Below are 144179 nucleotides of genomic sequence, written 5' to 3'. Positions count from 1 at the left end.
ATTCATTTTTATGTCTGTGTTTGTAGTAATAAAGCAAATCGTTTTTACCCCAACTTAGGAGATCTGAAAGCATTACTATCAGGTGCAATAAACAGTGCACACAGTATACATACAAATATATTTATTTCTCTAGAAAGAACAAAGCGATTTTTACGAAACTTTTAGGGTTTATTAAATATAAATCAAGGTATACTTAGGTATAATTTTTATGTTACTATATGTAAGGGGACAGGAGCTAGGGGAATAAAATATCTGAAAAAGGGAAATTTTTGAGGGAATTTCCCGAAAATCCCTCTGTTAGGGAAAACTGTACGTGATGGAGAGAAACCGAGTGCATATTCAAATTCAGCGCAAAACGTTCCTTTAAGATCAGGTGATTTTTCTCATGTAACAAACAAAAAGTTTAAATTTGTTAACTAGTGTAGTCGATCGATTTCGTCTAAACCCGCACTGATAATCTCCAATTATTTCATCTGCGTATGGAGTCAATCATGCTAACAGAACATTTGAAAGGATTTTACATGATGTTGACAGAAGAGAAATGCCTCGATAATTATTGCAGTCAGTTTTGTCGCCTTTCTTGTGAATTGGAACAATGATTGATTCTTTCCACTCTTGTGGCAATTCTTCCTTGTTCCAGATGTAACTTAAAATGTGTGAATTCAGGTATTGTTTATAAATAGATTAATTCCATATATTCAATATGCTCACAAAAAGTTTTCAATAGTTTATCTTTAATATCTAAAAGTTACACAAAATAGATTCAGATGCTTTCTACATTAATCGATAGCAGTGTAGTTAACATTCAGAGAAGACTCTTCCTTAATTCTGGAGAAAAAGCTTTCATATGTGTATGTGACAGTGGTACAGAAATTAGAATTTATAACCATACAATCAATTAATAATTATTTATTTATGAAAAAGGAAACACACATAGGCAACTTTCAGCAGAGTCATCCATAGATTTCATAGATCTCAACAGTTCTTATCTTTGTTTTTAAGAGACTAGTCAAGTAACAATTCAAAAGTCGTTAAATTTCTGTATTATCAATTTACTTATTATTACGTGTTATCAATTTTATTCTTGTTACCAAACAGTGCCCCGAAAGTCCTAAATCCATACTTTTTTTTTTAAATCACTTTATTTAATTTAACCTGTATGATTATGTTGCTGTCGAGAATTGGAGACTTGAAAAAAATCACAATTCAATAAGGAAATCTTAAAATACCTAGGTAATAACAAATATAATAACGGAGCTATCAAAGATCTCTCCCTCTCCTCCGTTCAGTTTACCATACCAAGGTTTTCTCAGTTTCTCCCAATTTCTCTTTCCATCATTATCGTCATCACCGTCTCAGCTCAAATCATAATAATGAGACGTTAAACTCGAGAAGAAAAGTTGATTGACCTGTGATCCTTAACGGAAGAATCGAGATCAATTATGTAGAAAGCTTTTTTAACGTACTTCTGATATTGAAATTAGAAATTGTGTTCGTATTTGTGTTTGACGATGTTTTATTGACAAGAGGAAACGAAGAAAGATAGTAAACTTCTATAAAGGTGACTAAGTAAGTTCTGTTCCTTTTTGTAGAGGTCTGTGTTCAATTGGCCCTCAAGCCATGATTTGAATGCGAATGGAGATAAGGCCAATGTCGGTTGTTCGTGTTGGTATATCCAACATACTATCAGGTTGTAGCAGTTTAGTTACACCGTGAACTTCCGTAAGGATAGAGTGAATATGGGACCTGCACAGAGCGTTATAAGGGCTATATGCTGTACGAGTTCAAACTAGAGTTAAACGCCGCTGCAACGGGGCGGAAGTTATCCCAAGCCTTTGGTGAGAGTGTCGTGACTACGCGCACAGTGCAGCGATCGTTTAACAAGTTTAAAGATGGTAACGAAACACTCGAAGACACACCATGTGCCGGAAGACCAACTCATGTACAAAATGAAAGCTGCAATTGAGGTGAATATAGGCCAGACATGCGAGGAACTGGGACTACAATTCAATGTGAGAAGTAGAAACTATTTGGCAACACCACCATCAACGTGGGAAGCACTATTAGTTGGGTCGATGTGTCTCACACGATTTGACTCCGGGCCGGAAGCAAAGCGGCCAGACACCTGTGTTTCTTTGTTGTCTCGTCTGAGGATAAAGCCATTTCTGGAGAGAGTGTGGACATATGATGAGAAGTGGGTCCTGTACGAAGCTCCACGTCGCCGTAATCATTGGTTAGCCTCCCATGAACTGGTTTCAAAACAGACGAAACCAGCACTGCATCAGAAGAAAGTCCTCCTATGTGCTTGATGGACTGTTCGTGGCATCGTGCATCGGGAACTGCTACCAGCTGATCACAGCATCAATGCAATTGTGTACTGTGTTCAAGAAAAACTTAAAACTATGGAACCAGAACTTCTGATAACAAAGGGGTCGTCCTGTTACAAGACAACGATAATCCCCACGTGCCTAGGATGACCCGGAACACCATTCTACGCCTTGGATGGGAAACACCATTGCAACCGCCAGATTTCCCGGATACTTCACCATCCGATTATTACCTGTTATATTCCTTGGACAATCTCCTTAGAGGACGCCGTTTCAAATTCCTAGTTAGGGATGCGCACGAGTCGAGTCTAGTCGAGCGAGAATTAAGCCTGTCTCGACTCGTCTCAAGAAAATGTTGTCTCGACTCGTGTCTCAGCTCGAAAATATGTTCCTTTCTCAACTCGTGTCTCGACTCAACAGTCTCTGTCTCGACTCGACTCGAGTTTGAGACGAGATGTCTCTAAATAAAAGCCGAACTAACATACACGTTGAAATATACGCACACATCAACCAGAACAGTATGGCTATTTACCTAATTGCCAGTATGTCCACCGTTGGCACGGATAACAACGGAGACGCGTCTTGCTATGGACGCAATGATTCTTGGTAGCTCGCTGAAGAGAGTTGGCACCACATGTCACCTAATTCTCGTAAATTCCGGGGAGAGGGCTATGCGCTGTGACTTCACTTTCAATCACATCCCAGATGTGTTTAATGGGGTTCAGATCCACCGAGTTGGGGGACCAGAACATCACTTGGAGCTCGCCCCTATGTTCCTCTAACCACTCCATCACACTCCTTGCCTTGTGACATGGTGCATTATCTTGTAGAAAAAAATCCACTGCTGTTGGAATACGGGGTTGTCATGAAGGGGTGTACGTAGTCGGCAAGCAGTGTACGATACGCTTCGGCCGTCATGGTACCTTGCTCGAGCTCCACTAGACACGTGGATGTTCACGTGAATGTTCCACAAAGCATAATTAAACCACCACCAGCTTGTCTCCGTCTCGCAGTACAGGTATCAAGGAGCTGTTCCCGTGGAACACGACGGATTCGCACACTCTCATTGTCATGATGAAGAAGGCATCGGGAATCATCACATAATGCAACTCACTGCCACTGTCCCAAAGTCCACTAGCGAAGGTCATGTGTTTATTTCAGTCGTAGTTAACGATGTCGTTGTGTTCACATTCACATATTGATGGGTCGGCTGCGGAGGCCCATAGTTATGAGTGTTCGGTGCGTTGTGTGTGCAGACACACTTGTACTTCGTCCAGAATTAAAGTCTGAAGTTAGCTCCGCCACAGTTCGCTGCTTGTTCTGTTTTACCAGTCTGCCCAGCCTACGACGTCCGATATGTCTAATGACGTTTTGACGTCGTTTCCCCTTGGTTTCGCCACTTGTTGAAGACACTCACCACAGAAATCCTCGAACACCCGACAAGTCCTGCAGTTTCCGAAATTCTCGTGCCGAGTCTTCGGGCCATTACAACCTGCACTTGGTCAAACTCAAATAGATTGCGCGCCTTCCCGATGCTACACACGCCCAGCACTCTCACTGATACTACATGCACCGTATGTGTGTCTGACTAACAGGCATTCCTCGGCAGATGACGCTGCTATCGCCTGGACGGGTTTATATCGATAGTAGATAGGCCTGGAAACGAATAATCCAGAAGTTATGTAGCCCTATTGCGTTCATGTGAACGATAACACAATAATTATAACTATGCTGAGTTAGTATAGACGGCCAATTGCTGATTCCGAGAATTTATGAAGTTCACTTTGTCGCAATAGTTTTATTAAAACGAATATAGGCTACGGATAATAGTTTTATACAAACTAGATAATCAAATTATTATTATTATTATTATTATTATTATTATTATTATTATTATTATTATTATTATGTTTGAAGTACAATCAAATATCATAACATTAATTATTAGTTTTAATTAACTGAATTCAGCTGAAAGTTAAATCTTGATTTCGAAAGATTAACTATTAAGTTTATTTGTTCTGTACCTTTCTAAAGTAACAAATGCTGGAATTGGTTTCAAGGTTGTTTTCTGAGTGAATACTTTCTTCAAAATAATATTAAAAATTATAGAAAGATTTTTGAGACATTGGAGTCGAGTCGAGATTTTTATGAGCAGTCTCATCTCGACTCGTGTCCTCGACAAGTGAACAATGGATCTGTATATTACTGATTAAAGAACAATTAGTGTGTCAGCTTAATGAACTTAGTGACTGTGATTCAGCTGCCTACGTCAATCTTGCACGAGAGTGTCATCTTAACCCTTAACTACTCTGGTGAAGAAAGTTACACTTACACTCTGATGGATTCTGATATACTTCAATTGTCTCTTTCGCGAATATTGATTTTGTTGTATGTTTTTCTTTAATTTTACGGTTAAGTCAGTGTTCTTCTGTATCTTTCTCGCATTTCAAAGTTATTTTTATTTATGAATTCGTTGAACTAGTAAGTGCAAATCTGCTGAGAATTTACTACTGTCAGGTAATGAAACGTGAAGCTAGATAAGATTTTTTTCACCAAGACAATGAATGTATTTTCTCGCTTTTTTCCTATTATAATCTTCATATATGTAATGTTAAACTTTAATGATAATAACTGGCACCCCTTTTCCCACATCACATTGTGATGTATTTCATCAAGAAAAATTCGTCACTAGAAGTTATCTGACCCTTTCTTCCAATATGATCTTCACTCACATCGCTTTCAATTTCTTTGTTTGTTTCCTCTTAAAACTGTCTCCAATTCTCTGAGCGTTTTCCTTTATTTCTAGTACTTATCTAGGCATATTCAAGTAATGTTAATCACATGTACTCACTCCAACATATATTTGACCTTTGACCTCGATGGTCAGTAGTTTTGGGACTTTTAGTAGTTGATGACCTATTACTAAATGTGTAAACAGCACTCAATACGTTGCTTCGTTTACGAGTTATCCGGGTTCAATTATTTGAGCTGTGACCACGAGAGTAAGTAGTTTTGGGACATGTAGTAGTTGATGACCTATTACTAAATGTGGAAACAGCACCTCAATACGTTGCTTCGTTTATGTGTTATTCGGTTTTAAATATTTGACCTTTGACCTCGATGGTCAGTACTTTTGAGCATGTAGTAGTTGATAATCTATTACTAAATGTGGAAACAGCACCTCAATATGTGGCTCCCTTTACGAGTTATTAGACTTCTGACCATGATGGTCAGTACTTTTGGGACATGTAGTACTTGATGAATGCTTGTGTAGTTTCTGCTATGTTACATAGGGACTGATAAAAGGGAACGAGTACACTCCTGGTACTGGTTCATAGTCTCTGCTGTGTTAAAATAGGGGTTTCAATCTGTGCTATGTTAAATAGTGGTTAAAAATATGCCATACTCTTTTTCAGCTCTGGTATGCTTGTAGCCTTTCTTATGTAATCTCTGCTGTTACATAAGGATTGAAGAATAAGCCATACTCTTGTATGTTACATAGGGGTGTTGCGTTCGTAGTCTCTGCTATGTTAAAAAGTAGTTGTAAAAGAGAATGAATACACCTCCATTATTCTCTGCTATGTTAGTAATCTTTGCTATGTCACATAGTTATGTTTTCGTATTCTCTGTGCTTATAGTCTTATGTAATTTTTGCTATATAAAATAAGGGTTGAAAAATAAGCCAAACTCTTTTATTAGCTCCTCTTCGTGTTCGTAGTCTTATGTTATATAAGGGTTGGAAAATGTGCTCATAGTCTTTTATTAGTTCTGCTGTATTCGTAGTCTCTGTATAATTTTTGTTATGTTAAAATAGGGGTTGAAAAAGTGCTCATAAAAGGGAACGAGTACACCTCTAAAAAGTGGTCGTAAAAGGGAACAAGTACACCCTCATAAAGGAGAACGAGTTTTCGGGGTGTTTGATTTTCCATGGTTGGACGGTACGGGAGTCATGTCGTATCGTGCGACACTGGAAAATTGAGTCCTTACTCTCAGGAGGCCCTGAGAAAAAAGGCGATTTTTAGGGTACCGAGTGTCAGGTACCGCCATCCTACCGACAAGTTAGGCCTACATTGTTACAACGTAATATGTCACTTTCCACTGAAAATACTGTTTAGGGATTCTGACATGTTCAAAACACAAATACTTTTAGATCTTCAGAATAAGTTCCCCACTTCTTGAGGTGGATGCCAGCAGTTCTGCACCACTTTTGACAATCCCAGGTAACTTAATTCAGGTTGAGTATCATATGGTGAATAGATAATGGTATTTTGGTTTTGTGCAGTTACCATCTGTGAAAGACAATGAATCTGCAGCAGAATTTCACAATGTGGTTCGACATTGTTCGCCTTTTGCTCTTCATCGTTTGAAACACTGGAGTAAGGTACGGGAAGTTGTAGAATCTTTAGTTCTTCAGAGTGTGGCACAGTGACGAACATTTCATTGAATATTTGAATAAGTAGCAGTCCACTTTTTTCTTAATTGGATAGACCTTTTATTGGAAGAACTATGCAAAAATAGCAGTTTGAAATATGACCTGTCGGTTCTCTCCATATCATTGGAACTGGAAAATGGCACCCATGTCCTTTTTCCGTGTAGGCAGTCCCGCAAATTTGTAGAACAAGTATTACAACATATATGTGGTGCTCACTTCAAGTACAAGGAATAGGCTTTCTTTATGATAGGAGCGAAATCCCACCATCGAGGTCAAAGGTCAAATATTGGAGTGAGTATATGTGATTAAGATTACTTGAATATGCCTAGATAAGTACTAGAAATAAAGGAAAACGCTCAAAGAATTGGAGACAGTTTTAAGAGGAAACAAACAAAGAAATTGAAAGCGATGTGAGTGAAGATCATATTGGAAGAAAGGGTCAGTTAATTTCTAGTGACGAATTTTTCTTGATGAAATACATCACAATGTGATGTGGGAAAAGAGGTGCCAGTTATTATCATTAAAGTTTAACATTACATATATGAAGATTATAATAGGAAAAAAGCTAGAAAATACATTCATTGTCTTGGTGAAAAAATCTTATCTAGCTTCACGTTTCATTACGTGACAGTAGTAACTTCTCAGCAGATTTGCACTTACTAGTTCAACGAATTCATAAATAAAAATAACTTTGAAATGCGAGAAAGATACAGAAGAACACTGACTTAACCGTAAAATTAAAGAAAAACATACAACAAAATCAATATTCGCGAAAGAGACAATTGAAGTATATCAGAATCCATCAGAGTGTAAGTGTAACTTCCTTCATCAGAGTAGTTAAGGGTTAAGATGACACTCACGTGCAAGATTAACGTAGGCAGCTGAATCACAGTCACTAAGTTCATTAAGCTGACACACTAATTGTTCTTTAATCAGAAATATACAGATCCATTATTCACTTGTCGAGGACACGAGTCGAGATGAGACTGCTCGTAAAAATCTCGACTCGACTCCAATGTCACGAAAATCTTTCTATAATTTTTAATATTATTTTGAAGAAAGTATTCACTCAGAAAACAACGTTGAAACCAATTCCAGCATTTGTTACTTTAGAAAGGCACAGAACGCATGAAGTTAGTCTTTCGAGATCAAGATTTAACTTTCAGCTGAATTCAGTTAATTAAAACTAATAATTAATGTCATGATATTTGATTGTACTTCAAACATAATAATAATAATAATAATAATAATAATAATAATAATAATAATAATAATAATAATAATAATAATAATAATAATAATTGATTATCTAGTTTGTATAAAACTATTATCCGTAGCCTATATCTAGTTTTCATAAAACTATTGCGACAAAGTGAACTTCATAAATCCTCGGAATCAGCAATTGGCCGTCTATAGTAATTCAGCATAGTTATAATTATTGTGTTATCGTTCACATGAACGCAATAGGGCTACATAACTTCTGGATTATTCACTTCCAGACCTACTATCGATATAAATCCATCCAGGCGATAGCAGCGTCATCTGCCGAGGAATGCCTGCTAGTCAGACACACATACGGTGCATGTAGTATCAGTGAGAGTGCTGGGCGTGTGTAGCATCGGGAAGGCGCGCAATTTATTTGAGTTTGACCAAGTGCAGGTTGTAATGGCCCGAAGACTCGGCACGAGAATTTCGGAAACTGCAGGACTTGTCGGGTGTTCGAGGATTTCTGTGGTGAGTGTCTTCAACAAGTGGCGAAACCAAGGGGAAACGACGTCAAAACGTCATTAGACATGTCGGACGTCGTAGGTTGATCAGACTGGTAAAACAGGACAAGCAGCTAGCTGTAGCGGATCTAACATCAGACTTTAATTCTGGGCGAAGTACAAGTGTGTCTGCACACACAGAGCACCGAACACTTATAACTATGGGCCTCCGAAGCCGACCCATCAATATGTGAATGTGAACACAAGGACATCGTTAACTACGACTGAAATAAACACATGACCTTCGCTAGTGGACCTTGGCGTAGTGGGAGATAGTTGCATTATCTGATGATTCCCGATACCTTCTTCATCATGACAATGAGAGTGTGCGAATCCGTCGTGTTCCACGGGAACAGCTCCTTGATACCTGTACTGCGAGACGGAGACAAGCTGGCGGCCGTTCAATGATGCTCTGTGAAACATTCTCGTGAAGATCCACGTGTCTAGTGGAGCTCGAGCAAGGTACCATGACGGCCGAAGCGTATCGTACATTGCTTACCGACTACGTACACCCCTTCATGACGACAATGTATTCCAACAGCAGTGAAATTTTTCGACAAGATAATGCACCATGTCACAAGGCAAGGAGTGTGATGGAGTAGTTAGAGGAACATAGGGGCGAGCTTCAAGTGATGTTCTGGTCCCCCAACTCGGTGGATCTGAATTCCATCAAACACATCTGGGACGTGTTTGAAAGTGAAGTCAGAGCGTATCGCCCTCTACCCGGAATTTACGGGAATTAGGTGAAATGTGGTGCCAACTCTCTTCAGCGAGCTACCAAGGATCATTGCGTCCATACCAAGACGCGTCCCCGTTGTTATCCGTGCCAACGGTGGACATACTGACAATTAGGTAAATTGTCATAGTGTTCTGGTTGATGTGTGCGTATATTTCAACGTGTATGTTAGTTCGGCTTTTATTTTGAGACATCTCGTCTCGAATTCGAGTTGAGTCGAGACTGTCGAGTCGAGTCACGAGTTGAGAAAGAAACATATTTTTGAGTCGAGACATTTTCTCGGGACGAGTCGAGATAGGCTTAATTCTCGCTCGACTCGATTCGACTCGTGCGCATCCCTAAGTAGGGATTTCATACTGGCGTCCTCTAAGGAGATTGTCCAAGGAATATAACAGATAATAATCGAATGGTGAAGTATCCGGGAAGTATGGGGGATGCAATAGTGTTTGCCATCCAACATGTATATAGCTGACATGTTGAGCGTTTTGTGCAGTAGTATTGCTCTTTGGTTGGTTTGGTTTTACAGATTTGTTACCACTTAAAAAATGGAAGACCAAAAATTGCATGTTCACCATATTTTATTGTTTTACTTCAGGCAAGGGAAGAACACGCAAATAGTGTTTGTGATTTGTACTCTTCTCAATGTTTCTGTGTTTTTGTCCCTCTTCTTAAGAGTTAGTGGAAAAACCGTAAAAGTGAGTAAAACGCGTAAAAATAGGATACAAGGTACTGAGGAAGGTTCATTAAATTAATTAATTTAAAAGCAATAATCCAGTGCCCTGAAACACCAGATTCCAATCAATATAAGTATCTGTCCAATGCCGTGCCGTGAAAAATCAGGGCCCGAGGCGAGAGGATATGACAGCGCCTCCGTTGACTTCTCTGGACTATTCTTTCTGCATAATACTTTATTATTTTATCATGACTGAAATCAGACAGTTTCAGCATTATTACACTGAAATCATAAAAGTCTGTAATTACTGAATCCACTACAGCTCCATTTTTTCCTTCTCCCAGAACAATGATGTCTTAGAGTAGTGGCTTAAGCGTTAGTTTCGTAATCATGGGGACGCGATTTCGATTCCGAGTGTGGCAATTCAGTAAACTTTTACAATCTATAAAACTGATACTTCTGATGTATAGTAACATGAAAAATATTCAATTTTTCTTGGTCTAAGTGTTGAGACAATTTCCTTTACAGGTGAAACGCCAATAACACAAAATGACGTCATCTCTATCAACCTTCGTAAATGTCTGGCAAGTAACGTGTTTGGACAAGAATTGATGAACACATAAGGGCTAAACACATACTTACTGCAGTAGTATGGGCCAAAAATGGGTTCCAAGGAATTATTCGTAGCTGTGCACAAATTGCTAATAGTGATCGATCTTACAATAGGGATCGCTATTCACGAAAATGATTCTATTTAAGATGTCACCTCACCTTTTTACTTAGAAGAAGGGCGAAACAAAATGCATTACTGTTATCAGCTAACAAATCTTTATATTCCATTTCTTGTCATAAAATGACAATTCTATCTGTAAATCCGTAAACGTAATAATATTATTGTGTTCATGTGTAAACCTAAGAAACATCTGACATACTCTATATCTTTTCTGTTCCTACGAATACGTTCGACTATGTTACTTTTCCTTTCCATTGTGGTAATAATAATGAATAATAATAATCAATAATCAATAATAATAATAATAATAATAATAATAATAATAATAATAATAATAATAATAATAGCAATAAAGGAATAATATAATTACAATACCAATTACATAAAAAATATCTTCCCATTCAGAAAAATTACTAAATACCACGACGGGATTTGAACCCAAGTAGCTGTAATGAGAGTTTCCTGCTTTCACAACTTTTTTCAAGAAATCGCCCCAACCGGAGTATTGTTCGTCATTGGCACCTCATGTGCTTTCGACGTATTCCAAACACTACAGGAACAGGAACACAGAAATACTAAGGACAATTAAAATTCAGACCTTGCTCTTCAGGGGAATTCGAACCCCTAGTGGATTGCGTCTCATGATCAGCAGCCTCATGATCATGTGGCCCTCAATTTGCCACTAACTCCTCATATGAATAGAAGAAAATAAACTAGTAATTATGGAACATAAACATAGAACTGTCTATTTCTACACGTGTTGATAAAACTTAAAGAATGTGAAAAAAATGTCTGTCGTCTTTTCTTCTTTGGAAATTAGAAGTTATGTAAAAGACGAAATGTAATGTAAATCGGGACCATCCCTGCAACTGATGACCAGCGCCGTAACAGATTCTTTTCTGGGGGGCTTTGGCGTGGGAGACCCGGGTTTAATTCCCGGCGGGAGCTCATGTTGGTAGGATTCCACGTTAATCAGTAGGTCCACGTCTCCTATAGCCTCGCTGCTGAACGGGACGTTAAACTCAAAATCAACTCAACTCTTTTCTGGGGGGGGGTTTGTCAAGGATTAATAAGCTTATTTGGGCCCCTAGAAAAAGTTGATTTCTAATTATTGGGCCCCCTCTCTCCAACTTTCTCTTAATCTTTATGGGCCCAACGGAGCCTGTGAGCCTTCCCGCACGGTAAAGTCTGCGGTTCCGTTAGTTACTCTCTGGGCCCATTCCATACATGGCAAAATTATTAAGCGGACAATATTGATAAATCCCCAAAGCCATACGAATAAATATTACTCAAATGGGTCCACAATTCATTTTTGTTCTATTTACCTTTTGTGTGCTGTTTTGTTTATGTAATGTAGCGACCGTATTTGATGCCTCATTTCTAATTTCATGTTCGTATCGTATATGAAGTAAGAAATTTTGTCTGAAAATGGGCCCCCTCGTACGGCGGGAAGCTTCTCTGAGGGCAGTTGTCCCCCCCATAAATTACGGCTCTGCCGATGACGTAGGCTCAACTTGAAGAACATTTCGTGATACTTTCTTCATTGAGGAAGGTGTATATAACTTGTTTTTGAGTTAGATAAGGAAATCTCGAGTAAGTCATAAAGACACTCACACAAGTTGCTTTATTTTCTTATACATGTTTTTATTTATATTTTGTTTATATTTGTTTGTTTTTGTTATATTTGAGTATCTTGTTTATATTTTTCCATGAAACGATTTTAACTAGTTATTAGTTTTGGTGGAAGGTTACGTGGCGTGGTAGATGAGTGGTTAGCACATTGAACTTCTATTCGGTAGACCCGGGTTCGAATCCTGGCGAGACTAAAACTTTTTCAAGTGTTCCTGTTTCAATTTGAATTTCAATGCATACTCAGTGGGATAAGCAAGATCTTCTCTTCCCTAGAAAGAAAAAGATGTTGGAATGAGGAAAATTGGGGAAGGTCTCTCAATGGAGGCAATCATTTACAAAGTTATTTCCAGTAGTTGTTCTAGTTTTGATATTTTCAGCTACTTTCAAGCATTTTCTGATTTATATGTGATCAGTGTTTTTATTTCTTTGAATATACAGTATATAATGAAAAAATACAATACATACATAGCAATATTGAGATTAACATATGATGTTCATTGGACAACACGCTCTGAACCAGAGAGACTGATCTCAGAATGGAGAAATGTTTCGTGCGTCATCTACTCACACTTTTACTTGCATAAAGACTTGACTCAGTGCTTCCAACTGCTGTCAGTGCCGAGAAAAGTTACGTGTAAGTTGGGTTGCATCTGTCTAGGCGTTCTCACAACCGCCTTCACCCCAAATAATAGAATTAGAGAGCTTAGGGGGGAATTACATTTGTGGCTGTCTGTTCGTCAGCAGCGAGCCTATTTGCCCCCGTCACGACGAATACAAAAATTCTTTTTTTTATTTATCTTTGGATCTAAGTGTATGAAATTTAGTCTGAAGTTCTTGAATTGAGGGCCGGGGGAGGACCAAAAATTTTCCTTCGTTCAGGAATTCAAAATATCTAAATTGTGGCAGAAACATGGGAGAAGGAAATGTGCTATTCAGTGAAGAAAATCTAAAACCTTACAAAATCTCATTTTGAAAGACAGAAATTCCCATTTTGTTCTTAAATTTCCCAAGCGCTATACTAATTAGAAAAAAAAATACAAAATTTATAATTAGCCTATGAGAATTGGAATTCTGTATCTCAGTTACTTTCTTCAACATTTCAGATAATTATTCGTAATTTTCGATCTTCTGAACTCCTAATAAATATTTTTCTTAATTGAAAGTGTTGATGAAAATAGGTAAATTTTGTTAACAGAACTTATATTTCCATTACACTTTTGTGCCACTGTAACTACTGAATGTAGAGAAATTACACAAAACTTCATTCTCCAGTAATTTCTGTGCAGGACCTTCTAGAAATTGACTGTTGGTAGTGTGGTAAATTACTTTCCTCTGTTCGTGATGTTTTTAAAACTCCAGACTACAATTTACGTTCCTTGTTGCTTGTTTTTTTTATATTCGGGGGTTCCTGCCTAAATCACTTTTACATTAACAAGCATTTTCCGATAAGAAAATTTGACAGTTTGCACTGATGTCACGTTTATTCAATTGTCACTAGTTTACCTCCCGCTCAAGAGAATTTTGTTGGCGTCAATGAAAAATCCCATATATGCTGCCAATTTTGACGGAAATTCCCTTTATCCTTATTCTAAAATTAATGTCGAAAATCTCACAATATTGAATTTTCCCCACAGGTTTGCCATCATTGGTGCTATTTCTCTGTTAAGGGAAGCGGACCTTAGTGCAACAAAGATACAGGACACTCTCAAAGGAGAATTATAAGAAATCGAACGTGAACAAGTGGGCTTTATGGTGGATAAACAACGTGTTTAAGTGTTTTTTTCGGGGTTCTCCCGTTTCCTCCCACTTTCGTCATTGCATCATAATTATACATCAGTTTCCCTTAATCTCGGTAGCACTATATTTGAAAAATGTATATTAACAGCTTTTCCTCTAATCATGTGACGTTAAACTAAAAAAAAAAAGAAGAACGCTTTCAACTGATTCTGCTTTAAATAAAACAATGTGTTGATATATTTTAAAACATATTGACTTTCAGATCAGGAGCGTCATTTCAGATTTTGCTTGAGGGTGGGAGGCAAAACCCCTTGATATAAGTAAAATTTCGCGTATTCCACTGATTTACTACTATTTTATTGATAAAATCTATATAATTCTCAAACTCAGGGGGACAATTGCCCCTCCCTGCCCCCTAAATGACGCCCCTGTTTCAGATATTTAAACATATCTTTGGTAATAAGATCTCGCAGAGTTTCGTTCGTTCTATATAATTAATTCCCATTCTCTTACTTCTGTTCAACTTGGCAAACTTGCTTGTTTTGATATCTTTACGCGTATTTAACGTATACAATGAACAGTAAATTCGTAGTTTAACATTCGCACCCTATTGTCAAGTAATCGTTGGTTACAAGTTTTAGAACATTTTTCTCTGTAGTGACTACAAAAAAATGACTGATACAGAATAATTGACACTTGAAATTATTGCAGTAAAAGCTATAAAATCTTCGTGAAAAATGTCTTGCTTTCTGTGACAAAATCAATTGGTTTTACGTTTGTTTTACACAGTATTGTGAGATTCTGTAAATGGAACATGACGTAAGTGTAACGAAGTATACTGAATGCACAATTAAAGCTTGAGCATATATGGTTGAGAACGAGAAGACAAATGCATTTACGCATGTGTAACAGCTACCTTTACGATTTTAAGGTACGTTTACGTCTAAATGTCATGCTTTGAATGGCTTGATATACGTGGTCCGGATGTAGGTTCTTGATGGAGGACGTAATGGATCAATGATAACGCCCAGTGGCGTAACTACAATGGAACGAGTGGAGCAGTTGCTCCAGGGCGCACAGTAAAATAGTGCAAGGGCGAAAAAAAAAAAGAATATGGTAAACTGTTCCTTATGCAAAGAACATTCGAAAACATTTGAGAATATATGCTATGACTTTTAGCAATTAATTGGCAACAGCCGATACTGGGGACGGATCCAAGAATTTTTGATGGGCTGCGCAGGTCTGAAAAATAAACTTCAGACATTTTTCGATATTTATTTCCCTAATTTAGTGTGCTTCATAATACGAATTTATCTCTGCCCTTTTGGAAGGGGCATTGAGGAATGCCATGTTGTTCAACACGAGATAGAATCCCGGATTACCCTGAACTGAAAACGCATTCATTATCTGCAATGAGTGGGGAACGCACTCAGAATATTCCTTTTGAGAGAAATTTTAAAACTTTTTTTTCCCCCACAGCCTTTGAACAAGCGCTTCATTACGGAATAATTTATATAGTTTACTCCTCATGGAGGGGCGAACGAGCCCCGCGTTCCCTTTCTGGATTCCACCGGACAATACCCGGACAATCGTCACTGCAATGTTTGTCTAGCAGCTGCCTAGTGAAAGTTTTGCATAATGAGTCATTGCAATCAGCGCGCCGCGCCCCCTGATAAGTAAAAACTTTAGGTTTCTTAATAAAAATATCTTTATATGCTATTAGTGTATATATGTAACACAGCAGCTGAAATACGTGGGGCAAGAGGTGCGTATGAGTAAATCGATGATTGGTCGATCCAGGGCGCAGTGAAACTTGTTACGCCACTGATAACGCCCTGACGTCTCGTATGAAGGGTATCTTGTTCGACTCAGCCAATGTCAGATTGCACTGGAATATATTGTGTCTGTGGGTTTCCTTTCATGCATCATTAACGTAAATATGAGGAATAAGGAGTAAATTGTTTAATTCTAAGTGATTTGCAAATACATGTAAAAACGAAACAGTATATTTCAGAGTTACTATGGGTATACGGTTAGCATACTCGTCTTCGACCCGGGAGACCAGGGTTCAATTTCCGGCGTAAGCTCATGTGGTTCAGATCCCATGTTGAGCTGTAAGTCTATGTCTCATATAGCCTCGCTGTTAAATGGGACGCCAAACTTGAATCCTTCCTCCTCCGTCTACGTAATATATTTAATTACACTTCTTTCGCTTTAAGTTTCGTTTCATATGAAACATTGCTGAACGCCCATTCTTCGCACGGGGGAAATAGGATTGTGGGAAATATTTGAAAGATGTATAGTAACCACTTTTCTCCCTAACCTTTAGAATGCAGTGTATTTCAATGAAAGCACCATAGTTATTGGCGTAATTAAAATGTTTTGCTAGTAGAGGACTATTGCCCCTTATATCTGAGAATAGAAACATCCACTCAACGAGCACAGTTTTAGTCTGTAATTCAAGGATATTCTAAGGAGTGCAGCAGGTTTCTAGGAAAATCTGATCGCTTCTGGGCCCCTTCTAGTTACACCTATGTTAAATGTAAAACTGTATAAGTATTGTCATTGCTTTTATAGTTTTTGCTTCCCTGATTGGTGTCACTCTACTTCTCGCTTTTATGTAATTTATCTATACAAAAATCACATTTGTTGTAAAATGAAGAGATAGAAAACTTTTAATCCCTCTGATGAAATACCGCAAACGCTACTAATTCGTATCGTTATATAATCATGTTGCATGTGTGGAAATAGAAAGGGAATGAAAATGAATCGATGAGTACAGAAAGGACATGAGTCCAGTTTTTTTTTTTTAAAAAATGAAATTCAATTTATGAACCTTTCCGATTCTTTAGGGGTATACGCTACTTTGTGTATAGAAAGGGTAGTTGTCCAAAGTGTTACAAACAGCATAAACACAGTGTTGAATTATACTGTAGATCATGGTTTCTCAATCTGCGGGTCAGGACCCTTCAAGGGTCGCTAGATGATTTCATGGGGGTCGCGAAGATAAGCGGAAGAGATAAATATAGTTAGAATCTAATATTAGAGAATATTTAAAATATTATTTTGAATTTTGTTCTGATAGGCGTATTTTCATTTTTGAAGACTACAACAACAAACAGATCTACCAAGAACAACAAAACATAGGTCTACTAAACATTTTCAACAGATGCAGGGTTGTTTATAAATCAATTTAAATGAAAGAGATACGGTATAAAACTAATGAAAACTGCTTATTAAAATACAATTAAAATTGGAAGCTAATAAGATACCTGAGCATGGTGTGGTTTCAATAATGCGGCAATGTCCGCTGCAATCTTTCTGACGCACATTATCGAGTCATTTAAAATACTCAATATGTTTTTTAATAACTGTCCAAGTTTTTAAAACCAAAATTAGAAATCACTTTATTTTTTTAATCATATATCCCAAAATTAAAAAAGTTACGAACTTTAAAAATTTTCAAACGGCCAGCATTCTGAAACAGTATGGCGAATCGGATTCGATATTTGTAATATGAATGAACTGACCAAATTTGGTTTCAATCCATTCGCTTTTAGGGAAGGTACTGTATCCACTATATACAAGAAATGGATTTTACTATTATAGAAGTAGATGGATATCGTGTGATCTCTATAATAGGTATATTTAAATCCTATATAAACTTATTACAAAGCAGAAATTATGTCGGGGTCGTTCACCAGAGGATGTGATAAAAGGGGCGCGATAGGAATTAGGTTGAGAACCACTGCTGTAGATTGAATGCAGAAAGGTTCGGGATCCTGGATTGAAGTACATTTGGTTTGCACTCAATGGTTTTGTTAGTAGCGCTTTCCTTTTCTGCGCTGTCCCACGCAGAGATCACTAGCGTTACACCCTGTGTATTATTGCATATTTACTCTGTTATAAATTGATAAGGTGTATTTTGGTTGTAACATTGAGAATGGTATCGGATCATAATCTTGACAGTTAAACTCAAAATAAACGTAAAAAAGCATTAACAAATAGTAGTGAAGATAAAGTAGTGAAATATAATAAGACAAAGTGAAAGGGAAGCAACACACAAATTATGCTGGATGACCAGACTGATGTACTGATCAGTTTTTTAAAAACATCTCCACGAAAAATACACAAGATTAATATCTACAGGAACTTGTAAAATATGCTGGCATTGCTGGACAGTGCTCGCAGAACTATGGTGGTCTAATAAAATCTAAAGAACTTCTTTGTTGCTATATGCTTGCCAAAAAGTGACCAGAAAGTCCTGAACCCATACTTTAAAAAAATCATTTTATTTAATTTAATGTGTATGATTATGTTGCACTTAAAAAAATCACAATAATATGTCTCTTTGTTCGGGGAAACCGGGTTCTATTCTCAGTGGGAGTTCATGTTGGGATCTCACTTTAAGCTGTGGGTAAAAGACTTACGAGTATAGAGCCTCGCTGCTGATTGAAGTGTCTTTGAATAATAAACAGTCAATAGCTGTAGCTGGCATTTAGCCTATCTAAATAATGTATCTATCAATTAGGGTATATTATCTAATATTAAAGCTAATCAGTTGCTTCTGTGCCTAAAAGCACTAAAACTGAAAATTTCCAAAATTATATTCCAATGGAACACTATAGAATAACGTGAGGCTACTGTAGTAGGACAATTAATGGACGATATTAAAATAGAAAGATCGTAAGTGAAGAAGAAGAGGTTAGCGGAAGACCGTGGAGCACGGAAGCTTCTCAGCTGAGGCTACTGACTTGCCAATAATGGCAGAATACCTACGATGATGGTGATGATGACTGTAGTAGGACACTTCTTGTAATACGTAAATGAATATTAATAAGTATTAACAGAAACATCATCAATACTGCTTTCTACAATAATCGATTGCAGTGTAGTTAGCATTGAGATACGACCCTTTCTCAATTGTGGAGAAAAGCTTTCATATGTATGTGTGACAGTGGTACAGAAATTATAATTTATAATCATATCACTAATTAATAATTATTTATTTATGAAAAAAGAAAAATACAAGGGCAACTCTCAGCAAAATCATCCATAGATTTTGTAGATCCCAACAGTTCCTATAATCGTTTTTATGAGAATAGTCAAGTAACATTTCAGAAGTAGTTAAATTCCTGTATTATCAATTGATGTCGAGAATTTGAATCTTGAAAAAATCACAATTGAATAAAGAAATCTTGAAATAATAATAAATACAATAACGGAGCTATCAAAGATCTGCCCCCTCTCCTTCGTTCAGTTTATCAAGGTTTTCTCAGTTCCTCCCAATTTCTTTTCCATCGTTATCGTCATCACTGTCTCAGCTGAAACCATAATTAATGAGACGTTAAACTCGAGAAGAAAAGTTGATTGACCTGTGGTTCTCAACTGAAGAATCGAGATCAATTACGTAGAAAGTTTTCTTAACATAGTTCTAATATTCAAATTAGAAATTGTGTTCGTATTGTGTTTAACCATATTTTCTTAAAGACAGGAAACGAAGAGAAATAGTAAACTTCCATAAAGGTAACCAAGGAAGTTATATTCCTCGTTGTGGAGGTCTGTTCAATTGGGCCTCACACCGTGAGTTGAATGTGAATGGAGATAAGGCTAAGGTCGGTTGTTGATATGGGTATATCCAATATATAGTACATGGTTGTGGTAGTTCAGCTACACCGTGAACTTGTGTAAGGACAGAGTGAATATAACGCGCCATAGAGCGTTATAAGGGCGTGTATGCTGTACGAGTTCAAACTGGAGTCAAAAGCCGCTGCAGAGGGGCGGAAGATATGCCAGGCCTTTGGTGAGAGTGTCGTGATTAAGTGGAGAGTATAGCGGTGGCTTAACAAATTTAAGGACGGTAACGAAACACTCAAAGACGCACCACGTGCCGGAAGACCAACATAGGTACAAAATGAAGGCAGCAATTGAGGCGAACAGTGGCCAGTCATGTGAGAAAGTGGGACTAAATTCAGTGTGAGTGGAGAAATCATTCGGCAGCACCTCCATCAACTTGGGAAGCACTACTAATTGTGTCGATGTGTCCCACATGATTTGACTCCGGCCCAGAAGGCAACGCAGGCAGACACCTGTGTTTCTTTGCTGTCTTGTGTGAGGAAGGAGCCATTTCTGGACAGGGTGTTGACATGTGATGAGAAGTGAATCCTGTATGAAGCTCCACGGCGCCGTCATCATTGGTTAGCATCCCATTAACCGATTCCGAAACAGCCGAAACCAGCACTGCACCAGAAGAAGGTCCTCCTTTGTGTTCGGTGGACTGCTCGCGGCATCGTGCATCAGGAACTGCTACCAGCTGGTCAGAGCATCAATGCAACTGTGTAGTGTCAGCAGTTGAGCAGTGTTGAAGAAAAACTCAAAATTTTGGAGTCAGCACTTCTGAATCGCAAAGGGGTACTCAAGTTAAGGGACAACGCTAATCCCTACGAGGCTAGAATGTCCCGGAACACCATTCTACGCCTTGGATGGGAAACACTATTGCATCCGCCATACGCCCCGGACATTGCACCGTCCGATTATCACGTATTCTATTCCTTGGACAATCACCTTAGCGGACGCCAGTTCAAATCCCTAGTAGAGGTTCAAAATGCACTTGATACCTTCTTCGTTTCACAGCCCACCAAGTTCTACCTCGATGAAATCGATGTTCTTCCAGAACGTTGGCAGAAGGACATCGATGCTGATGGGGACTATTTTTGATGTTCCAGGTACGTCTTAGGTGACCTATTGCACGTATCAATTTTCGAAAATGATGAGTGAAGAAGCGACAGAACTTTCTTGGTTACCTTTATAGATACTATCCTTCCACAACTAGTGTTGCCACGAGACGATACATTTCTCGTGTCTCGTCTCGTCTCGTCTCGTAAACGAGACGAGACACGAGACGGGACAGAACCCTCTTAGACGAGGCACGAGACGAGACAGACTACTTGTCCCGTCTCGAAAACGAGACGAGACACGAGACGAGACGGGACGTCTCGTGAAATGTCTCGTCTTGTCTCGTGTCTCGAAAATGAAAACGCTGGCGGGAATGGCCAAGATTGAAATTGCCAGTGGTCATATAGATTGCAAAAGAAAAATCCCCTTTGTGAGAAAACATGTTGAAAAGCCTTCATAGAAAAGTGTCCTCTGTCTATTGAATGAAACAATCGTGATACATGAGCTTCCAGAAATATCATCCTTAATGTCTTGTCCCCAATTCCCCTTGCTGTAAACTGAGGAATTCTCATTTTTTTTTTCTGGCTGGAATAATGACAAACAAATCAAAGACAGGGAAGATTTTTACAAGGTCAAGAAACCGAACTACCACTACCATCTATTCAATTTGAAAACTGGGTAAGGTCTACATTTGTCTTTATTCTCTGGTGGCGGTATTCTTTTGCTATATGAACCGAAAACGGCAATTGAAGTATGTCATCTTGCAACTAAAATTTTGTCTTCTCCCTCTCTCTCTTCCTCTCTCTCTCTCTCTCTCTCTCTCTCACACACACACACACACATACACACACACACATAAAAACACACTTTTACCATTTTATTAATCGCTCGCTTATTATACAGCAGTCATGTTGTAAAATTCACCTCTTCGTTTGGAAGGCGGGCGGACGACAAAGGAAGCAAAGATATTATCGACGAACCCTTCAAATTGTTTGCTTTCAGCAAATTTATGATACTAATAATAACACTTTAGGTAAAGAAGTTTTACAGGGGGACCTTCGTTTTGTTACGCGGAAATGTTTGATCTGACCAGAGTGCGAAATTGCCCTCTGCTTCCATGTTCAGAGGAGGGGAATACTTCCCTTTCCTAGTGAATAATATTCATTAGGACCTGAATTATCTTCAGAAATTGTTTCTTACAGGCGCATAAAACCTCTCGAACTTGATAAGTGTAAAGAACATTTGGTATAATATTAATGGAACTCCGTTGAAAGCAGAAAATATCATGAGAATGATCAAAATTCGAACATTGAAGAACATAATTAACAGAAATGAAATAAGATACCCAAACCATATTTTTAAAGCTGCTATAAAATGTATATCCTATATTTTTACTAATTCCTTACTCCCATGAAAGTATCCTGGGGAGGATATTCTCTCCATTTTTTTCAGTCTGAAATCCTTTTATCCCGTACGATTCCCCCCCCCTGACACAGTACGAAAAAACAAATGTTGTTAAAATCCATACACATGACCCTTCCGGGACTCAACCCGGGGCCTTCAAGCCGATGGTCTATCGCCGCAGACCGCTCGGCTTGGTATGAAGATGTACGTTGTATGATTGAGAATAGATCCCGACAATATAAGGAAATTTAATCCAAAATGGCCACCCAAAAATCAACTTTTTTTTTTTAGACATTAGCTAATCTGAGTGTACTGTCATGAGTTTGTTACACAAACGGGGCAAGCACCACATAGTAGCACACACCTCGCGGTTATGGGAACAGATTTGAACCATAGAGGTGAAGACTGGCCCCAAGCATTCTTTCGTCCGATGTGTCGTTCAGCTCCCATTACTATGGCACTTTAAGTAGAGCTTAGTGTGCAGTAACATATAAAATTTCAATCAAATACTTTCCATTACTCAATAAAATTATTTGGTTCCGAGCTTTTTTTTTTTTTAAATAATAATTGCAACAAATCTAATATGCTAAAATGGAAAGTAGTTTTTGGATTGTTATGGGTTAACACTGTGAAACCTAAAGGCTGGAATATATGAAATCAAAGTGTACACACATATCTATCTCTCTATTTATCTATATATCTTTCCATCTCTCTCTCTGTATATATATATATATATATATATATATATATATATATATATATATATATATAGACACTATAAAGCAAGTGGGCTGATAGTATACGATAGTGTCGGGGATGATGACACCTTTACATCGAACTTTGCTTGTCGTGTAAACATAATTTAACATTAGTGTCTTCATCTTCGACGTACCTATGAGTAATTTACTGTATATTCGTGTATTGAAACTGGTGAAACAAATTTCAATGTTTTAGAATGTAAAAAAAAAGAAGCCAGGGTCGAGAAGCCTCAGACAACTAACAGCAGAGATATATTATCTTGTAAACTATTTGTCCTTGCCTTGTGAGCTTATTTGAATTTATTTTTAAGACCTTTAGGCAACTTTGGCCGAATGGATGATAATGGGAAAATTAATGGAATGAAGAAAGTGGTAGGATACTAGACAACTTCGAGAAAACACACACATTCGAAAAATGAAATGAAATGGAATCTTTGAGTTTTACGTCCCACGGTTATGCCAGTTAGGCTAAAGGAGACAGTGATGATGAGTAATGAATGAAATGGTGGAATGAAGTAAGTGGGAGGAAACGGGAGAACCCCGAGAAAACCCACGCACACGGTGTTTGTCCACCACAAAGTTCACTTGGCGATGCTGGGATCGAACCCGAGACCCGAAGCACCAGAGGTGAACGCTCTACCACTGAGCCACCGCGGTCCCCACACACATTCAATGTTTGTCCACCACAAAGCTCACATGGCACTAACCGAGATCGAACCGACTACCACATACACCAGAGGTGAAGGCTTCACGGTGTAGCTACCGTGACATTTTTTGTCTTGTGTGTTCTGGGTAATACTTGTAACTTACAAGGGAAGAGAGGGAGATTATATATCGAAGTGGAAGATGGTTTATATACCAATCGAAAGCACTAATGACGCCTATTACAAAACTGTAATAAAAATTTTCCGAATGCATATACTATGCGAGTTATATGGATATATAGAGTGTCCAGATAAGCCGTTACCACCCCTTGAAATCGCAAACGATAAGACAGATGCCAAAACTGGAAAACATGTGTTTGATCATTTTAAAAGTACAACGTATCAAAGTAAAAATTCTTGTCACGAGGCCACCCGCAGTGTACTGGGCGGGGTCCAACTCAAAAATTAAAAAAGGTAAGGGGGTCAAGTAGCATATCGTTCGAAATTTCTTGGGAAATGAAAGAAGACGGAACAAGTCTCAATACTCTAAAATTACCTTGTGCAAAATGGCGGCCGGTCAAACTGTCAGCAAAAACGTAATTGTAAAGTCGATGCCACCCCCCCCCCCAAAAAAAAATCCTGAAACGGTGAGGCAGATGTCAAAACAGGAAAACATGTGTGTCATCATTTCAAAAGTACAATGATTGGAAGTAAAAATATTTGTCTTAGGGTCCTCCACAATGTCCCAGGGGGGTCATGTTCAAATTGTTCAAATGGCAAGGGAGGTCAAGTAGCACATTGTTTAAAGCTGTTATTAAATGAAAGCAGATAGAACAAGTATGGACGCTCTACTTGATAATACTGTGCAAACATCTTGCATTTTAGTTGTTCTTTCTGTAACCGGGTTTTAGTTTATTTTCACTTTAATTCTTGTACTCAACGGAAAGAAAGGAAATGCCCCTACTGTGAGATTCTGCTCTTTGAGCCCAATAATATCTAAATAAAGAAAAAAAATAAAATAAAAGCAAATTAAGACATAAAGAAAAGAAACGACAACATTTGACATCTTTGAGTATAGAACTGACTAGTTGACATATAATGTACTTCCACAAACACAAATAAGTAGAGGTTGGAGCCATCAGAAGTAAAGACTTTTACCTCTACTTATTTATGTTTATGACTGCACAACAGTGGTACTTATGCTCGTTATCTGGTTTATCAATTATAAAATGATTCAAACGAAAGAATTCCTTGCACCAGGAAGAGTAAATACGTACAAATGTCTCAGAATGAATACAAGTGCCGATTGCAAAATGAAAAGTGAACGTGCTCAGAAAATCGAAATGAAGATGTACATTTTGACCGGCCGCCATTTTACACAGGGTAATTTTAGAGGATCGAGACTTGTTCCGTGTTCTTTTATTTCTCAACAGCTCTATTTGACCATATTTGCCATTTGAAAATTTTGAGTAGGACCCCGTCTGAAACTTTGTGGAGGACCTTGGGACAAACAGTTTTACTTTCAATCATTGTACTTTTGAAAAGATGACACACATCTATTTCTTTTTTGACATCTGTCTTACCGTTTCAGTTTTTTTTCTTTCTTTGGAGGGTGGCCATAGACTCTACAATGACGTTTTTGCTGACAGTTTGACCGGCCGCCATTTTGCACAGGGTAATTTTAGAGAGTTGGGACTTGTTCGTCTTCTTTAATTTCCTAAGAATTTCGAACGATATACTGCTTGACCCCCTTACCTTTTGTAATTTTTGAGTTGGATCCCGCCTGGGACTCTGCGGGTGGCCCTGGGACAACAATGTTTGCTTTGATACATTGTACTTTTATAATGATCAAAAACGTGTTTTACAGTTTTGGCATCTGTCTCATCGTTTGCGATTTCAAGAGGTGGAAATGGATTTTCTGGACACCCTGTATATTCATATAACTCGCACAGTATATGCATTCGGAAAATTTTTATTACAGTTTTGTAATAGGCGTCATTAGTGCTTTCGATTGGTATATAAACCATCTTCCACTTCGATATATAATATCCCTCTCTTCCCTTGTTAGTTGTATCTTGATTAAAAGGGTGCACCCTGCTACATTTTACTTTCGTTCCCATGGTATGCTGCTATATTTTTACGAGACAAGACGAGACAAACGAGACGAGACGAGACGAGACGGGACAGAACCTCCCGAGACGAGACACGAGACGGGACGAGCACATTTTTTCGAGACGAGACACGAGACGAGACATGCTTTGCACGAGACGAGACGAGACAGCCTGAAGTCTCGTCTCGTCTCATCTCGTGGCAACACTATCCACAACTGACGAATCAATAAAAATTTTCCATTTTTTTGCGTACTTGTATATTTGATTTTAATACAGAAGGCTGTTTCAGCCTTATGGTAGTGAATTACAGACCTGTGTCCTAGGTCGTAAAACCCCATTTCCACCAGCGATCATGTTCGATGTGAGAATCCCGTTGGTGAACGATTGGACGACGTCGTAGTTTTCACTGAAGGAGACCTCTATTGAGCACTGCCTGATCCAATTTTGCCCACTCCTCCTTGCATACTTTCCAAAGGGCACCAAGTGTGGTCGGACGACGCTGAGGCCGAAAGCACAGAAGTCCATAGGGGATGCATCTGGTGACTTGACGGGGATGTCTCGAAATGAGATAGCCTTTACACCTGTCTCCTGTTACATACGTGTCATGTAGGCCACCGTTCGTTTGGCAGTATGGCTGCTGGCCTTGTCGTAGTGAATGAACACTCTGTCAGCGTCATTGCAATACAAAGCCGGGGTATGTTGGCGATAGATGGGTTCCAGTACATGCTTGATATAATACGCTGCATTCACCTTGACATTTGATGACACGCGGTGTATGGGAAGCTTTCCTTTTGCACAGAAACCCGTCACTACCATAAACCCCTTTGGAAAACTCTCCTTGCAGAAGCGAACCCACTTTGCATGATCGGTTCCGTCACTGCGGCGGTAGTAAATTCCACGCATCTGCTGGGATTCTGTCAAATAGACCCATGCTTCACCTAAAGTGATCACATAACGCCATTTGTCACCTGTCAGGTAACCTTCATACAGCCTTTTGCATGCCATCCGCTTTTCTATGATGTGCGTTCGTTTCAGAACATGGACCCGCCGCTTGTGTGCACTTCTGAGTCCCAAATTGTCACGTATGATTCGGTGTACAGTTGCAGATGACCGTCCAACACGCCTCGCTGTTGGTGGATTCTCCTGGGTCACATTGTCACATTGGGTGGGTGGATTCTCCTGGGTCACAAATCGGCGGACCTTGGCAATGACGTCTTGACTGCGTTGTGCAGCCGGTTGCTTCTTCCATATATGTTCTTGTAGCGTAGATAGTACCATGGTTTGAATTCAATTGATCAAGTATCTTACACACACACACACACACACACACACACATATATATATATATATATATATATATATATATATATATATATATATATATATATATATATATATGAGAGGCAAAATTCCACGAAAATTTTTTTAGCGACTTTTCACCCAAAATTGGAGTCATTTCATCTCCTATTTAGAGACTTTTTGTATTAACTTGTTGGCAACACTGCTTGGCGGCCATTTTGAAAACGGTGACTTATATAAAAAATCTTTTGCTACAACACTGTTTAGTGTTTCAAGATTTATCCAACGACGTATCACTTGACCCATATTTCGGTTCAAAAATTTCTAAGTTTGGCCCCCTTAAAAGGCAGCCCTGGGAGCACTGCGAAAACATTACTCGACGCGCCCCATGCCTTTCCTGTTTCACTTTCTAAATGTTCGTTTGTCTCCAACTGTTTCCATATTAATGGTACTTGACGTTTTATCAGATATAGACACCATGCCTTGGCGGCCATCTTGAATACGGTGACGGATATGAAAAATCTTTTGCCACAACACTTTTTACTTTTTAAAGATCAATGGAACGAGGTATTACTCGCCCCATCTTTCCATTTAAAATTTTAAAGTTTGGCCCTGGTACCTCATGAAAGGCGGCCCCGGGAGGCGCCGCGACACCATTCAGTATGCCTCATGGCATTTCCTATTTGAGTTTTTGTTCGGTTCATTTATGTTCAACCGTTTTCGAGATATCTCCGTGGAAAGATTAAAATGGACCATCCTGTATATATATATATATATATATATATATATATATATATATATATATATATATATATATAGAGAGAGAGAGAGAGAGAGAGAGAGGAAGGTTACCAAAGAGCACGCACTTAATATTCATTTTCAAATAGCTCCGAAAGTAATGAAGCAAAAATTATATAAATTGTACAAAATTTTAATTGAAGTTTAGGCTACATTGTAAGAAATAGAAAAGTTTACTACTAGATGTAGAAATGGAGATATACGTTAAAAAGTTAAAAAACTCAAATGCGTACTCTTAAGGACCAGTGTCCCAAAGAGTGCGTTTTGCGGTCCCTAAGAGGGCGCACTCAACACCTATCATACTTGAAGCCTAAACCCCTTCGTAAACTTTAATTTACCCTAAGGTTTGCTTCCAATTGTTCGTATACAGGCAATTCAAAACTATTTTGCTTCCAACAATTTATTCATTACACATTCATGTGGTTTTAAAGAATTTATTATGAACGTACACAAAATTTAAAACATTAGAGAAAATCTTCGTTTAGTTTCACCCACAAATTATGATTATTATGAGTAAAATTAAGTATGATTTTTTAAATTCTTAGTTCGTGGTTTCATTACATTATTCCACCAACTGGAAAAAATCCTGAACAACACCTTTAGTGTATGTCTTTTTTAATTCTTAGTTTGTGGTTTCATTACATTCGTAATCGAAGCCATATTTCACTCAGCATCTTCCTCCAGAACACTTCCAGAATCTTTATTTTAATCATTTCCTCACTACTTAGGACAACATCATCATACCATGAAAGGCAATGGCAAACTACCATGGACTAAAGGCCTACCTTCGGGCAGAACACCACATCATCATTGTAATTTAAGAAATTTTGTGAATTTAAAATACTTCTTATATATGATTTACAGTTGGTGCTTGAATTGAAGACAAACAATTACAAATAATTCTACAATCCATTCAAACATCATATTACACTCCGAGAGTAACTGATAAGAATAACCATAGTCTGTAATATGAATGCCGCTACCCACACACACTATCAAAGAAATTCTCCCAAAGAGTACGTGCGCGTTCTTTGGTAACTCACTAACGCGCACTCTTTGGGAAACAGCAGTTAACTCGAGTAAAATTCATCCATGTGGCTGCATATGCAAGACCCCCGAAACAAAGCCATGGTAAACAATTCTATCTGCATTCATGTTTCCTACCATGCAACAAGAGTACTGTAGTTAGCTGCTATATCAGAATAATTTCTTAACTAAGAGTATTAAAATATTACATCAAGAATTCAAAAAAGTTATTTTTGGCTGTATTTTCTGTTTGCAGCGATCCGTTAACTTCCCTTTTCTTCGTATCAACTCTCACACAAAGACGCATCAAACAGCGTATCAATAACAATTCTGTGTGTTACTTCAGCGTAATTGGCACTGCGCGCTCTTAGCGCGTGCGTACTCTTTGGTAACCCTCCTCTCTCCTCTCTCTCTCTCTCTCTCTCTCTCTCTCTCTCTCTCTCTCTCTATATATATATATATATATATATATATATATATATATATATATATATATATATTAAAAATGCTGAAATTTTGTACCAAGTTGGGAAATTCTTCTTGATACTCTGCAATATCACTAGATAAACAAGCAATGTTGCTAAAGCAAAATAAAGTTGTATTTTCGTAAATTGCGCAATGTAAAGTATTGCATATTTCTAATTTAGTTATTTAACAAAACCACAATAGCTGATACATTATTTAGTGTAGCTTGGAAATCTCTAAAAACGCAAATGGCATGGACGGTACAATGCGCATCAACTGTACCTTAGCGTCAAATACTGTGATCATAGTATAATATATTTCGAATGAATGAAGGAACAAAGTTATAAGGAACGGTAAATTTAAATGTTTCTAAAAACTTTACTTCGAAAACGCGCTGACATATCACGTCTCATCATGCAGATGCTACCAAAAGACTTAAATGCTTATAACGCCATTTACAACAATTGTTATTTCAAATCGTTTCAGAGATACCAAACACATTGGTAGTGATTGTTATACTGCTTAAAATGACGTATTTGTATTAAATTTTTATAACATTACAACAATAGTTTTTGGTGGTTTTAATTACAACAAGTCGCAGTTACATTATTTTAAGCAGTGTTGCCCACTTAAATAAATTGCTAAATATTATTCTAAATATGTGCAAATAACGTACATAAACTGCAAAATATTTTAAAATTACTCGTAATTTGTTTCATGGTGCAAGAATGCTTTCAAGAGACGACGTTTTTCATAGTCTTTGGGCTACTTATAATGTTAATGTTTAACCCTTTGGGGATCCCATGGTACAATCTGTACCGTACGGGGTGTTTCATGGTACATTGCGTTATAACTATCCTATTTGAACTTTTTCGTCCGGTTTTTTTTTTCAAGTCCAGAGGCATTGTAGAAGACATTACGTATGGTTTCACACCTTCCTGCGTCGAGACATAGGAGGTGATGACGTCATAATTCTAAAATATATATTTCCGTGTAATATTTTTTGGGGGTTAAGTATTTTTGGCGGGCTTATTTTTGCACGTAGAAGATTGAAATTTTTGCACAAACATTCAGTCCACCGAGTAGTATTTACCAGATTTTTTTCAGTTTCTGCGTTAAAACAGGGGGGAACCAGAGGGGCTAAAAGTTGAAAAAAGGGATATTTTTACCCAAAAAATCCCGTTTTTCCTTATTTTCCCGCCTTAGATACATGATGAAGACACGTGAGTCATACCGTCTGAAAGGCAGTTCTATTCTGAAGAGAATGATGTGCGACAAATGGCCCTTGGGTAATTAGGGAAGTGTCAGGGAATTTTTATCAAAATATACTTCTGTATAGGGAAATTTTAAACATTTTCGGTATTATTTTTTTGCGGGCTTATTTTTGCACCTAGAAGATTGAAATTATGCACAAACATTCAGTCCACCGAGTAGTATTTACCAGACTTTTTTCAGATTTCTGCGTTAAAACAGGGGGGTACAGAGGGTCTAAACGTTGAAAAAGGGAAATTTTTACCAAAAATCCCTTTCACGGGATTTTCCCGCCTTAGATACATGATGGGGACAAGTGAATGGTATCGCCTGAAAGGCAGTTCTATTCTGAAGAGAATGATGGACGAAACATGACCCTAGGGTAATTAGGGATGTCTCAGGGAATGTTTAAAAATTTCCCTCTGTACATGGGAATATGGGACATTGTCGGTATATATATATATATATATATATATATATATATATATATATATATATATATTTTTTTTTTGGCGGGCTTACTTTTGTACCTGGAAAATTGGAAATGTGCATAAACATTCAGCCCACCGAGTAGTATTTACCAGATTTTTTCAAATCTCCGCGTTAAAACAGGGGGGTCCAGGGGGGCTAAAAGTTGAAAAAAAGGATATATAGACCCAAAAATCCCGTTTTTCCTCATTTTCCCGCCTTAGATACATGATGGAGACACGTGAGTCATACCGTCTGAAAGGCAGTTCTATTCTGAAGAGAATGATGGGCTAAACATGACCCTAGGGTAAGTAGGGATGTTTCAGGAAATTTTTTACCTGAGATCATGGTATTTTACGGTAATTTGGGGCATGGTAGAAATTCCTGATAAAATTTCTCCCGCCCTTGGTATTCAAGATAGAAACTTGAAATTTGGCACACACATTCAGTATACCAAGTGCTATTTATCATATATTTTTTAGATGGCTACGTTTACACAGACCCGCTCCCTAGGGGCCCAAAGTGCGAGAAAAAATTCCCTCCGAAATTTTCCCTTTGACATCATTTTTCCCGATTCTGGTATATGGTATGAGCATGGAAGTGGTACCATTTGAAAGCCAGCTCAATTCTGAAGAGAATGGGGTATGAACCATGATCTTAGGATAAATAGTGACGATGCAGTAGCTGCTTGACTGAAAGTCTAAAAAATAGCCCAAAAACCCCGGACCCGGAAAGTGTTAAGTCTTCGTTCCAGCAATACATGTAAATGCAAATTGTAACTGAAATTAAATGTAACTGATACATTTTCAGTAACAGTAGTTGTTCCCCCTAAGCCTTAGGCCTGGTGTACACTTCAGATTAAGACCGTGCCTAATTAAAAGTTCTAATTACACCCTAATTACATTTTGCTTGCTTTAGTTTGACCACCGACCACCTCAAACTCAATACATACCATATAGCTATATGCAATTATTCAAGGACTTACAGTTAGTAATACACAGTGTTCACTTTTGTTTTGTTTTGTTTTAGTTTAACGTCCCACAGTTAATCTAGGGCGGCTAAAGGAGACGTGGAGCTAATGATTATAGTGGAATCCGAACTACTTCAGTCTTTCAACTTTACCCCTACCAGAAATCGAACTCGGGACTACGCGAACCGAAATCAAGAGTGCTAGCCGCTAGACCAAATGGGGGTCCTCACATTGTGTTGATTTAAATCATTCAGTCAGTGTTGCCAGATCTGAAGATTAAAAAGTAGCGTGTCCGTACTCCGAAGATAGCGAATTCGAACTATTTGTAGCCCAAATATATAGAAATGAATACTGATGGTGCTAATGAAATAATTTAATATAAGCTGGAAAATGTGCCAGACGTATTGCAAGAAGAAATTATGATCTACGGACGAAAACAATTCTAGACTGGATTCCACGAGACAAAAACAGCCTAGGAAACTTACGCATACAAGAAGGTGTGACGAAATCAAGAACCACGGAGGAGTAACCTGGAAAAGAATTGCCCAAGTTAGATAGTTGTGGAGAAGACTTGGAAAGACCTTCATCTAGCAATGGAATGATAATGGTTGATTATGATGATGGTGATGATTTTGTTATATCTGGACCTCGAAGGTAAACTAAACCAAGTTATAATTTCGTAATTTTACAGAAGTGAAAAACCGGTTCCTCAACTAAGACTAAATATATAACTTTTACTAGGTAAGGTAGGGTAAAAATGGATCCAAAATTCATTGTCATAGAGCGAAAAAAATATTTTTGACTATTCAATCCATCATGTTGCAGCAAAACTACAAAAATTAATACAAAAGAAAACTAGAAAGTTAAGAATCACTTGTTTTGGCGAGTGAGAAAAAATAGATACAGATAACTCGAATTACCTATATATACTTATATAATATGTATGTCCATGTTTCGCAAGTAATTTTTAATCAATATAAAATTTCAACGTAATGAACGCAAGATTAGTTTTCTTGAATAAAGATTGCATGCACCGTTGAGAGCTCAGGAATAGAATGCACTTAAAATGAGACGCGAGCTATGCGAAACATCGGACTTTGAATCTAACTTGTTTTGTGATCCAACTCGAGACCTCACGTAGAAAAAGATGAGTGTAGTAGCTCCCACCACAAGGTTCAGGACATTCGTGTTATAAAGTGTCAATTAAGCACTGAGATGTGAAATGGTAATATAGCATTTCATCAATTTCAAACAAAATACTATATTGTAGTAATAATTTACCCTATTTGTTAAGATAATGAACGTTATATTTTGTTTTTAAAATGACAATCAATGCAGAATGTATTGAATAATAAATGAGAAATTGTAAAGTTTCAATTTGGGTACGATTAAATACATTCGTGCTGCTATGTGTTGCGTTATCCGCTAGGAGGTATTGAACAATTTCGATTCAAAGGAAGGAAATAAACTACTGTACAGTACTGGAGTTAATTTAATAGAGTTTAATTGTATACGCAGTTCTGAGACTATATGAGACAAAGTCTATTGCTGAAAGTGAAATATGGGCTCTATTAGGGTTTTAGCGTAATATACCCACTGATCATTGAACCTGGAATACGCGCATGGAAAGCATTAGCACTAGCAAATTAGCTACCAAGAGGTACACGATACCATAATTCTAAGTCAAAATGAAAGGAAAAAATAAGCGGAAACGACAGACTGTACGAGAATAATAGTTTCACTATTTTAATTTCACACTATTTATTTCGAGACTTTCGAGACGAGACCGAGATTTGGTACTCGAGACCGAGACCGAGATCGAGACAAGCATCTGTTGATCGAGACGAGACCGAGACCGAGACGGTGATGTTTTACTCGAGACGAGACCGAGACCGTTATTTATCAACCGAGACGAGACCGAGACTGTACAAAGTCTCGTCTCGTCTCGTCTCGATACCATCCCTAGCATGCGTCGCGTTGCTGACGCGAAACTAGCGCCTCTGGTGGCGATTGCAAATTGCTACCATAAGGATGAAACAGCCTTCTGTACACTTGTAGATTTTATTACTACAATTTGTACTCATGCCATTATGTAAATACTTTGTATTATTCCAAGAACTGAAGGGAGGAACCATAATCTAATTATCTAGCTTTAATGCATTAATGGAAATGAATGAGAAGAAAATGTAATTAATTTTCAGCTACAAGTTTTGCCGACGGACACATATGAACCGCTTACTGCAGAAAGCAAACGTCTACATTTCATAATTTAAAAAAAATGAATAAAACTATCTTTACGATGTTTCACCATAACATGTATTTTTTCTTTAATGATAGACGTATACGTGATTAAAATACACATGCAAAATGTGTGTATCACTTAAGGGAATAGAGTGCGAGGGGGGGGGGGGCACTGTTTTGTGTTTTGGACATGTTTCCTTTCTGCAGTAAATGCATTGTTCAAACGAATTGTGGATTGAATTGATTAAAGAAATCAACCATAAAATTGATAAATATCCTTTATTGGAAGAAAACATGGTTGTTGAACATTTCATAATAATTTGCATGTTCTGTAACTACAAATTAATCAGACATCTTTGTCATCAGAATGTGTTTCCATTGTGATGGGCCAGGATGCTATTGAATTCCAAAATAGCATATTTTCTTGAGGTAGTAGAGCAACGTTTTTTTTTTTTTGTCATCCATTTTTTGTTGTTTATGAGCAGGACATTGTGTTTAGAAGAGTTCCTCAGCCTACAAGTATCCACTATCAAGCCACCAATATTCATGTTACACTGAACACTATATGGAGTACATCTCATAGTATTTTGTAGTGCTGAAAGTTGTTTTTAGGTGTTTAGCGACTTTTTTTTTCTTAAAAATCATCGCTCAGACACGCTATTTTGTAAAATTCAGGCCAGCAGGAACTCTAGTCAATGAAATCTGTCGCTTTTATTTGAACAATGGAAAACTTGTTCGAGATTTTCGAGGAAGTTTTAAATGCTGAACAACGTCATTCATTGTGTAGTTTTAATCCTTTCTCAGCTTCTTCCATATTATCCCGAAATCGCTATCATTGGGCATGGAGTGACCTCTAACGGGGAAACTACCAAGTCTCATTTAGTGCCGATGGGAATCTCGTCCGGGACAAGTTTCATTTCTTCAGTAAACGGAAAATTGAAGGCGTTCTGATGCCCATTGTTATTGTGCGGACAAGTTTCATTTCGGTGCTAAACGATGTAGTGACCAATTACAAACCATTATCGTCACAAAAAAGGAAATGTGTAAATGTTGGTCATATTTGTTTTCTACAGTCAGTGGTTTATATGTGCAGTAAGAGTATTGCCAAAGTTCAAATATAATGTTTCTTTGTAGAAATAAACTAATAATGCTAGAAAAGACTTATTCTATTAGTAGTATAGTCGATATAGCTTTTATATCGGACTAATTAGTAAGAAGCTGAATTTTTCAGGAACGTTAGACAACAGTACAACCGATATTTTCTGAAAAGTTCCCCTCCCCCTCTTGTTTTCCCCTCTACCCCCTCAACCCTTGCAGTTTTTGAGGAAAATGTTGACTTTCAGTTAAGTAGCTACTACTTCAGTACTATTCGTCTGAGTATCATGGATTATACATCATTCTCTTTAGAATAAAATATGTTTTCAAAGGTATTATGTGCATGTTTACATGATGTACGAGGGGAGGGAAATTTGTGGTAAAATAGAGAACTTTCCCTCCAAAACATCCATTTTTTTGAAATTTGGTGCCCTTTGGAGAAACCTTGGCTACAGGTATCTGAATATAATCTAAATTGCAAAATACTATGGTCTACATGTAATGCGTGTTCCAAGTTTTATTGCAATATATAGGCCTAGAATAGTTCGAGGGAAAAATATTTCTTAATCCTGATTGACAATACCGAATTTCATATATAAATAAGGAAAAGTGGGACATTATACATAAAATAAGTTTCCAAACAGTACTATACGTCCAACTATCATGGTTAATACGTCATTCTTTTCAGAATGAAACTAGATTTTAACTGATACCATGCACATGTGTTTATAACATACAAAAGAAAAGGTTTTAGGATAAATATGAACATTTCCCTCCAAAATCCCTGTTTTGAAATTTGGGGATCCCTGAAGCGGTAACGCTTAATATAAGCTACCTTGAAAAATACCATTTTCTATATATAATGTATGTGCCAAGTTTCGTTGCAATATCTAGAATTACGAGGAGAAAATATTTCTTAATCCTGTTTGATAATATAAAACAGACACTTTCGGAGAATTGAACGCTATAACACCACTCTTACCCTTTTAGTATATCAGGAAAATATGACAAACGGAACGAAATATAAGAATCAGCTTTAAAATATACATACATGTACATACATTATTAATATGGACATAAGTTAATATTTAATTTATAATGGTTATTACAAACCCTGGCCCCCTAGACCAGGGGTGCCCATCCCCCCCAAAGCTGATGGCGCACTCCCCCCCAAAACTAATAATCTCTTCCCTCCTCAAAACCCAAGCCTTCTAAAAACTATTGCCCAGTGTAGCAGTAGTTTTTATAGTACTAGTAATTGCTATTTTTGTTGTTGTTTTTATTTCCTGTAGTAGTATTATAGAATGCTTGTAGTAGTAGTAGGGACAGTAGTAATTATAAAAATGGCATTACTTTTATTAGTAGTCTTGGTAGTGTACAATACTAAATATGTTCTATAAGGATATTGAAGGGTATAAAAACTTCTACACACTGTGTATGGCACAGGTATTCTTTTTTTACAATTAGTAGTATTATTTTTTTTCTTTACAAAATATTGATATAATTCCCTTGTACATGAAAAGTAAGACGCAAGTTACAAGTTATTGAGTTTGATACCAAAAGAAAATGTTATCCTCGAAATTAGCCTACAAAAAGAAGTGATATACAACAAAAAAACATTCCTGTAAAAGAGCCAAGTACGAGTGGCCTTAAAAAGAATTGAAATCACAAAAATAGGTGCCAAGTTCTGGTGGACAACAGTTACAAACACTCACTGGCTCACTTCAAATTTAGATTTGAAATTTGGCTGTTGTCTGTATGGTTACCACTAGCTCACAATTATGTCAAACTACTTTATAATTTTCAACAGACAACATAGGCAAATTTCAAATCTAAATTTGAAAGTGATTCCTTGAGTGTTTGTAACTGTTGTTCACCAGAACTTGGCGCTCATTTTTGTGATTTCACTTCTTTTTAAGGCCGCTCATACTTTTTTTTTTTTTTTTACAGGAATGATTTTGTTGGATTAAATTATTACTGGTCGTGGTGGTGACATTAACCTACCCTTGATGTCCATTATAGAGCAATAATTTTTTTCTTTGCTCACTTGACAAAGTAAATTTGTCTATAATATCGCTGTTGGGAATGCATTCTAAAATGTCTTTTTCGGAAGAAAGGACAAGCATGTCGGAGAGCCATACATCTCCCATGCTGGTTCTTAGTCTATTTTTTTTACAATCTTTACTTTACTCATAATCCTCTTTGCTGAGCAACTCGTTGCTGGTAATGACAGAAGTATCTGGTATAATATTGTTAGGTATGGAAAACCAGACATATTCAACAAACACCTGTAAGGCCTAATGAATCCTTTCTTCACCCACTGATCCAGACTGATCCAGATATATCCACAAAGCGATAAACCGACCAGACCCATCCTTTCATATAGCAACTTGCGCGGTACTTAATTCATAGAGTTTCTAAGCAGGGGGTAGGGGGATTCATTCTCGAGATTTAAAAAAAAAAATCGCATCGTGTTCCAATGTTATTCTGACGACAGCAAAATTACTTATTCGACATTAGAGTAAAATTCTTCCCCAATTTTTTTATTCCCCCAATTTTTTTCTCGATGGCACAACTTGCGCCATTCATCACTCCTGTGGGCGGCCCTTCTCTCTTAAAACGAACCAACCTTTCCTTTCATACGGCTACTTGCGCGGTCGTTCATTCATCGAGTATCGAAGCAGGGGGTACGGGGGTACACCCCGGAAAATTTTTGAAAATTAGCTTCTCAAAATCATGTTTTAATGCTATTCCGACAGTAAAATTGCTAGTTCGAAAGTAGAGTAAAATCCCCCCCAAAATTTTTCTCAATGGCGCAGCTTGCGCCATACATCCCCCCTGTGGGCGGCCCTGCCCTAGACCACCCTGGATACGGGCCTAAGCCCGAGTCAGACTCGAGTTATATATTTCAAAACGCCGAAGCCCGAGTCTAGCTCGTTTTTTTATGTAATAACCCCTATGTAACTTATTATGGGTTACGGTCGGTTGTCGGTCGTGTTAAATACTTCATGAGACAGTTTTTTATTTTATTTTATTATTATTATTTTTTTAAATAGCTACTATTCACCTGACATGTAGCGAAAAGTAACCGAATATTCTGTAGGTTCATTGTTGTGATCAATTTTCTGCGTTTGGCTGCAGTACGTTCGATAAAATAGTGGAATATTTTGTTACGAAGACTATTTCATTTTACAGAATTTGTATTGTATGAAGCAAGTAAAATGAATAGAGTGGAAATATCAATGATTTTAGAAGAGTATAGTTTAGATTCCGACTCAGAAGATGAAATTGATGATTAAGATTTGGAGGGTGTGTAGCAAGAGGGTCATGAATGATACCGGTAAATTGGGAAGAAAATAAATCTTTTGGTGGTGCAAGGAATGTGGAATTGCTGTTTGTGTTCCAGAGTGTGTCAAACTCTACCATACTAAAGCTAAATACCTGTAAAAAGAGGTAAAGAACGTTGTGTGAATATAAACATTTTCACTCCTGCTGAAAACTATATGTAGTTGTAAAACAATGTATCCATCTCACACGCTATTACCCTGCAATACATGTATTTGAAAATATATTGCTAAAAGGGTACAAAAATATCCACAATATAAACATTAACAGTACATATTAGTATTATTTTTCTATTGTAATTTTCTTCGATTGTTCAAATAGCACATATTTCAAACAGCAGTGTAGCACACTACCCCTTCTTACACTACCAAATGATATATTCGTAATAAAATCTACAACCCCCCCAAAAAATGTTTGCAATGTTTTTAGCGCGTCTAACATCATTTAGCAATTGTTTATACATTTTTTTAAAAAAGCCCTAAAAACCCCATGATACCAGAATAAACAAGGTCAGATTAGCGTAGGATCGAAAGTGTTAATATGCCAATTTTGGTTCGGGGAATTATTCCTAACTTAGATCAGGGCCGTTCCATTATCTACTATCTATGGACTCATCATGTCCTGGACTTGTACCACCCACCCAAACCACACTGAATGTAGAAAGTTGAATCAAATATTCTACTTGCTTATATTACTACACATTTTATACAATCGATATTTACTTGTTGAGTGATAAGTCAATTCAGCTCTAAGTTCAATCTGGTTAAAACAAAATGCTCCACTGCTCACTCTCGTCATCATTAAAGTTGATAACATCGTCTAGGCAGGAGATTCATCTAGAAAAGTCCATTACAGTGTTCACACATGTAGGAACAATCTAACCCTACATTTCTACATATAGTTGGTGCAAGGTTATCCACAGCTGTGAGAAATGAGACGAAAATCACCAGGTCCAAAAGGCTTTGAGCTTGGTTCTGGTATCAAAGCTTTCCTTTAACATGTTCCACCTTCACGATAACCGTCAGAAAAGACAGTGACATTTCTTTGGTATGTGCTTAAAATGTACACTGAGCGCTCACTGAATTGCGACCATCCCTCAACACAAGAAAATGTGGCAAGCAGCCGAGGCGACTATATGACCACCCCGGCTGGTAGTATTACAGAGAAAGAACACACTTGAAGTTACATGTTGGTAGGCAGCACATTGTTATAATGGGAGGTGGGCAGGATTTATCTACATTTTAATAGAGCATGATTGCGTGTACGCGAGCAATAGATGCGTCAATAACCCAGACAGCAATATTTGTCGGATGCGCCCGTTCCTGTGAAGTGAAGGTATACAAGGAGTGGGAAGAAAATGGAGTAACGGTCTCCAAGAGATGGAACTACGGGGACGTACGGAAGTTCAAAACGTGGGGCGAGCGTCGTCTCAAACAGCTCGTGACAGCCAAACGAACCATCAGTGACCAATACAATAGTGGATGCACAACACCCATATCCCACGCAACTATACGCGTACACTGACACGCATGCAGTTCCACAGCACACTACACACTCGTCACCCACCCCTTACGACTCGTCACCGCAGACTTTATCGCGCTGAGGCATAGGAACATGCTAATTGGACCATGGACAATTGGAAAAGGGTGTGTTGGTCCTATAAATTACGGTTTGTGTTATCTCTTGGATGGGCGTGTCCATGTCCATGGAGCTACGGATCCCTCGTGCATGGTGCGTACTGTACAGGCAGATTGGAGCGGCTGTGTGGTTTGGGAATGCTTCTGTTGGATGGACTGGGGCCGTGGTGTGCACGGATCACAGCGAGACATCCGTTGTGTATCTGCAGAAGTTAGAGAAACACATACCCCTATAATGCAACACTTCTATCTACACGAAGACGGCATATTTCAGGACGGTAATGCATGGTGCCACGAAGCCAGGACTGCACTTGCTTGGCTTAAGGAACATTTCACGGAACTGCAGCCTATGAATTGGCCCACTAAGTCACCGGATTTTAATCCTATAGAACATTTATGGGATGTTGCGGAAAGAACTCTTCCTACCATGACTTCTGCACCAACATCTGTGGATACATTGTAGGATGCCACCAGGAATATATGGTGTGAAATCCTCATGGAAACATATCAGCAACTACCTGAATCCATACCACGCCGTGTTCAGGCCGTCTCCTGAGCAAAAGTAGACCAACAAAGTATTAGGTACGTGGTCGTAGTTCAGTGAACATTTAGTGTAGTTGCTACAGTTTTTAATAATATTTTCCTAAGTGCAAGGAACATAATAAATAAGAAACCCATCAATCACTACAACTGGTTTCATTTTTTGCTTTGATCAATTGCAATACAACCATAATATGTGATTGGACACTTTTTCGGATTTCTCCATTATGGTAGTCATAAATCCAGGCCATCCTGGTTCTGACCGTAATCCAACAAGCCATATAAGGATGACAGGAAACAGATATGTTGAGGTGAAAATTGGTCTGTAAGAGATCTTACTTGATGAAGTTCACTTGAGTCTTTACTGACAATGTCCATTGAAGAAAGACCTGTATTTATCTTTTTCATTGGATATAAGTTCTCTCGTATAGTTGCGGTGTTAATAAAAGACTCAATTGGAATTATTTTAACTGTTATCTCAGTTTCGACATAGATACCTGGCGTGACACAATGAACCCCTTCCATAGTACAAAAAGCATCTTTGCTATCAAGACTTCACACATTTACGTCAACATTATCAAAAACATGTTGGAGAAATCCATCTGAATGAATAGCTGGGGAGCCAGCATTAATGATCGATGTTAGATAGATTGTGACTTCATGGTAAGATGTTCGCACTCCTATTGATGAACTATGGTTATGAACTATTTTGAACTGTATAATCGATCTAGGTTTAGACCAAGGCTTATCTATATTATGTGGGTGATCTAGGTCTTACGGCAAATACGAGAGCGTGATTTATAACAACACACTTACTTTCAAATTTCTGGGATTCACTTGAAGTTTCGTTTTTTTAACTTGTGACATAAAAATGTCAAGACCTTCTGGAATAAAGTCTGTATCCTCCTGAATTAATTGTATTCTTAAAATTTACACTTTCTTAATACTCTTCCTCCGTAACTTTTCGTGCACATAGCCTCTTCTTTGTACACTAGCTTTACAAACAGCAGGTACACCATTTTTACAACTACGTGTCTACGTTAATTTCATTTTCACAAATTACACAAATGAAATCAAAATTATTCTTTGTTTTTAATATTAATGTTGCTCAGGTAGTCTGAAACAATATGAAATTACTACACTCTTGTCAGTGTAATATATTATACTGAGTTAAGTTTTGTTAATAAAAATGATATGGAAATGCAAATTTAAAATTAAGAACATTACATTCTAATTTCTGTTATTAATTATGCTAAGTGATATTGACAAAAAGAAATAGTAATATTGCCTGCTCGAAAATGTATAATCACAAAACGTTATAAAGAGTTATGTACTTTAAATTGAAGTTTAGTTTTTGAAATGAAACACATTTGGGTTTTATCCAGGCATATTACATAACATACTACTTTCTACGGTGCTTTCCATCTTGGAATGAGACTTCACTGCTGAAGAAATATAATCATATCCTCAAAATGGGCCTGGAGTCAATTTTGAACTGCTCCTTGAGCGACGAATCTTGGATGCAAGCATCCTTACCTGTTGGATTAGGAGGCCTTGGTATTCGACGAACCGTTGATAAAGCGATTCCTACCTTTTTAGCGTCCTACCACGGATCCCTTCGTTTAATCGAGGCTCTCCTTCCTCAAGGCTACCACCTGGACCCAGATGGGATAGTTGAAGAAGGCTCTACCAAATGGATAAATATAACAGATATGGACCTTCCAGAAATCAGCAAAAGAGGTTCTCAGGCATCTTGGTACACACCAATAGTAGTACATTTCTATAAACTTCTTTTACAATCCGTTGCTGTTCCAGAGGATAAAGCTAGACTTCTTGCTGCGTCATCCAACCATACTGGTGCATGGTTAAATGCGTTACCTTCTCCCAAATTAGGTCTTCACATGTCTAATGAAACCTTTCGAATAGCAGTAGCCCTAAGACTAGGTTCAGCTGTTTGTGAGCCACTTCACTGTCAAGCTTGCGGGGGTCAAGTTACCCAACGTGGCCTGCATGGCCTCTCATGCATGAAGAGCATAGGCAGAAACACCAGACATTCATCTGTTAATGACATCATTTTGCGAGCCCCCACGACGGCAGGAATTCCTTCGATTCGTGAACCGTCAGGCTGTTGTCGTTCCGATGGTAAACGACCTGATGGCATGACATTAATACCTTGGATGAGAGTATGGGATTTTACATGTTCGGACACATTCGCCCATTCAAGCCTCCCATTGACCGTTGTGAATGCTGGAGAAGTTTGTAGACGTAGAGAGGCAGAAAAGGAAAGGAAATACAATAATCTTCTCGATAAATTTATATTTGCTCCAATAGCTTTCGAGACCAGTGGAGCATGGGGTTCTAGAAGCCTTTCAATCTAGAAGAGTACCACTGTGACTCAGTGGTAGAGCGCTAACTTCTGGTGCCAGATTTCGCTGTTCTATTCTCCACCTACGCGATTTTGGTGGACAACATGTATTCGTAGGTTTTCCCGGTGTACTCCAATTTCCTTCACTTTCATTCCACTAATTATTTCAAAATTCATTTTCCTTAATTCGTCCGTCTCCTTTAGCTTAAAGGACAGTATTGTGCGACGTAAAACGAGAAATTTTCATTTCCTTTACAGAATAGATTCAAAAAATCAATTAAAGAAATAGATTGAGAAGTTTTGGCAACATAAATTGTTTTTCCACTCCTTGGATATCTTGTAATCTTTGAATTGAATAAAGTATTATCAGGAACTTTTTCTGTAAATATACTGCGAAAGATGATGAAAAGAAACTTAGGATATTTCAAAATTTATTTATGATTAACTTAAGATTTCTTTGTCAGTAAAACTGCTTCATAATTCTGTGTTTGAATTTATTTCCGCGTACCGGTGTCAACTATCTTACACAACTTAACGTTCATGCATTGACAAACATGATTATACAAGTACTGTAGATACACATACCTACTATTTCGCTACTAGTACTGTGAGTATCTGACAGTGATTTATCCAGAATTTTGAACTTAGGGGGTGTTCAAAAAATCTGGGGGGTGCAATCTTGCATTAAGATCGTATATTATTATCGTCTTTTTAAATACTTTTTTTTACAAACTTTAAGTTCGTAGATGCCATGAACGATTGCATTTTATTTCCTTCCTCAGCCAGAGCCAATTAGCGTCGACTTTCTCATGCTTGGTGTGACGTCGAGATGAAATCGTTGGCAATCGATTGATCAAACATTGTTTTGACGGCTACAGCCGTGAAAAGGTTGATTTCCATTCAATCTTGCGTTGCGTGCTTTGATTGAAAATTTATCTTGTCGAAAGTAAGTTGTTTTATTCTATTGGCAAATCTTTTAAAAATCAAAACAGTAAGATTTTTTAATAATGTCTTCTCGTTCTGCCTAAAGGCTCTCCAGCACTTTGTAGAAATTCTTTAAATGATCTTATCTTTAGGCCGAACGAGAATTCCCGTTCTGCCTAATCTTTTGGGACTAGGAATTCTGTCCAGGGAGGGATTTCTTCAAAAATAATTTTTCTTTAGTAATTGTAACAGATTCTAAAAGAAGAATGACTATTTCTTTAAGTTTTATCATAAATTTTAGATATTATTCTACTTAATCTTTTTGGAAATATGACTAGATACAGTTCTGTTATTAACAATGTTATTCACATCTATTTCAGTTAAAATGAATGTGATTTTTTAAAGAAAGAAAGCTACCTGCAGAGAAATGGAAAATTGATTGACTCAGTTGCAAGAAAACCGTTTGATATTGTAGCTGAAACGAAGAAGAAACAAACTTACTCCTGCCGAGAATTAAGTCATTTCACAACAAAATTTTATTCAGTTTTCCAGTAGTTTACCTCCAACATGCTAAGGCTACGGTAGGTCTCATAGTTTTGGAGCTATGGACGTTTAAAATTCATATTTTCATGTTTTCGGCAGCCTGTAACTCAGAAACGAAGCATTTGTGCACCCAGGTTGGTCTATACTTTTCGTCTTATCTTGGTGTCAGGAATCACCTCCCAAACGTTGTGTTGTTTTGAAACACTCTATATAATACACTAGAAACATTAACATTTATAGGGGAATAATTTTCGAAAAAGGATTACATCTACCCTTATTGAAAACATCGAAAGAAAATATCGAGAAAGCCTAGCCGTTACATCCGTTAATGAGGTTACATCCCTTAATGAGCTACTAATGCCTATATATAAGGACTGGATAAAAAATAATGATAACGTTGTTATAATTCTATATGGTTTTATGCACAGAAGAACACCTGTTAGATTCCTTCAATGCCACACATGTGGAAGACGTGGTATACCATCAGCGCGCCAATCTTTGTCAATGTCCCGCAGGGACCGCCGTATGGCACGGCTGATGGCTTCTCTTGTGTCGCAGTGCTTCTTGCGAAGTGAAATCGTCATTTTGGGTGTTACTAAATCCCTAAACACATTGGGTCTTATGCAGAGTCATTCGGACGCGTGATTAGTACCATACTAAAGAGTTCGACTAACATGTTTTCTGCAGTTGTCAGGCCTTTAGTATGATGCTAATCATACTTCAAAACGACTCTGCATAAGGCCCATTATGTACTGAGCCCACGTGCTACTTCAATCTTGATGCAAGCACTATATTCCTGTTTCCGAAATAAAATCCAGTTTCCTCCTCTATTTTACTGCTACTTTTGACTGAATGACACACAGTCGTTACTACTAACCAAACTGAATCGCCTTACATTCCTTTATCAGCTACGGAACTCTTGTATCGCTGAGACACAGCCCTGTGACGTGGGGCCAGTGTTAGCACTACATTTTATCTGACCGATGCACAAACACGTCAATCTAAATTTCATATTTTGTATTGATTAATTGAGTAACATACCTATCTTAAAACTCTCATTTTCGTCTTTAAAACTGAAATACCAAGACATTTGTGTCAGAAAAAAACATTGCTGTTTTGGGGAATAGTCTATTTTGTCCGATATGATCTTTCAGAATAATCTGTACTTACGTGAATTGCACCATGGTTCAGGGCTCACATAAATAGTAGGTCCCGTTCTTGATAACACTCTCTTCGTTGACATAATGGCTAGTGCGCGCCTTTAGTGTGCCCAATTCCGGGTTCGATTATATCAATAGAGAGTACTGAATGCATTACGGTTGTTCAGATTCCATTTAAACTGTAGATCTAACTCTTACGCAGTTTCGATTCTAAAAATAGACGCTAAAGTTGAATAAATAAAGCATTCTTTATAAACACTTCGTTACATAATGAAATAAAAGAAAATCAATCAGTCAATGAACTGAGATTTATCTACGTAGCCATTTTGCATTCTGAAGATTTAACAACGTAACACAAGAGAGAGTCGACCAATGTCTTATCATTTCATTGATGGTAGTGAGAAAGAAATCTGGCAAAAGTTTAGTCGTAGATTGCAAGTCAAGAATGCTAAAGATTCTTTAATTCCATTCGATTAAAATTTATATTAGATTTAGGAACTTTGTCTATTAATGAAATCTGGGCTATGGATAATTAAAATTGCAATGATACACTAAGGATCAATTGGTAATAGCGTTGTAAAAAGGAAATAATTTTTCTAATAAAAAAAGTGGTGTATTTTCAGGTTTATAAAGGTTTTTTCAAGTATATTAGTTCTATTTTTCTTTCTAGATTAACTCTTAGCCTAAACACTATCTTAAAATTGTCTAGCAAGTAGGAAAGTACTGTATCTAAACTGAACCATTTACATATTTTTGGATCAAGATATATTTAAATTTCAATCAAAAATTTTCTTGTGGGCCTTATATCTGGAGAACTAGATATAGTGTAGCCAAACCCAAATAATCACTTATCTCAGTATGATGTGATTATTCCATAGAAAATTTGAAAACTCGATTCAGGAGCTGTTCAAAAATCGTGTCGGCCCTGATCCAAGATCCAATATATTTCAATTAAATGTTTTGTTGTACGCCTGATATCTGGAGAACTACATATAATGTAGCCAAACCCTATATGTAGTATCACTTAACTGAATATGATGTGCTTATTCCGTAGAAAATACGAAAACTTGATTTTACAATTTTGTGGCCTGTGATCCAAAAACTAATTATTGACCAAGATTGCAATCTTTTGACCCATTTGTTTTGGGGTCATTCCGAAAATTTCTGTTATATTACATACTATGAAAGTCAACAGTCGAATAGGTGTTCTGGAGATCTTTGGTTAATTTTCGAACGGTGTGATGCGGGTTTGTTGGAACAGCTTCCTCAAGCCAGCATTATCTAGCTGCAGTTTCCGTTCAGAAGACGAAAGATCTCAAGAACTACTCGATGGAGCACCATCTGTTCTGACAGAAGATAGGGGTCGAGTTCGTTCACGGTGTGATATTAAAACCGAAACTGGTAGAAATCAAACACTTCCGGTTTTTACGTTGATCATTATAGAGCAAAAATCGTAATAGATAGCGAGAAACATACTCCTGCAACCGATTAAATGTCCTAAGAACAATTTTTTTCCATCCTTAACTCTTAAGTTCGTTCATGAGAAGTAAGTTCGTTCATGAGATCATGTTTATAAAGGTAACCTGTACTGTAACCGAGAAAGTTCTATCAGTTTTTGTGGAGGTCTTTGTTCAATTGACTCTCACACCGTGAGTTGAATGCGAATCGAGATAAGGCGAAGGTCAGTTGTTGTTTTCGGTATATGCAACATACTACCTGGTTGTGACATTTCACTTACACCGTGAACTTGTGTAAGGTCAGTGTGAACATGGGATCTTCATAAGAGTGCGTTATAAGAGTGTGCATGCTGTACGAATTCAAAGTGAGGTCAAACGCCGCTGCAGCGGGCGGAAGATACGCTAGGGTGTCGTGGCTACGCGGAGAATGCAGCGTTGTTTTAACAAGTTTAAGGACGGAGACGAAACACTCGAAGACACACCACGTGCCGGAAGACTAACGCATGTACAAAATGAATATCTTCAGGCAGTAATTGAGGCGAACAATGGCCAGACATATGAGGAATTGGAACTACAATTCAGCGCGAGTGAAGAAACCATTCGACAGCATCTTCATCAACTTAGGAAGCACTACAAGTTGGGTCGATGGGTCCCACTTGATTTGATTCCGGGCCAGAAGGCAATGCGAGCAGATACTTGTGTTTTTTGTTGTCTCGTCTGAGGAAGGAGTCATTTCTTGACAGGGTGTTGACATGTGATGAGGAATGGGTTCTGTACGAAGCTCCACAGCGCTGTCTTCATTGGTTAGCATCCCACAAACTGGTTCCAAAGCATCCGAAACCAGCATCTCACCAGAAGAAGTTCCTCTTGTGTGTTTGGTGGACTGCTTGCGACATCGTCAATCAGTACTGCTACCAGCTTTGTAGAGCATCAATGCAACTATGTACTGTCAGCAGTTGAGCCTTGTTGAATAAATACTGAAAAGTCTGGATCTCAAAGGGGTCCTCCTGTTGCAGGACAACGCTAATTCCCACGTCGCTTGGACGACCCAGCACATCATTCTACGCCTTAGATTGGAAACACTATTGCATCCGCCATACTCCCCTGACATTTCACTGTCTGATTGTCACCTGTTCTATTCCTTGGACAATCACCTTAAAAGAATCCATTTCAAATCTATAGTAGAGGTGTAAAATGGACTTGATATCTTCTTCGCTTTGTGCCCACCAAGTCCTACCGCGATGGAATACATTGCCTTCCGGAACGTTGGCAGAAGGTTGCTGATGTTGATGGGGATCTTCGAGGTACGTCTTAGGTGACATATCAATGTCTCAGAGTGGTGGGTGAAAAAAGCGAAAGAACTTTCTTTGTTACCTTTGCAAGTTGGAGGTGTTCGGAATGAATAATTTCAGACTCCTACGTTCATTACTATAAAGAAAAGATGGTAAGAGATAGTGAGAAGTGGTTTCCTGCAATTGATTAAGCGTCCCAAATAATATATTTCTTCTCCGGCTTTATTTTTTTCTAAAACCGGAAGGAATAAAAATTCATGCTGCTTGACCCTATTTACATAACCTTAGAGCTGGACATTCTACCTGCAATTTTAATTGATATATAACAGGTTTTAAATCAGATCATTTTCTCATGTGAACTTGAAGTTCCTTCCAGGAATTGATTCTTGTAAAAGCAACTGAAAACCATAGCAAACGTAATGATTTTAGGAATTATGCATTTATATGCAGTGAAGGATAAAAATATGCGCTAATCTTCCAAATATATATTGTATATGCTATAAACCTTCGTTACTTCTGCTGCAAATAATCAAGAACGAATATCTATTAACACAGCATGTGGATATGATGTTAAAAAAACATAGTCCAGTCAATATATACATTAACCCGTAAAAAATCATAACAAGCTGAAATTTTGTACATACCTTTGGGACGGTATATATATAACAACATACTAAAAGTCTGAAAATATCCGGTGACGGGTTTGGCCGCCATATTGGAAGATGGCCGACGACAAACCGTGTTTTTTCTAAAGTAATAACTGCTTCTAACTTTAATAGCTATAAATCACGTTGTATTTCCTCTATTTATGATATTCTTTCGACTAACAAAGGACTACGCTTCCAGAGCATGCATCACACTTACCAATTTACTTCATATGCGGGAAGAACGGAGGGATTTCCTTTTATAAATCCCCAAAATTTCCCTTCTTCCAAATAGCTTTCTTATATATTAGCCCAGAAAAAAATCATAACAAGCTGAAATTTTGCACATACCTTAGAGAACGTGTATATAACAACATACTAGAAGTCCTGAAATATTTGGTGACGGGTTTAGACGTCACATTGGAAAATGGACGCCGAATAGTAGTTTTTAAAAATAATAACTGTTTCTGACTTTGATAATTATAACTCACTTAGTATTTGCATTATTGATGTTATTTTCACTTCATTCGAATAAAAAAGGGCTATTCTGACAGACCAAGTATTACACTTGCCAGTTTACTCGACAAGCAGGAAGTATCGGAAGTGTTTCTTTTTAAAAATCACCAAAATTTCTCTTCTGAATATAGATTACTTATACATTAAGCCAGAAAAAATTCATAACAAGGTGAAATTTTGTACATATCTTTGGGAATGTGTGTATGACAACATATAAAAGTCGTGAAATATCCGGTAACGGGTTTGGCCACCATATTGGAAAATGGCCTCTAAAGAGTGGTTTTTAAAGGTAATAACACGTATTCACTTTAATTGCTACTGTATAACTCACATTGTATTTCCACTATTGATGTTACTTTTAGTTCATTCGAATAACAAAGTACTACGGTTACAGACACTTACCAATCTGTTACACACATGAGCGAAGTTACGGAGGATTTTTAAATCTAATCCCTAAACTTTTCTTCCTTAGATTCCTTTTTCTTAATCAGTTAACTATCTCGTCCTCTGATAGTAGCAATTAATCTTACATTAAATACACACAATATAACATAAGTTTCATTCTAATTGTAGTAATGGAATCGGAATATTAAATAAAGCTTCGTTAAGTACTTCTCCTTGACTACGCATAGAGCGAATAAGGCATTCTGTCAAGCTATATTCCCCAACTGTTATGTTTACTTCTTCAACGTTAGTTGTCACATATCCAGAGATGTTCTTTGTGAATCTGAAGAGCAAACCTAGATTTATTGCCTCACCTCACGGCTGGTAGCACCAGTTTTCTTCAAGCCTCTGGAGATGCGCATACCTAGATTTATGTACAGCAATAAAACTCTCTCTCAAATAGCCACATCTAGTATCAATTCTTGGGGAAGATATTGATCTGCTTGTACTTTGGCCTCATTAGCAAGTGAGGAAATATAAAAGTAACCAAGAAAGTCCTGTCGCTTTTTATGGAGGTCTGTGTTCAACTGCCTCTCACATCGTGAGTTGAATGCGATTGGAGATAAGGCGAAGGTCAGTTGTTGGTGTAGGTATATACAACATACTACCTGGTTGTGGAAGTTCAGTGAACTTGCGTAAGGATAGACTGACCATGAGACCTCCACAGAGCGTCATAAGGGCGTGTATGCTGGTCGAGTTGAAACTGGAGTCAAATGTCGCTGCAACGGGGCGGAAGATATGCTAGACCTTTGGTGAGTGTGTCGTGACTACGCAAACAGTGCAGAGGTGATTTAACAAGTTTTGAGGACGGTGACGAAACACTCGAAGATGCACCACGTGCCGGAATACCAACACCTGTACAAAATGATCTTCAGGCATCAATTGAGGCGAACAGTGGCCAGATATGTGAGGAACTGAGACTACAATTCAGTGTGAGTGGAGAAACCATTCGGCACAACTGCCATTAACTTGGGATGCACTATAAGTTGAGTCTATGGGTCCCACATGATTTGACTCCTGGCCAGAAGGCAACGCGAACATACGCCTGTGTTTCTTTGCTGTCTTGTGTGAGGAAGGAGCCATTTCTGGATATGTGTTGACATGTGATGAGAAGTGTGTCCTATACAAAGCTCCAGGCTGCCGTCATTATTAGCTAGCATCCCATGAACCAGTTCCAAAACAGCCGAAACCAACACTGCACCAGAAGAAGTTCCTCTTGTGTGTTCGGTGGACTGCTCGCGGCATCGTGCATCGGGAACTACTACTAGCTGGTCAGCGCGTCAACGCAACTGTGTGCTGTCAGCAGTTGAGCTGTGTTCAAGAAAAATTCAAAACTCTGGAACCAGCGCTTCTGAATCCCAAAGGGGTCTTTCTGTTACAGGACAACGCTAAGTCCCACGTGGCTAGGATGACGCGAGACACCATTCTACGCCTTAGATGGGAAACACTATTGCATCCGCCATACTCCCTTGGACTTTCCACTGTCCGCTTATCATTTGCTTTATTCCGTGGACAATCATCTTAGAGGACGCCAGTTCAAATCCCGAGTAGAGTTGCAAAATGCAGTTGATACCTTCTTCGCTTCACGACCCACCAAGTTCTATCCAAGCGATGGAATCCATGACCTTCCATAACGGTGGTAGAAGGTCGTCAATGCTGATCGGGACTATTTGTGATCTTCTAGGTACTTCTTAGGTGACATATCGATGTTCGAAGTTGTTGGGTGAAAAAGCGACAGAATTTTCTTGGTTACTTTTATATTTCCTCACTTGTTAATGGGGCTAAAAGTACAAGCAGATCAATATCTTCCCCAATAATTGATACTGGATGTGGCTGCTTGAGAGAGAGTTTTATTGCTGTACGTAAATCTAGGTATGTACATCTCCAGAGGCTTGAAGAACACTGGCGCTAGCAGCCGTGAGATGATCAGAAAGTATTCCAATAAAACTAGATTTGCTCTTCAGATTCACAAAGAACATCTCTGGAGATGTGACAACTAGCATGGAAGAAGTAAAAATAACAGTCGGGGAATATAGCTTGACAAAATGTCTTCGACTTTTGTTATTCGAATGAAGTGAAAATAACATCAATAATGCAAATACTAAGTGAGTTACAGTTATCAAAGTCAGAAACAGTTATTACCTTTAAAAACTACTATTCGGCGTCCATTTTCCAATATGGCAGTCAAACCCGTCACCGGATATTTCAGGACTTTTAGTATGATATTATATACACATTCCAAAGATATGTGCAAAATTTCATCTTGTTATGATTTTTTTCTGGGTTAATGTACGTATATGAAAACTAATGTTGAGAAGGAAACTTTTGGTGATTTTAAAAAGAAATCCCTTCATTACTTTCTGTGTGTCGAGTAAACTGGTAAGTGTAATACTTGGTCTGTAAGGGTATCCCTTTGTTATTCGAATGAAGTAAAAATAAAATCAATAGTGCAAATGCAACGTGAGTTCTATTAAAGTGAGAATCAGTCATTATGTTGAAAAACCATACTTTGGTGGACATTTCCCAATATGGCGGCCAAACCCGTCACCGGATATTTCTGGACTTTTAGTATGTTGTTATATAGACCTTTCCCAAAGTATGTGCAAAATTTCAGCGTGTTGATTTTTTTCTGGGTTAATGTAGAAGGAAACTAATCGGAAGAAAGGAAATTTTGGGGGAATTTTTAAAAGAAAATTTTCCGTTACTTTCCGTATGTGGAGTAAATTGGTAGGTGTAATACGTGGTCTATAAGCGTAGTCCTTTGTTATTCAAATGAAGTTAAATAACATGAATAGTGCTAATACAACGTGAGTCATAGCTATTAAAGTGAGAATCAGTCATTACGTTGAAAAATCACGGTTTGTCGGCCATTTTCCAATATGGCGGCCAAATCCGTCACCGGATATTTCCAGACTTTTAGTATGTTATTACACACACCTTCCCAAAGATATGTACAAAATTTCAGCTTGTTATGATTTTTTTGTGGGGGATTAGCCTTTCTTTTTGTTTAATTTGACTGGACTAACATGTAAATTCGAAAAAACCCGAATTTTATGTTCTATGTATTTGCACATATTATTATTACATCAAAACACAAAATCATCAGGAGTCTCGTTTCATACAGAGCAACTCAAGATTTGACGAAACTAAACTATGAAAATGTCTATATATAGGGAAAATTGCATTTCAATTATTAAGATGCTGTAGAAAATAAAACTGTATTTTTCAATAATGCAGTATGTCTCAATATTCTCTAAAAGCTGGAAAGGGAAACAATAAATACTAGATAATCAAAAATAGTTTAGACAGTTGAAGGGCTTGGTCGAAGAAGAGCCAATCCCACTCCTGTATAAAAAATGAGCTTTGTGGCTAAAGTGTAACCTATGTGGGATATTGCAATAGTGTTCTGTATCTAGGCCTACAAACTAAAATACCTACGTTACTTAGATTTGTTTCTACACCATAACTACTTTAACTGCATTTCTCTTCAAATCACAAGATTATGGGATAGGACCTACTTCCACTGACTCCTTCAATTATATATATTTGTCTTAAATATTGTATCCAGAGGTGGAGAGAGAATTTTATATGTTTGTTCAGCCGAACGGCTGAATCACAACGCTGGTATCATATTATAACATTTCCGACTTTCCACCCACAGTATTATTTAATTACTGATATTGCGAAAGCACCTAATTGTTTTTTCCTTTGCAGCTATTAGAATTCTAAAACGAGAAAATAAAGATTTGGTAGGGTCATCAAGTCTAAGAGGCTCAGATGGGCAGATCGTATAATCAAAATGGAAGAAAGTAGGAAGGGTTTGAAAGTTTCAACTGGAAATCCAAACCGGAAATGACTATTAGGAAGACATAGGCGCAGAAGGGGGGACAATATTAAAATGGATCTCGCAGAAATAATAGTACAAAATAGAAACGATACAGTTGGCTAACAAGGGAACGTCTTATATTGATAGGAGCGTTGCCTAATCAAACGATGCAAAATCGATAGAGGAGTGAAGAAAAGTGAGAAATCCAAAGTTTTACGGGTTGACATCTAAAAACACAGGAGATACAGAGGAAAGAAGAATTCAGAATCATGTGAAGATGGTAATGCCAAAGATACACTGACACAGAAAGAACTTCAAAATGATTAAAGTAAACAGAGTGACATTTACACAACACTATAGTAAGCAAATATTGTACCCACAGACATGCTCAATAATATCATATGTAATTCAGTTTTGCCAACTGACCAACAAATGAAGTTTTATTAAATGACACGGAACACAAATTATAACATGTATAAAATCTAATTATGTGTAGAACCATATCTGTGAAGTCATGATGTACAGAGTTGCCAACCTTTGAAGATAGGCCTATATGAATTCCTATATGAATCTCGGATATAGAAGAGAATATACAGTACACGATTCAAACTAGCTAAAACCAAAATATGAGACAACAAACAAGAATATAATCACTAAAGTACGGAAATAAGGGACGAAACACAGTGTCGAAGCAGGTTTACCCAAGTGGAAAATCGGAATAGTATCCAACACAACACACAAAACTGAAATGATGCATTCTCTTGGATTGATTAGCAGGCTCACTTTTCTGATGTATGTAATACTAGCAGCGTTCACCCCGCTTCGCTGGGGTCACCCCGGAACGCAATAAACTTTGTTACTTAGATAATTTTTACTTTTTCGCTTTCAAGTGATATGATAAAAACCATAGAAGATTGGAGTAAATGTTAACATTATATCGCCTGTCATTTATGTTAACCCGCCGAGTGACACGGTCATGTGGGTTGCATATAAATACGGTTAGATTTAGCTATGATGAGCTAACAAAGGATTTGTACGTTATGGACACTTGAATGGTCAATTATCTCAAGACACTGGTAATTGAAAATTAAAGTGATATGATAAAAACCATCTAGGGTCCAAATCTTAATAACCCCCCAAAAATGAAAGAAATTGGTTCAGCCGTATTAGCGTGATGAGCTAACAAAGGATTTGTACGTTCTCTTTTATATATATAGATTGTATGACTTCACACATTATTGGTAGTTAATTTTTCAGTGTTGCTGTTGATAAAGAGCTCCGCAGTGTGTTGGTACTGTATACACTCTTCTACGTCCGAGATTCATGTAGGAATTCATATAGGCCTATCTTCAAATGTTGGCAACACTGTACATCATGACTTCACAGGTATGGTTCTACTCATAATTAGATTTTCTACATGTTATAATTTGTGTTCCATGTCATTTAATAAAACTTCATTTTGTTTTCAGTTGGTAACACTCAGGAGTGTCATTTCAGATTTTGCTTGGGGGCGGGGGGGGGGGTAAAAACCCTAGATATAAGTAAAATTTTGCGTTTTTCACTCATTTACTACTACTCTATTGATAAAATCTATATAAATCTCAAACTCAGGGGGGGCAATGCCCCTCCCTGCTCCCCTAAATGACGCCCCTGGTAACACTGCATTACATATGATGTTATTGAGCATGACTGTGGGTACAATGTTGCTTACTATAGTGTTGTCTAAATGTAATTTTGATCACTTTAATCATTTTGAAGTTCTTTCTGTGTCAGTGTCTCTTTTGCATCGCTATCTTCACATGATTCTGGATTCTTCTTTCCTCTGTATCTCCTGTGTTTCTGGATGTTGGCCCGTAAAACTTTGGATTTCTCACTTTTATTCACTCCTCTATCGATTGCATATTGTTTGATTAGGCAATGCTACAATCAATACAAGATGTTCCCTTGTAAGGACAGAAGTCAATGGACAGCTTTTGTGAACTTAATATTGAACCTCTGAGTTTGATAGGCCATGGAGCTAGTTAGTTAGTTAAATCGTCTTTTATGTGAACCGTCAAGAATTAAGTAAAAGAAATCGTTGATGGAAGACCAAAATATATATTTCGTATCACAAACACATCCGCGAAAGCAGCGTTCAATATAGAAAGATTTATGTAATTTGTTATTTTTTTCTATTTTCTTATACATAAATCTTTTAAGGTTACAAATTAATCGAATGATTCAGTAATTATGTCTCAATTTTGCTTTGTTATTTGTGTTTTATATTCGCAAGTTTCATTTTATTTTTAAATATTCTTTCCTGTCACTTTCTTGAGAAGACAGAAAAAAGATGTCAGATTCTTCTTCATGCGGAGATTATAAATGAAATTATGTATTATACCGTAGGACGGTAATTTTAAAAGGTATTTTTTCTGCTTGTAGAGAACGATTAAGTTCATTGGAAGCTCATAGGAAGTCTTTCATCCCTATCGAACGAAAAATTTATTATGGGGACAGTAGGAACACTTAAACTTTCAATCGTGATGTATAAAAACACGTTCCAACGCGAATGAGAAATGTTATGGAAGTGTTAAAATAAACGTGAGCAAGATTATTCGTTGTAAGAAAACGAAAAATCTTCATGCTTCGTTGGTGTATAATAGCATAATAAAAATCTGTATCTTCCTGTTTCTGTTGCACGGTTTGGACAATATAAACGCTTTGATTGTAAAAAAAAGTTCTTTTATTGATGAAACCTTGGATACAATAGTATAGATGAATAACTCTTTTCCTTTTTTTAAAATTTTCTCGTTATAGGTCACGGCTTATCATTGTAAACATATACATTTGAGAGGATAAAAAACAGTTAATGTTAGTGTCGGAGCACCAACCAACACCAGAAGATGGCAATGTTGATATCCATCTTGATTTTTGCGGCTTGTCAGGTACGTTAAGATCTCTGAAAACTCCAATCATTCAATTCACATCTTTTTGTAGTTTGTATTCTTTACTGTAAAGGAATGTTTGTAATTAAGAATGAAAATATTTCTATTCTAATTACAATTAATTCCATTCTAATGACAATTATTATCAACTAGTTCCAGGCCCGTATTTATATATTGTGCTCCCCTGTACTCTAAATAATTTGCTGACCCCCAGAAACGACCAATATTAGGGTAAATTCAAAGTTTTTGGGGTCACTGAGATGAATAGTGACAGTTTTAATTCAATTCAACTTCAAGGTATTACTTCACTTCCCTGGAAGGGGCCAAGATTTTAAAAGTAATTGAAAACGACAGATACTAGTGTTGAATTCGTAGTTTTCGAGGTCGCTGAGTTTAACGGTGTCAGTTTTCGTGATGTTCAAGTTAATCCTCACTTCTTCGGGTGGGGTGGGAGAGGATGATGTTTTAAAAATAATCAGACAAGCTAGGTAATTAGTAACTTCTGTAATTAGAGCGAATTAAATTAACTTATTTTCTCGCGCCTGCGCAGGACTCTATGGGTAAGTTTTAAATATTAGTTTATTACGAACCTTAAAAAGAATTCCACAATTTTGCCGCCCCCTAAATTCTGCCGCCCTGTGGTAGAGCACAGCATAGCACTTATCTAAATACGGGCCCTGACTAGTTGAATCTTTGGCCCGCTTTCTTATCAAAGAGTGGCACATCAAAGTAGGTGCATTCCCCAAGGAATACATTAAATATAATTTTTCTCCTAAAGGCATGAGCAAACTGAGAGTATTGTAGTAATTAAACCATACCTCTTCGAAATAAATTTATTAGGTTATTAGGTAGCTAAACATGCGATTATAAAAATATTGATGTTCAAATCCATCTATAATTACAGGTCTTGTACTATTTTGAAACAATGATAAAAAATCAGGCAATATTGGATTTAAGTTGCATTTACATCGTCAGGAGTTTTAAATCGGAAAATTGTGTGTATAGTTTAACACCTATTAGCGCACGTAGAGGCAAGCGATAGCGCAGATAGTGATATTTATTAGCGTCTGGAAGGCAAGCGATAGCGCAGGTAGTTTTATTTATTAGCGTGACTATTTGTTATTAAGATTAATGTGAAGTACGGAATGAGAGTTTACCGTTTATTATTAGGTTATAAGTCAATTTATAACGAATTATAATGAATTTCCATCCCTCTTTTTTCGGTAGAATGTAACGATTTATAACCTCCATGGTTTCACAGATTAAGAGGACCCACCACTGCGAAATTAAAATACCGCGAATTTTCCAGTAATTATGTGATGTCTTCAAATAGATAAAAATAATCTAAAAGTGAAACAAGAGCTTGCTAGACAATATTATTTTACATGAGATACCGTTATCACGACTCACTTATCTGCTTTCGTTTTGCAGCTTTTAAGAAAATCGGCATATATTTTCGCGTTTTTATATGGCTACAAACGGAAAGCTACTAGGTATTTCACTCAAAGCTACGTGATAACGGTACCTCATGGAAAATAATATTGTCTATCGCGCTCTTGTCCCATATTTCGATTATCTTTTATATATTTGAGAATATCACATAATTACTGTAAAATTAGCGGTATTTTAATTTTGCAGTGATTAGGCCTCTAAAGTCAGTAAGCATAAATGTAACAGTTTTGACCACATAAAAGCTGAATTAATGACTATATTTACGCTTAGTGAATTTTTAGAATTATTCCATATACTACGAGTGGAATAGATTGTTATATTTGTCCTAATTTAGAAAGAAATATAATAACATCATAAATATTTTGCCCATTATTAGCAAGTCGTTTGTAGCTAACAAATCCTACCATGCAGCACGTTCTTCAGCTAACCTCTTTGTCTTCACTTACGAATTTTCTGTTTTATTACCGTTCATCAACTGAAACCTTTTCTCCTCCCTCTCCTTTTCCTCCTACCATGTCTTTTAGAATGTGGATTCCTAACACCATGACATGCCGCGTCCTCAGGTTGAGGGTCGAGGAGAAGGCCTCTAGTTGTAGAGGTTAGTTGCGAACATACTGAATAGACAGTCGCAGACAGACGGCAAGGAGTGGTCCTCCAGCTTGGGGATTTGGCGTGAGGCTAACAACCTCATTCTGTAAAAAGACACTTGTTGAGAAACATTCACAGAAGCCTAGGACCAGAACTGATAACAGCACAACCTCAGCAAAAGAAAATGGACACGGGATTTAGAAAATGGAATATGAGAAATCTTTATAGGGCAGGCACGTTAAAATAAGTAAGGAGTGAGTAAGAGAAATACAGAATGGATCTAGCAGAAATTCAGGAAGTTAGATAGGAAGGAAATGAAACTGTGAAGTCCGGAAATTTTACGTTATTTAACGGGAAAGGAAATAAAAATCACCAGTTAGGAACAAGGTTTTTCGTTCACAAAGGAATAATATCAGCAATTGAGCGGATTGAATTTGTTAATGGTAGACTTCACTTAATTTCTCTTAAGGACCGGTGTTGTGATACTATTGCTTTAAATCTACATGCCCAACAGAAAATAAGGATGACAATATAAAAGATAGTTTTTGCGAAGAAGTAGAACGGGTATTTGACCAACGTTCGCGATAACATGAAAATACTATTAGTGGACTTCAATGCAAAGGTAGGACGGGAGGATGTTTTCAAACCGATTATAAGGAATGAAAATCTGCATAAGGAAAGTAATGACAACGGTGTTAGACTCGTGAACTTTGCAACATCCAAAACCCTTATCGTGAAGAGTACAAAATTTCCACAACGCGACGTTCATAAACATACTTAGAAAAAGCCTAACCGAATAGAAGTAAAAATCGCTATAAAGAAATTAAAGAAATACATACCTCCGGATTTAGACGAAATTCCGGCTGAGTTAAATTGTGGAACAAGATATACAAATTCATTCACGTTATCTGGAATAAGGAGGAATTGCTAAAAGAGTGGAAAGAATCAATCATTGTACCAGTTCACAAGTCGATAAAACCGATTGTAATACTTATCGAGGCATTTAGGTTCTCTGAACATCCTATAAAATACTCTCAAACATTCTATCAGCAAGATTGACCCCATACACAGATGAAATAATTGGAGATTATCAATGCGGATTTAGACGAAATCGATCAATTATCGACCAGATATTTACCATTCGACAAAAACTCGAAAAGAAGTGGGGATAAGATACTTCGGTCCATCAATTATTTATTGATTTTAAAAAGGCTTAGAACTCAGTTAGAAGAGAAACATTGTACAATATTCTTATAGAATTCCTAATACCGAAAAAGCAAGTTAGATGAATTAAAGCATGTTTAAATGAATCCCAAAGTAAAGGCCGGGTAGGAAAATTCTTGTCCACAAGCTTTCAGGTCGAGAATGGCATAAAATAAGGAGATGCGTTGTCGCCATTATTATTCAACTTTGTCCTGTAGTACGCTATAAGGAAAAAGCAAAAATAGCAACCAGGGTCTATAGTTGAATTGTGTTCACCAGGGTATGATGTATGCTGATGATGCGAATTTAATATGAGATTAAAGGAGAACAATAGAAAGAAATGCAGAGGTCTTATTAAATGCTTGCAGGGACTTAAGTTTAGAAGTTAATGCTGAAGAAACTAAATATATGGAAGTTGTCGAGATCGTAATATTGAAAATTATGGAAGTGTTTTAAAATATTAAACAATACTTTTGATTAAGTGAATACTTTCAAATACCTAGGAGCAATATCAGCAGACCAAAACCATATTTACGAAGAAGTTAAATGTAGACTTAAAGCAGGGAATTTGTGTTAGTATTCAGTTTAAAACCTTTTGTTCTCGGGAATTTGGTTGAGGAGTTTGAAGCTTAAAATATATTTATAAAACGATAATCATGCCTGTTGTGCTGTATGCTTACTCTGAAGGATGAACGCAGACTGGAAGTGTTTGAGAACAAAATCCTGGGACAAATATTCGAAGGGAAATGGGAATGGTGAATGGCGGAAACTTCAAGGCGAGGAACTACGTAATTTGTTGTTTATGAAACATTGTTAGGGTCCTCAAATCTAGGAGGCTGAGGTGGGAAGTTCATGTAGCCGGAATGGAAGAATGTAGGAATGCTTTCAGTTTTAACTGGAAATCCAATCGGAAAACGACCATTAGGAAGACCTAGGCGCAGACGGGAGAACAATATTAAGATGGATCTCGCAGAAATAGGAATACGAAATAGAAACTGGATCCAGTTGGCTAAGGATAGAAGTGAATGGAGAGCTCTTGTGAACGCGGCTTTTATCGTCCGGGCTCCATAGACCATAGAGTGAGTGAGTTATAGCTTTTAGAATGTTTCTCGTGATACAAGTAATTCTCAGTCGATGTCCCATCCAATTTTCCTTCCTCGTTTGAATTACATCTCAAATGATTCCTTTCTTCTCTACTACTTTCGTAACTTTTTAAATTCATTTTCCGTGCGACTAAGCCAATTTTTTCATTTCTTCTCCGCACCCAAATTTCGAAAGCTTCCAAACATTTTTCATCCTTACTGACTAACTTCCATGTGTGTGTTCCACAGAGTACAATACTCCATGCGAAACATTTTGTGAATCTCTTTCTTAACTTTTGATTTAAATGCCCATAAAACAAAGTCCTTTTCTTCCTAAATGCTTCTTTGTTCATTGCTATACTTGCTTGTATTTCACGCTCACTTTTTACGTTCTTAATAATAATAATACCACGGATGTGTCAAAAAGTAGTCACCTGTTCTACTTGCTGTTTTCAGGATTCTATATTTGATACCCAACACTTCATTCCAATCAACATTGCTTTTGTATTTGTACCGTTTATTTTCATCCCATATTAATCGCAGCATTTTTACAAATGTTCTAAAATCTTATTCATTGTCATTTGAGATTACGGAAAAAAGTGCCATACTATTTGCAAACTATTTACACCTAATCAACCTACCTCCTACTTAAATATTACTGTTTTCACTATCTCTTCTAGATATGTATTAAATAATGTTGGTCATGAACAACATTGTCTGTCGATCTCCTCTTCTAATTGAACTATCTCTTGACAATTCTCACCCCTATTCTAATACTTCCCTTATTATAATATCTGGGGAATATTTTGACGAGAGATGCTTACTGCACCAAAAGGATCAGATCAAGACATTGCCATAGCCAAAGAAACATTCAATAGGAAAAGATTACTCTTAGCTAACAGGCTTAAATTGAATTAAGGAATAAGTTGGTTAAGTGTTATATATGAAGCATTGGACTGTATGGTCAAAGACTTGTACGTTACAAAAATTAGAGAAGGAATATTTAGAGAGCTTGGAAATGTAGTGCTGGAGGAAGATAAGGACAAAATGGACACAGAGTAACACACGAAGATGTTTTAAAACGAATAGGAGAGAAGAGGACGCATCTAGCCAACATCCTTCGTAGGAAAGATGGAAGGAAAGCGAGGAATAGGAAGAAGAACACAACTGATCGATTATTTGAAAAATAGAAAGATGAAGCTGAGGATCGAGAAACGTGGAAGGAACATTTCTGATCCGTAACTTAAAACAAAATACCTCATTGGTCCAAGGACGTGTCAACCGGCAGAATACTTAATAATAATAATAATAATAATTCTAATACTTACTTATTGGCTTTGTATGATTGTTAATACGAATATAACTAATTTAATTATTTCTCTTACGCCATTCACTACACTGGCTGGAAAATATTTTAGAAGTGATCGTTGAAATTGTTGCGGTAATAGATGTATAAATTACTAAAAGTTGAGAATTAACGAGACAATATAGAAGACTATGAGTCATTTTATTGTTTGCATAAGGGAATGCAGGTAACCAATGGTTATCTTGGGTATGATTGTTCTCCCGCCCAGATGCTTCTGAAATGAAACGTATTTGAGAAAATATACTCAGATAAGATGTCCTTGTGAGATACACCAGCGACAAAAGCGTATCTGAGTTGTCATTGTTTACTGTACGTCTGTATTTTTTTTGACACTCGAGGAAACGAACCTAAAGACACATCGGCAGGCCAGCCCAGTTAGCAGATGTTGTTACTGAATCACTTCTCCAAGGTTGTGATTTCGGTTGCAGTTCTGTTCAATGGTTACGCTTTTATTGCCAAATGGATTGGAATCAGACTAATAAAAATAAGCTCTAACGTTGTCATTAAGCACATAACCAACCAACTAAGAAACAACCAACCAACCAAGTAACCAGCCAATCAACCAATCAACCAACCAACCAACCAACCAACCAACCAACTAACCAGCCAATCAACCAATGAATCAACCAACCAACTAACCAACCAATCAACCAACTAACTAACCAACCAACCAATCAATCAATCAACCAGTAGATCTCAGGAAAGTTATTGGAATTGAACACTAAGAGGTGAAACCATGTTTTTGCTGTTGCGAATCCCAGAGAAGAGTGGGATCATTCATTTTGCCATTATGAAGGTTGCTATTACAGTACTCTCCTTAATTTTAGTAAATAAATGTGAAGAGAGTGCGATGATACACTTTGATGGCGAGAACAAGTGACGGTTGAAGATGAATACATATTTTGAGGGAAGGGCTAGTGAGGATTTGCAAAACTGTGCATTTCTGGCCTGTACGTGGCGGAAATATGAATCTCATTTGCATTCTCTAATATCATTACCACAATCTATAAAAAAAACAACAACATTGTTTGTTTCTAAATATGCAGCTTACAAGTTGAAAGATGTTGCATTTAGATGTGACGGATAATTAGTGTTCATAATATATTAGTAATCTTTGAGAATTTTTATAAAACAACAGTAGGAATGTAAGAAATTTCAAACTACAACAAAACTTTTATTGTTTCTAATAAATTGACACCATATTGAAATTTAAAAATGCGTTAAATAATTTTCTTTAGTTCAGGAAAACCTAAGACAGAAATGTAAAATACTCCAAAAGCCAACAACGTTTTTTAAACGACTTTTCAGAGGGGCAAAACTGAACAGAACTAGACCTGTCTCTCTGACAAGTGACCTGAATTTTGGGAGACGGCGTGCGTGTGCAAGTATACATATAAATAGCGTGAGTGATTTCGTACGATGTTTCCATGGCTTTCCATATTACATTTACTTAATTTAGGTATAAATTCTATCTTTAACAATTAATCAGTTACTGTAAATACTAAACAGTTAATATAATTATTAAAATCATCACATATTTAATAATTTAACGTAAACAAGAAGAGGCTTTCAAGATTACTTTGGATTACCCTTTTGACGAAGGCGATAGTAGGATGACAAATACATCTCCTATTTTAAATTATTATTTTTTTATAACTTTGAAAATATAGTTATCATTATGTATATAATCACAATCTACGAATAATACGTCTAAATAACAAATTAAGAATTATTTATAAATGGCTATCATAGACACGAACTTTCTAATGTAATGAACATGTCACTCTGGGAGAAGGTACTACCTCTCGGAGTCTGACTTTTTCACGTTATTACAGAAAAGTGAACAGTGAAAGAACAGTGAAACTATGTGTAGTAGGGTGGAACGTTTTGCACTTTTGTTGGAAATTCGATGACGGCTAGTGCGGAAAAGGTGCCATTAGACCTTATTGATTTTTTTATTTTTTTTGGACAACCCCTTACCTTGCCCCAACGGACTTAAAGATTTTTAAATACTTGGTTAGGCAACACGCACAACACCAATGACAGAAAAGCTACTTGTGGTCGTTTTTAGAGTTATCTGATGGCTATAATACAATTATTTTATTAAAAGAAACTTGTAGCAATTCCAGTAAATAATTTTAAAATGTTTATGAGTCAAAGTAGAGTCATGTTAGCTAAGTTGTTGGAATTAATGTGCAGATTTTGTTTGGAATGCCACGTTAACGATGATTATAGGCATAGACCTTGATATAACACGATTTTCTTTGAGCAACTCTTCGCTTGTTATATACACCGACAGCAAATGGCATCTAGCGGCAGGCTACACAACTTCGTGGTCGCTTACTTTGGCCACGCTATTTCAGCGTCGTCTCAACGTCCGGCTCCGTCCAGAAGATTCGCGCACCTCCCGCTCGCCTCGTTGGCTCCAGAACCTACGGCGACGTTCCTAGAACATTCTCGCTCGAATGGTATAAATATTGCGCGGTGGTATAAATATTGCGTACTTCGGCCAACCGATCCAACAGGCCAGTTTATTGCAGCTTAAGATTTAACTGTTTTAGTCCGATATTGTTTCTGTTAAGACAGAGAATTTGTGCATTGCATTAGTGCGACACGATTCAGAGACATTTTGTTTCCAAGTTCGAAAGGAATGGAAAGCAAGATGAAGAAAAAGCCTCATAGCAGACCAACGCGGGAAAGTGTGAAACGAGGCTTATTTGGCACTCCAAGTGAAATGAGTGAAGTACAGTTACCCACGTACAGTGACGTTATTTGACATTATCATTGGTTTCGAAATGTTTTAAGTGGTGACGAAAGAGTAAACAAATTACCAGTGAGTGACATTTGTAAACTAGTTGGACAAAGAGTTGTATATATTTGGTGTAAATCAAGCATTCCTGTGGTTTCAGTAAAGAGAGTTTTTCACATGCTGAAAACATTTTATAATAAGTGTCGCACCAAGGAAAAACATTTCAGTCTGCAACGACAAGAAACAAAACTTTGTGCAAGGTTCGCTGCACACGCGGAAAGGTCTCTTTTTGATATTGCGTGTTGCAAATGTAAAACCGCCGAAGATTTCAACTGTGAGAGGGCACGCAAGATTCCAAAACGAGAATTCAAGTTTCTTTTGGACCAGAGAACATCACGGAAAATAAGCATTGGTAACATTGACGTCCGAACAAGCAAATCTCTGTCAAGGATATTTTCTCGTAAAGTGAGCAGATTTAACGGGCATACAACCAAGAAAGACGCTGGAAGTGTTGAACCAAGTCCATCAACTAGTGGGATTAGGAATAGGCACAGGTCAAAGATACTGATGTCGTCAGGCAAATCCATCGAAGCTGTTGAGTCGGGAAGCTCGTCGGAATCTGACTTCGAGGCGCGACCAAAAAGGAAACATAGCATAAAGTGCATCTGTCTTCAAAATACAGCGGAGCAGCATTTAGAACTGGAGCTTCAGACAGAAGGGTAGCTTTGATCGCTTCTGCCGTACTTCAGGACGCGAGCCTCATAACGCCAGAGGACAAAAGTCTTGCTGTTGACAGATCTAAGGTACGAAGAGGAAAAAAAAAACTGGGAGAGAAGATCCAGAGAGAAAAGGCTCACTTAGGCCGGGCGATTACAAGTATCTACTTCAACGAAAAAGATGATGCAACTCTTGTGCAAGAAAAAAAAATAACGGCAAACTACGAAGACGAGAGGTTACAGAAAAGCATATCACAGTTCTATCGGAGTCCGGTTCAGAATACTTGGGTCATGACACGCCTAAGTCAGGCATTGGCAAGGATATTGCCGACTCTATATTGGGACTTTTAGAGAAGAACCAGTACGACGGGTCAAGTCTTGAGTCAGTCGGCAGCGATGGTGAAGCCACGAGTACAGGATGGGATAACGGCTTGATAAGTCAGATACGAAGATCCTTAGGATAGGAACTGCAGCATCTTATTTGCCTGGTTACTGAATTGGATGTTGGGACGACCGTACCCAAAGCATTTCCAGCACCATTGGAAATAAATCAAAGGATTGTGAACGTTCACCGATCGTCTCCTTTACACCCATTCCCGTTGAATGGGTGTCTGAAATGGAGAAACCAGATGCTTTAATCAGCGACCAGAACTATTTCTTTGAAATTTGTAAGGCTGTTGCTACAGGAATGTTTACTACCAATCTAAAAACAGAAAATCAGGACCATTATCACATTCACGATGGCTTATATTGCCCTGTAGGATGCTTCGCCACTACATCAGTACTGATAAACCTAGTTCAAGTTTGTGTCTACTTTGCCAGTACATTGTTAAAGTATACGCTCTCATCTGGTTTTCAATACGGCGAAATCCTTCGTGCGAAATGGGCACCATGTATCTGTTTAGCATAGTTAAGCTATCAGGTTTCCTACCAGAAAATCTACAACACATAGTTCCTTCTGTTCTACAAAGAAACGGATACTACGCTCATCATGAAAACCTGCTGATGAAAGCAGATGAAAATCCACATATTCGAACGTTAGGCTGGAGAAGGATAAAAAAGTGCCGCAGCCAGAAGACTCCGAGATCAAGCCAACCACGTGACTTAATTGTTCCGTAATTAAACTTTGCAGTGAAAATTACTACATCATGATTAATTGGCCTAATTGTCTAACAGAGCAGCCAATCGCACGAAACAACGAATCAGCAGCTTGAAGAAAACGTCCAACTTTCAGCTACTTTAACAACATTTCCTTGCAATAGTCAAGCTGTGGAACGCACAATGAAGCTGGTGTCCGAGGCAGCGTCGAAAAAGTGCGGCCAGAATGCAAGAGATATCTACGTTTGAGCCAAACTGAAGCCTAGAACAAGAATGCCCCGCTTCGAGACCAAGAACTACGTGGCCTAAGGTCAAATGTCAGCGTATGCATACTTCGGAACTCGATGTGTGACCACCTCCAGGTGGTGAGTACAGGGTTATGTTGCGTACAGAGCACAATAAGCGAAGATTTGCACAGAGAAAATCGTGTTATATCAAGGACTATGCCTATAATCATCGTTAAGGTTGTATTAAAAAAAAAAAAATCTAGACATTAATTCCAACAACTGAGCTGATATGGCTGTAGTTTGACTCAAACATTTTAAAATTATTTACTGGCATTGCTACAAGTTTCTTTTAATAAAATAATTGTATTATAGCTATCAGGTAACTAAAAATGACCACAAGTAGCTTTTCTGTCATTGTTGTTGTACATGTTGCCTAACCAAACACTTAAAAAGTCCGTTGGGGCAGGGTAAGGGGTTGTCAAAAAAAATCAGTAAGATCGGTGCCCCTAATGGCACCTTGTCCTCACTAGCCGTCATCGAATTTCCAACAAAAGTGCAAAACGCTCCACCCTAAACTGTAAGAACATTATATCAGACTAGAAAGAACAAAAAACATATATTGATAATAATTAATATTGCCAAATCGCATTTTGCAATAGTTTTCCAACTTTGGGTGACCAACTCTGTTGAATGAAGGTCATAACCAAGCTCGGGGAAAATGTGGCACCAACAACGTTCAAGGTTAAGTCTCGGCCAAATGATGAATAAACTCGGTTTTAGCTTGAACGGCTAAATTTGAGGGTTTAAACTTCATTGATTCAAGTAAGTCTGTTTACACGCAATAATGTCTGTATTTTTCCATTAATGAAATTAAAATACATTTCTTGTGTTTGAAAAAAAAAGTTTTGCTCGTGGTTTCATTAATTTTTCCATCACAATTACGATCACTGAAATTAGACAACTGACAACTCTATGCACACAATCTCGAAAGTCGAAAAGACTGGCACGCGTTTTGCTTTCTTTATTTGTTACTTTGTTAAACGAAGATCAGAGACAAAAGGCGACAACCAATCAGAGTCGATTTTACAAATTGACCGAAGTTTACTTAAACGAGATGTACTAATCTTCGTCTTTCATTGGTGCAACAAAAGTCCTGGAACCACGTTTAAACTTGAAAGTTTAATGTTGAACGCATTTGAGTGAACGCTCGTTTAAACTTCGTTGGTGCACACGGCTATGAAAGAGTTATAACTTAAAACTAGTATTTTGATCTTAGTTACTTTTGCTAGAACGACGACGATATACTCTTTGTGTGAATACTAAAAGACGAACGTAAACTTCATACGAGGTAAAATAATTAATGAGCATTAATTTAACAATTGTCATATCTTCTACCACAAGAACAAAAGTGCTTTCCCGTGTAGCCTAGTGTCTGGGCCACGGTAAACGGGGTTCTGGGTTCAATTCCCAGGAAGAGGGTCTTAACATTTGAACAAACTACTGAGGTTCGGGCTTTATCTTAGACTCTTATATTCTCTCTGAGTTTCAAAGGGACAATAAACTACAGCCAACAAACCAAAATAACAAACGTACAATGGAAGCAATTCATAATTTAATACAATAATTCGTGAGTGGATGATTTGGACGAATGCCTGTGTCTTTGCAAACTCCTATTAGAGTGAACCGGAATTTGAGTAGCACAGGAAACGCAGGGAAGGACTTGCAGGGCAGCTGCCAGAGAGTAGCAAAAGGTCATGCTGCCTCGCAAAAATAGCAGATAGAATCTAGAAGAGTATCTTCATGATTGTCAATATGTTTGGTTCCCCAACTTCAATAAGTATTCTATATAGTTCTTCGCCTGATCTCATTTGGTTGATTTTATCTTCTTCTGTGATGCATTTGAGCTTCGCAGCGTTCATGTTAAACTGCAAGCTTACTGCCTGTTGCCCAGAATTATGTCCCAATTATAGACAGATATGTACGCCACATTAAATAGCAGCTTGTCTAAACTCTTGTTCACTGCGCTGATGATAGCCACTGAGTACAACGAACTTTGCGTAAGAGATTGTCGGTTTCAGTGTTATGACAGCGCTGCTGTGACGGCAGAACATAACAGTATTTGTTAATGAAAGAATTATGGAGAACAATGTCTGTTTTTGTTTGAAACTCTGACAATAACTTACTCCCCTCACTTACTCGAAATTAGGATCAATTTATGACGTTGTCATTGCTGGGTGCCCAAATTTATACACCACTTGCAGAATACCCGTTCTTTGAACGCCGAAAATACATTTCATTTTGGACATTTAGAGGTGAATTAGGATTTAAACAGCATCGGAAGTGCCACAGTTCGTCTCAGCGACCCCGAAAATCATGGATTCAACACTAATATAGGCCATTTTTTGATCATTTTAAAATCTCTTCTTGCTTCCCCTCCCCTAACAAGAGAAGTTCGTAACAAAGCACTCGTCTGCAGAGGAACTAAGCATATCATTTGAAAGACCGATTTATGCTGATTACAACAAGGTAATAAAATTTCTGTACGGTTAAGAACTTTTTAAAAGATTCAACTTGGAAATTTATATGAAAGAAATGAGTATATTCGCTTTAAACGAGTTAAGTACAACATTATTAGCAACGAATATTGACATGTCGCATTTAAACGAGTTAAGTACAACATTATTATCAACGAATATTGACATGAAGGTTGGAATTTGCTACTCCTTGATTACTGGGGTCCATTAACAGACAAATTGTTCACTGCAAGTTGGATGACAGATGGTACAGACGTAATGATTGAGAATACACCAAAGAACTGCACATGATTTATACAACCATTTGATGTGTTTGGATTCCGACCAATCAATTGTACATAGTATGAATCTTCTTCATCCGAACGTTATGATGCACTTACGAAACAATCAAATAAAGTCCGTGTCCATGCTAATGAGTATGTTCGGATCACCGCGATACATGGGATAGTTTCAATTTGCGTTCCACAAGGCAGGTAACCGAACAAATTATATACCTTTTGAATTACCTGTCGAATTTGCTTTTCGCTTTGGTTATGAAAACTGTTCCCTTGGCGGATGCAACGCAACTGCACACATTAAATGTTCATGATACAAGGAAGTCTTTTGCCTGTATCATTTCTTCATTGAAGAGAAGAACATGAGTGATCAATTTTCACCACTAACCTATCATTTTTTGAACAGTATAATGACTAGTTTTAACTAACAAACCCGTTAGTTATTGCAAAATAGTTTTTTCTGTTACCTCCGATAGATTTCAATTCGTATGTTAATGTTTGTTGCTAATAATGTTGTACTTAACGCATTTAAATGCACATACACTCATTTTTCTATAAACTTCCAATTGAATCTATCAAAAAGTTCTCAACCGTACAGCAATTTTATTAGCTTGTTGTAATCAGCATGAATTGGTCCTTCAAATGACATGCTTAGTTTCTCTGCAGACGACTGCTTTCTCCCGAACTTCCCCGGTAAGTTGTACTGTCAAAGTGAAATGATAAAAACCATCCGAGGACCAAACCTCATCTTTATGGTATATTTCATCGACATCGGTCTCCTGGTTCAATAGTTATATATATATATATATATCAACTCCTCCTCCTCCATGTTGTACCGTGAAAGTGAAATTATAAAAAAACATCCGAGTCTCGAACCTCTTCTACGTTGGAAATTTGATCGAGGGTGGTTCAAGCGGTACAAAGTAACTTTCATTTTTATATATATAGATACGAAGGGTTTTGAAAACGATTATTAGTTCATATTATATAGTTTTACAGAAACTATGTAGCTCAATTTCTAAATTTTCCATAGTTTTTATAGTCTTTTAAGTTACTCACTAAAATCGGGAATGCACTTAGGCAAGAGTTTACAGAACGTCTGTCTGTCAATTGCACTAATTCCTAATAGTTCATTAATGCCAATTACTGTCGCTAGCTGCTTTGTCTCCTATATAATACCAAAAGATGTCAGTAGCACGAGGGCAATTTGCAGTATAGTCGAAGGCTTAGGAGGAACAGCATACATGTTAAACAAAACAATACAAAGAGAAGGAAATATTTGAAGACATAGTGATGAAATTTTATTTAGAAATTTAACGTATGTAGTACCGGTAGGTATTTTTACTAATTAGTGCTAAGAAGAAACCGTAAAACTGATTAACCTGGACTTTTCCTTTATTTCCTTTTGCAGTTGATTCCTTCATCTGTTGGTCAAGGACCCCCACCCAATCCATCAGATATAGATTGTAAGTAACATTCCTACACTCATAATTAATTTAATTTCTTTCTAATTGAAGGGTTGGATGTAAGAATCAGGTATACCCATTTTTAGAAATTTTTCAGGTGCTACAAAAAACTGTTTAAAACATTGAAAACTATACAGTGAAAAATGCGCTTATTATAATATATGAATTGTGGCAATTTTTATTAGTTGAAATTATTTGTGCCTAGAAATTGCACGTTTATTGCTGAGAAAACAAAAACAATTCTTTTCTGGTTCTTGCAACAAAATGTCAAAAAATACGATATTGATCTATTTTGTGATATAATATATTTTTTTAAGAACAGAAATAGTGAGGATATATAATTTAAATGAATCCCAAGAAAGTATGTGACCTTTTGAATTTGAATGTGTTGTGGTAACTCACTAGATCTTTACAAAACCGTGAGTAACAGAACAACAATAATATCGAATTTTCAGTCACTCACAGATAAGACATCCTCTCCAGCTTTGAACATATTTCGTACTTTGTAATACTATCACCTGTCACTAGAAGATACATAGTGCTCTTCAAGTGACAGCTCTAAACTTTGCTTCCTTAATAGTAAGAGACAGTGTATACAGTTTCTGTGTATCATCCGGAAGTGACGGTTAAGAGTTCTTTTTTAAAAGAGCAAACTCATCAAGACAAATACCTGAAGCAAGCACTGAACAATTAACTGTCCCTGGATATTCTGTGCTGTGAACGAACAGACGATATTTTCAAAGAGAGAACTGCTGTTTGTTTGTGCCAACAACATTCTTCTTAAAGGATGGTTCAAAATACGACCTTGTCAACAAATTTCAACACAAAGTTTTTGTTTGATTCTTTAATGAGGTTTACGTAATCACTAGGAACATACATACGTTTGGGTTTTTCCTTTCGATGATTCCAAAACTCCTATCACAGGGTAGGAAACTGTGGCCCAGTTCTGGAAAATGTTGTATGATTTTAGTAACATGTCCTGAACACACCAATGCACAACAAAACTATCAAATACATGATTCTTGTTTTTGTGCATTACAGTTATTACAGAACAGGTAAAATGATTTTACTACAGGAGACAGTCACACAAAATCATACAGGCAAGATAATACTTCATGCAGTGCCATTTTCCTAGATATTTAATCAAATAGGTAAAAATGACTTTTTCTGTTTTTGCCGAAGTTATGCAAAATGAGTACAAGCATAGTTGTCGTTTGTAAAAAAAAAAAAAAAAAAAAAAAAAAAAACATCTTGCGATGATACCGTTGACAATGGGTAATTTTGCTGAAAATCGAGTGCTAAGGTATCATCAGTTTCATCAGTAGTCATCAGTTGTAGCAAACTTAGTTCGTTTGCCCCTTACAGTCATGGTAGAATAAGGTGGAGCATTTTGCACTTTTGTTGCAAATTCGAATGACGGCTAGTATGGAAAAGGGGCCATTAGTGGCACCGACCCTACTGACTTTTTCATTTTTTGGACAACCCCTTACCCTGCCCCAACGGAATTAAAGTTTCTTAAGTGTTTGATTAGGCAACACGAACACCAATGACAGAAAAGCTACTTGTGGTCGTTTTTAGAATTACCTGATAGCTATAATACAATTATTTCATTAAAAGAAACTTGTAGCAATGCCAGTAAATAATTTTAAAATGTTTGAGTCAAACTACAGCCATATGAGCTCAGTTGTCAGAATTAATGTCCAAATTTTGTTTGAATGCCACGTTAACGATGATTATAGGCATATCCCTAGATATAACACAAAATTCTTTGTGCAACGCTTCGCTTATTGAGCTCTGTACGCAAAATAACCCAGAACTCACCACGGGGAGGTGGTTGCACATTGGGTTCCGTCCACCCACCCACCGAGTATGCATACGTTGACATTTGATCTTAGGTCACGTAGTTCTTCTTGGTCTCGAAGCGGGGCATTCTTGTTCTAGGCTTAAGTTTGGTTCTAACTAGAACCTTTGCGTTCTGGCCGCACTTTTTCGACGCTGCCTAAGACACCAGCTTCACTGTGAGTTTCACACTTTGACTATGGCAAAGGAATGTTGTTGTTAGAGTATCTGAGGTTCGGATGAGTTCTTCAAGCTGCTTATCCGTTATGTTTCTTGTGATTGGCGGCTCTGTTAGACATAGGCCAATAAATCATGATGTAGTAATTATCAGCTGCAAACTTTAATTTCGGAACAATGAAGTCATGTGGGTGGCTTGATCTCGGAGACTTCCGGCTGCGGTATTTTTTTGTCCTTCTCTAGCCTAACGTTCGAATATGCGGATTTTCATCTGCTGTCATCGCTATCAGCAGGTTTTTGTGATGAGTCTAGTATCCGTTTGTTTGTAGAACAGAATGAACTATGCGTTGTAGATTTTCTGGCAGGAAACGTGACTGCTTAACTATGCTAAACAGATGCATGGTGCCCATTTCGCACGAAGGATTTCGCCGTATTGAAAACCAGACGGGAGCGTATACTTTAACAATGTACTGGCAAAGTAGACACAAACTTGAACTAGGTTTATCAGTACTGATGTAGTGGCGAAGCATCCTACAGGCCAATGTAAGCCATCGTGAATGTGATAATGGTCCTGGTTTTCTGTTGGCTAGATCGGTAATACACATTCCTGTAGCAAGAGCCCTACAAATTTCAAAGAGAATTCTGGTCGCTGCTTAAAGCATCTGGTTTTTCCATTTCAGACACCCATTCAACGGGAATGGGTGTAAAGAGACGATCGGTGAACGTTCACAATCCTTTAATTTCTTTCCGATGGGGCTGGAGATGCTTTGGGTCCGGTCGTCCCACCGTCCATTTCGGTCACCAAGTGTAGAAATGGCAACTCGTTGGTATGAAGAAGGCAAATAAGATGCTGCAGTTCCTTGCCTAGTGATCTTTCTATCCAACTTATCACGCCGTTATCCCATTCTGTGTTCGTAGCTTCACCATCGCTGCCGACTGACTCAAGACTTGACACGTCGTACTGGTTGTTCTCTAACAGCTCGAATGTAGAGTCGGCAACATCCTTGCCAGTGCCTGACTTAGGTGTGGCATGACCCAAGTATTCTGAACCGGGCTCCGATAGAACTGTGATACACTTTTCTGTAATCACTCGTCTTAGTACTATGACGTTATTTTTTCTTGCACAAGAGTTGCATAATTTTTTCCGTCCAAATATTGTAATCGCCCGGCCTAAGTGAGCCTTTTCTTTCTGGGTCTTTTCACCCAGTTTATCTTTTCTTCTTCGTACCTTAGATATGTCAAAAACAAGATTTTTGTCCTCTGGCGTTATGAGTCGCCCTAAAAAGCATGATGTGTATTAAGATGTATTAAGATGTAAGCATAAGCACTTTTATTTATGATGTGTATTAATTGCATGGATAAGATCCCGTATATTGTTATAATAGCGTACAGGGATCGTTACAACCTTCCTCGGTTCCTGATCATTAGTGCTTGATAGTTTGTAATATATTTTATTGTTTTCACTGTTAATGTTCAGTAAAGAATGTGGATAATGAATCTCTACAATTGCCACATCCCATTTCTGGCGAATCTCTACACGTCGTTGTAATTTCGTAATATATGAAGTCAATGTATTTTCTGGAAAATAATCCATGGAACTACTACTGGGAAGTGTAACGTAAAAATCTTGATCAGGTTCCATTCTTCTTCTTCTTCAATGAAGTTGCAAGGATCCACGAATTGAATGAGGTAGGATAGCCTTTCCACTGGACGAGATACTCCTTTCTGCGACATTTTGTTCTTGTGCGTAATATTTTATCGATGAGGAACGCCGAAGGGAGCGGTACTGGTTGTAATTCTTCTCTGTAGAAAACACCATCGATGAGTTGATGATTTAAATCCTCTAGTCGATACACTGGTGGGTTTCTTGGTACAATGACTTTTACTCTAAATATTTCCCAAGTCCAGTTCTCGAGGTAACCCTTGTCAAAGATACGTTTTGTTTTACTAATACGAACAGTATCACCAACAGATAAATCCGTGTCTTGTTTTGAACGTTTAGTTTTGGTCTTATGTGTTATGCCACACCTCCAGTAAACTGTCCTGAGAAACGTTTGCAGGTGCCATTTTAATACTGGAATGTCGACTTTCATTATATGCTTTTACAAGTAAAGGCAATACTTTGATGTAATTGTATGTTTGATATTTGGTAAAGTATTTCCACATATGATGTTTCAATGTCTGATTAAATCTTTCTGCGTTGCTGGCTTTAATATCTGGATCCTTTGTTGTAACATGTTGCACGTTTTGTTTCCTGAGAAACTTTTGTACTGTCTTGTTGGTAAATTCAGTTCCTTGATCACTACGTAGCACAATTGGTTTCCTCTCCTGGGAAATAATTTCAAATGCATTCACTATATCCTCGGCACTTTTTGATTTTAGTGGTACAGCCCACCCGTACCGACTAAACACATCAATCACTGTAAGAATATAACGGTAATTGTCATTATAGTTTTGAAGTGATTATAAATCATTTAAATCACATTCCAATTGATCATCAATATTGCTGACAAGATAAAAATCTCTACGGAAACGACGACGTACAGGACGATGCAACGTGTAGGTAGGTTGTTTGTTGAACCAAAGTTTTATTTTGGCTAGAGGTATAGATTTTTCCTGTGGCTTGCCATAATTTTCTTGCAGTAGAAAACGATGCAGGATGTGCTGGATTGTAATAAATGGATTTCAACTTTTTGTTCATGGTTTGTACGTTGACCATTGTGGAATGATGCGTTTTCTTTTTGGTCGGACTTCTAAAACATCATCATCAACTTCTTCTTCTTCTCTGGAAGAAAATATGTCTTAAAAGGCAATGTTCCACTGACAAGTGCGCAGAAATCAAGCAAAAGCGGTACAAGAACACGCTCCGCTATCTCGTGGACAATACAAAATGATTGGATAAAAAGAAGAAACATTTAGCCGTACAACAAGGAGGCTTCTTATCTGCACTACTTGCACCTATTGTAGGAAGTGTGTTATCCAATATTTTGTTTAAACAATGAACATCATGGAACATAGCAAGAAGATGGTTTTAGTACCACCAGAAATGCTTCAACGAATGCATGCATCATCATCCCGTGTGAGTGAGAATCGAGAATCTAATCTCGATCGTGAAATGCAATCTATATTGAATACATCGTATTCAAGTGATGAAGGAAAATTGAATCAGTACAATATAATATTGCAGAAATATTTTTATGTTATGCGTAAACAAGAAGAACCAATACCACTTACAATTACATCAATGAAACCTGATGCCGACGTTCCGAATGTTGATGACAGCACGAATCAAGAAATTTTAGCCGCAATACCACAAATGTATCGTAAGAAAGCCGAACTAGTATTCCGTCGTTTAAACAAGATGACGCAATTACGTGGGATAATAAAGGAACAGTATACATTAACGATAATAAACTACATGGATCCAATATTGTAGATTTAATGTGCGATGACTCGACCGAGGAAACATACTAATCCTCAAGGCTGGGAATTGTTTTGTAACTACCTTGCATCGTCGAACACACCTCAAGAATTGATTGGTAATCCACGAAGATTAAACTGTATTGTCAAGCATAATAGTACAACAGCATCTGAAGGATCTGCACCAACAAAATTCACAAATACTATGAATTAATGAAGCGTCTGTATTGTTAATAATAGTTTTACGCAATCTTGGTTTACCTTTGTGCAGAGCACGTACCAGATCAGCGTAGGAGACATCGTGACACATGCACATCCTTTTCACATGCACAATAATTTAAACATGTTTTGTTGGTACGTAAACGTAATGATGCAAATCGTCGGGAAAAATATTTGTACGAAATCGCATTTCATCGGGTGTATCTTGTTTAAGATCCATCAGTAAATAGCCATGTGGATTTATTGTTGCGTCAGCATAAATTTCTTGTAGAAACAGTGGAAGCTCAGGCATGATTTGATAACTCATATGCTTGATTTGTGACTTGTCACGCGGATTTTTAAACACCAAATACGAACAATTTAAACTCATATTTCTATTTGCTTTACTTTGATGAAATACATTTTGTGTTATAAATATCACACTAATATTTCGATGATGCGAACCTTTCGTGAACATATCAACAATATCACTATTCACTTCTCGCATGTGGTCATCAATAATAATCAAATGTGATCCATCTTGAGGTTGAAAATCTTTCATTCGTGGAAGTCCTTCGTGAAATTCTACTGGAACCGGCATTGTTGCATACACATCTTGCCATTCTGCATAATACCAGTGTATCTTACGAAATTTCGTATTAATCATGGTTGGGAGATGTGACGGTAATCGCTTCACAAAATACGTTTTTCCACACCCACTAGGTGCTGCGAGAATACATGTAAATGGATGTTTCAACTGTATATCAGTGAAAAACACTAACACCTTGTTTCAAATATGATGCGTATTTAAAGTGACTTCAAATATTTTGTTTTAGTTTGTAAATTCTTGCACTCACTTGTAAATTCTTGCACTCAGTTTGTAAATTCTTGCACTCGGAAAACCGTTTATCTGTTTATCGGTTAGTTGAAAACCGTTTATTTGTAAATCGAATAGTTGAAAACCGTTTATTTGTTAATCGAATAGTTAAAAACCGGATACAGATTGACGGTTAACCGTGAAAGTTGTTCACTGTTTGATTTTAAATTCTACTTGAAATTTTTTTCGTCTGAAATTTTTGTTTCAAAATTTTGTTTGAAAATTTGTTGTTTCAAAATTTTGTTTTAAATTTTTTCGTTTGAAAATTTTGCTTAAAATTTTTAGTTTGAAAATTTTTTCGTTTCAAAAATCTTGTTTTAAACCTTTTGTTTTAAAAAATTCTTTAGTTTGAAATTTTTTTTTGAAAGTTCTTGGTTTAAATTTTTGTTTCGAAAATTCGTTAGTTTGAAATTTTTGTTTGAAAGTTTTCGTTTTAAATATTTTGTTTTGAAAATTTTTCGTTTGAAATTTTTGCTTGATTTTTTTGTTTGAAAATTTGGTTTGAAATTTTTCGTTTGAAATTTTGTTTGAAAATGTTTTTCGTTTCAAAATCTTATTTGAATTTTTTTTTGTTTTGATGATTTTATTTTGAATTTTTCAGTTTGAAAATTTTTGTTTAAAAGTTTTCGTTTCAATTTTTTTATTTAGAAAAACTTGGTTTGATTTTTTAATTTGAAAGTTGAAAACATTTTTAAATGCCATGAATCTTGTTCAAAATTTCCACCTAACTCACAGAGAACATTGACCATGGACCCGTCGTCGTATCAAAGACTCGCGCATCAAAATCAAATCATCGATCACGTAACGGTACTAGCATTTGACACCCTAAGGGTCCTACCAAATTGAAAGGGGATACCCGTCCATACCTATAACCCTATCACTGAGGATAAATTGAGTCAATAACCGAACACGTGATTGTACTAAAAATTTGACAATTTTGAACGCATGAGAGGACCACCAAAATTTATCATGACATATTTTGACGTCCTGTAAATGCTTAAATTGGACAATTTCCAAAATTGAAGAGGCGGGGTGGTCCTATGAAACCCTGCCAAAATGTAAAGGGGTGCACCAATATACCTATGTTTTATGATAGGGAATGGACCCCTATACATGACCATATAACGATATAAGGTAATAGGACCTCATCAAAAGGGATAAATCGGGTCAAAAACTAAACACGTGGTACAACGTATTGCTTACGTTTATAATTTGGCAATTTTGTACACCTAAAAGGGAACGAGGTGGACCATCCAAATTTATCATGATACATATTGAGGTCCTGTACTATAATACCGAATGCTTAAATTGAGCAATTTCCAAAATTGAAGGGGTGGGTCAATGTACCCCTCCCAAATTTTAAGAAGGGTGCACTAATATACCAATGTCTTATGAAAGAGAATAGATCCCTGTATGCGACCTTATAATCATATAAGGTAATACGACCTCATCAAAGTGATAAATCGGGTCAAAAACCGAACACATGGTACAACGTATTGCTTAGGTTTGTATTTTTTGGCAATTTTGTACCCCTAAAACGGAACGAGGTAGACCACCCAAATTTATAGTGATACATACTAGGGTTCTATACTATTATACCAAATATTTAAATTGGGCAATTTCCAAAATTTAAGGGGTGGGCCAAGGTACCCCTCCCAAATTTTTAAAGAGGTGCACCAATATACCCATGTCTAATGAAAGGGAATGAACCCCTGTATACGTCCAAATAATTATACAAGGTAATTAAACCTCATCAAAGGGTATAAATTAGGTCAAAAACGTCCGAAATTTGACTTTTTGGCAATTTTTTCCCATGAAAGGGAACGAGGTAGACTCCCAATACTGATAGAGGTATATATTATCTTGCTATGCTACCATAACAAATTTTTAGATTTGGCAATTTCCAAAATTTAAGGGGGTGGTCCTATGTACCCCTGCCAAAATTAAAAGGGTAGGGCATGGCACCCCTGCCAAAATTTAGGGGGGGTGTTCCTAAGTACTCCGAGGTCATTGACGCCGGCCAAAGTCATTGACCTTTGAGTAATGAGTCATTCGGGCTAAGTGCGGGGCCTGCTACAAATGCCCTTTAGGCTATGTTTCCTTCTTGGTCGCGCCTCGAAGTCAGATCCCGGCGTGCTTCCCGATTCAACAGCTTCGCTGGATACTCCTGACGACGCCAGTATCTTTGACCTGTGCCTATGCCTAATCCCACTAGTTGATTGACTTGATTCAACAGGGATTTGCTTGTTGGAACGTCAATGTTGCCAATGCTCATTTTCCGTGATGTTTTCTGGTCCAAAAGAAACTTGAATTTTCGTTTTGGAATCTTGCGTGTCCTCTCAAAGTTGCAATCTTAGGCGGTTTACATGCAAGACGCAATATCAAAATAAGACTTTTCCGCGTGTGCAACAAAACCTACACAAAGTTTTGCTTCTTGTCCTTGTGGGCTGAAAGGTTTTTCGTTGGTGCGACACTTATTATAAAATGTTTTCAGCATGTCAAAAACTCTCTTTTCTGAAACCACAGGAATGCTTGCTTTACGTCCAATATGTACAACTCTTTGTCCAACTAGTTTACAAATGTCACTCACTGGTAATTTAGTTACACTTTCGTCACCACTTAAGACATTTCGAAACTAATGATAATGTCGCATAACGTCAGCGTACGCTGGTAAGTGCACTTCACTCATTTCACTTGGAGTGCCAGATAAGCCTCGTTTCACACTTTCCCGCGTTGGTCTGCTATGAGGCTTTTTTCCATCTTGCTTTCCATTCCTTCCAAACTTAGAAACCAAAGTATACAAAATGCCTTAGAATCTTATTATACTAAGAGTACTGTAACTTTAGGTACAATGCATAAACTCTCTGTCTTAACAGAAAGAGTAGCGAACTAAAACCTTTAAAGCTTAAGTTGCAATAAACTGGCCTGTTGGATTGGTTGGCCGAAGTACGCAATATTTACGCCATCGCCTAACTTCGTGCGAGAATATTCTAGAAACTTCGCCATAGGTTTTGGAGTCAACGAGGCGAGCGGGAGGTGCGCGAAGCTCCTTGAGGGAGCCGGACGTTGCGACGACGCTCGAAGTGCGTGGCCAAAGTAAGCGACCACGAAGTACATAAGTGCTGTCGGTGTACATAACAAGCGAAGAATTGCCAAAAACAAATTGTGTTATATCAAGAGCTATGAATATAATCATCGTTAACGTGGCATTGCAAACAAAATCTGGACATTAATTAGAACAACTGAGCTAATATGGCTGTACTTCGACTCATAAACATTTTAAAATTATTTACTGGCATTGTTACAAGTTTCTTTTAATAAAATAACTGTATTATAGCCATCAACTAACTTTGAAAACGACCACAAGTAGCTTTTCTGTGATTGATGTTGTGCGTGTTGTCTAACTAAACACTTAAAAAACGGTGTTGTGCGTGTTGCCTAACCAAATACTAAGTCCGTTAGGGCAGGGTAATGGGTGTCCAAAAAGTTAAAAAAAATCAGTAAGGTCAGTGTCACTAATGACACCTTTTCTGCACAAGCCCTCATCGAATTTCCAACAAAAGTAAAAAAGATCCACCCTATTGTATAAGTATTCAGCTTTAGTCTGATACACTTTTATGTGACTTTCCTGTTCTGTTCAGTGGATGTTGTCTTCAATAGGTTGTCTTTTTCATCCCATGTGTGACGGGTATCTGTTCTCGGAAGTCCAAAAGACAGGTTGAAATGTTCCAAAAAATTACTATAGCTATAGGAGGACACTTCTGGTTTTGAGGGAATTTGTTCCGCATTTCTGCTTTTCAAGGTGTGGAGCTTACTCTACCATTCTTCACACCTTTCCCCTTTTCCAAAAACAAGTTGAATATTTTCCTAAGATCTACAGAGGTTGATCAGCCTACGTTTGGCCGATTTCGTTCATTCCCCCTCCCGGGCAGAATGGACTCACCCGACCTGGCTCGTGGCTGCCTGCAGAGTTGTTTTTCCGGGCACAAAACGGGACCATTGTTATGAGTATTGTGTTAAATTTGTTTCCAAGTGTGTGGGTTTCCGCTCTGTGACCAAAGGGGCGCCCGAACTAAGCCGGTTTTGGGAAGGCTATGTTGCGGCTCTTTATGACACCCACTTTAGTGTTTCTGTCATTAGAAAACAATGCAAGAAGAAAGGTTGCAACATTAGTTTAAGTGGAATAAAAAAGGTTATTAAAAAGTACAACGGCAACGAAGCTCCACCATTTGGATCACCAACGAAGTTGCCTAGGAAGCGGGAATGCGCTAAGGCAACCTCTACCATGCAGAGTAAACGTCCCAAAATGGCAATGCAAGAAAATCCGCCAACACAAAGGTGTATGGCTAATCGTCTTGACGTGTCTTTGCGGACTGTGGGCCGGACGTTACACCATCAACTCAAGCTGGAAAGACTCATGAAAGCTCGCGGCCATCTTCCCAGGATGCTCACCAAAAGGAACGAAAGTGTAACGCCCGGAAACTGTACGAACGACATGTGGCAAAACAAAGGTGGATGTACGTCGTAACGCTCGATGAAGCATGGATTTACCTTTCCGACTGCGACTAACCGAGAGCCATCATGTACCGAGAGAAATGTGCCAAGAATTTCAGAAGGTAGGCCCGTGTCTGTAAGGAATCCTTCAAGAAAGGGCTCATGGTCGTTATTGGCTACTGTTACTGATGTAAACTGAAGATTCGTAGGGTGGCGAACAAGGCCTCATCACATACCTCACGATCGCCCCTTGCATTCTACAGGGAGATGGGAGGTGGAGGGGGCAAGTGGTATACAGGGCATACCTTTCTATGAGGTACCTGTTAAATCTCCAGATGCAAGTCCTATGGACTATTGTGGCTTTGGATTGCTGAAGCGGGCTTTGGGAAAACGGCGTGTGACAACTGTGGAAGGACTTTGGAAAGCTGTTCAAAGGGAATAGGACAAGATGCCCCTCCCAGTTCTTCAGATAATCCTATTACAGTGGAAATTACTCTGTCGGGGCTATTGTTAGGAACCAAGGGAAACACATCGAGCACTTACGGACCTGGCGCCATGGATTCTTCTAAATTTTTAGGTAAGTCGAAATTGGCCAAATGTAGACTGAACAACCTCTGTAATTCTGAAGACAGGTAATACCTATTTGGAGTACCATTTCGACTATAATGGACTAACGTCTTGGAAAACTGTTTATCTGACTTCTGTTTGCATAACATCTATTATCCCTTTGGGCACTAACACTTTCAGATAACATTTTGCAAATACGCTCGGCTGTATTCTATGTGATGCCATGAAGAAATGCGAACGCTCTTTTGCAGAACCTGTTTCCAATTGCCGCATTCTTAATTTTGTATTGACAAATGTGTGGCCTCTGAATTCCTGCTCGAGATTTTTTGTCGGGGGCGTTGCATGCCCAGTACAGAAATGAGTCCAAACTATTTCATTAGAATTGTAAATAAGCTTGGCTTTCTCAGCATCTGTAAAATTGTCCAAACATTTGTGCATACAATTACAAGCAGGATCTGTTGTTCTAGCTTCTATTTCTTTGTTTGATGTACTTACATAACTTTCTCATTTTGCGGGTTTCAAATCGTTGATATGCTTCCAGGCATCCGGATAGCGTATTTTACGTTTACCTTGTTGTTGAACCACATTTCCATCACTTGGAACAGGCATCTTACTTCTTTGTATTTCCATTACAATTCGTAACATGATATCTTGAGTCATGCGTCTCATAACCACTAGGAACATATTCCTCACCTGTCTCCTAAATTGACTACGGATATATTGATAAATCACTCATCTTACTACCGAATGCTATTTCAGAAAGTAGCATTAAAACACATCTAACGTATGCAAACACAGGTGTCGTGTAACTGACGTAGCTAGCAAAACATTGCAATACCTGAGCGCTGGCGGCACCTACTGGGACTAGGTTCCACTCCTTAGCACGTTGGGGCAAGAAGCAGGTGACTCCTGAAGCTACCTGCTTCATGCTCTAACTTCACAACGAACGTTGTATGTAGGTGCCTCCTTTTACTTTATAACACTGGATATAATAATCAGATCCACATGATTCTTGCACACGATGGAGACTAAGCTTTTTTCTACTGAACATGTGAAAATCTAAATTACGCTAAGAAATGGACTTACCAGGTGCTTGCATCCAACCCTTCAATTACAGATTCTGTATTTTCTTATTAAACCAGTCTCACGCTGTGTTAATATATTTGTTGTTCTTTTTCTGATTCATTAACTAAGTTTCCATAGGAACTAATAAACGCATTGGGATATTTCGTACATTTATAAGAATATTTTAACAATACTATGAGACTTGAAATGTTCATTCTCCTTTGTCAATTGAGATCAAAAATTATATAAATATATGCTGGTACGTCTTATATCAACATGTAATATTAACCCAATCAACGTGTAGTATGATCTCGTTTTGAGGATTGCGTCGCCTCAGCCTAACAGGTGTGTGCTATATGTGTGTTGTTGAAAATTTAAGGACACTTTTGCAAACAATCATTACACTGCAGTTGCAATCCGAAACTAGGAATGATTGAGATTGTTTAAGAGATCAAGGCACCGAACGTTAAAATTCCCAAATTTGCTTGTTAAACCTATCTTATATTGTAAGGATCCCCACATCAGTACACAAGCACACGCACATAACGACACATGCTGATATTTACAAACAAGCAGATGATACACTAAAGACGAAGACACGTAAGAAACCGAAAGGAGACGGACCACAGGGATGAAACCGAAAGAAGACGAGCCACTCGAAGAAGACACATAAAAGACGTACCAGGCATCACTCTGACCGCTGATCAAATAACCTGTACCTGCTCCGAGATGGCACTGGACTAGGGGTACACCTTTACCTAAACCCTATGTCGCACTAGACTAGGGATCCTAACTGTAACCAAAAACCTCGCGGAGTTGCTGTGAGCTGAGAGGTTTCCTACAACCTCACCTAAACCGCGCTAGTGCTCTGGAACCTGTCATGAGCTGGGAGTGCTATCGTGCAGAACACCTATTCCTTCATCAGCCCACCCAGGAGAAAAGATACTACGGAATTATAAAATTGGTGAAGGGAAAAAAGAGACCCGGAAAGTTATTTTGACTCTACCTATAAAAACATTTCATGGTGATAAGCACGGGAGTTTCATACGGGACGCTGTTTTTATTAACTTTTTAATAGGCACAAAATTAATTAGGTCTGTACAAAATTTTTCTAAGTTCTATTGTTTTTCTTCTTCCATTTCTTTTTCACTTTTCTTGAGTGCGATTTTATGCCGGAAACGAGATCTCTTAAATATACATATAGATCAGGAGCAAATAACAATACAAACTTTAATATGACAGAGGGTGCATCTAATAAATCTTTTAGCATGCCTCATCTTACGTAATATTCAGGACTCGTGCATGAGGGCCCAGACAGATTTTTCATATTATTCGATGACATGACAACCATACAGTCATGGTCACGAAGGAAATTTTACCAATATTTTTACAGGATGCAGTATTAGATCTAGTATTGCAACTTAAAAACGAGAACCAGTTCAGAACATTATCCTATGAAAAATTAAAATCTAAATTAGTTGTACTAAGCAGGCTGATGATTCCATCATACAAGGCGGAACAGTAATTATTCCAAGTCCAGCAGGGAACAGATGAACCCATAAACACGTAAACTTCGTGCAATTAGGCAATTAATACCGGACGGGTGAGAAGAGCAGAACATTCACCATTTATCTTTAGGATCACAAAGGGTTTTTCTCAACAAAATTGCACTAGAAAGATTTGAAACTGTAGGCACTTTACAAAGCTGAACACCTTAGATGCCGCCAATGAACTTTCACGAAAATGAGATCATGCAGTTATCACAAATATTGCATACGTTGTATGGCCAAAACCTTATTCCTAACCCACATAATCCATCATATATATTAGCAAATGAACAAAAATGACGTATCCTATTCAAGAAACATACCATCATACTTATCCTATGCATCCAATGCACAGTTATGTACCTGTATCTCAGCAGCAATTTAACACATATCAACCTAACCTATCTTTTAAATCCTCTCAACCATTAGCAACTAGTCCGCAATAATATCTCCAAATTAATCAAGAACCAAATACCGTTCCCCACCACGATCAAATCCTCCTCGAACTGACTTAACTACTTATTCCAATAAAATGGCAGAGTTATCATTAGTGATAGCATAGTCAAGCTATAGAAGCCAACAAGGATTTAGAAAGAGGAATAACCAATATAACAATAATAAAGGAAAGAAAAGCAGGGACACGCCCAGAATATTCAAAGGCCACAACAACGGAGGACCAAATATTAGTATGTTCTATATGTAGGAAATGGGGACATGGAGCTTCACTTGTTTTAAGCGTCAATAAAACGTGTAAGGCCGCCCCTTGACAAGGGTGCCGACAGCGAACTTTGTTCAAATTACGAGGAAGAAAAAGTAGAAGATAGCAATTATAATGACATAAATTAAGAAATTCCTGAAAAAAAAAAAAAAAAAACAGTCATAAAATTTGGCAGACTGGGGCGAAAACATTACTTTAGAAGACGAAACTAATATATCAAATTTAATAATTAATACCAAATTAGGACCACAAAATGCAATACTCGATACAGGGAGTACAATTTCAATTTACCCTTTAGACTCCATACCACTTGGAAAGGACTTAATTTCATTCCAAACAATAGTGAAAGGAGTATCAGGAAGAAACATTTATTTAAAACAATTAGCACTAATAACTTTTAAAATAGGACAAACAACATTCAGTCATTACTTTCGAATAGTTACTAGGACAATACCAATCATTTTTGGAATTGATTTCCTTCAACGTACTTACACCACCATAGACTTGAACAAGAATTTAACTTCTTTCTTTAAATATCCTCGGAAGCGTCAACTACCAGCTGAGAACAAAGAAGACGCATTATCAGCTCTTACAACTCCAGTTTCAATGCAACCTCAGCAAGACTGTTTATACCTGACTAAAAACATAACACTTCTTCCCCTCTCGCATACATTCATTCTAGTGGCAGCAAAGAAAAAATAGATGACACAGAATTCTCGTATGTGTTATTACTGCCTGGAAAACTCTAGAGATATAGATTACATGCTCTTGACCAGAAAAGTGACATGAACTAAATGACAATTTTAGTCTCGAATCTCAATGCCCAGAGTCTCGAATCTCAACTTTGATGAAGAATATACCAGTGGCAGTCTTGAGGAAGGTAAAGAAGTTTCTTTTAACGTTCTAGAAACACCAATTTCTCTAGAAGAAGTGTAACAATTTACAACAAAAGAAGAGATAGAAGAACGATTAAAATACACGAAAAGATTTTTAAAGAAAAAGCAATTTGACGTCAATCCCAACTTAAACAAAACTCAAAAACAGGCAATTTGTGAATAACTGTTCAAGTATAGGGACGTTTATTATATGCTCCTGATGATATTGGATATTTTAGGGGATATGTTCCTAAGATTAGAATTTCTAAATCAGCTGTATTCCATGATCGTTTCCTACCAATTCCACTTCATATATGGGACCAGGTAGACAAACAAATTCAAGATTTCCTTAATGCAAAAATAATTGGACCCACAGACAGTAGTGATTTCAGTTCTCTACTTTTAGGTCTGTGCAAACCAATCACACAAGAATTTCGGATTCTCCTTAACCTGTAGGAATGTAATAGTTAAATTAACCCTAGTCCGGGCACGATATTTTTGTAACGTAGACGAGCAACTGGGGCCTTATCAACTCTATTAGCCTTACCAACGCGATATGTTCATGACTTTAATTTCGACTAAAGATAGAAGAAATCAGAATTTTATGTCATTGAAATATTTATGGTTATTGAGAAATTCGAACAAAATATGAAGCTACTGGGCCTGGGAAGTCCCGCTTGCCCGGATAAGGGTTAAGTATCTTACGGTATCTTTCCAATCTAGAGAACACGTTTTAAGCTCGCTCAAGGGAAAAACTCTAATAAGCATCTTGGACTTATTGGCTAGTTATTTTCATTTTTTTCACTCTAAAAGGCGAATATCTATAACTTTCGAAGTAAATCACACCAGAATGTCGTATGAAATTCTGAGATGCGTCATGGGATGCAGGACAAGTTCACAATCGTTGTCTGTCGCCATGAGAATTATTCTAGAAGAACTAACCAATAGGATTACCAGTTTTGCCGATGATATCGTTTGCGAGAGTTACGACTTCCAACAGCAATTACAAGATTTGGAATTACTAATCAGAAAACTTAGAAAATATGATTTTCGTACATCTCCCAAGAAAACACACGTTATCGTTAGCATAACGTATTGGAATACCTTGTAACCGGCGAATCCATCAAAATATCACTAAAATAGCTAAGAAGATAAGAAACTTTAAAAGACCGACTACAAAAACAATTCTCAAACGTTTTATTGGGCTATGTTCATATCTTAGGCACATATTAAAGATTTCACGACAAATGTTGAACCATTCTAACAATTAGTAACTCCTAAATCTAAATTTAAATGGACAAAGGAGCATGACACTGTCTGAACAATTGAAAGAAGACATACTAAAAGCTCATTCTCTCTCTCTCATTTTGACGATTCCCTAGAAATACGCGTGTATACTGATTCCAGCCCAATACAAACAGGAGAAATACTTTACGATCCAAAAACTGACACAGAAAAAGTAGTCGTTTATTGCACTAGGAGATTAACGAAAATCGAGGGGAAGGTTAGTATTTGGCAGAAAGAATTATATGCCGTTATAGATACCTTACGAAAATTTCGTTACTTTCTACTAAATAGAAAATTTAATTTCTAAGTGGACGCCAAATGCTTAGCCACATTAGATACACAAACCGATAAGGCTGGGAAGTTTACAACATAAAATTACTCCTAGCGGACTATATCTTCAACATACAGTATTTTCCAGGATCTAAACACCCAGCTGACATCGTTAGTAGACTTGAACAAGCAAAAGACATCATAAAGGAAGAGAGAATAAAGACAATAGTGAAGAAAAGTAAAGATTACCATGCCTTTAGATCCAACAGTCTTCAAACCAATATTTTTCAAGTAGAAAATAACGATCTTGTACCAAATATAGCAAAGGAACAATGTAATAACGAAAATCACAAAGATATCATCTCTGCTTTAGAAGGAAAGGAACCGGACAGAGTCTCCAAAGTCAGATCGACAAGATTTTTTTTAAGGATGGCATATTATACAGAAAACAAAATCACCTTGATTATAGTCTATTACATCTTTTATGTATACACAAGTCATTAGCTACTTTGTGGTTTACAACCTTCCACAGCCAGGCTACATGGGTCTATTTCGGCTTTACAAAAGCATATAAAACCGGTATGAAGAAATTTTATATGCTTCACCTTAACAACTATCTTGATCATAAAATACGCATGTGCCTATTATTAGATATTTAGAAAGCTATTAGAAAGGAAACAGGCCGAGCTACTGCATCACCCTGTAGGAGCCATAGCAACAACATGGGTATATGACGAACTTGGGCCATTCCCAAGCAAAGGAGGACGAAATAAAAATATATTAGTAGCCACAGAATTAACTACGCGTTATGTTGTTGCAAAAACAGTGGACGCAAAAAATTCCGAAAATAGAGAAATTTTTAGAACATGACATCATTCTAAAATTCTTAGCATTTACGACATTATATTTGGACCAACATCCAGTGCATGCAGTCGCTTGTCTACAACATCTTGCGCAGAAGTACGATTTCACCTATAAATACTCCCCAGCAAATAATCACGCTCTGATTGGATTGGTAGAGGAAATCAACAAAATTATACAGAATTGTCTCATATTTTTCGTACAAGAGCATCATACTGACTGGGAAAAATGACTACCACACGTTATTTTCGGCATTAACACTTGTATACAAGGTGGGACCAAATACTCATAGAACTTTCTATTATTTGGATATGAGCCTAAAATTCCAACGGAATGCACGTTTGGGTCTAAACAAAACATACAGGTTGACAAGGATAAATTAACAGCAATTAGAAAGAAAGTGCAAACCAATCTGGAGCAGGCATACATTAAACAAAAGAAGTGTTATGAAAAACGCTATAAACAATCAGCTTACAAGCCAGGAGATCTTGTTTAGTATATGTCCCTACAAGAAAGCATTTTACTACTCACTATGCAGGACCGGCAGAAATAAAACAGAAGCTTAATCCAAATTTGTACGTAGTCGAATTACTTTCCAACTTTAGAAACAGAATACAGGATATCTCGATAGATCATTTGAAACCATTCCATGCCGAATGAACATAATTTTGGTACCACGGATAGGCACAAATAGAAGAGGAATACAACAAAATTACAAGTACTTACCAGCAGCGGGAGATTGAGGAGGGGGAGAAAAAAGACAACAGAAAAGCTGCACAATTTCGCATTTTATTATTTCATTCATAAAATTAATCTGTTTTAACTTAGCTGGATCAGTATTTCCGTTCAGTTAGCAATATGCAAACTCAACTTATTTTTTCTCTTTTTTTAAATTCCAAAAGTCATTAATCCATACAACGTCGAAACACAATTCTTTCTTGTTTCTAACATCGCTTCTTCGATGGGAATATAATAATTACCTCTTACGTCACTTTATTCCTTACATAGGATGTTCATGAAATCAGGCTTCTGGCTACATTATACAGAGTGACCAAAATTTCATGTTCTCTATTTTCTTTCTTTAAAAAGAAAATTTTCAGGATTCTAATTCAGATAATTTTTCTTTACCTAATTCTTATTATAATAACATCCTATTTGTACCTCATCTTTAATAGGTCCCGTTATAAAGACAAAGGCCTGACAAATCGGAGAGACTTACCTCACAGCGCCTGTTGCTGAAATTGTTATTCACACAAATCAGACCGTAAATACCGAATGTGACATCAACATAGCTATCAATTTTAGTGAACCAGAAACTCGACCAATACCTACCATTAATGAAGTAGTGTACATTTATTAATTATAGTTATGACACATTCTGCCCGCTCTGAGGGAAGTGATAGTAACAATTTGATCCTGCTTCGCTGAGACAGAAACTTACTGTTATTCCAATTCTTATGGATGTCAAAACAAGTGTTTTTTTTAGTGATTTTATCGTTTTATACAGGTCTTTAACAGTGTTTTCGAGTGCATCAGTATTTTAGGGAACTAATTAATCAGAAATGCGTTTTTCCCTAAATAATCTTACAGGTTATTTTTCCCAGTGTGGGGGTGTAATGATTCCCACATCACCACACAAGCACATGTTCATAACGACACGTGCTGATATTTACAAACAAGCAGACGATACACTAAGGAGGAAGACACGAAGGAAACCGAAAGAAGACGTCCGCACGAAGGAAACCGAAAGAAGACGAGCCATCCGAAGAGGCACATAAAAGAGGGGCCACGGAGGTACCAGGCATCAGTCTGACCGGTAATCAAATAACTTATATCTGCTCCGAGGTGGCACTGGACTAGGGGTACACCTTTACCTAAACACTATGTCGCACTGGACTAGGGATCTTAACTACAACCAAAAATCTCGCGAAGCTGCTGTGAGCTGACGGGTTTCTTTAGAAGTCTCACCTAAACCTCGCTAGTGCTTGAAAGCTGCCATGAGCTAGAAGGGGCAAAACATCTATCTCCTTCATCAGGTCACTTAGGAGAAAAGGACACTATTGAATTAGTCTTAGTAATTTCAAAAGACATTGTATCTAGAATTTTGTAATAAAATTGGTGAAGGGAAAAAAGAGACCTGGAAAGTTATTTTGACTCTATCTATGAAGACCTTTCATTTTGATAGGCACGGCGGGAGTTTTTTACGGGACGCTCTTTTTATTAACGTTTTAATAGGCACAAAATTAAGTAGGTCAGTACCAAAATTTCTCTAACTTCTATTTTCTTCTTCTTCCTTTTCTTCTTCCTCTTCTTCTTCCAGTCTTACGCTGTGTTAATATATTCGTTGTTGCTCGTGATTCATTAACTAAGTTTCCATAGGAATTAGTAAAAGCATTGGGATATTTCGTACATTTATAACAATATTTTAACAATACTGTGAGACTTGAAATGTTCACTCTCCTTTGTCAATTGAAACCAAAAATTATATAAAAATATAGTAGTACTGGCAGCACCTGATCTCACTTTGGACTTTGACCCGACATTTGACCTCATAGGTCAAGTGTCAATGACCTTGGCCCGGGGTCAATAACCGAGGGGTATTTAGGATCACCCCTCTAGATTTTGGCAGGGGTACCTTGGCCCACCTTCTAAATTTTGGCAGGGGTACATAGGACCACCCCCCTTAAATTTTGGAAATCTCCAAATCTAAATATTTGGAATGGTAGCCTAAGACCATAGTATGTACCTCTATTAGTATTGGGGGTCTACGTCGTTCCCTTTCATGGGTAAAAAATGCCAAAAATTCAAATTTCGGAGGGTTTTGACCTAATTTATCGCCTTTGATGAGATCTTATTACCCTATATAGTTATATGGGCGTATACAAGGGTCCATTAGCTTTCATAAGACATCGTACAGTAATGCACCCCCTTAAAGTTTTGGGAGGGGTACCTTGGCCCACCCCTTAAGATTTGGATATTGCCCAATTTAAGCATTCGGTATCATAGTGCATGACCTCAACATGTTTCATGATAAATTTGGGTGGTCCACCTTGTTCCCTTTTAGGGGTGCAAAATTGCCAAATTTTAATACAACCACGTGTTTGGTTTAGGCCCAATTTATCACTATTGATGAGGTCCTATTACCTTATATGGTTATATGGTCATGTATAGGTGTCCATTCCCTATCATAAAACATAGGTACATTGATGCACCCCTTTTAAATTTTTCGGAGGGGTACCATGGCCAATCCCTTAAATTTTGGAAATTTTCCAATTTAAGCATTCGGTATCATAGTGCATGACCTCAACATGTTTCATGATAAATTTAGGTGGTCCACTTTGTTACCTTTCATGGGTAAAAAATTACCAATATAAAAACATAAGCAATATGTTGTACCACGTGTTTGGTTTTTGGCCCAATTTATCCCCTTTGATGCGGTCTTATTACCTTATATGGTTATATGGTCATGTATATAGGTTCATTTCCTATCATAAGACACATCGTTCCCTTTCATGGGTAAAGAACTACCAAAATTCAAATTTCGGAGGTTATTGACCCCTTTGATAAGGATTTAGCACGTTATATGCGTATACGCAGAGGTTTATTACCTTTATATGTTTATGTTCCCTTTTAAATTTGGGAATTATCAAATAACATAATTTGGTAAACGTTTTCTAGGACCCATTGTAAATGTTGGTGTTCCTGTTATGGCCAAATATTAAAATTTTAAAAGGTTATTGATCTACTTTATTTTTTGATACGGCTATATAATTGAATGAGTACAGGATTTATTACTTTTTCATAAGACACAGGTGTATTTATGTACCAATCTTAAATTTTGGGAGGGGTACATTTCTTATTGTTAAATTAATAATTGGTAATTGTTCTTAGAATGGGGTGGTATCTCTTTGGGTAAATCATTGTCAAATATGAGTATGGTCACGTGATCTGTTATTGACATATGATGGGATTAGGTGTCCAGGACATTGGTACATTTAAACTTTGTAGGATGATTTGAGGATTGTCAAAATGAAATTACGTCATTGGTTTTGATTATTCCTGCCAAATATAAGTGTAAGCAACACGATGTACCATGTGATTGACCTTGATAAGGTAGTGTACAGGGATTCATTTCCTTTTAAAATTCGTTTAAGTTATCAAATAACACGTTTCTAGACAACAGTTGGTTCTGCTAAGATAAATAATTGACCTATTTGAGACCTAACTACAACATGTAATTATATGATTAATTCTAAGACTTAGGTATATCGAGAGATGTACATAGGACCATCCTTTAAATTTGGGAATTGTCATAAACAAAATTTTATTATGAGTTGCGAAATTTGATACCATACTTATAACTTTAGTTAAGCTCATAGTCTATCATTGGTGGTGCTTGAATTAAGCTTGAGTTTTCAGAAATCTGATAGGTACCTTATTGAATCTTATGACTTATAGACGAAAGACAATACATGCTACAACACTTCGAAATTTAATCACAAGGTGATGTAATCTGACACTGGCAAAGTTATTGTTGATTCAATTTGATTGGCTGATCACTATCTTTCATGCAATCTGATTGGTTGATCACTATCTTTCGTGCAATTTGATTGGCTGATAATTTTCAAATCTTTGCTGCATTCAGTTTTAAGTTTTGTTTAACATTTAAAAACCTTGCTTTGAACACTTTTGTTCATCATTTTCTACTCACTGATAAATATGATTAAAACCGTTTATTTGTTAATCGAATAGTTAAAACCGGATAATGTTTGACGGTTAACAGTGAAACGTGAAATTATTTTAGTTGAAATTTTTGATTTGAAAATTTTTTCGTTTGAAACATTTTGTTTGAAAATTTTTGTTCGTTTGAATGTTTTGTTTCAGAATTTTGTTTGAATTTTTGACAACTTTTGTTCCAAAATATTGTTTGAAATTTTTGTTTGAAAATTTTTCATTTGAAATATTTTTGTAATTTTTTTTCAAAATTTTTGGTTTCAAAAATTTTTGAAAATTTTTGTTTGAAAATTTTTGTTTGAAATTTTTGTTTGTAAAATTTTTTGTTTTAAAATTTTTGATTGAAATTTTTTTCAAAATTTTGTTTGAAATTTTTTCGTTTAAAATTTGTGAACTGTTTTTTGTTTTAAATTTTTTCGTTTCAAAACTGAAATTTTTGTTTTAAATTTTAGTTTAAAAAAATTTCTTCGAATTTTTTTGTTTAAAAAGTTTTGTTTGAACATTTTTTCGAAATTTTCGTTTGAAATTTTTCTTTGGAAAATTTTGGTTTCAAATTTTTAAGTTTGTTAAGATGATAGGACCTTATCAATGGTGATAAATTGGTCCAAAACCAAACACGTGGTTGTACTGAAATTTGGTAATTTTGTACCCCTAAAAGGGAACAAGGTGGACCACCCAAATTTATAGTGATCTATATTAGGGTTCTATACTATAATACCAAATGTTTAATTGGGCAATTTCCAAAATTAAAGGGGTGAGCTAAAGTACCCTTTCCAAAAATTTAAAGTGGTGCATAAATGTACCTATGTTTTATAATAGGGGATGGACACTTATACATGACCATATAACCATATAAGGTAATAGGACCTCATCAAAGGGGATAAATTAGTTCAAAAACCAAACACGTGGTACAACGTATTGTTTACGTTTATATTTTGGCAATTTTGTACCCCTAAAGGGAACGAGGTATACCACCCAAATTTATAGTGATCTGTATTAGGGTTCTATACTATAATACCAAACGTTTAATTGGGCAATTTTCAACATTAAAAAGGGTGGGCCAAAGTATCCCTCCCAAAAATTTAAAGGGGTGCATCAATATACCCATGTCTTATGATACTGAATGGACCAATATACATGACCATATAACCATATAAGGTAATAGGACCTCATCAAAGGGGATAAATTAGGTCAAAAAACAAACACGTGGTACAACGTATTGTTTACGTTTATATTTTGGCAATTTTGTACCCCTAAAGGGAAGAAGGTATACCACCCAAATTTATAGTGATCTATATTAGGGTCCTATACTATTATACCAAATGTATGAAATGGACGATTTCCAAAATTTAAGGGGTGGACCAAGGTACCCCTCCCAAATTTTTAAAGGGGTGCACAAATGTACCTATATCTTACGATAGGAAATGGACACCTGTATACGCCCATATAACTATATAAAGTAAGAGGACCTCATCCAATGGAATAAAATGAGCCAAAAACAAACACGCGGTTGTACTAAAATTTGGCAATTTTGTACCCATGAAAGAGAACGAGGTGGACCACCCAAATTTATAGTGATACATACTAGGGTTCTATACTATTATACCAAATGTTTAAATTGGGCAATTTCCAAAATTTAAGGGGTGGGCCAAGGTACCCCTTCCAAAAAATTTAAAGGGGTGCATTCATATACCCATGTCTTGTGAAAGGTAATGGACCCCTGCATATGCCCATATAACCATATAGAGTAATAACACCTCATCAAAGGCGATAAATTAGGTCAAAAACCTCCGAAATTTAAATTCTTTGCAGTTTTTTACCCATGAAAGGGAACGAAATAGTCCCCCAATACTACTAGAGGGACACACTATGGTCCTAGGCTACCATACCAAATTTTTAGATTTAACAATTTCCAAAATTTAAGGGGGGTGGTCCTATGTACCCCTGCCAAAATTTAGGGGGTGGGCCAAGGTACCCCTGCCAAAATCTATAGGGGGTGGTCCTAGGTACCCCTCGGTCATTGACCCCGGGCCAAGGTCATTGACCTTTGACCTATGACGTCAGAAATGTCGGGGTCAAAGTCCAAAGTTAGATCAGGTCATGCCAGTACTACTGATATGTTGGTTGATTTTTGAAAACTTATTATCCTTTCTGATGCTGTTTTCTACGTTTTATATCAACAAGTCTTATTAACCCAATCAAACATGTAATATGATCTCGTTTTGAGGTTTGCATCGGTTCAGTCTAAAAGGTGTGTGATCTATTATGAGGATGGGTTGTTGAAAACTTAAGGACACTTTTGTAAACAATCGCTACACTCAAGTTGGAATCCGAAGCTAGGAGTGATTCAGATTGTTTAAAAGATCAAGGCACCGAACGTTAAAATATCAAATTTGTCTTCAAACCTATCTTATATATAAGTTATGTTTTACAAATATGGCTGCAAGTGCTATACAGATGGTTAGCAAATTTCGTATTCGGAGCATAATGTTTTTAAGCGTCCGCCGTAGATAAACTATAATCCTCAAATAAGTGAGTTACTAGCACGGCGACGCTAGTAAGTGATGTACGCGGTGACTGATGTACAAAAGGAAAGGAAGAAGAGAATGAGAAGAAAGAGACGGAAGACTGGAAGGAGAAGAAGAGGAAAGTATAATATGGTTGAGGCTTGAGAGTATGGGGTTAAAGGCGGAAGTTATAAGATGAGTGCTTAAGTGTATTGGAGTCATTTCTAGGTACAGAAAAGGAAGCAAGAGGTTACAAGAGGCACTAAGGGAGAAGTGAAGAAAGAGAAGAATAGGAGGGAATGATGGAGAAAGAGGAGTAATATATGAGGGCGCCTAGTATCAAAATCTGCCACATCCATTTCGCTTTCGCTTTCGTGTCGAGTAATCTCGCAAAAGGTGCAGTGAAGCTCCATATACACGCGTACAAAATCCTATATTTGAAATGTTTTTTTTTAATTTTTATGAAATATTAAGCCTTTAAACAAAATTCTATTTCCATGGAATTCCTTTAGATCAAACATATAACAAGATATCGCCTATAACCCAATTCCGGTAAAATGGATTTGGTGGTTTTTGATGGTAGGCGCCTCATATAGGATGCAGTGGAGTGAGTGTGATATGTATTGTATTCGGGAAATGTTAAAGAGATTAAAAGAGCGAATAAAACAACATAAGGACCACGTTAGGTTGGAGAGAGACAGAAATGCAGTCTACAAGCAGGAAAAGAACTCGGGATATTCAGTTAATTTTTGGAGAAGTGAAAGTCCTGGTCGAAGAGTCGAGAAAGTTAGCCATAAAATGGGAAGAAGCAAGGTTTATTGAAATAAAAGACGATAGAATTATGAACTGGAACTCTTGGCTTAAAATTGATTAACACTGAAATAAGTTATTAAAGAGTCTCGAATAATTATTAAGTTACTTGTACAGGTTTACTTTCGTAAATTTAGTATTATTTGTTTATTTATTTGTAATTTATATTATATTATTAGCTTTCATATTTAAAAAGTTAATTGTAAAGCTTATTTTGCTAATTAGATTAGGCCCAGTTTTTTCAGAAATGAATGTATATGATTGTCAACAAAGAGTAAGGGATAAAGACTTTTGTTTCTGATTTTATGTGTTAGTGTGTGATGTAAGGGGCTTCGCTGTTTGTAGATTTAAGTAGCCAACCAGGATTCGTGGATTTTTCGATTTCTCTTATATACATATTCTGTCACTACTTGTATATTTGTTCTTACCTCAAAATTTAAAACTTTACTCTGCTCATAGTGTCTGATGAAGCCATAGTGAACAGTTGGTGACACTGACGTTAATAGTTTTTTTCCAATAAACGTATCATTTTGCTCAGTGATTTGTTTAAATCAAATTTACGTATACTAAAAGCAAAGGTCAAACAGTGGAAAACATTATTGAAAGCTATTGCACAATGAAGATGTTCTGAGATATTTTCTTGTATAATTCTTTAATTTAGTACAAAAAACTTGTATCAGCTTTGGCTACAGAATTTTTTAAAGCTTGTAGCGCCAATAACTAACTAACTAAATAATTCTATGACCTATGAAACCCGGGGGTTCAATGCCGCGTTTACAAAAACTTCCCATTGATTTCTATCATTAGCGAACTGGTCCCACTTTCTAATTTGTATTCCTATTTCTGCGAGATGATTGGGAACTATTGCTGTCGTAATTCGAATGTTCAGTTCCAGACATCAGTTGCAAACTAGTATGTAACCGGTCGAAAGCAGTTTAAAGTTTGTGTAAAATGTATTATATAAAATCGAATGTAATAAGTGTACTTTAACTTGATGGATGCAAAAGGTTGTAATTACCATTCTTTAAAATAGCTGGTGAGTTGAAAAACTATTATATTTGTTATATGATTGAGATTAATATTTATGTACTTCTATTACGTGCAGATTGAAATTGAATGTAAAGCAAATCTGTGTGGATCAAATGGTTATTGGACTTGAGGAAATGTATACTATATTATTAATTAGTCATTTATAGTACTATTATATACTTATTGAATTCACCCAGAGATATATTTTAACTAATTCAGTTATTGTTAAGAATTTCTATCCTCAAGTTTTGCAATTTTATAAACAGTTTTCTAGAAATCACATTTTCTTTTTCGCAGATTCTCTTAACAGTGATAGATATTAGGATAATTATTATCTTCATCTTATTACAAGGTGCTTCAGCTAACCGAAAACATTTAATTGAAATTAAATGTGGAGAATGTTCTAAATTAGATTTGCATTCCTGACCGGTAACAGTGGTATTAATCTTAAATAGGTCACTCTCATGTTTCAAAGGAAAACACTTCTCTCACAAAAGAGAGGTTACTAAGCGACGTGCTAAGTGAGATGTTACCTAAGGTGCTGTAAGCAAAATTCTTAAACTCAAGAACGAAGCCGGTTCTGTTTCTCCAGGTATGAATGGTAAACACGGTTGAAACGCGCAAGAGCCGCTAAGGATGACTCTTATTTGTTACAGGTCAGTAAAATTTATTCACAGTAGAATAGTTCTAACCTGCAAAACGATCTTGCTCGTGCAGGAACTCATATTCACAATTCAACTATTTGTCGGCGTTTGTCGAAAATGGTCATAAAGCAGGAAGGTCAATTAAGAAACAATATTGTAAAGGTCATGATAAAGAAACATCTTCAGTGAGTAAGAAAATGCAGAAAATGGACAAACAGAGACTAGTTCACTGATGAGAGCCACTTTCTGGTTCAACACATTCGTCGGACGATTGGCGAACACTTTCACTGAAACGTTTCACCAAATAGTAAAATCCTACTGTGGGCAGGGAGCACTTGTCTCCAGTCTTTAAAGATTATGAATAGTAACTTGTACATCTATGCTTTACAGTCCAGAGTCTTTCAGAACTCATCAACTTCAATGGGATGAATCTGCTATTTTCCGGTAAGACTTGGTACCATGTCACATGTCTAAAGGAATCAAATAAGTTTTTGCAGGTGTTGTTATTTGAATGAACTGAAGAATTGAGAATATGTTCTGCGTCGATTTGTCACTTCTGATTAAAAAGTAATCTACTGCGAATAGTACTCAGTGGTTGGATTGTGATCAAAATACAGGTTGGCTTCAAAACCCACCTCCAGGAAGAGGAAGTTGCTCTTGTGATGATTGATTTTGATATTACCCGTCATGTCATTTTGCTTTTTTTTTATCGAAGTTAAAGTGTTACTGCGGATTGGTACCGTGACATTCACTACAAACTTTCGACAATCATCCAGGAATATATAATATACGTGATGTCTTCATTTTGAACGACAATATACACCTGCATGTTACTCTGTGGACGGTGCAGACTCTTCGGTGGTTACAGTATTAAACACTTCCTCACCTACAGTGCTTTCCTGACCTCTCTCCCACCGAATATGACCAATTCCGGCATCTCAAATCCTCCTTGACACTAATAAACTTCTTTGATGACCTGGCAGTGCAGAGTGCGGTTGAGGATTCTTCACAATGCTGACTATAGACTTCTTCCATCATGGAGTTTAGTCATTACTTGAGCTATATCAGAAATATGTGGCTTTCGACAAGACAATCTAGGAGTAAATCGTAATAAAAAATAAAGTAATATTCTTGATAGTATCAAAAACAAATACGAAAATGGATATAAAAAATAATATCATTGAGAAGAAGACATTTGATGGGAAGAAGGGAATACAGTTACCATAAATATTGATGAAAATATACTCTTGTAATTTTGACGAAATAGACTGTTAGTATATTGGTTAATTGATTTCTATAGGCAATCTCGATATTTGGTGCAGGATGTCTTAAGAGAGCGTAACAGTTATGGAAATAAATACCTTCCAGTTAAATATTTCGCAAACAGTTATGAAAATTCGATTCAAACCGAATATAAGTGTGTTATCGACTTTTTAAAATACCATGCAATAATTATATGAATACGGGGTTCTTGAGATGCTTGTTGGGTCACAATTAAGGACTGTATTTTATATAATGAAGATACATGCGTACAAATACGTACCTGTAAAATGTCAGAAAAAAACACACAAGTTAAATTGTGACTGTTTCAGGTGTCCAATGTGCTCTCTTCAGCCAACCCTGCAGTTATCCATCTGGTAGTCCATTTTCTGGTATGCGAAACAGTGTAGATTGGTTGAGTACTAACTTAGTTCGTCAATTGTACGTGGTAATGGAGAGTATTATGCTGTTTCTTTAATGAAAGCCCCAGAAAAAAAAATAATGAGAAAGCTTCGGAGAACGTGGCTACCATGTAGGAAGTGTGTCATTATTACCACTTCCGCACCCAATCCAACGATCTGATGGTTTACTGCCCGAAAATAACCCGGAGTGATTTTCCGTGCCCCAAATACGCACATTGTGTATGTTTACTTTTCCACTTAAATAGAGAGCCACTCTTCTGTTGAAAAATGATGGTTAGTACTTCCAATGAGCACTTGAATATCAGTGCAGAAATTTCCTGTCAGGATGGTTGTCGCGTGTTAGCATCTCAGTGAGATATGCAGGATATGGTTTCATGCATAGACGTTTACGCAGAATACTCCATAATATTCTGGGTGGAATTTCAAATGAACTGATTCCAGCAGCAATCAATTTCTTTGGAATCCATAAGCAGGTTGCACCAACTTACTCCACTACATGTTCAAATATTGAAATCTACCTCTACTTTTCTACTTGCAAATGCAACCCTTTCCTTGAACTATGCATACCATCTTCTAATGTAAATATCAGACTATGCATCTTTTCCATACCACGTACGGATGCCGTAAAATTATACATATCTCGTTGTAGGATATTAAAGTGTCTGATGAAGGATATGTTAGATATCCGAAACTGTAACACATTATATTTAAAATACAGTGTGTTTTGAAGCTTTGGTCAGTGTTTCTTTTGGTATAATATTCAATCCAAAGCCATGGATAGTGTTGTCATAGGATATTCAAGGTCACAAAAACATTTTCATTAGTAATATCAATCATACTACGCAACTGCAAAACTGACGCCTAGCGGAAGAAACAGAAAACAAATGCATTGAAACAAATGAACAAAATCCTGTTTATTTATGATACACTTACATAGGTTCAAGTTAACTGAAAATGAAATGAAATGAAATCTTTGAGTTTTACGTCCCACGCTTATGCCGGTTAGGCTAAAGAAGACGGTGATCATGAGTAATGAATGAAATGTTGGAAAGAAGAAAGTGGGAGGAAACAGAAGAACCCCGAGGAAACCCCCACACACTGCGTTTGTCCACCACAAAGTTTACTTGGCGGGGACTGGGATCGAACCCAGGACCCCAAGCACCAGAGGTGAAAGGTCTACCACTGAGCCACCGCGGCCCCCTCAAGTTACCTGTGTAGATCACCTAGATCTAATGAAACAATGACGAAACCACAACAATCATTTAAAAAAAACCTTGTACTAATATCCTGTATTTAAACATGTGTGCAAAATTGTACATGTAAACCATAGAAACGTTTATTATTGAGGAAACCAATTGTGATGGTTGGTGTAAACAAGCTAGCATTTCACCTGTTCCGGTTCAGAACAGAGTAGAATAAAGCAGATTGTTCCACAGTATACTATGGAAGTAGGTCCTTGCGGAACAAGTGCTTTAGTGACGGAAGGTATGTATGTAAAGGAAGACATGTGCTAACATAACGCTCCAACTTTACTAGCTGGTCACTACAAACTAGCTTTGGAACTGAATTTGATTTCCTAAAATTATATGTTTAGGATTACGTATATGTTTTACGCATATGTAAATACCCAAATTACTTCCAGTAAGGAGGTATTGTAGAAAATTTTTGGTTTCGTTTAGAAGTGCCACACGTCAGTTGGACATTTGCTTATATTGAAATAATAAAATACAAAATTGTTTCAATTGTTCTCATCTTTTCTAAATTTATAAATAATTCCATTAACTTACTTCTATTATACCTTAAACACGCTTTTATGGGCATATTCTGAGTGAAACAGTATTGCTTCCACCACAGACACACAGGATGTCGCAAAATTTTGGACAAGCAATACAAATATGTTTACATCATTCGCATCTTTTCTGCAATTTCCACAATTCACGGGTCCAAAGCAGTGGAAACAATTCATTTATTTAGTCTGAAAATTCGTATTGGTATACGACTCCAGTAGATTCATCCCCTAAGATCACATTCCATTTTATTCTATGATCATATTTGCTGGCCCAAATGCCTTTCATCCAGTGGCTATGCAACTAACTACTCTGGACGTATACCGCCTTATGCAGAGTCGTTTTGACGTAAGATCACCGTCATACTAATGGCTTGACTACTGCAACAAACATATATTAGTCGAAATCTTTGATATGGCGCTAATCACATGTCGGAACGTCTCTGCATAAGGCCCATAGAGGTTAAAATTATATCAACATACTACCTTGATCAAAAAATTCCCGGAATCACCACCGTGTGGCGTTCATAGTCACCTGATTTGACTTTCTTATTTTATGGGTTGCCACACCTGTCAGCGATATTACCTCTCAATTTGAACATTTTAGTTTGCTATTAGTGTAAGTGACGCAGGGTTGGATACATCTGTTTGGGTCCATGTTTCGATTTTTGCAATGGAGTTAATTTTGCAACAACGAGTGAGTATTAATTATGCTTTAAAAACGGATTCAATGGTTCAAGGAACTTGAAAAGTGTTTCGGCAATGATGCCCTAAACAAAACAGCAATTTACCAGTGGCGAGCGCCCAATGAACCAAGATTGAAAAAAAAAGAAACACGTCGTAAAGTCGAAAAAGATGGTGCTCACAGTTTTCATAGGTTACAATGGTAGTGTATATCATAAATTACTGCCAGAAAGTCACAGTCAACAAAGAATATTATTTAGACGTCATGAAGCGTTTGCGAGAAGCAATTCGCCTAAAAAGAAAATATATCTAAAAGAAAAAAAAAACAACTCATGAATTTTCCACTATGACAACGGAGCGTCGACCAATGCTATCATTATCCGCGAGTTTCTCACCAAAAATGAAACGAATACCATTCCGCAGACACCGAATTTACCGGGTTGAGCTCCGTGTGTCTTTTTCGTGTTTGATCTACTGAAGAAACCATTACAGGGAACACGTTTTAGCAGCCGAGAGGAGATAATACGAAAATCGACGACGCATCTGACGGACATACCAAAAATCGAGTACCAGATATGTTTTGAAAACTGGATCAAACATAGGCATAAGTGCGTTGAAGTCGATGGGGATTACTTCGAAGGAGACAACATCAATTTTCAGGAATAAACTTGTATTTTTAATTTTGTAATTAAATTCCGGGAACTTTATGATCAAGGTAGTATTAGTTAAATTTTTATTTTATATTCCAGGGATAATCAATGGTAGAAGATCCGCAAGTTCCTCAAGAGGTAAGTATTAATGAGCATAAGAAAAATAATTATCATTTTCTGATTCATACAGATCTCGTGAGTAAAGAGTATTTTAGTTTGTAAAAGAATATAAAGGTTACGTTAGGAGTTATAAGAAGTAAATGCGGGATAAATAACTCTCATATATATATCTTTTGTTGGATTATGGAGGTATCTGGGAGATAATTAAAGTCATTTAGTGGGGCCCTAATGGCACTGGGAGAGTGTACAATAGTGGAAACCCCTGGATAAATGTTGCCGCAAGTCTTTGATCTTTTACTGCTGATTTGGATTGTCCTTCCCTGCTTGTTATGGATAGGAGGGTTTATAATATCATTAAGATGAGAAAAAAGTCGAAACATAATAATAATGGAAAATAAAGAAAATTTTAAAAATCAACCAAATTCATTTTCAGACATTCTTTCCTTGACTCATTCACATTAAATTGCCACGCATGATGTGATAACGAAGTAATGGTGACGCTGTATAGCTCTAGTATTCCATTTAGAAATAGAAATTATAAGTGAAATAAAATTTTATATCAGCTTTATGAAAGTTCCGATATGCTTTTTTTGTGGTACTTTATCAGATGGACTTGACGCTGTGACATTACAAAGCGAATGAAATAAACATGTTCTCTCCTCGCCGTTCGAGTCTCAAATGGTAGAAGATCGTTCTTTCTTTCTTTTACAGTTTTGGATTATGGTGTTTCACCTGCCCTTTGCCTCTTCTTTTTATTCTTCTCTTTGAAAGAGGAAAAAATACTAAATGAAAAATGTCTGCTTTGATATTTTGGGTCGTTAAGTTTTATTGATTTCATCTTTAGATTCGTTCATGTTAAGCTATCTTGAAAGGTTTATTATCACTTTATCCCACAGGGCCTCTTGCATCCTTTTATTCTTAATTAGATAATACATAGTATGCAGAGTCGTAGCTAGAGATTTCGGCGCCCGGAGCGAAGTAGAATTTGGCGCCCCTACACTCATCTTACTAAATTTCCCTATTTTACGATCAAAGGATTCATTATATTTGAGTCAAAAGTTTTCTTGCAGGCTTTATATCTGAGAACTACATATAGTGCAGCCAAACCCAAACTATCACTTGGGGGGCGCGGTGGCTTAGTGGTAGAGCGTTTACCTCCGGTGCTTGGGGTCCCTGGTTCGATCCCAGTTCGCGCCGTGTGGACTTTGTGGTGGACAAACACCGTGATTGTGGGTTTTCTCGGGGTTCTTCCGTTTACTACCACTTTCTTCATTCCACCATTTTCACTCATCTCTCATCATCACCGTCTCCTTTAGTCTAACTAGCATAAACGTGGGATGTAAAACTTAAAGATTCCAAACTATTACTTAACTCACTATGACGTGCTTCTTCCGTAAAAAGTACGAAAACTCCATTTAGGGGAAGTACAAAAATTTTGTGGCCCCTGATGCAAAAACTAATTATTGACCAAGATCGCAATATTTTGATGCATTTTTTGATCATTCTTGGAGAAGAAACGTTCTTAGAGTTTTCGCCATCAGCTTCTTCAGCATCTCCTGTACTGTCGGATTCTTCCCCATCTTCTTCATGGTTGGCCAATTTAGGTTGCGGAAATGCAGTGAATTGTGTGGATTCTGAATGTATCAAGGAATCCAAGAACAAATGGAACTCGGAACATAGTGTACTATATGGAGCATGTTATCCTTGTGACGATAGTAAGTAGGTTAACGTGTGTTATTTTGAGACTGTGAAAGTTTGGGGATACAACCATTATGGTTACCAGTGAACCAGGACTCTGAATATGACATTTTTCGTATTTATGTTAAATCCTGTATGATCTATAGGCTACTATTATGATGACATTTACGAATACATAAATTTAAGAATACATTACAATGATTTGATGTACCACCTGGAATTCATGAATCGCTTGGAAAAGATATAAATCCCTAGAGACATGTTTCTAGAGTTTCAAAAACAGTGAACATTGTGAGTTATGTATGCAAATTGATATTTGTAAAAAATATATATACCTAGCTATAATGACTGATTGAATTCATTGAATTTGTTTCTGTATTAGTGAACTGTATATTCAATTATAACAACTATACATTATATTTTGTTGAAAATATTTCTCTATTTAACATAAACTGTGTTGCGAAAATTACTTTAATCATCAGAATGTTGATGAGATGACATATAAGAATTTTGTTGAGATGTTTTGGTTCATTGTAAAATTATCTTCAGCATGGTATGGTTGGTATTGAATTGTATGTAATGTGTTGAATGGTAAGGAATTATAAATATTTTATATGAATTAAAACAGAATATTTTAATCTTCAAAATGGAAACAACTTCAAAACACGTATATTGATATACTTGTATATTATTTGATATTCATAATATCAGCTGCGGTAGTACATATACGTGCTAACAGATGTCCTATTTATTTCTCCATAATTTCTACTGGTACTTCCTAACTCTAGTCGAATCTCTCTTCATTTTGCCGGGGTAACGTCACTACTTTTTATATAAAGTTTTTATGTAACCTGAAGTAAAACAACAAGTTCTTACTTGTACACCTTGCACACCACGCATCTCTCTGTATAAGACCATTATTATGTTTAAAATTTGTCTTATTGAAAAATTTTAAAGATTTTTGTTAAGAATTATTGCGCCATATGAAACGGAGAAAATAGTACAAAATATCTGCATTGTAGATAACTTTTTCTTACATAAGGTAAAATGTATATCTCCCTGTTTTTACTTTGAAAATGTTTGAGTTTCTTTGGTATGGACATCTCTAATCTGTCAAAATAAAACTCGCAATAGTGTTCGTAGATGTACAGTCAGTGAGAAACGTTCTCTCTGTTTGATGGAATTAGTTTAACTTCAGAATGGAAGGACAATTTGAGTACAGTTTGAGTACAAATAAAAAGAACGTGATTCTCTGTACGTTCCAGAAATACCACAGTTATTCCCAAAATAAATTTTACCAAACGGGAAGAAATTTAGTCACTGACTGTACCTACACATCCAGTGCACAGAAGTAGAACCAAATATATATTTAAATTTATTGTTTCGCACTTGGTACTTGAAAAATGTCAAGTATTTTATCAATAGGATAAATGACAGTAACACTTTCTCTGGATGCAGTATCATCAAATTAGAAATTTCACGATATCCGTCGGATCTACGTTTTATGTTTTACTCAGTACACACTTGTACTTTAATCACTGTACATAAACTCTTCCAGTGAACTTACGCACAAAGGTAGAATACTAACTTATTTTTCTGTGAAATTATATACTTGGAATTTGAATGGAATTAAATTTCAGAAGGAGAATTATTTTAAATAATACGAACATTAAAAATAATGAGTATTGCCAAACGCTAATAAGAACATTCTATATAATAAAATTATGACAGAAGAAATCTTATGACGTACAAATACTTCTGATGTATGTGTGTAAACATTTAAATTTTAGCACTTATTATTTTATTCAAATATTTTACAATTTTAGTGACATGAAACGTTTTAGCACATGGAAAAATAGTTTTATTCGAAAAGGAATTTTGTACTGGTTTGAAAAGAAAGTACTTTCTTCCGGCTAATTTATTAGAACACTAATAAGTGCTATAACAATAAGACTGTTTTATTTTACTACTTGAAAAGTTACTAACGAGTAATAGCACAAGGCTAGTAACAATATAAAATGAGGGAAATATGAAGTTTTGACGAAATATCAAAGAATGAACTTGTAGAAAGTAAAAAAGTAATAAATATAAAAAAGCAAAAAGTAAAAAATAGTAAAAGTAAAGAAAAGTAAAGTAATAATATCAATGTTGTGAACATTATAACTTATATTGCTAGGTTTTGAGAACTCACGCTGATTTTTTTTAATGTTATATCAAATCAAGAGTCACCAAAGAGCTGTCTGAAAATGCCCGGACTGAAATTTCAAATATTTAATATTTAACTTGGTTTTTGCTTTCTATAATCATTTATCAATTGTTTTAGAGTCTGAATATTGTAAGCCTGCCTGGCCTCAAGAAAGGGAAAGAAAAGTACAAAAACTAGCAATGAAAGATATTTATAAATGTTTTCCATCATTTTATTTCCACATTCCGTTTTCCACCAGGAGCTTCAGTGCATAGGTGTTGTGCATTGACTTTTCACGATTAATTTTATTATAGTCGTTAATTTCTTATCAGCTCCTTTAGTATATAAGGCACATCCGTGGGATGTAAATTTCAAAAATAAAGAAAATATATGAATGTTTGCATTACCTTTATCCATTGTAATTTTTTTTTAGGAAGTGGAGGGACGCCATAGATATTTTTGGAAGTGGGTGGGCGACATCCCTTGCGTTTCCCCTTACTTTTATCCCTGTCTGTACTTAATATTAAACTTGCACATTCCTTTGGAAAAACATCATGAATAACTAGTACCTGCCACTAAGAATTTGTATTAGGGTTTATTATTTGCTATGAGCAAAGCTTTACGCGGTATACTGTATGCGATATTTAGACAAGTAACGCATAACTTACAGTAATAACCTGGCATCCGACCAATGGAGTTTCGGGTTAACTGAGGAGTCCCTAAGACAAAAAATCGAGGAAAAGAAACGCCACAGTGAAGGGGTTGCGTTTTCAATAGCGCCCATTGTAGTGTACGAGTAGAAGTAGACGCGACGCGGCCATTGATATGAATTAATAATAATACGAAAAAAGTTCAAAAGAAATGCAGACAGGTCAAATATCCGACTCCAGGATCACTACCATAAAGCTCTAACACTCGCAGTTATCGAGCCGCTCTCGCTATTTTATTCGGAAAATCTGATAATTTCTTCTCTAGTTTTTCTCCCTTATAACAATTCTTTACCCCCGCGCGTAGTTCTGTTACAGCTCTGTAACCACATGTACTGCTGTCAGCAATCACCTTCGACACTTCTGGACTTGTTTATTACATATTTTTTTTTTTAAATGTTGTTCTATAAATGTTTTTGTACCTTTCTCTTCTCTGTGTTTTATATTTTTAGTTTTTAAGTACCACTAGAACAATTGAACGTGATGTATAGCAATTAATATAGGCACTTATTATAGAGTACCTTACGCCTTTACTGGCGTATGTACAGTACTGTCCTTCATCTTGCAGAAAGCTTGAACCGGGTCCTGGTTATTCGAGATTAATGAGGACCACATTAGATCGAACAATCCGGACTTGACTGTATTTCCTGTAATCTTTTAAGAAAATAGCTTCAGTAGAGAGACTAGAGTGGATATTAAATACAGGGTATCTTAAAAGTCCCCTAACATAGGGTAACTCTGTTATTATCAAAGTTACAACAAAACGTAAGAGGGGAAACAGTCTCCAAATATGATGTTTTCAATCCAAAGTGAAGGAATTTTTAAAATCTTATGAGCCTAATCTTATACGCCTATTCGTTTTTTCACTAAGCTTTGCAGCTCTTGTAAACAACGCAGACGGCAGTGTGTAAATGTTGCCAACTAACAGACTAAAAAGTTTATAGAAAACCTCGAGCTAACAAATTAAGAAACAAACCGAAGACCGAGAGATTGAAAATGAAATGGCATGGACTTCTGATAGATTACCAAGATACATTTTCTCTCTCCTGAATCTTTGAAGCAGCATATAAATATAGACAAAGAACACTAGGAAGCATGGCTGCCCGCAGCGGGGAAGGGGCAAAGGGGATGTTGCCTCCCTGGGTTTTAAAAGGTTTTTGGAAGTGCATGTCAAGACATACTAATTTGCTTACTTAAATGTTGTAACACTTAATATATTCATATTAAATACTATAGTATCTGGTATTATAGATTATTTACTGTATTAATAAGCATACGGGCGTAAATAACTGTTGTTTTACTTGATGTATTATGTGCCCTCGTGTATCAAAATATTGTGTATTCGCGACTGAGTTTGTGTGTCGGTCTTTTGTCCTCCCCCCCGTGGAATCAGTATTTTACCTCCTTGAAAAAGTCCTGCGGACGTCCATGCCTGGAAGCCGGGCTGGATAATCTCTTAAATTTTCCCTGTAACTGCAAATCATGGCTAATTGTGGTTGACCATAAATCTTCGTCCTCTGTATATCAGGGAGTTCGCATTAACGGTTCAAAATATTCAATCTATCACTACTAAATTTTATTTAGCCTGCCCATAGCGTCAAGGGATAACATGGAAAATTAGAATCAGAGCTATTGGATCTTACTATGTTCTCTAGTCTTTGTTGTCTTACTATAGTTATTAGCTTGACTAGCAGATGTACTAAAACATGTGCTCTTTAACCCCCATCCATTTCAAAACTGAGTTTCGGATCACTACGTGACTCTCAAGTAGAGCCAAGAGAACATGTGGATCAAGTAATTGTTCATTTTTTTTTTTAAAAAAAGAAAGATATTATTTATTGAATAGATTACAATTTTAGTATCCCTTGAAGATTTTTTCAGATATTTAGTTACTCCTGAGAACGGACAATCATTCTTGCGATTCTTAAATGTTCATGTAACCTTTAACGTACCAAGCCTAACTCGTCAACGTTGTTTACCAAGTTGGGGTCTTCTGCGGACCCCAAGTATTATTTTAATTTCTCAACATAGTATTGCAACTCAAAATTATTATTTTTTGGATGTCTAAAAGCATACCTAAGTTAAATGAGCATTGTTGACATCAAATATTATGTTTACTTGAGCAATATTCAGTTTTTCGTACAATTTTATACTTTTGTGTTCGTAAATCTGAAATACAAATTTAACAATGGAGCTTTTACATTTTCAAGTGTGTTTTTATTTTTTGTATTTTTTTTAACGAACGCATCGTTGATATAATTATGTAATAGATAGTATATTCCAAACGGATGCAGTACACACATAAACATCCAGAATAAATTGATTATTACAGTTGCAGGAGTATCACCAAATATCGCCCTCTGGGGTTCCTAGAGGACCCCGCTTGGTATGTTAAGAGTTAAACCCGATCGTTTCTTTTAATCGATATGCGAATTATAACCAGGGGTAAAAGTGGAAGAACGAGGAAGAACGCCATCCCCGACCTCGGAAAAATATGTACGACGTCCCCCAGTTCTTAAGAAATTAACATGGGCAAGGATAGGCGGGGGAACGGCGTGACGTCATGACGCTTGCTACCGTACCCATACCTTTTCAGATCCACTTTTACCCCTGATTATAACATACAGAATTAACATCAGACGTTACGCTACTTCGAATCGGTGAAATTGCTTTTATCTTTATTTCTTACTTATCTTTAAAATAATAGGCCTACAACTTTTTATATACAATGAAAGGCTCTCCAATTATCTGAAGTATAGTGCATTTAATATATTAAATAGAAATTTAGCACAAGGGCTCAGTTTTTCCTTTGGGTAACATAATGAACATTTGCATCCCAGTTCTCTGAAACTGACTAAACAGTCTGACTACGATTCTTAAAAAAAAAAAAAATCAGAAGTGAGCAACACTTGCATTCTTAAAAAAAATCAGAAGTGAGCAACACTTGCAATGAGCCAAATGACCATTATTCTTCCATAAGAAAATAGTCCCCAAGAAATTCCACTTGTTCAACCTAAGCAGCAATTATTGTATTTTTAAATCACACTAAGAACATTTTAGTTTCAATTAAAAGCACATCTCTATATGTGGATTGACATCTTACACAAAAATTTAAATTTAACAGGAAAACAGTTACACCCACTGACAAATACGCAGAGCGCGCGCTATATTTGATGATGGCCATGCAGGCAGGAAGGTTACCAGTGAAGGATTACATGCACGTGCAGAAGCAGAAATATTGCGGGAAACAGACGAAGCATTTTCTCCTGAACCAATCGCTGAATACTCGTGTGCGGAGTGATACAAATTGAGTTACGCGGTTTGTTTTTGAAGAGTGCAAAGGTTTGTGAAAAAGCGAGTAATGTTAAATAAAAACGCAACGTTGCCATTTACTTGGAGGCACAACACACGTGAATGAAGTTACTGTTTGACATGGGGGTTGAGCACCGACACGTTAGCGTAAAAGACAGTAACTTCATTCACTTACGATGTGGGTCCAGATAAATAGAAACGTTGCATTTTAGTTTAACATTGGGCGCATAAAGAGTGTACAGCTCAAACTGCTCGTATGATTAAAAAACATTCTTCACTTTAGATTGAAAACATCATATTAGGAGATGGTTTTTCCTCTTACATTTTGTTGTAACTCTGATAATAACAGAGTTACCCAATGTCAGGGGACTTTTAAGATACCCTGCATATTATTGGACTCTCCGTTTTTACTGTATAACAATCAACGTTTAAACCCGAAGTGATTGATTTCTACCATTTTAGTTTAAATAGGGGCAGGGGCAAAAGTGGATCTGAAAAGGTAGGGGAACGCATGACTTCACGACGTCTCCCGTGTCTATCTTTGCCCATTGTGTTTTTTAGAAACTGGAGGACACCACAAATATTTTCTGGAAATGGGAGGACGACGTCCCCCGCGTTCCCCCTCACTTTTACCCCTAAATAGGGGTTAAGAGAGAAAATCATATTTATTCCTATAACGCGAAATCGATTTTATAAAACCATTTCTGCGCTTTTGCTGTATGTGGATAAATATTGAAACTGGAAGTCGTAGTGAATTTCTACCATTTCCGGTTTTAGTAGAGAATTAAGGATGGAAATAAAATGTAGTGTTGGGACGCTTTATCGATTAAATGAAACCGCTTGTTTTATCTATTAAGTTTTCTATTCTATAGCGATCAATGTTAAAACTGAGAGTTGTTAATTCGCTACCACTTCAGGTTTTAATACACAGATTAGAATGAAGATGGAATATATTCTTGGGACGATTAATCGATTGCAGATGATACTGTTCTTACCCTATAAGAATCAACAGTAAAAGCGAAAGTGGTTGATTTTTCCCACTTCCGGTTTGAATAGGGGAATAAGAGAGAAAACGGTATTCGTAGAACGCTAAATCGATTCCAAAAGGTGGCTTCTCGCTATCTGTTATCATTTTGGTTCTATTTAAATCAATATTGAAACCGGAAGTTGTGGTGAATTTTTTCCACTTCCGATATTAGTAGAGAGTTAAAGATTAAGATGGAACGTGTTCTTAGGACTCTTAACCAATTGCAGAATACTATATCTCTTTATCTATTACCATATTTGCTGTATTGCGATCAACGTTAAAACTGGAAATGATTTATTTATATCTGTTTGATTATCGGATCCAAAATAGAATCCCGTTTGTAGCTTTTGAGCCTCTACGCTTTTATCAAATTTGTTGATGATTGGTGAAGCAGTTATTGAGATTTTGTCTCCCCGAAGGCAGAGTAAATATACGTGGGTTGGATCTTTAATAATGGTAACTATTTATTTACAACTGATACAACATAGATATACCTTACAAACGTTTACAGTCCTTCAATGTAGTCACCACCATTATGTATAAACATTGCCAATGATGGTGGAAGTCGTTGGATATCTGTAGGAGGTTTTGTTGTGTTGATAGTTCCAATGCGCTGATTTTCTGCCTGAAAAATCACCCTGAACAGTTCTGAAAAGTTCCTTGGTCTTCAACTCAACATCAGAAGGGCTAAAGTAGAAGGGTGGATGTTGCAGCACTTCCCGCCTCCATCAATCGGTCAAATCCGTCACACCTTGCGCATTATGCGTGCAAACGTTGTCCAGCAAAATAATGGGTGGATTCTGCAAAAAGGGTCACCGCGTCTTTCTCAAGCTTGGTTGTAACTTGTGTTCCAGAAAGGAACAAAAATACTGCACATTGGCGGTATGATGTGGGAAAACAGTATTGGTTAGGATTTTCACACCCAAATAACACACGAGAATCACAACAACGATCACATTGCTCAGGTTCTGAAAACTTCGCACTTTCGTGATTGACCCATAATGACGCCATTATTCGTTTGATTGGTGTTTCAATGTCTCTCGTAAGATTTGGGTCATGTTTCATCTATCGCAATGATACGGCATAAAAACGCATTTCCTTCCTGCTCGTAGTGTTCCAAGTAGGTATGAGTAGTGCATTTCCGTCAACTCATGTGTAACCCATCGTAATGCAATTTTTCTCATTCTCAAGCATTTCTTCACAATGTGCAGAACTGAAGTAAGCGCAAATCCTGTCTCTTGGGGCAATTCACGAATAGTATGGCGTCGATCTCCGTTAACTCAATAGGCATAATCATGGGAAGTTAAAATCTGAGATTTCAAAGTATGACATTGATCAGTGTCTAATAACGCGGTAACAGCATGCATGTCTTCGTCACTGACACGTAGGTGTCTCTCATTCAAGGTTCGGACTCACATTGCCAACGTTCTGTAAGGCAATGCAAATTCCCTGCAAGCTTCTTGAAGATCTTGATGATACTCTCGTGCCGTACGACCACTAGAATATTCAATTTTTATCCAACTCCATTGTTCCTGTTTTGAAAACATCGTGACAAGAATAACTTTGCTTTACACCGTCCACGAAAAAGTAGTATGTAACATAGACCGCCCGCGACTGAAGAGTCTGTTCTTCTCGTCTACTGTTCTTTCGAAGTCGGAAAGGAGAGTTCATTTGCGCAGAGGTAAGGTAGATATGTAACCAACATGTGGTAAGAGAACCATCATTTGATCCTTTTGCGAAGCATCTCTAAAGCACTGTTGCCACTATTAAAGTTCCAATCCTCGTATAGAAGAGTATACGTAAGCCGAAATCCCTAAAAGTATATTAAATATTCAAATGTATAACACTATGTTTCTGATACCCCAAAATAGTGAAAGATATGTTGGGAAGGAAGTTTGAAATTCTTTGATTGGAAGTACCAGTTTTTAAGGAAAGAATGTTTATACCCACCGCCAACACTGCTATAATGGAAGACTTAATGACGAGATAGATAAAATAACAAATTATTACGTAGTCTGCGGAAACGAATGAAACTCCAGCAGAATCTTGCCGCGAGTCTTCTACACCTGCATAAGGAGTAAGACTTTATATGGCTTTACGTTAGTGTAATTGCAGCACCAACTGTGTTTGCTCGCTCAACATGAAATAGTTCAATGAAAGTGACGAGAGTGTACAGCAGCGACACAACTAAGCTAGTTGTCGCGTGGGGCAAGAATTCGCCTTACCAATCCCCCTACTAACTAAACCAAGACGCTCTCCGTTTACATCTGATATTGGCATCATAGTAATTCTCCTATTAAATTGAGAAACTGAAAGGGGGAGGAAGTGTGGCTCAGAAGTTTGGTATTGCCCACATCATTGTTTCACATTCACGGGAAGCATTACAAACCACAGACAACTGTGTGAAAAAATTTAGGTGGTCAACTACAGCAGAGAACTACCGCCACTTTGTGCAACAGGCAACAAGAGAACGACGTTAAACAGCAAGCGCAATTAGAAACAAAGTTAACAAGACCTACAACGCTCGCAATCTCACTCACGAACTCAGGGGGTCTCCGACGGCCATTATGCTGTTTTCTGCTGATACCCGTAATTTGGTGGCATCGTATGTGATGATGCCAAGAAAATTAGAACTGCACCGAAGAGAAGTGGGTTCGCGTTCTTCTTTCTGACGGGAGCGTATTCCATCAGAGTAGTGATTTTCAATGTACGCTCATCTGGGGAGAATGTGAACACACAATAAACCCAGGGACATTTTTAAACACGATCATTTGGGTGATCTAGTTCTTCATGTGTGGGACGCATAATTGGCATGAGCATACACTCCTATAATTGGGTACTGGACTCCTTTCCCACGTGCATCTTTTCAGAGAAGCATTCCTTCCTAAAGAGTTCATTTTTATGGATAAAAGTGCGCGACTGTATCGAGCAGTTCAGGTAGCGAAGCTCTTGGAACGAGAGGATATTCGGGGAATGAATTAGGCTGTTTATTCACTGTCTTGAGTGTCATCGAACACGAATGGGTTGTTATAAGAGGACGCCTTGCAGCGCGTCCAGATGCATCAAGGATCACGGAGCCGTTCTCAACAGCACTGGTGGGGAAATTAAATTTCACACTATAACAACTCACTACCAACCTTATGAGCAGCATGGGAGCACATTGCAGACCATGCATCGCTGCCGTGATGATCAGACGCCCTTCTAAGGACCATTTCATTTCTTCTCTAATGTTAGGGGATTCCTTTGTAACTCGCAGTGCTTTTAGTATAAGTTATTATCTCTGTAGTAGTTATTATATCTTCTAGTTTTGTTCATGTACCCACGTGTTTATGCCTGCTTTCTGTGTTATACTGTAGAAGTTTTTTTCTATGTATAGTTCAAGTTTCACCAATCTATTCCACTTGGGAGTGACACAGTTTGTGAAAGTTGCAGTATACAGTTTTACAGCATTTATTTGATATTCTTCGTAACTTTTAAATTAACAGACAAATCTTGTACCATGCAAATATCGACAAAGGGACATTATTTGATAAAACTTATAATACCACCAAGTTAACAGAGTTGCCACCCAACATAAAGCTATATGTGTTCAAATAACATTACGTGATGCCATTACATATTTCAAAGTTTCACGTTTAACGAAAACTTACCTTGCAGTATCACTTTTATTATTTAGTACCGGTCGCAAACTAAGGTCACTACAGCATAACAAACATCAGAATTTTGGTGGTCTCCTCAGCAATAATAACGGAAGTGAGACAGACGGAGCAACGCATATCTAAAGCACTTTAGAGTCTGATACTATGATCATGATATAACGGATTATGAATGAACAGAAACAAAGATAGAACAGATTGAAAATTTGACTGTTTTTCGAAAGTGTTTATTTCAGGAAACTACTTCTGTAAATGTCTCATTCAAACACACAGATAGTTTTCAGTCGATGTTATATCATAATGCCGTTTACAGTAACGACAGATATGATATCACAAAACGTTATGGAGATATGGTAAATCAGTGCCGTACCGTGGAAAATCAGTGCCATGGGAAAGAGTTTACGACGGCGATCCCGCACATATTAGTGAGGTCAACAGACTAGCCGCGAAGCGCCACCATGGTTGGAGCTGCATAGTAAGATTTTTTTTAAAAAACTTTGTTTTTTATTTCGAACACTTTTTCTTTCTTTTTTCCTTCCCTTTTTTATATATATGTGTACATGCATTTTCCTAACTTGAGTAAAAATATAGAAGAATACTGCTGTTGATCTAAAATATACAAGTATTTTTCTCTTTTTGCTTTCTTTCTTTCCTTTTGTCTTTCCACCCAAACTTGGAGCTAATTATTCGGCGGCCGGGGCTTTTGCCCCATTTTTCCCCGACGGCACGGCACTGTGATAAATACCAGTAGAGTTTTCCTCACTATTCAAAATTATGTATAAGGTAACCAAGGAATTTCTCTCGCTTTTTCACCCACCACTTTCGAACATCTTTTAGTCACCTAAGATGTACCTGTTAAGATCAAAAATACCCATCAGCATTGACGACCTTCTGTCAACGTCCTGGAAGGTCACGGATTACATCGCGGTAAAACTTGGTGAGCCGCAAAGCGGAGAAAGTATCAAGTGCTGATTTACTAAAGTGATTGTCCAAGGAAACGGAGGGTGCAATGTCCGGGGAGTGTGGTGGATGCAATAGTGGTTTCCCATTCAAGGCGTAGGATGGTGTCCCGGGTCAACCTAGCCAGGTGGAACTTACTGTTGCCCTGTAACAGGAGGATTCCTTTGCAATTCAGCAGTGCTGGCTCCAGACTTTTGAGTGTTTCTTCAACAAGACTCCACTGCTGACAGTACACAGTTGCATTGATGCTCTGACCAGCTAGTAGTGGTTCCCGATACACGATGCCGCGAGCAGTCCACCAAACACACAGGAGGACCTTCTTCTGTTGCAGTGCTGGTTTCGGAACCGATTCATGGGATGCTAACTAATGATGACGGCGCTGTGGAGCTTCGTATAGGTCTCACGTCTCATCACATGTCAACATTCTGACCAGAAGTGGCTCCTTGCGCAGACGAGACAACAAAGAAACACAGATATCTGCTCGCGTTGCCTTCTGGCCCAGAGCCAAATCATGTGGTACCCATCAACCTAACTTATAGAGATTTAAAGTTGATGGAGGTGCTGTCGAATGTTTTCCCCAGTTACATTGAATTGTAGTGCCAGTTCCTCACTGTCTGGCCACTGTTCGCTTCAATTGCCGCCTGAAGATCTTAATTTTTAACATATGTTGGTCTTTTGGCACTTAGTGCGTCTTCTAGTGTTTCGTCATCGTTCTTAAACTTATTAAACCACCGCTGCACTGTCCATGTAGTCATGACACCCTCACCAAAGGTCTGGTATATCTTTCGCTCCGCTGGAGCGGCTTTTGACCCCAGTTTGAACTCATACAGCATACACGCCCTTATGACGCTCTCTGGAGGTCTCATGTTCACTCTGTCATTACGCAAGTTCACGGTGTAACTGAATGCCGCAACCATGTATTATGTTGGATATACCCTCACCAACAACCGACCTTCGCCTTATCTCCATTCGCATTCAACTCACGGTGTGAGGGCCAATTGAACACAGGCCTCCACAAAAAGCAACAGAAATTTCTTGGTTACCTTTATAATTTGGAGAACTTGTAGAAATTACAAGTACTAAAAGGTATTGTTTTAGTGTTATAGAAGCAAAGTAAACAAAAAAAAAAGTTTCAAAAAGTTCTTCCAATTTATCATATCGAATTTAACATTTTTTAATAACTCTGGAGTGATTTCAGATATTAAGTTTCTGAAAATAGCATTGTGATCTTTATGTCTATTTCCTAGCTCGTGCCAAGTGAACTTTGTGGTGGACAAACACCGCATGTGTGGGTTTTCTCGGGGTACTCCCTTTTCCTCCCACTTTCTCCATTGCACCATTTTATTTATTTCTCATCATCACCATCTCTTTTAACCTAGCCGGCATAAGCGTGGATTTACAACTTAAAAGATTTCAATTAATTTTTTCTTTATGTCTGTTGAAAATCAAGTTCGCAATTAGATCTGATACTTATGTAAACAAGTTTTCGAAATATGGTACTTTGAAAAAAAAAGACATTTTAATTCGTTCTAACTTTGTTTCTACTGGTTCGAATTATATGATATGATGACCGTACTATTCGACACTAAAGTACTTTGGGTGCGCATTATCCCATATGTGAGATTTGCGTTATTACTGTTTTAGAACCATCAATAATGGTTGGTTTTCGATATTTGTGATAATATCGATAATATGTAACACTGTATAATGAATATGATGTTATAAATTTTCTTTTTACATGTAGATCTGGAATATGTAATAATATGATATAAATGCTATTTGAAAAGAAAATTCGGCTTTATGTTGGGATGGCAACACTGATAATTTAGTGGTATTGAAGACTATGCCAAAAATGTCTTCCTATTGATATTTGCATAGTACGAAATTTCAGTGTTTTGTATCAATTAGTTTAAAAGTTACAAGGTTGTATGAAAATAATAGATAAATGGTCTACATTAGTATATGTGCTGTATACTGTAAATGCATGGAAAACTTCAGCTCACTTGGGCCATCATTCAATATGATTCAATTGAGGAAATTTTTTTCACTTATTTCTTTGGTCTGCTATAGAACTATTTTAGCGGAGAGACTTAAAAATGAAAGAAACTCGGAAGTTGAAAAATAAGGACCACCATAATAAAGGGTATTACAACAATGTGTCAGGGATATTTTGGGATCAGATTCCGTATATCAAAATGAAAAAAAAAGTTTATGTGGGCTTGTGCTCAAAAGTGGATAGTTTCGGAGTTGTAGGGTGCCGAAAACGTGAAGTAAGTGAACTTTAAAAGTTCATAACTCCACTACTTATGGGACCTATCGTAGTCGGGTCAAGACATCACTGTGGAAATGTGAACTATCCAAATATCCATGTTTAAGGATGTTTCAGTACTTGCACGCCAATTTTTAGAGAGGTAGGTGAAGAGTGATCAAGCACTCTCAAACAGCCTCTCTAAAAATGATTGTGCAAGTAATGAAGGTTCTGAAAGATGGATATTTGAGTTGGTCACATACCATTTCTTCTTGACACAATTACGATCGGTCCTATAGTAGTGGAACTATGGATCTTTAAAGTTCATTTTTAGCACGTTTTTGGCACCCTATAAATACGAAACTATGTACTTCCGACCACAGGTCCATATGAACTTAGAAATCTATTCTCAAAATAGTGTGGCAATTTTTAGTAACACCCTGTATATAAAATAAGGATCATTTATCTTCAAACGTTGAAACGCTCTTATAACTAGTAGATAAGTAACCCTGAAATTTTGTACAATGGAAATATCGACAGGGAAATCTTCCTATTTTGGAGCCTTTTTAAACAGTAAGATGGAGGGAACGATGTACATACAAAGAGCATTAGGATCGAATATTAAGACCATAAAAAGACAAGTGGCCCGGCATAGTGTAGTTGGTAACGTTGCCGCCTTTGGTGCAAGCGGTCCTGGTTCGATTCCCGATGGGAACACTCGGTCGAATAAGTGTAGAAAGCCTTTTCAAGCCAACCATCCAGAGTACGGTTTTTCTGAGTTTTCCTCAGTCACACCAGGCAAATACCGGGGTGATATCTAACATATAGGTCACAGGGTGCTTTCTTCGTTCCCCAATCCTTTGTCCTTCCCTTTCCTCGGATAGTATGATCGCCGAGGGACGTCATCCCTCATACGTGACGGGCTAACATGGCCATAGATACCAAAAGCCCAGAAATATAATTTCTAAATAAAATAAGAATTTCGAATAAATAGGAAGGAAAGGGACGGATGATTAAATAAAACTTCGTATTTCGAAAACTGCTTACAATAAATACCATATTCAATCTCATAGTTTTCAATAGACGTAGGAAACAAAATGCTGTTTATCTTAATTTGATATCTTAAAGTATTTCATGAGGTATGACAAACAATCGGAAAGTTTAAAATTGTATCATGTACAATATAACTAGATCAAAATTTTTATCAATATGAGACGTATATCACAAGATGATATCTTTGAATACAATATGTATACAGAATTCTTTTTCTTAAGAAGAAGATTTTTAATTAAAAAACGGAAAGAGTAGTTCCATCTTAATTATTTGAGACTTACTGATGCTAAACATTTCTTCCAGTGCAGATAAGATGTAATTCTAGTTGCAAGCTTATGTAGACATTTCAGGAAATTTTCGAGTAACTTTATTCTGAGATTATATTTTTGCGAATTTTACGGAGGCGACATTGATATTTTCCAAGGTACACTCTTTCCGTTATTTGCCAGCAACATAGTACGGAAACTACGTTGGTGTATCTAAAAAAATTACAGTGATACCAGAAAAGGAGATCAGATCTTTCTATTAGCTTAAAATAAAGAGAACTAAATGGTAACATGTAATGTAGTAAATATACATAGAGCCATCTTAAAAGGATTAAGAAGTCAACAGTAAGTAGTTTAAAATAATTTATTGTTCGATTACTAGATAAGCAAACTCTATTTAAGATTAATCCCTTAAGAACTTAATTATCAGGACATTTTCTACCAAAAATTACCCATATTTTTAATCGCTTGTTTGAATTATTTGAGTATAGAAGAGTACATAATAAAAATATATCTTCATAAATCTTACCTAGTGCATAGAAAAAATGAAACTAAGAAATTTGCAGACTTTTGTCCCGAGCTATCACGGGCAGGAATAAAAGTGAGGGGAAACTCGGGGAGACGCCGTTAACCCACTTTCAAAAAATACGTATGGCGTCCCCGCACTTCCTAAAAATTACAATGGACAAAGAAAGACACGAGACGACGTTACATCATGCGTTTCCCTACCTTTTCAGATTTATGCTCTTGAGGCCATAAGAGGTATAGAGATGTGTAGGTATAGATAAAATATTCGTGCAGAGACGATATTTATTGCTAAATGACATATAATCTAATGTGGTGTGCAACACATAATAAAATAACGTTTCCAGTTTCCTACCTGGTATCATGATTTTTATCCTTACAAGTTAGTATTCTCGATACAGTGTGATACAGAGAACAACTAGATAAAATTCAGCACAGATGAGCTACTGTCGCTGCAGTACAAACCCGATAGACACTCTACTACAATACCCATAGAAACATTTGTTAGGCAAAATACTAAACACTAAAAGACGGCTTCCTTCGTGATAACTACAAAGGAATATGAAAGTTAGAAACGCAACGAGATACCTCGGGAAAAAAACTAATTACATTTTTTTTTAAATAAAGGTGATGATAACTCGGGATAACTTCAGTGGTTAATTGTAAACTTACGCGAGTATATATGTACATGAGTTAATACAAAATCAAATAAGTAGTTGTATTATGAACTGAAAAGATCAGGTAGCATGTAGTAAAAACACAATTTATTATCTTATTATTAAGTACTATAATCTCTATTCATTCAATTCAAATATTCAAAGCTTCATTATTTATTTTCTTTCAGCATTAGAAAATGATAGTGGCCTTGCAGAGGCAGGTGGAGATTTAAATCTTGAGAAACTAGAACATCTATCTGATTTGGGATATTTGAATAATTTTGCACAAACTCTTATAAAACTAGGTCTTCTCAAGAAAGACAGTAGTTTATATGACCTGGGAGAAGACCAAGAAGGTGCAGGTGCACATGCAAAAAGCGTCGCCATTTCTGATAATCATGTTGGAGAAACAAGCCAGACAGACAAGGGAGAAAAGCATACTGCGAGTTCAGGCGACTCTGCAAAACCTAGAGGATCTGGTAATGGACAAGGAGGTAGTTCCGGAAAGTCTGAAGGAAACGGTAGTGGGAGCGGAAGCAGTAACGGAAATAGTGGGACTTATTCCAATACTGTAGCAAACGGTAAGGGAAAGACTGGAGGTCCAAATAGTGGCAGCGGGAGCAGCTCTGGAAACCCTGGAGGATCTGGTAGTGGACATGGAGGAAATTCTGGAAAGTCTCAAGGTCACGGTAGTGGCAATGGAAGCAATAACGGAAAAACTGGAGCTTATTCCAATTCTTTAGCAGTCGATAAGGGAAAACCAGGCAGCTCAGGTAGTGGCAGTGGAGGGAACTCTGGAAAACCTGGAGGATCTAGTGGACATGGAGATAGTTCTGGAAAGTTTCAGGGTCACGGTAGTGGGAGTGGAAGTAGTATCGAAAAAGGTGGAGCATATTCCAGTGCTGTAGCAATCGATAAGGGAAAACATGGAGATTCAAATAGTGGCAGCTCTGGGAAACTTGGAGGATCTGGCAGTGAACACGGAGGAAATTCCAGAAAACCTAGTCACGGTAGTGGCAGTGGAAGCAGTAACGGTAAAACTGGGTCTTATCCCAATGCTGTGACAGTCCATAAGGGTAAAGCAGAAGGTTCAGGTAGTGGAAGTGGATCAAACTCTGCAAAGCCTGGAGGGCCTAGTGGACATGGAGGTAGTTCTGGAAAGTCCGAGGGTCACGGTAGTGGGAGTGGAAACAGTATTGGAAAAGGTGGGGCTCATTCCAATGCTGTAGCAATTGATATGGGAAATTCTAGAGGTCCAAGTAGTGGCAGCGGGAGCAGTTCTGGAAAACCTGGAGGATCTGGTAGTGGGCATGGAGGAAATTCTAGTAAGTCTCAAGGTCATGGTAGTGGCAGTGCAAGCAGTAACGGAAAAACTGAAGCTTATCCCAATGCTGTAACAGTCCATAAGGGTAAACCAGAAGGTTCAGGTAGTGGAAGTGGATCAAACTCTGCAAAGCCTGGAGGGCCTAGTGGACATGGAGGTAGTTCTGGAAAGTCCGAGGGTCACGGTAGTGGGAGTGGAAACAGTATTGGAAAAGGTGGGGCTCATTCCAATGCTGTAGCAATCGATAAGGGAAATTCAAAAGGTCCAGGTAGCGGTGGTGGGAGCAGCTCTGGAAAACCTGGAGGATCTGGTAGTGGGCATGGAGGAAATTCTGGAAAGTCTGAAGGTCATGGTAGTGGCAGTGGAAGCAATAACGGAAAAACTGGAGCTTATTCCAATTCTTTAGCAGTTGATAAGGGAAAACCAGGCAGCTCAGGTAGTGGCAGTGGAGGGAGCTCTGGAAAACCTGTAGTATCTGGTAGTGGACATGGAGGTAGTTCCGGAAAGTCTGAGGGTCATGGTAGTGGAGGTGGAAGCAATATTGGGAAAGGTGGGGCTTATTCCAATGCTGTAGCAATCGATGTGGGAAATTCAAGAGGCCCAGGTAGCGGTAGCGGGAGCAGCTCTGGAAAACCTGGAGGATCTGGTAGTGGGCATGGAGGAAATTCTGGAAAGTCTGAAGGTCATGGCAGCGGAAGCAATAACGGAAAAACTGAAGCTTATCCCAATTCTTTAGCAGTCAATAAGGGAAAACCAGGCAGCTCAGGTAGTGGCAGTGGAGGGAGCTCTGGAAAACCTGTAGTATCTGGTAGTGGACATGGAGGTAGTTCCGGAAAGTCTGAGGGTCACGGTAGTGGGAGTGGAAGCAATATTGGGAAAGGTGGGGCTTATTCCAATGCTGTAGCAATCGATAAGGGAAATTCAAAACGTCCAGGTAGCGCTGGTGGGAGCAGCTCTGGAAAACCTGGAGGATCTGGTAGTGGGCATGGAGGAAATTCTGGAAAGTCTGAAGGTCATGGTAGTGGCAGTGGAAGCAATAACGGAAAAACTGGAGCTTATTCCAATTCTTTAGCAGTTGATAAGGGAAAACCAGGCAGCTCAGGTAGTGGCAGTGGAGGGAGCTCTGGAAAACCAGGATTATCTGGTATTGGACATGGAAGTAGTTCTGGAAAGTCTGAGGGTCACGGTGGTGGAGGTGGAAGCAGCAACGGAAAAGGTGGAGCTTATTCCAATGCTGTAGCAATCGATATGGGAAATTCAAAACGTCCAGGTAGCGGTGGTGGGAGCAGCTCTGGAAAACCTGGAGGATCTGGTAGTGGGCATGGAGGAAATTCTGGAAAGTCTGAAGGTCATGGTAGTGGCAGTGGAAGCAATAACGGAAAAACTGGAGCTTATTCCAATTCTTTAGCAGTTGATAAGGGAAAACCAGGCAGCTCAGGTAGTGGCAGTGGAGGGAGCTCTGGAAAACCTGGAGGATCTAGTGGACATGGAGATAGTTCTGGAAAGTTTCAGGGTCACGGTGGTGGAGGTGGAAGCAGCAACGGAAAAGGTGGAGCTTATTCCAATGCTGTAGCAATCGATATGGGAAATTCAAGAGGCCCAGGTAGCGGTAGCGGGAGCAGTTCTGGAAAGCCTGGAGGATCTGGTAGTGGGCATGGAGGAAATTCTGGAAAGTCTGAAGGTCATGGTGGTGGCAGTGGAAGCAATAACGGAAAAACTGAAGCTTATCCCAATTCTTTAGCAGTCAATAAGGGGAAACCAGGCAGCTCAGGTAGTGGCAGTAAAGGGAGCTCTGGAAAACCTGGAGTATCTGGTAGTGGACATGGAGATAGTTCCGGAAAGTCTGAGGGTCACGTTAGTGGGGGTGGAAGCAGCAACGGAAAAGGTGGGGCTTATTCCAGTGCTGTAGCAATTGATATGGGAAATTCTGAAGGTCAAGGTACTGGCAGCGGAAGCGGCTCTGGAAAGCCTGGTGGATCTGGTAGTGGGCACGGAGGAAATTCTGGAAAGTCTGAGGGTCACGGTAGTGGGAGTGGAAACAGTAATGGAAAAGGTGGAGCTCATTCTAGTGCAGTTGCAATCAATTTGGGAAGAGGCCAGTCTGGGAAACCTATAAGTTCTGGTATTCCGGATTCTGGTAAGTAGTTTTAAGTTAGTCTTAAAATATACTACTTATTAATGTTGTATTTATTTATCTTTATTGCCAACTTGAGTGTATCTGATTTTCAATATATCTCTAAAGCACTAGGAAAGTACTAACTACTTATTATTTGAGATATTTACTACGTATGTGTTCTCTCATTGAAATTTTCAAATGTTATTAAATAGAAACTATTATAGTCACAGTTGTGTTGACGGTTAGAATAAAAATACAAATCTTCACTTTTGGTCTTAGCTTATTCCAGGTGCTGGTTGCGCTCTTCTAAGAAATTCTTTTCTTCCTTGCATTGAAAATGATGTAGCATTAGGAGGAAGCTTAGTGTGTACTTTTGTTGTCATGGCATGAAATAGTGGAATGAAATGTCAGTGAGGAGTTTGGATAAACAGTACAAACCCACGTAGCCAGGTCCAATAATGCTACTCACCAGCAACGAAATAGACGAAAATCTGTCATTGAAGAGAAAATCTTGATTAGCAGTAAGCAAGGGCGCCGATTTCTCTGCAATTTTTGGGGGACCCTTTAAGATGAGCGCTTGGTTGCACAAGGCATATATGAGGATTTTTAAGACAAATTGAATTCAGATTATTCCAAATATTGTATATTCATAAATACAATGCGGGTGCGCACATGAGATTCGGGGGGACCCTTGCCCCCCAGGATCAGCGCCCTTGGTAGTAAGCATTTCGACGAAGTTCAACATAGAAATCTAACCTTTGCTCTTTGCTTGTACTGAGAACTCCCTGATAGATGTTGCACAAACATTTACATATGTATACGATGTATGTGTGCGAAATGTGGATACAACAGTTGCGACAAACAGAAAATGTCCCTCGTTGTTCCGCTTATGCAATTGATATTTAGTAAGACTGTTCGACAAAGACAATGGATGTCTCGAGTCTATATGTGTTTGATTTTATTTTATTTTTCAAAGTATGTGCTCCTGTTAGTAAGAGCTTTATCTCGTTTTATTTTATGGATAGGAAATTGCCAAAAAAATCAAATTTCGGAGGATTTGGACCTACTTTATCCTCTTTGATGGGATTTTATCACATTACATAATAATATGGATGAGTATAGGGGTCCTTTCCTTTCATAAGACATGGGTTCATTGACGCACTCCTTATAAAATTAGGGAGGGATTCATAGTGCTATCCTTTAAATTTGAGAATTGTCAAAAAGTAGAATCTGGTATATGTTCTCTAGGACTCGAGTATGTAAGTCTGTAGATATGTGTGATCCTCCTCTGTGGGTAAAAAACTTGTCAAGTATTAGTATTGCCATGTGGTTGGTTATTGCACTAAATTGTTTTCTTTGATGGACCATTAACATGTTACGGGATTATATGATTGAGTTCAGGGGTTCATTCTCTTTCAGAGGATATGGGTACATTGATGCTGTTTTCTCAAAATTTCAGAGGGGTACGTTGGCCCATACTTAATTTTGGAAATAATCCAAAAGCAAAATTAAGTAAACGTTCTCTAGGAGTAAAATATATAACGATTAATGTAGGTGGTACAGCTTGTTTTCTTCTATGAGCACAAAGTTACCACAATATTCAAAATAACACGTGCTTAGTAGGTGGTTGCTTATCTATTCTTTTTAAATGAGATTATACTACAACACGTGGGTACATGTTTGAGTACAGGATTCTATTCTATTTGATAAGACATAGGTGCATTGATGCACTGCTTTTAAGTTATGGGAGGGGCATCTTGGCTCTTTGTTAAATTTAGAAATTTTGAAAAACAGAATTTGGTAATTTTTCTCTTGAATTCGAATATATATTTCTGTAAGTTTGGTTGATACTGGTTGTATGCTTTTATGGTTAAAACATGAAGATTTCAAAATATGTAAGTTTTAAACCTATAGTGTTTTCTTTGTTGAGACTTTGGAGTATTATACAATTATATAGATCACTACGGGATCAATTTTCTTTCATAGCATGGGTACATAGATACTTTCCTTTTAAAATTAGGGAAGGGTACATTGACCCAGTTCTTAAATTTGGGAATTGTCAAAAATATATATATTGACAAATACTATCTAAACTTGAATACATACATCTCTAAATTTAGTTGGAATTGCTTCCCGTTTTTGTGTGTTAAACGTTGTCGAAATTCAAAATTCCTTGTTCTTACAGAATGTTACGCCTTGAACCTTAAGTATTGTACTGTAAGATAATTCATGGAAATTTATCTTTGGTGCAGTTTGGTTGGCCAATCACTACTTCTTATTAGCTTGAAATTTTACACTTAAAAATCGAGTGACCTTACTTGATAAGCACATAATAAATAATTAGTGAAGTCGATTGATTTAAAATAATATTTTTTCACACATTGAACCTTTGAGTTTGTAGTAATTAGTCTAAGGTGATTGGCAGAAAGTTATAGGTTAGAAGTAGTTTTACTAGGTTAGAAGGTAGAGAATGAAACCTGATTGGCCATTTCCTGCCTCAAACTCAAAATTTTGGTGGGTAATTATTGTAACCTATTCATTTACATAATTTCACACTTAAATCACTAGAATTGTAGCTAGGACACATAGTCTAAGTTCATTGGTGTGAAAATTAAAGGCTTGATACCTGATGTGTAATTATTAAAATCGATTGATGGACCAAAAGGAAAAGGAACGAAGACGTATTAAAGGAAGCCAATGAAGGATGACAGATCATGAAGGTAATACGAAAATAGGGGGAAAAAAGTAACAGCATGCGATCTTATTCGGTACTGCGACTGGATCACCGTGTTGATAGAGGGAAATGCAGAAGAAAACCCAGGAAGAGGAAGACCAAGGATAGAATATCTAGATGCCTTATCAAAGAATAAAACAGCTCTCCCAAAGCAGACAAAAGTTTTAAAATTCCATGTTGCCCAACAACCTATGGTTGAGGTGAAAATAACGAAGAAAGATTTGCAGCAACAATTTTAAACTACGAGCTTTAGAGAGATATTCTTGGTGCAATCTGATTGGTTGATCAGTGGAAAATTATTCTTGATGTAATATGATTGTCTGATCACTTTCGAATCTTCGTTTAAAACTGTTTAAAAGATTAAAAAGTTTGTGTTTACATTTTACGATCACTGTTTTATAGTTTATGAATGATAGTATTACAGTTACGAATAATAGTCTAAGGTCAATAGTTGAAAGTTATTCTTGGTACAATGTGATCTGCTGATTACTTTCAAATCCTTGTTTATAAATTTTTAAATGGTTTCAAGATTTTTTTGCTTAAAACTTTTCTACCATTGTTTTAAAATTTTAATTAGAAAATTATCGAGACAGTGTATTGTACCAAAGACCCATACTTTGAGGTCATTTGAAGTAACCTTTAGGATTGTGACCAGATATATAATTATTAAAACCGATTAATATGAAACAATATAGATATAGAGTAAACATGGCGGGAAAGTTTGGTTCATGTAAGGCTACTATTGGGTAAAATGAATAGTTTCTACAGTGTAGTGCGAGTTGTGGAGAAAAATTTCACGTTGAATATAAAAACATTACTACATTTATTGGCAAACTTAAAAACATGAACACTGCGACCGAACGAAGGTGGAAGTGTGAAAATTGTGTGCTTAATATCAAAGACATACATAAGGTGAAGGCGGGCGCAAGAACATCGACTGAGAACAACGACCAGAAAGAGATGGAAGATGTGAAGCAGCCCCAAGCACCAACTCATCCACCCAGTGAAAGTGAGCTAGAAGTAGGGAAGCAAGAGAACAAGAATCATGAAGACATCGCAAACAGTCCAATAGACATTCTTGGTGATAGTTCTCCCATATCTGACTTTTATAAGCTGTTCGGGCATTAAAAGAGTGCTTAGTGTTCATGAGTCAGAAGTATAACAAAATTTACGAATGACATTAGAAAATCTTAACTCTGACATCGCTAAGGAAAATACAAAATTAAAATCAGAAATTTTGAACTTACCGAGTTAGACAAGGTAGAACAATATAACCGACGAGAAAACTTGGAAATCAAAAATGTCCCCTTTAAATAGGGGTGCAAAGGCCGAAGGAATTGTAACGGCAAGTACATCTGTTATCGGGATTGAAGTGGACATTGAAAACGAAACGGATGCAGTGTATTGGGTACCATTTCCTTCCAAACCCACAAACACAAATATAGTAGTGCGATTCGTGAATGAACCGACAGAAGCGAGATCAGTTCAAGAAGGAGTTTAAAAAAATAATGAGAAGCTCACAACTCATTCCATCGGTTTTGCGAATTTTACGGCAATTTACGTGAATGTCCATTTGATGCTAGCAAGAAACGACCACTAGCTATAGCAAAAAAGAAACAAGCAAAGTGGCAGTTTGTGTGGACTGATTCAAGTGGAATCATACAAGCACGAAAATCTCAGCAAGATAGAGCAATTATACTTGAAAAATGCTGTGATGTGGAAAAAGTATCCAAAGTTCATCTTTCGTGTTTGTATGTGTTTGGTACCAGAATATGTACTAGTGTACTTGTAGAAGTTTGTTGTTGTATTGCTAGTAGCATTAACAGTAGGAAAATAGTAATATCGTAGTAGTAGTAATATTGTATATAATAACTAAAATCCTTGTATGATCACTGTGAAATCGAAGACCCAATATTTGTCTACGTTCACCTGTTCTTAATTTGTAGCCGTGTAAAACCAAATAAACTAGACATCCACTAGACGATCAGTTTTCACTATTACATCTAAATATTCAAAACTTAAATAGTAAATATAATGAATTTCAAGCATTCTTAAGTCAAATAAAAACTGAGTTGAGTGTCATTGCGTTGAGCGAAACTCATCTTAAATATGAAGAAAAAACAAATTGTGTAACTTTGCCTAACTCTATGTAAAGAAATTAAAAAAAAATTGCAGTAATATCCGAAAAGGAGACCAAGAAGTAGGGCTGTACATTAGAATGCCATTAAATTATTTTATTCGCGAAGACACAAACAAAGTTAATAATGTTGACTTGTGTGAAATGTTTTGGGTTGAAACAAGCAATCCCAATTTCAAAAAGAGCATTATCATAGGAATTATTTATAGGTCACCTGATAAAAATTATGAGAGATTCAAAAATCTATTAAATTTAATATTAACTAAAATTAAAAGCTAAAATAAATAATGCGTGTGCACAGGGGACAATAACATTCACTTGAATGATGAGCATGAAAGCGCCAAGTACATATACACGGTGTCTCAAAAGTTCCTTGACATTGAGTAACTATTATTATCAGAGTTACAACAAAATGTAAGAGAGAAATATGATATTTTCGAAATATGATATTGATATCGTATCATCTCGAAATATGATATTTTCAATATAAAGCAAAGGAATTTTTTTAAAATTGGATGGGCCGTTTGAGCTGTACACTTTTTATGCGCCCAATGTTAAATGAAAATCCAATCCACTTACGTTGTGGGTCCAGGTAAATGACAACGTTGCATTTTCATTTAACATTGGGCGCATAAAGAGTGTACAGCCCAAACGGCTCATCCGAATTAAAAAATCCTTCACTTTAGATTGAAAACACCATATTTGGAGACGGTTCCCCTCTTATATTTTTGTTGTAACTCTGATAATAACAGAGTTGCCCTATGTCAGGGGGCTGTTGAGACACCCTATATATGCTAAATAGTAATAGTAACAAATAGCAATAGTAACGGTTCCAACTCTTATTCAAATAAATACACGTAGTATTAGGACAAATATGATAAATAGTAAAATAGTGTCAGGGACAATTACAACATCCTTCAGTGATAACTTTCCTATTTACATATCAACGTCGGATCAAGTGTCTGATGATATCAACACACAAATTATCAAAGGAAATAGTACCCATTCTAGAACATGCAATTACTAGCACTTTAGAAACAGGAATATTCCCGGATGGAATGAAAATCGCAAAAGTAATACCAGCAATACAAAGGAGATAAGAAGACATATAAAACTAATTATAGACCAATTTCAGTAGTAGGGGAAAGTGGGGAATACCACGCACTTAAGGTACATTTTCCAATATCTCACTACAAATCAAAGAAATTAACATGAGGAAAATGTATGTTGTAACTTAATCATTCTAGTTTCATATTCGGTCGTTGGTAGAGCTCCTTGATTTTCATAGGTTATGTAAAAATAAATTTTGTGGAAAACGAGAAGCGCGTGGTATTCCCCACCACATCGGGTAATCACACGTATTTCATCAGGTATTGGTACGCATTAATTAGTAGCGCAAATTCCTTAACGTGAAGCATCAGAATCACTTTCTAAAAACTTCAGTTTTTTGTGACTGTACGTTTAGGTCTACTTCTAATTTGTTTCCTCAGGTTGTCTTCACGTTTTCCACCAACATAGAATTTTCGAGTTTTCTTCTCAACTTTGCTTTCTTGGTGCTTTCTTCGCTTAGTGCTATTTCTGAATTCAGCATCTTTCAATATTTGTTTGGTTGGAGTGGAAGTTAAGATTTCTGAATGCTTTTTGTTATTTCGAGGAGTTGACTCGGCAGGCCTGGGGAAAGGAGAAGTCTGTGAGACTTTCATAGCCTTATTTTGTAAAGAAGACGGTTGGACAAGCAATGGTAACTGCTGTGATGATTTTTCGGATAGTTGATATTCTTCTCGATTTAGCCCTATTTTCGTCGAAGCTGGTTGTCCATTTTGACGTAGGCCTATAATAGTTTGTAATAGTTTGAGCATCAGTAAACAATTGGGAATTCACTTCTTCAGAAGTCTCTCTTTCATCTTCAAGTTCTACGGCCTGAAATTGCTGAGCAGCTTCAAAATCTTCTTTTCTAGAAGTGCCCGGCTCTAAAGTACAAATACCCGCTTCTTTAAAACCATTAACAACTTTGTACATATTTGCTGCTTTCAGATAAGCCTTATTAAAGATCTCAGCTAAGTCATATGGATAAATTTTTCATTAACGTAGCGCTTCGCAAACAGTGTGCATTCTTTGTTAAAATATTTTTAAGGGGACCAAAAAAGGTGAGATCTAGCGACTGAAGTTTATGTGAGGTATGCGATTGTATTGTACCATAACAATTCATTTCTCCTTACAAAAATTGTAAATTTCTAATGAAATATGGCTCGTGCGATCGTCCAAAATAAGTAGGACTGGATAATCTGTTATCGGTTTCGCAATAAGAGCAAAATGTTGCAGCCACTAGATTCATTGCTCCACCCACGAATATATAGATCCACTAGATTCTCCTTTCTGCAGCTGAGGCGACATGCGTTTCCTTGGGTAGATCAACATAGGGGGTATGTAAGACATGGCAGCTTTGTAACGGTTTTACCCCTTTCCCATGATATTAGTGCTCCGAGCTGTTTCACTCCCTTTGGATCCAAAATACGTCCTGGTGTCTATACTGTGAATGTATCTATTTCGTTAACGTTAAAGATCGAATCTTCGCAAAAATGATATTTTTCGGTAACTTCAGTCAGGTTCTTAAAATACCTTTTCATCTCTTCTTCATTGAATTCGTCGACCCTGTTAATACTAATTGCTTCAGGTTTCCTTAACCTTATCGTGGAATTTTTCTCTAAAAACAATTCCAACCAATCCTTCTCAGCAAATCGACTTTCTTTATTCAAATTGTGTTTAATATTATTACCTTCTGCCTATTCATAAGCTATTCTGCGTAGTTCAATTGAAGACATTCCGTAAAAACTCTTGGCTAAATATAAAGCGGGGCCAGCAAGTTCCGCTTTTTGTGTAGAGCTGAATATAGCTTTTCTTCCCATTCTCTCACAGCAGACAGTTCCAGCATTCATTTTTGTTCTTAATGTAGCTTCATGTATCCCAAAATCATTTGCTACCTCTCTAATTTTTCTTCCGAACCTTCTTTGAACCTTCAGCCGTTTCACGTCGTTTCATATAAACAGATTTAGCATGAACTTACTACTAACACACTACGCTAAAACACTGTATGCACAATATAAAAATCAACTTAGTGTTTCAATACATACCTCTAAATCTGCGAACGAAGTAAATTAGAAGAAATTACAGCAAAACAACATTTCGCCACGCCATGAACCACAACTAGTAGCAACTGGCGCCTCGCTAATGCAATGTCTTTCATAGTCTAAACTAGATAGTAGCACTAATCTGAATCTGTTTCGAAGCAGTGCAACTGAGAAAATAGGGTGCGTGGTATTTTCTCGTTGCGTGGCATTCCCCCACTTTCCCCTACTCCCTACGGCATATGAGAAAGTAATTTATTCCAGATTATTACAGTTCATTAAAAAATAAAATAATTATTCAAGAAACCCGGGTTCGATTAGGGGCGGGAGATTACGTGCTTCGGATTCCACGTTAATCAGTAGGTCCTGTCTCATATAGCCTTGCTACTGGAAGGGACGTTAGACTCAAAATCAACTGAACTCAATAATTCAAGAACAATATAAATTTCAAATAAATAAATCTATACAACTTGCCATTAATGGCCTTCCAAACTACATCTCAGATGGTCTTGACGATATTAGTTACGCGGTAGGTGTGTTCATTGCTCTTAAAAAAAGTTCGATAGCGTAAATCACAAAATATTGCTTCAGAAACTACAATGTTATGGAATTCAACGGGGAGTCTCGTTGAATCTTACGAAAAGCTACATAAAAATCGGTTGCAATATACTAATGTGGATACATATACTAAACTGTGGAATTCCTCAAGGTTCCATATTAGGGCCATTACTATTCCTTTTACATATCAACGACTGCCATGTATTGAAAGATTCACAGTGCTGTTTGTTTGCGGACGGTACAGTTATATTTATGAAAGAACAATGCTTAAAACAACACAGAAGTCGATTAATTTGAGTTAGTTAGATTATTACAGAGGTTTCGAATTAACAAATTAAACGTAAATACTTATAGAACTAAGTGTGTATTCTTTAGAAACAGACATTAAAATACAAAATATTAATGACTGTCCTATTACAATAAGCTCTCAAAGGGTATCAATTATTGAAAAAATAAAATATCTAAGTGTTTGGTTTGATGAATACTTCACAATGGGGAAACATTGCTTTGAAATCAGCAGAAAGATTCGATACATATTGGGTTAATGAGTAAAACATCAAAAATGTTTCCGTAATCGATCGCAAAAATCCATCCATATCTTTCATACGAAATCGAAGCCTGGTATAGAAACATAAGTGCCCAGTTCAAATATGAGCTCCTCGTTCTTCAGAAGAAGGGAATAGGAATAATAAAAAAAATGAACGTTTCATTCCGCATATAGAACCAATATTACACACACTGAACATATTAAAATTAGATAAACTTTATTTTTACACGCTAAATTGCCTAATGTACAGAATAATCAAGAAAGATGCAATTATATTTTTACCACAACTTAGTGAAATAAAGTTCTCAGTTAGTACACGTGCAAAGACAAACAAACAACTTGAAAAATTAAGACCACGAGTAAATTACGGTATCAAAAGTATCAGGTACAATTGTATTAAGCCCTGGAATGACCTACCACTGAGTGTGACTAATCTAAAACTTTTTGCAATTTTTTTAAAAATGATGAAAAAGTATTTGATAATTGAGACAATATGTTAGTGTGTCATTATTATTATTATTATTATTATTATTATTATTATTATTATTATTATTATTATTATTATTATTATTATTATTATTATTATTATTATTATTATTAAGCATTTATAACCTCATATAATTTTATGTTAGTTAAATACATTAATCATTTACTCCCCATCTATAACATGTAAATAATTTCTGAAAGGGAGAACCACAAACAACAGAACCTCGGCCTCTCCATGAATCGTTTATAAAGGTTGGTTTGTGTCATATACTTATTAATAAATTCTATTCTATTCTATTCAATAACAATTTTGATACTTTGAACTTTAGTCACAACTCATGGTCTAAGGTCATTAGTGGAAAAATACCATTCATTCAATCTGAATGGATAATCACTTTTAAACTTTAATTGGAATATTTTCAAGTGTTTTGAAAACTTGAAATTTTTGGCAATTGTTTTAAATTTTAAATTTGAAAACTACTTGAACCTGAAGATTGTGTTTACGACTCATAGTATAAGTTCATTGATGAAAAAAATAGGACTTGAAACCAAATATGTAATTATTAAAACTAACTAATATATATATATATATATATATATATATATATATATATATATTAGGGTGTATCGAAAAAAACTTTTTTTCGAAATCCGGTTACGGCTAGTGCGGATTTTTGGCTAAATGGCATCAATAAAAGGTATAAAAGATCTCAACTCGATCAGACAACTCCTTCTGCTGCCGAGTAGAGCCTAAATATTAGAAAAATCAACAAAAGATTCACTTTTCAACTGATTTTCCAAAAAATATTTTTTAAATATTTCCTATATTTTTCGATCTTTTAAATTATTGAAATAGCATTGGAAAGGAGAAATAAATACAAAAAAACAAATTTATTACGGTTATTTCTGTACACCACAAGCATAAAAACCTAGTAAATTATTTGTAAAAATGCACTGATTTTCTGGCGTATCGTACAATTAAATTTTAATATAAAATTATTGAAGTCTCTTGAATAACGAAGAAAACACTTTAGTGCTAAATTCTAAGAGCAGTAATAGTATAAATAATTTGCTCCCAATGCCGTATGCATCTGCTTATCACACTAAATCACCTGCCGCCCACCTCTCCCCGAACGCCTCTTCTCTTGCACTTGCCCAGCTGAAAGGATCGGATCAGTCGCCTCGCCAGTAGTCAACCAGCTGTGTCGAACGTGATTGTCGCTGCTTGAGTTATTTATTAGTGCTGTAGGAAATTTTAACTAAATAATTTGTTTTCGTGTGAAGTGCAGTATGTAGAAGTGAGAACAGTGTTTCAGTTGTGTTAAGTACTTTTTATTAGGAAGAGAGTGACAGATACGCTGTCGTTATGGCATCGACAAGTTTGTTACGGTCTGACGTTAGGAATAGCATTATTGGACACCCAAGGAATTGGGTAGAACACAGCTACCAACCGTTCAAATGTATTGAGACAATACCTATGGGAGCGAGAAGAAAAAACGAGAATTTCGGGATCCCGGCAAGAGCCTTCAACAAAGAATTTATCTTCTATCGTCGCCAGGAAGATTGTAGAAAATTGAGATTACGCCTCAATCAGCGGCGAAGCAATTTTCAGTGTCAGAAGGATTGTTGCAATGATATTGAAGTACCATAATATTGTCCGTGACTTGCAAAACTCAGCAAAGTCCGGTTTCCAAACTTCTGCGAAACGAATTGCTGATTTTCAATAGTCTGCCAAAAATATTTCATTTGATATAGCCTTTTGTAAGTGTTCCGATCCTCTTGCCTGCAACTGCGAAAAAGGAAGAAAAGTGCAAGTGCTAGAGGCGCCTTTTCTTCTAGATCAAAGAACCACAAGATTGAGGCGTAATCTCAATTTTCTACAATCTTCCTGGATACGATAGAAGATAAATCCTTTGTTGAAGGCTCTTGCCGGGATCCCGAAATTCTAATTTTTTCTTCTCGCTCCCATAGGTATTGTCTCAATACATTTCAACGGTTGGTACCTGTGTTCTACCCAATTCCTTGGGTGTCCCAATAATGCTATTTCTAACGTCAGACCGTAACAAACTTGTCGATGCCATAATGTCAGCGTATCTGTCACTCTCTTCCTATAAAAAAGTACTTAACACAACTGAAACACTGTTCTCACTTCTACATACTGCACTTCACACGAAAACAAATTATTTAGTTAAAATTTCCTGAAGTTTAATAATTTTAAGTGACCCAAAATTTTAAGCAAAATTTTGAAATGTTTTAAAAATTTTCAAGATAGATTTGAAAGTATTTCGCCAATCAGATTACATGAAAAATATCTTTCCACTGATCAATCAATCATATTGCATCAAAAATAATATTCTATAAATGACTTTAGACTATGGGTTGTGACTAAAGTTCAAAATGGAAAGTCATTGTTGCTGCATATCAATTGATTTTAGTAGTTACATATCATGTATCAAGTCTTTAATTTGCACAGTAATGACATTAGCCTATGAACTGTAGCTTCAAACTAAGGGTTGAAAGTATGAAATTGTTATGTTGTACATTAATACGTTACAAAAATTATCTTTAAGGTTTTAAGTCTGAACATTGAAGTATGAGAGAGAGGTCAATCAATCAGATTTTAGTAAAGACAAGTTTCCTTCAATGATATTCAATCATGTATGAACCATAAGTACAAGAGCTAAGGTTAAAAGTGTGAAATATTTTATATTATATCAATCGTCGGAAAACAGTCAGAAATCCAATCTTTTTTCCAGAGTCAATACGCTTGAGACTATATAACCGATAATGATTTACTTTAGGTGAATGACTTCATCTAATTTGACAGTCTTAGGGCATGAAAAAATCTTTCAAGTCTCAATGTAGCGCTATTAATATCTTGGCAGAAATAACAGTGTAGATTGTGAGGAAATTTAGAAAATAACTTATTGAAGAATAATTTTAATGTATGTATGAGTAGACGCTTATATAACACGATGAAAATCCGTATTGTGTAAGATTTACTACAAAAATAAGAAGAGAAGTTCATTGCCAGAGTTTTGTTCCTTTGATAACGCATGAACAAATGTATATGATATTTATTTATTTGTATTTGAAATAGATAAAACGGTTGAATGGACTTCAGAATAGATTCAATGACGGTTAAGAAGAAGGAAGATCAAAGTATTGGGATAAAAACTTATTAGTTTACAACTAGAAATAGACAAAGTTTTTTTGTAGTATTTTGTGTATATGAAGCTAATTAAATATGTAATATGAGTAAGAAGAGAAGAAATGGGGACCTTGGCTAATATGACTGTGGATCAAGTACTGATATTTTCGGACTTAGAAAAAAATAATAGAAGAGAGCTAAGAATAAACTAAAGCAAATTATGATAGTTCAAGGAAGAAGATACGGAATATAGGAGAATAAGAGTTGTTGTTCTTGACAGTGTCTTCTATATTAGGCTGTTTATTAGCCTTACTAGCCGCCTTGATGGTCCGTTGTCAATGGTTTATGAACATCCCTCACTTATTTTCTGTTGAGGCATAACACAGAAACTACTTTCACATTAATTACTAAAACATGGTATTGGTTCCTATTATCATTATTCTTCCGTTATTAATAACTATTCTTCCTACAGTCAGATCTTGAGACTAATAGAATTCTTTCACTCCTTAGATTAATATCCGGATGTTTTTCCACATTTTTCAATCTGCAACTTCTTCCTATAACTCCCAGCATTTCCTTCCATTTTTTCAAATCATCATCCAGTTATGTGTTTCTCCTTACTTCTCACTTTCCTTCCATCTCTCTCTCTCTATGGCATTATGAGAAACACAATTTCCTCGCAAGATTGGACCAATTCAACGAACTTTTCTATGAAGGATCCTGATTAAAAGCCTCCTCTTCTTTCCTACACGTTTTAAGCATCTTTGTTTGTTACTCTCTGTGTCCACTTTATCTTTTCAATCTTTCTCCAAAACCACGTCTTGAAGCTATCTAGATACTTCTGTAATGTCCAGCTATCCGAAGCATTCAACTGCGTCATACGCATATATTACTTGACCAACTTCTTCCTTCGTCCACTGTTTGCCTGCTAGTTTGGAGTGACTTTCTTGTTAAGTACTTCTGTGCCTACAGTAATTCTCTTTGATGTATTAAGTTTCTCTCGTCAAAATACTTTCCACATATTTGAATTAATCGCTGTCTCCAAGTTCTCTTTGTTCTGCTTTGATTCGTAAGGGCGTGAATCCACAGAATATTCTCATGACTTTCGACTTTTCTCTTAATTTTCATTCTATCTTGCTTGCTTGAAGCAACTGATCTATCCATCATCTCCTGTAGTTTTATCTTGGTTCAAGCTGTAATAACTGCGTCATACGTATACTTCATCTTGTTAGTGCCTTGCTTTCCAATCTTGAATTCACCAGCTTCCAACAATGCTTCCTTCATGAAACATTCACTGCAAACGTTGAATAATTATGGTGACATACAATATTCTTGTTTGGATTCTCTCCCAACCTTTATGCTGTTGGTTGTCCCTTGCTTTAAGGGAAACTTCACTCTTTATCTTCTATAAAGGCTATGAATGAGTCTACAATCTCGTAACTAACTGGTCTATAGATTTTTCAGTTCGAAGAAGCACAAATATAACTCTCCCTTTATGCCATGAACTGGTTCAAATATAATTATCATCAATCCAATGGCATCTCTTGTGCCTTTTCCTTTGAGAAGTTAAAATTAATCTTTCTCCAACATATTTTTTATTTTACATTGCAGCCCTTATCCAGTATACGCGAAATAATCTTTACAGTGTGGAAAATATGGGTAATATTTAATAGGTCAGATGTGATCTATATCGTTGACAAACTGTATATGTCATTCTCATAAAACGTTTATAAAATTGTTTGTGCTCTTGGCACTAATATTGAACTCATATTTTGGTAATACCCGAAATTAATAAATAGTAGATTGCAGATCAAATTAGCGTCTGATATACAACAGTCGGTATAAAGGCGGTTGGATTACTGATCATATTCAATAAGATGTAATTTTTATTTATCTTTTTGGTAATTGTATCATTGTCGTTAGCGACTGTAATGTTTGTGTTTTTATCTTACTATACGTTAAGCATAAATCCAAATATGAAACTAAATATAAATACATTCCTTTTTCAGGTACCAAACCAAAAGCGTTTAGCTGCTGATTTGAAACAAAATACCCAGAGAATACGATGTACAAAAATTCTATAAGTGTGTAAAAATATTTTTATACTAATCATGAACTATACTATTCATATATATGTAAGAGAACAAAAATAAAATAAACGTTAAAGAATTTTAATATCATATCATTTTCCCTAGAACCAGTTTGCTTTTGTATTTGTTAAGCTTGAATCTTACTTATTTTCACGTTGGTACTTTGGATAAATTTTCTTATTTTCACGTTGTATAAGAATATGAATGCTATACAAAATCTATACATTGCGAGCACAAAAAGAAACAGAGTTGTAGTTTTAGTGAATTTTGTCATGAACTAGTTCTTCAAAAGTATGGAAACGAATCAATATATCAAAGGAATTGGAAAATAAAATTAAGTCAATTAGAATTGTGCCAAAATAGTCGAAGTTTTACCAAGTTGCAACAAATACCGTTAACTTTTCAAGACATTTACATTTTCAAGATGCAGTTAATGATCTGAGCAATTAACAGAAAATATATCAGCTAAAATAATTGCATTGGTGATATATAATTATTTTCTTGTAACATGTATTGCAAAATTTGGCATGAATTTTGGCGATGATGCAGCTATTCTTGGCTTGGTCGTTTACTTCCATCACCATCTTCATGCAATAGAGCAGAAATTTCTTAAAACTAAAGGACCGTGCACAATATACTGAAAAGGTCTTTACATTCTGTCTCTAGCTAGATAATTCTGTATAGATAATCATATACTTGAGCCATTCGTTACCAAACGGAAGAATATATTGAGAGTTTGAGTTCTGCTTCTTCGGGAAGACGTGTTTGTGAAATATTTTATCAAATTAACAATTATTACTATAATCATTTTAGATATACCCGTTTAGCCTATTGAGTTCCCGCATGGCTATACGGCTCGGAAAACCCGGGTTTGAACCCAACTGGGAATCGACTTCATGTAGCTCTTATCCAACATTAAAATACAAATAATTATCCCAGAAACAAGTACTACTAGAAGGGATCAAGCAACCATGAAAAGCACTAACACGAAACATTGAATGTGGTTAAGTAATCTGATTGACTATAATTCCAATTTAGACTTTTTACGGAACGTACATGATTTCAAAACTAGAGCGACAAAAACATCTCTTGATATTGTGAAATCTATACATATGTAGTACTTCTGGTGTTCGAAAAATTATTTTTCAAAAGAAATTACGTTCTATTCATTCTTTCTCTGAGCTGCGTTCCAGTTTACATATACTAAAATATAACGATTCTCATTACAATTCTTTCAAAGTTAAAGTCACATGTTTTAGAGCAACACTTTGAACGATAAATGTAAATGGACTTGTTTATGATGTTAATCTGACGCTACGTTCTTAAAAGGAATATGTAAAGATTTTCTGTGTTCGAAACTTTCTAAACGGTAGATAAACACTATTGAGTCAAGAATTCATTCATACATAAACATGGGTATTATATAGTATTACGAAAAGAAAAATAAGACTTTTAATAAACGACTGTTAAAGCCTAGGAATCTATGATGTTGTTTATAGACCTAAAACAAATAGCTGTATTTAAAATATTCAATATTTTTGCCATTTATGTATCTAGGGTTATGGGTAAGGCACTGGATAGAACTTGTTCTCGTGCTATATACTTTATACATAACATTTTGTTGTGAATTAGTTTTAAAGTTTTTTTTCCGATCGACAGAAATTTCTCAGTGGAGTCAGTTGAAGTAATTTTACTTATTACAAACATATATACAAAATTTTCAAAGTAACATGGACAACCAGAGCTTTCTAAACACGACTGTACACATGAGAAGAAGTAATCGAAAGCTAAGTTTTAATGAAAACCAAGACTGTAATAAAGCAAATAAATTCCAAAATAGTTGGAATCTTACGTTTCTTCTAACATGAAAATCCAAAGGTACTCATGCAAAAATTTTTGTACAGGCAGTTTAGTTACTGACATATAATCTGAGGTACGCACTAACTACCTCTATAAAAATTGTTTCGGAAGTACTGCAGTATTCTGAAGCAAGAATTTTTGGATAGAGGTCATATTAGTTCCTTACTAGTCTTGACCCGACTACGGTAGGCCCCATAGTTTTGGAGCTATGGACCTTTAGAATGCATTTTTTTCACGTTTTCGGCAGCCTATAACTCCGAAGCATTTGTGCACCCAGGTTGGTTTATACTTTTTGTCTTATCTTGGTGTCAGGAATCACCTCCCAAACGTTGTCGTTGTTGTTTTGAAACACCTTGTATATGTTATTTATCCATTTATATGAATGACTATAGTTAATTTGTATGCTTCTGACAATAGTATCATTTTACTCACGTCTAGTAAGTTTCTAATGCTACGAAAGTTTCTTTCAAAATTATTAAATGGAGGGAATTCCCCAGGGTCATCTCCTCATCTCCCCAGGATCTCGCACTCTGACTCTTCTTGAAATCGAAAGTAATGTAAAGTAGTCAGAAATGAAAAACACTTACCCAGGAAATCACCGTCTGAATGAAATTTGCACTAAGGCTATACTACACTAGGCTATGCTATATCTTTATGTGTCGCAGAGTACTGCAAATATGGACATCTTGCACAAGGCTCTGAACTGAGGCAATACATTTCGTAAGTCATGCATAGGTCAGTGCTTATCATGTACGTTAATTGGTAATTTAAAAAAAACAACAGTTATAATTGAAAAATATGTTAGACCACCGAAAGGTTGACTAAAAAATTACTTCTTTCATAGGTGCTATGTTTGGAGTTGAGGTGTTTAATAAATGGTAAGGTAGCAGTTGGGTAGCCTACCATTTCTCACTGTTAGGTCTACTGTTTTGTTACGATAAAAGCTAATATCTCGCTACCCTCATCCAGTTTAAAGCTTGCACAATTATATGTAGTCGGTGATAAAGGTAAATGCTTCACCCAAAGAAATGCTTTACAATCTTCTTCAACTTGTGTGAAGTTGATCATAATTTATGGCTCGAATTACTGACCAGGCTCTCCCCGTCCAATCAAGTTTTACTCATATTCAGTTTCCAGGAAGTGTGGTGACTACTCAGGTCATTTAACTGAAAAAGGCCTTCAATAACGTTAGGGATGTGGCCTTTTCTCTAACGAGAGCTGCTTTCCCTGATGATGTAGGAGTATCAACAAAAAATCTTGAATGGAGATTTATATATATCCATATACACCTCACTGGTCAATG

The 144179-nt window shown here is 36.9% G+C and overlaps 1 protein-coding gene across 3 annotated transcripts; it reads left to right on the top strand.

The window, feature by feature from the left end:
* The first annotated feature begins 34472 nt into the window (after positions 1-34472).
* On the top strand, positions 34473-141075 carry LOC145683929 (uncharacterized). 3 transcript variants are annotated; one of them, XM_081755612.1, is made up of 6 exons: positions 34473-34575; positions 56731-56858; positions 71560-71614; positions 104435-104473; positions 122937-126209; positions 140936-141075. In XM_081755612.1, exons 2-6 carry the CDS (start codon positions 56817-56819, stop codon positions 140962-140964), a joined length of 3438 nt encoding a protein of 1145 aa, XP_081611738.1. In that variant the 5' UTR covers positions 34473-34575; positions 56731-56816; the 3' UTR covers positions 140965-141075. The 3 variants fall into 3 exon arrangements, with proteins under 3 accessions (XP_081611738.1, XP_081611740.1, XP_081611739.1); XM_081755614.1 differs by lacking the exon at positions 104435-104473; XM_081755613.1 differs by lacking the exon at positions 34473-34575 and having other exon boundaries at positions 56670-56858.
* Positions 141076-144179: the final 3104 nt, after the last annotated feature.

Source organism: Thermobia domestica, chromosome 4 (genome assembly GCF_964235325.1).
Source record: "Thermobia domestica chromosome 4, izTheDome1.hap1.1, whole genome shotgun sequence".
Lineage (NCBI taxonomy): Eukaryota > Metazoa > Arthropoda > Insecta > Zygentoma > Lepismatidae > Thermobia > Thermobia domestica.
Note: the sequence above shows the minus strand (reverse complement) of the source record. Positions and strands in the feature narration are given on the sequence as shown.

Excerpts from the sequence above, each read along its gene's own strand:
- LOC145683929 (XM_081755612.1), top strand. The coding sequence starts at position 56,817 with ATGGCAATGTTGATATCCATCTTGATTTTTGCGGCTTGTCAG. Across the intron at positions 56,859-71,559 it reads TGATTTTTGCGGCTTGTCAG|TTGATTCCTTCATCTGTTGG; the intron begins GTACGTTAAGAT and ends TTCCTTTTGCAG. Across the intron at positions 104,474-122,936 it reads ATCCGCAAGTTCCTCAAGAG|CATTAGAAAATGATAGTGGC; the intron begins GTAAGTATTAAT and ends ATTTTCTTTCAG.